Below are 112035 nucleotides of genomic sequence, written 5' to 3'. Positions count from 1 at the left end.
TACTCAGTCGTTAAATCTAAGTGTAGAGGATCCTCTTAACGTTGACCGTTTTGCAGCAGTATTCAATAGTCAGAAGGGAATAACTGCTGTAAAGTAGGAAGCGATACCAGTGTTTTAACAGTCACTTAAACTGACTAGAACACATTGCTAGTGAGAAATAACACAAGTACAATTAAGTGAGTTGCTGCAGACTCCTAAGTTTTAGCCTCTAGAATGGTTTCAAGCTCCAAAATACACGGCCCTACAACTCTAATGATGCATCTTTCATTAATCCTTCTGGATGAGAAGACTGAAGCCAAAACCTCACAGCAGACTTGGTCTACCTGTTTTCCCAGGACTCCTAATATGTATGTTTCTCTGCAACAGGACTGCTGCAGCAAATTAAATTTAAATGAAGAGATGTGTTTAATTGTTTAATTTCACATTTACATTTACTTGTTTCCGACCAAGATTTCTGATCTACACTACAATAATATCTACTAGAGCCTTGTTGCGCTTGATCTCTGCCAGCATTTGGTTAAGGTTAGGGGAAGATTCCGTTTTAACATAGACAAAGTTCACACTGACTTCAGACACAACTTTTTTCATCATATTTGAAGAAAACCATAATTTTTCCCCGACGCTAACCTCACACTGTTTCTGTTGCCTAGAGCCAACTACAAACTCTAGATGTGAGGTCTCTGGTTTTTACATTTGCTGTTCACCCAAACCAGGGATGCTGGAAGTCAGCATGAGTTGGAGGTGCTGAGAGAAAGTAGTTGATACAAGTTATAGAATAGAATATACTAAAAGACATTGAATTTGGCTTAAGGGCCATTACAATTATTCAGAGATGCTCATCAAACTATTACCACCCCTAAAATCTGCGATCCTATCAGATTGCGCTATAATATACTACGTAAACTACATGTTTGACTTACATAGGCTACACAGAAAATACACTGAATGCTTTAATTATGGGTCGATGTTAGGGCTACTACTATTCTGCTTGAAAAAAGTGTGTCTTGGAAATTAAATTGATTTTGTTTAAATTGATTTGTTCAGATAACTTTCTTGAGTTGCAGTTACAGCTCCTCACCATGAGGTAATGCTGCAGCTTCCTCAGTACCCTGACTTCCTGCATGTTTGGTCCCAACCAACTTCTGGCAACTCTTATGCCGTTAATAAACGTAGAGCATCATTAATTCAACCAAAAATCTGTTGCCTCTGAACATAATCCAGCCAGCGCTTCAATTTCATACAAAAATATTTGCTGTTGCTGTTTAGATGTATGTAAACATAATTTCTTGGAGATGGAGTCAGATGAGTTGTGACAAGTAAAGTGAACATCATCATGGAAAGTTTAAACTGAGGCATTGAACTGGACTTTGAACAGTATGAAGTAGTTTCACACACACACACTTATTTTTCCAGCTGACTTTACAAGCAGAGTAAATGTTAATCAGAGGACAAGCGTGATCATCCCTCAAAGTCAATGCAGAGTACGTGATGTATGTCCATATAGCAGATGCGCCTGAGTCAGATCTCAGTGAGAGCAGGAGTGTTGACTGAGTCGGCGAAGCATGCCGATCTGAGCCGACAACTTCTCAGGCTTTGATGCTCCTCGTGGAGCCCTTAGGAAAACACGACCTCATAAACGTATCACTACAGAAACAATCTGACGAGTATGAGTTCATGTGAGGGGACAGCATTATAAAAAGTTAATAACAGCAGTATGATCCTTTCGGTGTCTGTAATATACCAGAGGAAGAGAAGTGATTTGGAGGATTGAATATATCTGAAAGATTTGATAAGTGCATGCACTGTTTGCGATGAATGGGGAAATGATTTCAACATAACTTTACAAGTATTTTAATGGCAAACATATGCTGTTTCTTTTGCCAAAGTCCAGCAGTTCTTTAAAGGGAAACACTTTAGTTGCCTACTTTCTAATTATCCTTTCAGAGAAAATGTACAATATTATTTGTTCTCAGGTTTGAACGAATATATATATACATATATATATATATATTTTTTTTTTTTTTTTCCTTTCTGGTTTACTCCTGAATCACTCCCAGAAGTTCAAGTGCAGCGGCCAAACAATACAATGTACATATCAAAATACTTGTTTCCAAATGGTAGAGATTTTCTGAGAAATGCGACTGAGATGCATCATCTCACTGAGGCAGTGCTTTGGCTGCTGGCATCATTTGTGAAAGCCGCAATAGCTTGAAACTGTTTGATGCAATTCTGGATATTTACGTTGATTATAGGCCTGTTATAAAGCCAGAGCCGCCTTTTCTGTCACAGCTGGCCCAGTGTTTGCTGTCGAAACCTTTCACAACCACTGAGCTCCCAAGTTAAGCAGGATTAATGTGCTCAACATGATTTGTCAATGCATTTTAGTTGTAAATGTAAATATAAATATGTATCTTTGTAAAGACTGAAGGAAAGGTGATCTTTTTTATGTTAGCACAGGGCTGGGAGCTATTTTTTATTCCCTTGGCGAATTCTATTCTTCAGAATCAATCAATATTTCTGGAGGATAACAATTCTTGCTACAAATTTTTTGGACCTCGACTTTAAAGAAGCATTACCTTCAGTATTCTTTGCAGCTTAGTGTTTAACAGGCTTCTATTAATTTCCTGCATAGCTGAGCATGCCTCACAAGTTGAATGCCACCCTGTTTGTGCAAATGCCATGGATGCTATTCAGTCGAGACGAACGTAACAAGGCATGGAGTCCAAGATAAGCCCGAAAAGCATTGTTTCATTATCGGAACTATAGCGGCTTGTCACAAATATCCTGTACAATATGTTTATAACAACCTTTGGAATAAAATGGCCTTTTCATGGCTGAGATGCATATGTATTTTTACACATTAGCATATGTGCCTTGAAGAAACAGTAGTCAGTGTTTCCGTTGAAGTGGGCACATTTTAAATACCATGGCTGCGGATCTGTTTGTGCTTTAGCCATCAGAAGCTTGTGGAGGAAACAAGAGAGCAGATGTGGTTAACGTATTGACAGATCTAAGTCCCGACAAACACATTCAATTGAAAATCAATATCTGATTTACCTTCTAGAATCAAGTACACACTCAGCGGACTGAATCACGTCCTTTCTTTTGAAGTCATTCTCATCTTATGATGACTTGAAAGATAATTCCAGTTTGAAGCAACCTGGTTCCTCTATTTTCATAGTGTTGTCAGTCCTTCCTGTCGGTGAGTAACAGCACGGAGCTCATTGAGGAAACTGCTGAGACCTGGGAAAGTCACACAAGCGTCAAAGAATGAGGCTGGAAACATTCTGTCAAATCCTAAGAAACTAGCAAAACCAACAATGAACGGATCTGATTAATAAGTCTTTCTTGAAGTGTTGGAGTAGGTTTAAATTACCACTGAAACTCAGATCTCCATTGCTGTCCCAAAACTACAAGGTCTACAAACTTAATGTTTAACCACGTGTGCGCCCAGAAGGATCAGCATCAAGGAGATCAGCATCTGGCTTTCACATTGTGAGTGATATCTTATCACACGTGGTCATGTGAGCCAGGGTTTACACAGAAATATTGACGTGTGCGGCTTTAAAGATTTCTATCTTCAGCTGGAACAGAGTGTCACTAACAGGGAATCCCAGGCGGTTGCTTTGTTCTTTCCATGGGGATTTATTAAGAATTTAAGAATATAGATATAGCTTGTCAAAGTTGTTTGGAAGCGAACAGAAAGTCAGTCATCTTGCCTCACTGTTCCCAGGTCTCAGCTGTTAAGTCGGGGATTACAACATTATCATAGCGGCCATACATATGAAAATAGGACTCAAGTTGCCACAAACTGATCCATCAAACACTTCAAGCACCGACAGGGTTGAGAGAATATCTAATATATTGAGTGTCACTGATGATGATGAGTCGTCTGCCTTTCATTCACTTGACAGTCAAACTCTTACCACGCAACGTTTTTGGGGAATGTATCAGCCATAATGGATCCTCCACAAAAAGGAAGCAGCAAACAACTTTGCTCTTCATGATCTGCACGTCTGATTTTTTTTTCATTTTTGCAAACCCCCTCCCACATGTACACACATTACTCAGATCTGTCTGCCATCGTCGCCACGTTTCGTATTGATGCTCCTTTGCTGAGTGTTACTCTATAGCACAGATGGCGAGGAGAAATAGCTACATCAACACACACAACCACACACACTTACTCACACACATGCCATGGCCCTCAACAGACAAACAGTGCGACATTGTGTTTTCTCTTAGGTTTCTCTGCTGCGTGGCATCAAACAACTCAAAGGTGAACGGAATTCTGATGATCTGGTTATAGGCCGGTTGTTGGCTGGTTATTGGCTGGCTTTTGGCTGGTTATTGGCTGGCTGTTGGCTGGCTGTTGGCAGGCTGTTGGCCGGCTATTGGCTGGCTGTTGGCCGGTCTCTGGCGTCCTGCACGCGCCGTAGTCGTGCTCGGCTTCTAGGCACCATTTACTGCATGTGGCAGTATGCGCAGCCCATTTTCTTTGTTGACAGTGCCATGTTTTCCTATGACAGGGACAAAGAGACACACGTTGCACTACTCTCTGCGTAATATGATATAACAGAAAGACTGTGTTCCATACATTTGTGAAATATCCTTTGCAATAGGTTCTTCTGTAGCTCTGATGAACAAATACCGTGTACCATATTCCTTTCAGGAGATTGTATCCCAGCTCGTTGGCATCCATATGGTTTGATGGTCATGTTGAACCCACTGACGTCTTCTGTCACAGTTTTGAAACTGATGTCTGTACAGTACACTCCCCAGTCTTCTCGCCACACTGAGAAGAGATTGTTAAGAATTGTTCAGAGTGAAATGAACATTTTACATTTGTATGATTAATTTTTCTCAGTTTCGTTTCTTGTTTTTGGTGCGTGTGTGTGCATGATTTGGTGTGGATGACTCACTTGGCTCCACAGCCTGGGTGAAGCCATAACACACTTGAATAAAAATGATGAGCCTCCTTCCAAATCCCTTCCTGTCTGCCTGTACTTTCTTAAAACATCAGATGCCGCCCCGCTGAGAAATTCATTCAATCAACACAAATCTGAGTTTAAAAACAGTACAATTCAGGCCTGGAGTCATATTATTACATATTCATTCAAAACAACAGTTTCAATGAAGAACGCTTTGGGCCACTTTCTCCAACTGAACTGATTCATGTTCAGCTTTACCCACATACAATGATAATGAATCAAGAGTACCTCTGGGAATATTTCGTTTACAAAGCTAAAGCTAATAATTTCCCCAGGATTGCTATTTTTTTTACATTTTTAAAAGAAAAGTTTAGAGAATTTTGGCTTTTTAACATTTCAAGCCAAAGGAGTGTGACCTCCACGGGCATCTGCTGTAACATCCAAAGAGACACTGCGAAAATCTAACATTCAGACGTTCAGGCAAGGATCAGATCACAGCAGAAAAATCTTAGCTGCAAGGGAAAAAACAAAAATAATCTTTGCCTCTTTTGCTTATTTAACTTTCACTCTATTTCCATTAGTCTGAATGTTAAAGGAATCATTTCAATATAATTTTAGGAAATGTACTTATTTGCTTTTCGTCGAGAAAGGTGGAGTTCTTCTCTTTCACTGTCTGAAGCTACAGAGTCTGAAAATGGAGGGAAACATTACATTTTACATTACATTTCCAACATTGTCTGAATGTAAAAGTAAATCTGCTCACCAAAGCCTTTAAACCTCAATACAAAATGACACGTTATATCTCATGTAGTTTTCTTTTCTTTTATGACTTTATTGATCCATGGTTATCAGGACGTGAAGAGAGTTTCAACAAATAAGAACCTTTAAGACAATGCAGTCTGTAGTATCCCGAGTATGAGGGTGGGATCAATCATCTCATGTGCCTCTTAACGTTTATCTCTCGAAATGTCAACCTGACATTACAGTGAGGCAAAAAATCTACAAGGGGAAATTGTTTGTTATTCACACACATTTTATTCACAGTTGATTTCATTTTAGTGATTAGCTGTAATTACATATTTTGAAATAAAACCAGTGTGAATATTGATTCAACATTGACAAATCTCCTGGGAGCCATGTCAAAGCGTCCTTTTGGCCACGAAGGATATGTATCACTAGTTCTGGCAGAAACTGGACTGATAACAGATCAGCCGTCCAGTCGCCTTCCTCTCCTCTGGCCCGTGCAGCTGGATGTTCCGTGGGAGAATGAGCAGGCAGCATCTCCTCTTATCCCTTCCCACACCGCGGTAATTATACTGTCAGCCGCGCACGTCAGGCACCGCCGAGGACAACACAATAAGAACAGAGGCAGAGGGGCGTTGAGGCCCTCTCTTGGCGTCAAGCCTGTAATTTTGCATCTTAAATGATGATGTAAGTGGAGCCAAGTTGTTTTGCAGTGGGACCGTCTCCAGCCTACCAATGATATCATGAAGCATCGCAAAGAGCAGGTGCTGACATGCTGCTCTTTTTTTGGGGGGGAGAGAAAGACAACTGAGAGCAGCAGATTTTCAACAGTGATTGAGTCGAGTTGAACGCTAACACGAGCCTCATCCGTCGCAGGAGAACTCCACGACAGTTCGCCTCAAAACACAATAAGTGAGGCTGACGATGGGAGCGATGGAGACTAAATTTAAAACAAGCTGCTGTCGTGAAGCGATTAAAATCTGCAGATATTCCTGCAGGCAACACATACACACACACACTCAAACACACATACTGCATCCTTGACTTATCTATCCTCTGTAGATATTTATTCTGAAATACTATTACCAGCACCGGGCAGAACTCAGAGGGGAATTTGATCAAAGTTTAACTCCAGTGAATGTGAATCATTTTAAGGACAACGGGAAGATAGTGGAGTCACAGCCGCTGCAGCTGCTTTCTGGTGAAATAGTGATACAAAGGCTTTTACCTTGATTACTCGCATCACTGCGCTTCATGAAATAATAATAATAACCTTGTACTGTATATACTGTGTAATAATTGATTTTGAATGAACGTAGCATGAATGAAAGCTTGGATGACAGCTTGGAACTTTTAAAATGCTTAATGATGCAAGTTAATGCATCTGATTCTTCATTTTCAGCTCAGACAGATTGTCCCTCTTAAATTGTTTCTTGAGAAGGATTTGAAGCCTGAAGGAAAAAAGTGGGGTCTCCATGGGGGGATCTTAACAGTCATGGACAAACAGATGTTTAAGTAATATTGTATTTAATATTTCTTTCAAAAATAGTTTGAAAGAAACGGAATTGGACGGCATCTAGATCCAAGACACAAGATGTTTATTGTAACAGTGGTTAAACAAGGGAAATCATCTGACCATCTTCAGGAAAGCTCTATTCCAATTTGTACATTATGCGGTAAATGACATGACTATAATAAAATAACGTTTTTCACAGTTATAGAATAAAATGTGCATTTACAAAATTAATATACAACAATATACAAGAATACTAAATATATGATGAGAATCATGAATATATAATAATATGGAATACATATATGATAATAATGAAAGGCTTAATCCCGACTGTGTTCAGGGAAGATTTAAAAGATCTAATGTAAAGGACTTGAAGATAATTCTCTGTCCAGTTGCCACCAGCCGCTTAATAACTGGCTGTGCTACTGATGATGATGATGATGGTGATGATGGTGGTGGTGGTGAGGATGATGATTTTGATGGTGATGTTGTTGATGTCTGCAGTTAACGCCACTATCACACGCTCCAAATGCTGATGCACAAAGGAGGACTCTGGCACCATCTAGTGGCCGGTGAAGCACACTCAATTTCCTAATCTAAACTTTTATTATGATTTAAGCAGCAAGTCGCCGCTCATTTCATTTCGTGTAGATGCAGAGTCCTGATGAGCACCATGAAAACACAGTCTTGTCAACACTGTCGGGCCATGAGTGTGCATATTGGCTGCCTGTGAGCAGGAGATCATCAGAAATCACCGTGACCCTAATCTGCTTAATCACATTAAGGCGGCTAAAACCTCTCCCAACTACAGTGTCATTGCCTGTGGCCAGGTGGCACGGACCAACAAACACATTGACGACAACAACTTCTACACACAAATATCAAGGAAGAGATTGTTGCAAAAACCTGTGAGTATCACTGTGCTCTTATTTCCCTTGTTTTATCTGTATCGTTTTAGACAGTTGATCACTGGTAATTAACAGAGTGACAGTTGGTATTAGGTGCAGTGAAAGTGACGGACCATGCTTCTAGCAAAAAGGGTTCAAACACATACTCAACTGTTTCAAGCTCATATATATTAAGGGTCATATGCATTTGGCTTATTTTAAGGAGGTAGTCTTGGAAGTAAAGTAGTTTTATTCCATATGCTGAAGACGTTTGTGTGACACATTATATTATATTATATATCTATATAAATGTATATATATATTATGATATTATCTGCAGAGTAAAGCAATGTGGTGTATTTGCATTTAGCTGTTTTCTCAGTCAGAAACAAAAGCTTTGGCGCAACCTTCCAGTGAGACCTCATTTAGAACTACTGGATACATGAATCCTTTGTTAATGCCTTTAACATTGAACAATTTATAAAAACAACTGGTTGGAAAAGGAAATGAAAAATCCCTCTGGCCTCGTTATTTGTTTTGTCCTTTTAGCATCTTTTTGATTCTAAATAATCATAATTCTCTCCAATAACCCGTGTAACCTCTACAACAGCTATTCCCAAATCTGTTTACCTGTTTTGATTGGCTTTTGGTCATAAATAATTAGAGCTGCAATAATTAGTTTGTTAATTGACCTTCCTGTTTTTCGTTACTATAAATGAGAATTAACTGAATATATTTGGACTGTTAGAGGGGATAAAATAAGCCAGTTGAAGAAATCATTGTGGTGAATGATTCTTGCCTTCAGAAACTAAAACAGTTAATTGAATAATTAAATGATTTATCTCTGTGAGTGATTTGCACTTGTTATAATTGGATGTTAAGTGCTGTATAATGCTTAAAAGTACTGAGCTAAAGGATTCTAGGTACAACAGGGAGCCACATTATCACTTTACTAATAAGATTGAAATGAGTCGCTGATGTCTCTTTTGTTCAGGGGGCTCCCCAGCGAGAAGAAATGTCGACCATCCAAGTTAAAAATAGCATGTTGCTTCTGAATGGCCAAAACCTCCGGCTGGCCGCTAAAAATGGCCGCGTTTCAAAAACACCTGGTCTCCATCTGTCAGCGAAACACGGAAAGGAGGCAGTGGGTCAGCTTACGGCCCCTCCGGTGACCCAGGAGGGCACCGCACAGTTGGACTCGTTGCTGCTCAAAACACCAAGGCCTGACTTAGAGAGACGCCCCCTGAAGCTCGCCCCGCTGGATCTGCCAGAGGAGGTGAAGGAGGCCCAGAGGCAGAAACTTAAGTTTGGCCAGCAAGAAGCCAAACCTGCTTCCTGTAAACTGGACGTGACACTGAACGCAACAAGGAAGGGGAAGTCAAGTGTGAGACAGAGACCGATAAAAGCTGCTCCGTGCCCCTCTGCTTCCACTCACACACTCAAAGCCCAGCAGCAACACAGATCCCTGAGGCCCCAGACGAAACACCCCAGCCCTGCAGAGCAAACTGGAGACAGCCTTCTGAAGGACGTGGTGTGTCGAGGTACCCCCGCTCCCCTGTGCAGCAAACCCGCTCCTCCTGTACTTTCTCCCCGAGGTAAAGCTCAGGCCTCACGTGGTGGAGAGACCACACGTCTGAGCCCCAGCTCCCTCCAGCAGGAGACTGCAGGCAGGAGGCGACTGAGGCTGAGGAGAGTTCAGTGCCTGGAAGAGGATCAGTGCAATACAAACATGTCAACAGGGGGATTATCTGCAGTTGAAGACAAGCTGGCCCAAGGTGTCCGAGGCACAGGGCAGCTGGGGGGGCAGCAGCTCGCTGGTAAAGGCATCAAGGAGCCTCCTGCAGCCTCCTTGGAGAGGGGAAGCATCAGGAAGGGCCATCAGGAGGTCAGCACTCAGCAGGCTGGAGGAAGCACTCTCAACCGGCAGTCAGATGAAGGTGGAGGCAGTGGACATGCACCTGACAGCATCAGGCCGAGTGCTTCTAACTGGAAATCAAAGAGTCAAAAAGCCTTGATCAAAAAGCATACAGATACAGTCGCTGTGGAGCAACTCTAACTGTGATACACAATCTGTCACGTCTGCACCTGAGGACATAGTGAATGACAGACTGAAGTCAAACAGTCTCAAAAAACTTTTTGAGTCAGTTTATTACTCATGTATGATTTAATTTATTGGGCAAGAAACAGTAATATGGACGATATATTAACCATATAATGTGAATTAATCCTTAAATGTGCCAATATACTCAGTTTTTGTCCTTTTTTATGAGCCAAAATATTTTAACTCTATTAAAACCATTCATGTTTTTTTTTATTACAAACCACAATACGAACAATAACAACAAATATCTCTGAAATGTGACACTTCCTCAAAAACAAATGCTAATTGTTGTTTACAGTCAACACAAAGTGACCAACAAACTGACAATAGGTAAAGCCAGCACACATTCACACACACACACACACACACACACACACACACACACACACACACACACACACACACACACATACAGACCCACAGATCCTTATGTTACCTTGTTGTTCAACTTTATTGTTCTATTTTATTTTCCTGTATTTAGTTTCTCAAGCTTGGGACATTTCCTCAGGTTCCCTGTCATCACTTTTCTATCAGCAGAGACAGAATCAACATATGTCTTTTTCATTAGGAGTAATGTCTCTGGTTGTTCCCTCTGGTATTGCTCAATTTCATTTGCAGATTTGCTGGATTTCACCAAAAAAACTTTAACGCCAAAACACTCACAAAACGTTTGCGTCAGATCAAGTTGCCTTTTTTGGTTTTGTATTTCATGCACTTCAATTTTAATGTATTTGATACATTGAACTGTAACAACGTATTGCTAATGGACATTTAAGGGTTTTCTCAGTAATAGAACAATTCAGATCTCCCTGTTTTAAAAGTACAACACTGATGGACAGTTTCACTATTTAGATTGTGGGGTTGAATAAACTGTAGAACGTTCTATGCTTTATATTTCAAATTTTGTGATTGGACAGTTGTTATTCTTCTCATACTACTCGCATGTCATATTCTGTATATCTTTCCTGAAATTGGTAATATAAAACACTACCTTAAATCCCCATTTCAAGCCTTTACATCCAGTTAATATACACGTGATTGACTTACAACCCAATATAGTGTAGTTGTAAACAGGAAAAAGGGTTTATTAATGTATTTAGCAAGAACCATAACTCCCATTGTGGACAGTCAGTGGTGGACGCTGGTGTGCAAACAGATGATGAATGATAACTTAGTAAAACACAAAATAAAATGTGTCCTCCTGGGAGAAGTTATAGCTGTAGAAAAACACAGTGCTCTGTCGAACAAATGTCTTTACATCTGCAGCTACAAGGTTCTAGAAAATATGGTATTAATGTTTGTATTGCAATGTTTCAGATCTTTACGACTGTGTCAAATGAAAGGCTCTGTATAGTGGACTGCTGAGGAAAGCAGCAGCAGCAGCGCAGCAGAGGAACATGTTGGTGGCACAGACAAAATGGTTCCATGAACTTTCCCCCTCGTGCATTCAAAACCAGAAAATCAATAAATAAATGAACATTATTTCATAAAAAAAAAAAAAATTATATATATATATTTATGCCCGTCAATCTAAGTTATGGACTGTCCCATTTCAAGAGGCTTCTCCCCATCAGTCCAGAGTGTGCACTCATTTAATTAGGTGAAGCAGACGCAGCACAAAGTGAAGCTGCTGGCACGAAACATGAGGAGCTCGCCCACTGCAGTTGATCCATGGTAATGGAGCGGCCCAAAAAGCCCTCATCGAAAAATCTTCGTGAGTGTTATGGTTAGAAATTTAGAGGTAAATTCATCAAAGAATGTTTACTGATTAGCCAGCGATCGATGGACATCACTCTGTAATGAGTATAATGTTCTACCTGTTGAACCAAACTGCACTTATTTCTAATAGGTCTGCTGTTTTCAATGCGAACAGGACTTTCAGCTCTCAGCACGAGTTCCTGAGTGTCATTGAGTTTCTTTTTCAACCACAACGAGCGGCAGAGGTTTGTTGATGTTTGATGGACCTCTAATGCTCTGCACGCTGGAAGATTTGGATGATGCTCAAATTCTGCCATGACGCATCTGACCTTGGGTCCTCAGCCAAACAGACAACATCGGTGCTGTAACTCAGCCTAAAACTTCTGTCTGTGTTCTTATGCTCTGTCTGCTTCATTCATCAATGTATCTGCCGCTCATCTGACTCACATCAGTGTAATAGCACTTGACTCCAGGAATCGGACCAACTGATTTCCATGACTTCTGACTCAAGCTCCCCCACTCATGACTCGGACGTGGACATTTGGACATGTCGACTGTTTTTTTAACAGGCCATTATAATTTAGCTTGAGACATTAATAGCTATTTTAATACCGTAACATTATTCAGTTTTGTGCAACAGCGGGCAGGTGTGTCTAGATTTATAAACAAACATACCAAAAAACAGGGCAGTAGACTAAAAGGACACAGGCCACATGAGAGATAAACAAGAAATCAACAAAAACAAATAAATAAATGCAAATTAAATCCTTCAAGAAACTTTCAACATTAAAGTTTTTAGGATAAGATTTAGAAGAACCTAGAGAAGTAATGTATCTTAGTTCCAAACAGTGGGGCCCTAATGCTTGATATGTATATATATTACACTTTATGATTCCTGATTAGCACTTAAAGTGCTTCACAATCCTGTTTTAGCCCATTTGAAACTTTAAAACTCACTTAATCCCCGAAGGTCCAACTCAAAGGAGATATTTCCCCAAGTTTTGGAGCCAGTACCTGTCTGGATCTGGTTAAGCAGTGTAGTGGTTTCATACCAAGCTGTGTGGGAGCCATTTATGGTCGTGCAATGTATAATGTATCACAGAACAGAGAAGAGATTGTGAAAACATCTGTCTCCTCCTTTTATTTTGTCTTTATTCATACCGAAGTTTAACAATTCACAGATCTACCTTTGAAAATATACAAAATCCGCTCTGCGTCAGTACAAACACACATTGATATCGGACATATTCTTTCAAATGACAGCGTCTCTCTGATGTGGGAGGTGGGAAGCTGGCCGTGCGTCACATGACAGATGGCTCTCTCTCCGGCACTAGTGCCCGCAGCCTCTCGTTCACCCTACATGCCAGTCACCTCTTTAGCCCTCGCACATAAGGCGACAGACGGTTCCTCAGACTGACACCATCACTCATAACGTGCATCTGCTCCCAATCATCAACCCACTTCCCATCCACTTCACGATGAGCCTATACATAGCCCCGGCCCACGCTCACTTTCCCTGGCTACAAAGGCACTGTAAATAGGCCTGGATGTAATGGCTAACATGTTTGTTGTACATGGCATTCAAATATTGACACTGGGATTCTGGGTGTTTCGGCACCTCGACAGCTCTCCGGCCCATTCGGGTGGATCTTCCAAACACAGCATGTGGCGACAGCTGTGGGAGCACTTTGAGGAGGGAACTTCAACAAAAGACCTGCCGACATGAGACATGTGATGCAGGAGACTTTGGATGAGAGACGGAGAGATGTCTGCCGGGCAGGATGTCAGACACAGAGACAGAGCTGCTGTGTTTCACCGCAGCCTCCCCTCCTGCCAGGGAGCATGACCGCACATGATAAGGACATCAGCGCACACTGAATGGGAAACACACGCATCCTCCCGAAGCATATATCAAACTACAGCCCATGTAGGTCTATGAGTGAGTGGAGGACTGGGTTTTCTATCAACGAGGACGAGAGGGGAATTAAAACACTCTGCAGGGTGAAAAACAAAAAAGTTCTACAAAGTAAAAAAAGATGAAATCAAACTTTTTTGAGAAAATATATGTGGAACTTTAGCAGAAAGTTAGGCAAAGAGCCAAACTGAGTAAGATAAATAAATAATGTATATTTTTACGATTTAAAATGGAGGATGTGGTTTGCCATGATTGTAAACTTGTCAAAACAGCTGGACATGAGCAATATAGATCACAGGGCCTCGCTGTTGAGTCAGTGCAAGGACAGGCATTCAGTGCAAAGCTGCAAGCACCAGTGTTCTGTAATCATTTCCCCCAACTTAAGTACAGCCTTTCCCTCGCGAGTGTGTGGCGGGCTGAAGCCAAACGCGGCCCGGCCCACCACTAGCCCCAAGGGCGGCTCCGCTGTGGCTGTCACAGTGGCAAAGGCCGGACAGTTGAGGCGGTTGCCAAGAAGCCGAGCCTTGTCTTTAAGGGCTGCACTTGAGATGGGCGCAGCCATAAAGGAGGGAGAGAGAGAGAGAGACAGAGGGGGAAAAAAAGGACAAAAATATCCAGAAAGTTGGGTCTATAATTGGCTGCGCCTCTCGGCCTTTTTTATGTGCATGGCCCAGTGAAGAACAGTAGAAGCCACCTCGTCTCCCGGTGAAACCCAACACTTTCCCCCCTCGGTGTTCCCTCCCACTCTGTCCAACCATCCACAAGGTTGCAGAGTGCTCACCTCACTTTGTAACAACAGTCAACACTGGATTGTCTCCCTGGATTATATGATAATCTCATTTTGATTGGTGGTGCCTGCTGGGGGAGACATTTTGGATTATTATCACCTGGTAATGATGCCGACCCGGTGCTGAATCAGGGTGTGAGAGCTGGAGGCAGAGAGAGAGACTGACACCTCCAATCACGTTGACTGAGTGACAGAACAGGTAAGGAAGAAATCTGCTTCATAACATCATCCTCTTGTCACAGTGCTCTGCCTCAAAAATGAATCAATCGTATTATAATTTTTTATGGTGTTTTTAAGTTGTTGATGTGTTTCCTGCATTCACATAATGCTCTATCAGAGAACAGACTTTCCTCCTTTTCCAGCCTTCTTGGGTTGCACACGAAAAAAAAAAAAACATGTTTTCCACATTTTGCAAATGATAAATGTGGGGCTTCTGTTATAGACATCTACATTGCAGTCCCAGGTCTGCCATTGAGAGACGAAGTGGAAACAGGCCTGATGATACAGACCCCGCGTTTGTAAGGAATCTGGCCTCAGGTTCAGATGTTGACAGAGGCAACCCAGCCTGTTTTTAGATTTACCTCGGATACCGTAACCGCTAGTAAAACTGCTGTTAACCCTACACAGCTCTGGCAGACCCGTACAGTGTGTTTAACTGTAATCAGAGATGAAAGGGAGGCAAATTAGGATATGTTAGACTGGTGGAAAGTTGGGTAAAGAGGATTACAGAGCATGAATCCAAATCTTGTTCAGTGGCTCCCGTAGGGCAGCCGAAATATTATTTATTTTTTGTTATTTTTTCCATTTGAGACCTGTTAGACTGAATATCTTGGACTTTTAACGTGGACACTAATAGAGGTAATTAGAGTGCTTCAGCAAGCGTGTCTATTCTGCTCATTAATAGCTGCAGTGAAACCAAGTCGCAGAAATTGCCCATTGGGGAATCAGATAAGGAAACTGGTGGACTATCTGGAGACCAACACACTATATTTAAACCCAAAAATAAATAATGAACCCTCTATTTCAGTTACACAGGCCAAGCCACAGTCAAGAGACTGCTGTGCTTTAAACTTAACAGCATTTCCTGAAATTACTTTCTGTTTTAAGCACTCTCTGTATAATTTATCACAACCTTTTTTTCTTTTAGGCCCAATTTTCCACTTTTTTATTCATAACATGAGTAGAATATATTTTAAATATGGCATCCTTAATTTTAAAACAGGAGAAAAAGTGTTCAGGCATATTAAATATTAGGCTTTATTTAGGAAATTGTTAGCTTAGCTTAGCATAAAACCTAGGAATGGGGAGAAACAGATAAAAATTATTTAGTGAAACACATTCACACATTATTCCTTGAACAACAACCTCTGTGTAAAGATTTCACTTTACATTTGAGCATTTTTTTTGTTTTCCTGGTTAATGCTAAGCTATTAACCAGATATGATAGTGCTCTCATTATTTTCATCTTCTCTTTCTTTTCATGAAGAAAGGGAACAGAATTGTCTTCCGAAATAGCTCTCCTCCAAATTTAGGTTAGGTTTTTAATTTAGTCCCTCTGGAAAAATAAACACAAATACAGTTTGTACTGTTAATTCAGTGGAAATATCAGCACAGAAAAGTGGCCAATGATGCTAAATAACTTTTCAGGACAGGGGGGACTCATTATTGTTTTCCCAGTTACGCTGAACTCAGATTTTTCTTAACCACCTACACTGACCCCCCGCAATGACATGCTCTTGCAGGACGAGCCCATGTTATGGCTACAGTCAGTCACACTTTGGCTCTAATAGCAGGCATCACAACCACTGGGGTACAGTTCATGCGAGAATAGATTTGTATTTAAACATCAGGTTTTTGTCCGTGCCACCCAGAAAAACCGCCTCCTAAATGAATCCAACAAAAGACACATTCAAGGAACAGTGGCACCTTAAAAGGACAGCTTGAGATACCATTTCAAACTGAAGAATCATGCACTGCAACATCAACCGACTGTCCACTCCTGCTGTTGTTCTTAAACTTGGTGGACATGGTTAAAAAGTTATTTGGCAGCACATTCCAGCAACTTTCTAGGGTCCAGTTTTTTCTGGATAGAGAATTCACTTTCTGCTGTAGAGACAAATGTGTTTCAGACTCAGCCTTTAACTATCACATAAAACACTTCCTGCCATTTAAACAGGAGGCAATATAAATAATACAGAGACCTGCTAAGATTGACGATTTTTCATTTCTTGCAAAGAAACTATCTATTGCAATTTTGTAACAGTCATTCATTATAGGACTCCTATTTTTTGACAGCAGTCTTCCTGCACTACAAGTGCTTGTTCCATTCTGGTTTTCAGGTCTGACAGAAGTAATAACAAATTGTTGTAAATGTTTCAGTGACCACAAGGTGCAAGATACAGTTCTGCAAAAGGGTTTACACTGTAAAATATTTTTTAGATCAGTTGTTCATTTACAAATCTGGCTGTAGTGACTACATGTAAAGAGCGACTTGTTGATGTTTCCACTTACCCTTCCACAGACTGGAAAGCTTGATGGTGGTAATAAACTAAACTAAACAGATCCAGACCAAGGCCAAAATGGAATTACGAGTAGGATTTCGAATCAGCTTGGTCCTGGTCATCCTGGCCTTGAGCCTGTCTCGTGAGGGAGTGGAAGCACAGAGGGCAGGTAAGACCAACAAGACCGGAAGTTCTAGACCTTTTACTGGCTGTATGTGACCAGTGACTAAATCATCTTGTATCCTCCTACTGCAGGGTGTAAAAATGTCCACTATGACCTGGCCTTTATCCTTGATACCTCATCCAGTGTTGGAAAAGAGAACTTTGAGAAGATCAGACAATGGGTGGCCAACCTGGTGGAGTCTTTCGACGTGGCAACAGACAAGACAAGAGTAGCTGTTGTTCGCTACAGTGACAAACCCACAACCGAGTTCGGCCTGGGAAGACACAGGACCCTTGAAGATGTGAAGCGAGCTGCCCGTAACATACGCTACCTGGGGGGAAATACAATGACCGGGGATGCTATCAGCTACACAACCACTAACATCTTCACAGAGCAGAACGGAGCGAGGCCTAAAGCCAGAGGCATTCAGCGGGTGGCCATCCTTCTCACAGATGGACGAAGCCAGGATTATGTTCTGGAGCCCTCAAAGGAGGCTGCCAAAGCCGGCATCAGGATGTTTGCCGTGGGCATCGGGGAGGCGCTAAAGGAAGAGCTTGAGGAAATCGCTGCTGAGCCAAAAAATGCCCATGTCTTCCACGTGACGGACTTTAATGCCATTGACAAAATCAGGGGCCGGCTGAGGAGGCGGCTGTGCGAGAGTAAGTCGGCCATCAGGCCAAATGCCAACACATCACTCACACTGAATGCCACATGGCCTCTTTTTGAAGCTTCTATTTGATGCGCCTGGCTCACCCTGAACCTACCTTTAATCAAATTAGACTCTTATTTGAACCTTTAACCACAATACTGAGAAAAAACCCTGGCCACGAACCCCACCCTAACCACAGAGAGCTGCTGCACTTGCATACTTTTCTGTCATGGCTTCTATTTGACTGAATATGAAGCATGTGAGGGGGGTGTTGCAAAAATTGGCTTGTAAATGACAGTCTTCTAGCCAAGACATTTCTGTGGTGCAGCAGCTTTTTTCACTGCTACTCTAGTGCAGAGGTGTTTAGCACGGGGACGCTTGTCTTATGCTAACCTAAATGTTTTTTCCACTAGTCCACTGAGAAGCTTTTTCGACTCCGTTAAGAAGTGAAGGAGCAGCTTAGAGTTGTTCGGCAGCTGTGTGAAGAGGTGGAGAGGTATACGCATGAGTGTTTTCAGGGAGAAGTTGGATGCTTCGCAGTCCAACGCTTAAAATTCCTGCCTAAAATTAGCCAGACAGGAAAGAAAAAGGATGCCAAAAGATTTAGCCGCAAACAACAAATACAAAAACGGATATGACATTATTGCAAGGTTTAGCATACTGATGAGAGCTTTGACAAACTCTCACTTCAATCTGACTCTAAATTGTCAAAGCATGTCTAAAGTAGAGATTTCCTCCTCAGAAAGTGTTGATTCAGACTCTAAATCTCGGTTATTCTTTTTCAAGGGCGTATCGTCTCACAGTAGTGATGTTGGTGCAAGAGCAGCACGGAGATTCATTGTAAAGCTGCTAACCTTTGACCTTGCTCTTTGACTGGAGATTTTCAAACTGCCAACCAATAATGTAGGTTGTATATTATGAAACACGCTGTACGGCAAGTTTGTTTAACAGACCAAAGTCTAAATTTACACAGGTCCAGTATTTTCTTTCTCTAATCTCTGCCATCACCACGAGTGAGTCTCTAAGTATATCAGTGGTCAGCATAACTGGCTCACTGAGCATTTTAGTTATTTTCACCCCGAAAATTATAGATCTAATGTTTCAAGTGGATCCAGCGAAGCCGTTCCACTGTCCATGTTAGATGTTTTCACCTTTTAATCCATAGGTTTTAAAAAATAACTCGCGTGTGGGCTCATTTTAAAATACCATAGAAGCCTTTTCTTTTTCTATGTGTTTTGGCTCTCCCGCTTTTTAGGTCACCAAAAATGTTGCCTTTGCAAAACTCTCATTTTCCGAAATGCCTTTTATCGTGTTGTTGTGTTGACTGGTAGTTTTTTTCTTCTGACGTCATTGCTGTAGGTCTAACCGCTAATGACTTTTTTAAGGCTCATGATTTGGCAGTGTGGCTTTAAGGTTCTGAGTATAGCTGCCTGTTGCTTTGCCTTCCTCTGGTCAGGGCTTAAAAGCATTTCTTATCTTTTTAACCATGGAGGAAGACCGCAGATTTACAAAATACCTGTATACGTGTGGATGTGGCATTAGGTCAATAATATAAAAGCCCTTGTCTTTGAATGTTGATGACCAAAAGTATGACGGGTAACAGTGATGATTAAAAATGTATCCATATCTGAAAACAAAGCTAGTTGTTAAATCTGTCGCTGTTTCAGTTTCTGCTCATACATTGAACCTGTTTGAGACATTCATCTCAAATGAAGGTTTTACATTGACTCCATTTTAACTCTGAGCCGGATGCCTAAATTATAGTTTCAAGTGTGGGGAGTAGCTCTTCTGTCTAACAGGCTAAATCTCAGAGCTGTGCAACAACACCATGTGAACCAAATGAGTGACACACTTCCACTCATTCAGAGAACACTAATCTTTGGAAGAACTGGGCTTTATAAACTATATAAACAAAGTATCATTTCAGATCTGGCATCAGCATCACTTAAAAAAGACTTTGAGACCGAACAAGAGAGAAAAAAAAAAGACTCCTTCAATTTCCCTGCTCAACAAAAAGAAGTCTGACACAAACAAGGACAACGTGTACAGCTGCTTTAAAAATAAACCATGTGAAACTGCGAGGACACAACTTGTAGAATCACAGAACATTCTGTTTAAATTTAAACTAGCTGCTTGGATTTTTCTCATTAGACATGCTCTGCATGAAACAGAAAAACAAGCCATGTCAACAAAGCTGTCCCATAATTAATGCCGCCAAGGTTAAACCTCTCTGACGTGATGTTTTTTTATAGCTGTGATTTAAGAAAATTACAAGGTTTAACAGAAGATGTTTGGCAGATACTTGATCTACTAAGGAAGTTGTAGTTTCTCACTGTTATATTTTTTGCCACTGGTAATATTTAGGACAGACAGCCAGGACACAGACAAATTGTTGGACTAATTTTAGGTTTAATGAGAACTTCTGCACAGATCAATTATAAGCAGATAGCAGGGATACTGATTTGCTGTTGTTGCCTGATTCATCCTTGCCATGTAAGCTGAGGGAGACGATTTCCTTCACAAGGGGAAGCAGATCATGGTGATTTGGTCTTGAAATAAACCCAGATTTTATTTGTGCTTATCCATCTGTTAGGGGGGTTGACACATCTGTTGCAACCCTGCTGTTAATGAGAAGAAACCTTCCCCAAGGCAGTTTAAAGGGTCATTGAAAACAAATATAAACAAATATTGTGTCTTTGGTTTGCCACTTAGATAATTTTAGGTTTACCCTCTTGGTTTATAGAAATTGGCCTCTGAGATTTCTTGTAATAAAAGAGGTAATTGGGAGTTGGCTTTATGAGCCCAAACAACCTTGAAAAAAATAATTACAAGTCTAAAAAACTCAAGCAGCTGGGACGCAGCAGCAATTTGAGCTAAATGCTACAATTGATTAGTCTTGTGAAAGTGACTGTATCTGTCACCTAAATATAGTGTGTACTAAATGTTACTAAGCTAGTGAGTCATCAGCTGCTCTGAGGCTGCACTTAGCAGTGCAGCTTTCAAGAGCTAAATGTCAGCATGCTCATGCTTAGGGTATTTGATATTCAACAGTACAATGTAAGCTCATACCGATTGGCACTTAACATAAATCTAGGTAACCGATTGCCTTAAAAATAGTAAAACTACTTAATTTCACTTAAAGTTCCTTTAACCTAATTTGTCAAGTTGTTCCAACTTTAAAAATGAACCTTTTATTTTCAAACTCCTCAGGTCATCAATAAAAAACAAGAAAGTTTGCCCATATACATATTTGGTTATTACTTACCATGTACATTGTTTCAGTCATGATGACAAAATGCTTCCTTCACGACAGTAATTACCACGGAGCGCAAACACAATGCAAAAAATTTAAGAATGGAAATACAACAAGCCAATTCCCATCTATAAAGTCTTAGAATACAACTAATGTCAACAGAATGTTCTCAGTGCATGCTGGGAGGCTCCACCCATCTAACCCCAACATGCTATAATACCATTAGGGTACAACTACAACGTATGCTCTACTGCTATGTGCACAACTGAGCTCTCTTTGTAGTTTTATACTCCTTAAAGGGAAAATACATTACCCAGTTTCTGTTGTAAAGGATGCATGGTGAATTGAATCAGCTGAATTGTGAGGAACGAGTAAAGAGCACTAATTTAATCATTGGTTCTCCCTTTTACAGTGAACATCTAAAGTTGGACAAATAATTAAAAAAAAAGTCCTCATAGTGGCACTTGATGAAAAGTTAAGGGCTTATTAAAAATACAGCATCCCTGTGACTCCGCAGACCTGAACAGTTTCCAGAGAGAGTAAATCTCCACTGGGAGGCAGACTGTGACATCTGTGGACGAGGGAAGACGTTTGTGGGACATTGGTGTAAATTACCAGTAGTCTGAGGGCCATAAACCAAATTGTCCACATCCAAGGTTGAATGTCAATAACATCTCTAAGCTAATGTTTAGATCCATTTAACTCAACAGGATATCTGCTTATATCCTCCATATCTGCTTTCTTCAGCTGTGAAGCTGGCATCTGGCGTGTTGACACAAATAGAAGATACCTCTCCTGCCAATGAAAACTTAACCTGGCAGTGTTGCCCTTCTCACTGTCACCGCCATCACAGAAATATGTCTGAGTGGAAATATAAAACTCTTCCAGCTTCCTGTTTCTTCCTGCTCCTGGATGTGCCCCCCCTCGCAGCAGAGACACCCCTCCTAGGACCACACACCTTACCCCAAGAAACCACACTCCCCAGACACCACACAGTTCAGACTGCATTTCAATGAGGTCACCACTTTCCAAAACAATCCAACACTTCACACTTTTTACACTTAAGTCCTTACAAAATGTCATAATGACTGATTTGTATTAGCAATCAACAACAGATTGTTAGGTTTACTGCAGAAAAACACACCAATTCAGTTTGGTTTTCATATCAAATTGTGATTTACAGTGGCGTGCCTAACCAAACAACTGTTTTTTCTCCTCAGATGTCCTGTGTCCAAACATGAAGGTTCAACCTGATCGCTTTAAGCCCAACAGCACCAGTTATGGTCTTGAAGAGGTTCCAGGTATGTGCAAACTACAGCTTTCCACCCAGCAACATGTAGCGCTGGCAAAAAAAAGTCAACCACAAAGTCTGCTCTTTAATTTTCAAAGCATTTCCTACACTGCCACATTTACCTTTCTCAATCTATTTATATGCAGACATATATTTTTTAGTTTTTACTTACAATTTTCATTAATGTCTCTCTTGTTAGAAGTGTTACTTTTCTGGCACATTCATTTTCTGTCATTTTTTACGTTGCCAGCATAACAAAAATCCGTCAGATTTGAATTAATACATGTTTACCAATTTGACATGACACAAATGTCAAATTTGTGTTTTAGAGATTTGGATGTATTTTGCCTCCAGTTCCAGTCAGCCAATGGCCGCCGTCCTTCTCCATTTGATATGAAAATAAATAGGTAGACCTTTTGTACTCGCTTAAGTCATGTATTTGATCACAATCAAGTTTATTTCATATTTGTCAATGTTTAAGTAACAGCCATTTAAAAAAGGTCAGCAAATTTCGAGGTTGCATTGTATACAGTACACTGTCAATACGTTTTTGTTTGTGTGGTAACATAAGCTCATGACTAAAAACAAGTTGCAGTCCTACATGCTTTCTTTGTCCCTTTGGACGAGTTGGGTAGTTTATATGAGGCAAAGGTATACAAGATTTACCATATGATGATAAAAAGACGGAGATTTGCCTATGGCCACCTAAGTGTAAATGAGGATACATGAGGACTATTTGTGTAACTGCTAGAAAATGAGGTTTGCAGAGAAGTGCGTGTTCTCATGTCATATCCGTTCATTATATACACTCTAGATCTCTGCACTGTCTTTCTGTGTTGAAAAGTGAGGTATGTGGTGGCTTAACATAGGATCCATGTGTTAATGCACGGAATGTATGTGTTAATGAGTGTGATGGTGCTGATTGGGTGTTGCCCTTGGATGGTTGTGTGTGAAGCGGGGAGAGAGTAGTTTTAGTATACCCAGTGTTTTACTGCCCATCGGAAATATTGGGACATTTCCATTTGGCGGACCAGTGACCATAAAAAAATCCATTAAGTTAGTACCGGTCCTGTTCGCCCGTTCAGAGGCCCTCTTTGGCGAGCACATGAGCATATCTCCTGTCCCAGAAAAGATGTCCTTTCTAGTGAACATGAGTAGTCAATGATTGACAGTGTCAGTCTAGTCCAAGGCTGAGGATGCCAACCATATACTGCGATATAGGTTACACCACTGCTTTGGATGTAGGAAGCTAGCTGTTTCTACAGACTTCAGTAGGCTATAAGGCTTCGCTCAGATAACATGTTGCTGGTGATAGCTTCATGCTGTGCTGCAACAGGCGCAGTCCCAATTGTCCTGTCTACTGTACCTCGGCAAGAATAAGTGCTTTCCTCAACATGTCAAACTATTCGTTTAACAAGGTCAAACTCGCAGAAGCCCTGATTTGGCACATGACATGCAGCTGTGATTTTCAAGCTCTGTGCTTAAGGTTTCTCAGGCGTCTTGAATAGCGTTTATCCGAACGGGTCGGATGTTGTTATAAGAGTGTCTTGTGGGGGATCTGAGTTCCTGTCTGTCTCCCACCCAGATCCATCACCCTAAGAGAAAAAACAGATGCACAGGCATGACTGTTTGGACTCCTGCTCGGTTGAACTTCATGGAAAAAGAGATGTAAGAGTGGGGAGAGTTGTGTTTTTGAAATGTTCACTCTTCACACATTCGCACGGTCCAGTGACGTCTGACCGTGTTTGAACAAGGCAATTTGATCGGCAGATGATCCCTATGGACTATTTTACTATGTATTTGTTTTTATTATGCACAGGCTACATAAAGTTTTGACAGTTTTGCAAAAATATCAATACCCAAAAGTGCAGCTGGCTTTTGTGGGCAGGTAGCGCACCAGAGCTTACAGTACATTGGCTGTGCAATGTGCAAATCGTATATCCCTGACAGGTTGTCAGTGGAGTATCTAAAACAAGGGAAAACAAACTGAAATGTTTCATGGTCACTGGTAGAAATCCACTGGTCTGAGGCCACAGGAATCTTACAGTATAACATTCATCGAACCTGCCTGTCATTGGACTGAGGGAGGAAACCAGAGCGGCCGGAGGAAAGTCATGCAGACGTAACATGCAAAGACCCCAGCCGACTTCTTACTCAAACACCAGTGCTGTTTGCCAAAAGGCTACTGTGCTATAACCACAGGGGGGAAATTGCCTCTGGGATAATGCTGGAGTGAACAGGACGATGCTGGGCACAAACCAGAACAGATAGTAGCAAATGAGGCAGACAGACAGCAGAGTGCAATGTGAATACAAAGTGAAAGAGTGGTGTTGACAGTTTGCTTCGGTGGTGTGGCAACGATCGTTGAATCAAGTTCACGTTTACTGGTCCTACACTTACAAGAGGACAAGAACAGATGGAAGGAAATACAATAAATAAAAAAAAATCTTCCCAGACTTCCTTATGAGTTACACAGCCGTGATCTGTTTTATTCATACTATTGTTTAAGCCGAGCAGCGGTTTAAGAAGTATTAACACACCACCATAATCTACTGGCTGTCACAATTGTAGAATATTAGCAATTGTGACAAATAGTTCCTTCTAATTGTTGTATTAGTTGTAATGCAGGCATTACATAACTGGATGTTTATCCAGATACATTAATGTATAACCAACATTAAAATGTTATAGATATCTAGCTGGAGCTACTTGTAATGTTGTGAATGATTTATAGATAAACAACGTAATTTGTGAGCTGACTATATGTCTTATATACAATCTAATGTTAAATACTAACTACAGCATTAACATAAATGATTTCCATCTAAACTATTGAAGTTATGAGTATATCAGAAAAGACACCTTAGTAAAATGCAAGTATAATACAAATTCTACTGAAGTACAGTCAGTTATGGCTCTTGATGTTTGGTAAAGCTTTAAATTTAACACGCTATCACTCTTCTCAAAGCTCTGTACAGATAAGAATGACACTTTGTCAAAGTACAGACTACAGAGACGAGTGTGTGTTTCTGATCACACACGCCAGCATCACTTCCCACTGTCGAGACACATTAACACATCCTCGATAATGGGCGAGTGCTAAATACATGTTTTTGCTTTTCTTCTAAACCATAAAAGAATTAGAATAAACTTTAGATAAATCACTCAAACCCACTGCTACTTTCCTCAGCAGATGTACTTACTGGAATGAATCCTCTGGCTTGAGTTGTTTTATTTGTCTTTCTGAGTTAGATCATATATCAAATCTTGTTCCCATGGAAACAATTTTCCCTGTAACCAGCAGCTAGGTAGGAATACACCATAACTATACTGTACACTAGACTGATTTATAATCATTTGACATTTTGCACTATAAATAAAAAATGGTGCTCACCAAGAGCAGGGTTTCTATAAATATTTTAAATCTTTAATTATTGCCTTATGGTAAGATTCATAATTACATATGGATTTCTGTACCATTAAGACCATATAAAGAGTTTACTTTTTACCTGGGACAATGGCACAATCAGAGAAAGTGTAAGGGTGATTATTGATTTTCTTCACCTATTGCATAGACAGTCACATATCTGACATACAGTTGCAATCAGAAATATTCAACCCCCCAAAGATTTTAAGGATTTATCATTCTGTCTTAAAGTAGACAGAATCTTGTTCTTTGATCAAGATTCTGCTTCGGATGCCTTCTTTATGAGTTGATTGTTAAGATAGCCATGTCACAATTATTCAACCCCTATATAATATTGTTGATTTTAAAGCTGTCTGACAGTTTTTTTTGTCCTAAAGTTGAGTTTAAACATTATTAAGCCTTTGGGAACTCTATACTGATCCTTCATTTGCTTCAGCTGTGATGCAATATAAACCCCACCCATGAAGGTATTCAAGGTGAGTTGCAATCATGGGAAAGACAAAGGAGCTTCCACAAAAGCTGAGAGAGGAGATCATTTCATCACACCTGAAAGGCCTTGGGAAGAAGAAGAATTCCCCAAAAACGTATATTCCAAGAGACACAATTGGGAACATTATAAGGAAGTTTACAACTGATGGAGCAGCTTCAAACATGCCTGGCCGTGGAAGAAAGCCCAACATCTCATCAAGGACCCTCAGCAACTTAGTCAGAACAACTCAGATAAACCCCTGTGTGACTGCAAGACACCTACAGGATGACCTGATGAAGGCTGGTACAAGTGCTGCAGTTGCAACTATAAGACATGCACTGAATAATAAAGGACTTGGCCGGCTCCAAGATGCACTCAGCTCTTGACCACAAGCAACATCAAAAGTCGACTAGAAAATGCCAGGAGGAATATGGATAAGCTTACAGAGTTTTAGGTGACAGTTCTATGGACTGATGAAACCAAACTGGAACTGTTTGGACGTATGGACCAGCGGTATGTCTCGCGTGTGAAAGGCCAGGCTTATGACCAGAAGAATACCTTCCCCATAGTCCAGCATAGAGGTTGGTCAAAGATGATGTTGGGCTGGAACTAGCAATCTTTATTGTGTACATGGCATCATGGATTCACAGAAATACCAGGCCGTTTTAAAGAGGAATGTGAAATGGAATGCCTTCTGTTGAAAAATTTAACCTTGGTGATCATTGGACTTTCCAGCAAGACAATGATCCAAAGCAAAATCTCCAAGTCCACCAAAGCTTGGTTGAGAAAAAGATCCTGGAACGTCCTGGAGTGGCATTCACAGTCACCAGATTCAAATTTGATTGAAAATCTTTGTTGGGATTTAAAAAAGGAAGTTGCAGCATGGAAGCCATCAAACATCACTGCTCTAGAGGCTTTTGCACGTGAAAAATGGGCAAAAATTCCAATCGAGAGGTGTAACAAGCTTGTCCGCACTTACCGAAAACATTTTTTAGAAGTTATAAAAGCTAGAGGATGCGCCACAAAGTACTGAAGCTGGGGGGTTGAATAATACTGCACATGCACATGTGTTGAAAGAGTTACATTTTTCATTTGAACTTCAAAGTTAAGTCAACTTCTGTTGTCAAAATAACTAAAATACGCATCAATAAATATCTTTTGTTATTTGATGAGGTTTTTTTGTTTTTTATTGTCATTATCTGTCATCCACATCACTATAATGTCTAGTGAGGTGAGGGGGTTGAATATTTCTGATTGCAACTGATATCCACTGTCAGAGCTCATTAAACCTGCATTGAGGCAAACTTGGCCAACGTGTTATCAAACAGAGGTCTGAGGTCTGAAGCTCCCTGACATGACAAAGATGTTCGGGGTTTTCCAAACTGCAGTGAGTCTATAACTTAGGCCTTGCTCCAAGACATAAAGTATAATGTCAAACTTGCTTGGGTAAATATGATATTTTTCAGTTCGTGGCTAAGCACATAGAGATGTTCTCGTTGCTCCAGATAAACAATACTTATCCTCACTGCAGCAGCCGGTCCTGTGTATTCTCCCCACTTATAATTACACAACAAATACATGTGAAGAGTGAGAACCCTCCGTGAGAAGTGTCAGGACTATTTGCTGCTGATTGTGATTCGACATCCAAGAGACCTGTGGTCTGAGCCAGACTTGTATTCATCACAGGCAGTCTAGTCCGACCCCTCGGGGGGGCTGAGAGGCTGCAAAGTGTCTCTGTGGCTCCTCGCTCGCAATCTACTGCACAAATGTTGCCATCTGCTCGGATCAAAAGAATGCAGCGTGCACGCGTTCAGTCTTTCCCAGTCGGTGAACTCATCTGGCTTTTCCCGCAGATCACCCCATTGGTCGCTTTTGGCTGTCCAAAATAACTTTTTTGGGGGTTGATTATAGGCTATCCGCTGCTAGTCCAAATTACAGCTTTGCGTTCAGATGGCCCCCATACAGCCACAGAAACGACGCGGTGACCAAATGTGCACAATGCAAGTATGGTGACAGAGAGATTCTGGGCCAATAAGGCTCACAGCTGCACAGCTTCCTCGAGCAAACCTTTAACCAGACTGAGAACCAGCGAAACATGTAGAACATCACCAGTGGTGGAAAAGATCAGGCTGAAGCTTTAGCTAAGTTGCTTTCAAGCCTTCTGAATTGTTATCACTAGTCAGTGACTATAGTGTCTATGGCTTAGCCTGATTTTGAAGTGCAATAAAATTATAATATTTGTACGCTCTTTTTATTTTAAGATTCAAAAGATGCAAAAGTTGAAAGGCAAAGTTCAGCATGAATCTATTTCCGAGGAGATTGATTTTAACCAGACCTTTTGGCCTAACTACTTCGGGGAAAAATATCAGGATCAAGCAAATAAGGTTGTATTAAAGTGATATTAAACTGATATTTAGTATTTAGGTGATAGAAGAGACAGTGCCATCTTCAGAGCAGTGGAGGTAACTCAAGTAAGAGTGAAGAAATGGAACTCAAAATTTGTTTTGATTGTCCATAATTTATATTTTGCTACCTCGCAACATGTTTAAAGCAGTCATCTGATCACACATTTGTCATCTCTAACACTGTATCTGAGACACTTGGTGGCCTTCACTGACTGAGCAAGTAGCTGTGGTGAGGTGCTGACCCCTCAGATATTCAGTCTGTTATGACTGGGCTTGGTTTTAATGTTATTTTTTACTCTGTTGATAATAGCACAGGGGCAGCCTGTGTGTCTTTCCACCTGTTTCCAGGCTATTTCTAATGACACCCACTAAGCTTTTGGCAGCCTCTCAAGTTTCCACCTTAATGTTCCAGTTTGCTCGTGTAAAGATTAGTGCACTGTTGCTCCCAGCGGAAACCTTACATTTCATAGATTGGCTGCATTACTGGGGCCTTGCAGGAATATGCTGAGAGTGTCCTCATTCTGTTGACTCACTAAAGACACAGTCGGTTTTGAGGAGAGCTCGGTCCATGCAACATAACCACTGGCTTTGAGTGAGATCTACAGGACACACTGGCAGCATTGGTGCTGTCAGCAGGCTGGCATTGTCATAGCTACAGCCTGTGTTTGTTGTACAAGGGAGTGTCCTTTCTGAGCCTCCTAAATATGGTCTGTGGTCACACCACTTCAAATCCCATGCTGCACTGCAATGTACACACACGTGCCCACACTCCCAGTCTCACATGGGGACCTTGCCAGCAATGGCAACTAGTCTTTTCCTCTCTTACAAAAAAATCATACAGATACTAGATGGCCAACAAGTGGCTCCATATCCCAGTTATTCAGTAATGTTGTGAGCAAAATGTCTCCCCTGAAAGCCACAAACACAGTGGTTCCAGGCTGAGGTGGGACTGACCTCATTAAACCTCAGTGCACCACGAGAAATCGGACAAAACCATAAGTCAACCTCGCGACTCAAGATCCCGTTGTGCCTATTTACGGTGTGTGTGTTTGTGAATGTGTACGTGCGTGTGTATGTGAGTCTGTTTGTGTGGCTGTCTTGAGGCCAACTACCTTATTGTTCTCTTCTGTTGCTGCAGGGTTCGACCTGATGGAGTTCTTCAGTGTGAGAGATATCCTGGGAACCAGAGTTGATGAAGGCCAGAGTTCTTATGTTCGCCTTGGCACCATGCCCATTGTACAGCAGACAGAGTAAGTGACCTTCCAGGTTTACATCAAACAATGCACAGCACATTTTCCTCTAAATATCTGTGTGTCTGGGACTTTAAGAATGGGATAACATGTTTATTCGTACATCCATTAACCAATTACGTCCAGTTTTTTAGGACTAATTGAGGGTATGATTGCTGTTTGTCAATATGTCCATGCTGAATTGATTAAAAGCTTTGAAACAGATGTAAGAAGGGCAAATGGTACCAAAGCAGCATTTTATTGCTGAAAATTACAATTGATATTGTAGCTAATAATGCTGATGTCATCTTGGTTAATATTGTACTTGAGTAATGCTAATTCCCTGACAAATTTCAAATGAAATGACCCAAAATTAAACAATCAAAAATATAAATAAAATAAAGTTCAGGTTACCTGAGCAATAACTTTGTGCTTTCATTTTACAGAGACGTGTTTCCTCAGGGGCTACCGGATGAATACGCCTTTGTGACGACATTCAAATTTAGGAAAACTTCAAGACGTGAAGACTGGTACCTCTGGCAGGTTTTCGACAAATATGGAATCCCACAGGTGGGTCAGCCAAATGTAAATAATACTAAATGTGACTGTTATGTTTCCAGATTGAAGCAGTCATAAGGTAAAAAGCTGTGCCCAGTACACTTACTATTTCCATCTACATTGTGAATCTATGCATGTCATGTCAGATAAAATCAAATCCAAACTCTTGATCATGATTATCAAATGGAAACTCAAACCAAATATTGTTCTATATTTTAATATATACATATATACACTGTAATTCTAGGCAATTCAAAAGTTGTTATATGTTAAATGTGAAAATGTCTTGTGCCTTTGGTTAGCTTTATTTTCCGAGACACTGAGGAAACCAGGGTGAGATGCTGTGTGATTCAATATATCTGGACTTGACTGCCTGTATTTTTCAGCCCCATATTTTTAACATCCCCCTGCCTCTGTCTTGTCAGGTGTCCATCCGTCTGGACGGTGAAAACAAGGCGGTGGAGTACAACGCTGTCGGGCTGACAAAAGATGCTGTCAGAGCCGTGTTCAAAAACCCTGAAGTTGACAACCTGTTCGATCGTAACTGGCACAAGATTGCCCTCAGTGTCGAGGCCAAGGCTGTGTCTCTATACCTGGACTGCAAACACATCCAGACTCTGCCCATCGGAGACAGAGAGGACATTGATATCCAGGGGAAGACAGTGATTGGAAAGAGGCTGTATGACAGCGTGCCAATTGATGTAAGTCTTCACCTGCATGTGTGTTAGTTTCAAGGTCCAGTGTGTAAGATTTAGGTGAAAGGGATCTATTGATACAACATTAACATAAAAATAATCCGAGTGATGTTTGCGCTAATATGTGATATATCAACTAAATTTTATGAATTGTTGTTGTCTTTACCCTAGAATCAGACCTGATTCTAGGGTACTAAAAAGTGTACATTTATATCAAGAGCAAGTCCTCTCTATGGAGGCCGCCATGTTTTTGACACTAGTCCAAACTGGACAAACAATGTTTTGAAGTGGAGAGTCGAGTGATAGGTATTCAGCTGCAACATGCACACTACAACTAGATGTCACTAAATTCTACACACTGAACCTTTAAAGATCTTGTGGACTCTAGAGGACTCATATTGTCGGTGTCCCTGTAGCGTCCATTGTGTGATTATCTTGAAGTTGATCTGTTCATCAATTCTCTGTGTCCATGCAGTTTGACCTCCAAAGGATGATGGTCTATTGTGATTCCAAGCACGCGGAGCTGGAAACCTGCTGTGATCTACCCAATGGACCTGTGAGTATTTCAGGCTACAGACCTACTGTCTGTACCTTTTTCTGTGAATGTGAATCCATATATTTTAGAGGCTGGAGTGTCACAAATCTCCTTATATCCTGTACACATAGAGATTATCAAAGGGTTGATTGTCTTTAAATATAGTAGCCTAATTTATAGCAATTATGTAGATAACAAAAGAGAGATACATGAAAAAATGAAGTGGTTATAAGTGAAAGTCACATTGGTAGATTTGTTTCTAATTGCAGGTTGCTTTCACCGACTAAACGTTCTTGCTAGTCTGTAATTTGAAATACTTGAAAACACACTGATAGGTTAAATGAGCACTTTTTGGTTTACCTACCATAGCCAACATGTCACCAGGCTAATTTCGTATAGACACAGAAAACTACTGCATGCTAAAAGTTCAGACAACTACTGCTATGCTGGTGAGCCATGTCCACAAGAGGGCAGTGTTGGGTGCTGACTTTATACCTTCACTAAAACTCAGATAAATTAACCAGTTGTTGTGAAAGTCACGAAAAATGAATATTTCGTTTGATATTTTATGGAAAATATGTCTGTTTATTTTTAGCTAACTCATTGTGAAAGCATGAAAGAAAGTCACAGCGTGTAAAGTAAATGCTCCTAAAGCAGATTTTCTACAAAACAACTAAAATACAATGAAAAAATAAAGCTTTTAAATATTTCAATGTGTTTTTCTGACTTTGACTATTTCTCGTCTTAATGCTAAGCTAACTGCCCTCTGGCCCACACCATATTATTTTCACTGAAGTAAAGAAGAATATTTCCACAAATGACTAACTCTTGCCTTTAAAAAGCAATGCTTGTGTTGTTTTTAATGGCTTACCAGATCATTCTGCCAACTTATTAGGTCTAACACTTGTGTGCACAAATATCTCTTTTCAGTGCCCTAAGAAAGTGGTGACAGAGGCTCCCCCTATGGAGATCCCCACTCCAACCCCGACTGTCGTGGAGCAACAAAGAGGTCCGCAAGTCAACTGCTCATGTCCTGCAGGAGGGAAGGTACGGCCACCTGATTTTACCAGACTTCAACCCCCTTTCTCTTGTGTCTATCAAATGAGTGGGAGTCCTTTCTGTAATGGCTTTCCATAGACATCTGTTTTTCCATTCCTCACAGGGAGAGATCGGTTCACCTGGTGTTGCAGGTCCCAAGGGTGCAAAGGTCATCTACCACTGCCTTTAAGTACTAGTTTGTGTGTGACAACAGATTGCAGTTCCATAATGGTCCAGAGTTGTCTGTTTCAACTTTTCTATTGTGTGAACATGCCTACGTTTGCAGGGTGAAACTGGCCCTGTGGGCGCCATCGGACCGACGGGCAGCAGAGGAGAAAAAGGAGAAACTGTATGAAAATCTAAACTGTGTATATTTACATGTGTTACTTTAATTTTTCATGAGGAGATAATACTTTATAGGCTAACAGCTAATTGACTGAGTTCCAAGTTCATTTTAAGTGCAGTTATCATTGGCAGATATATTGTTTGATAAACTCAAATAATTTCAGATTGCATGCTTTCCAGCTGTTCTGCTTTTCTTCCCGCCTCGATAATAATTGATCCTTATCGATTAATTATTTGCAGGGCAGAGTAATCTCTGTCAAAGGTGGCAGAGGGGAGAAGGTAAGTAAAACTTTGCATTCTGATGCTGCATGAGCATTACTGACATGTTTGTCTTCATGCATATTTTATATGCATGCATGCATGCATCTCGGACCAAACATTGTAATTTCTTTTCTTTCTTACTTTATATATTTATCTCATACTTCTTTTCAGTCAGGGAGTGGCTAGGAAAGTGCTCATACAGCTGTTATAGTCAGAATTACAGGTCATGTTACCACAGAGGATGTGTAGCACAGAGGGCAAGCCTACGCAGACGCCCACCCAGTCTGTTCAAATCACAGTGTCTGTGCTGCCCGGCACTGCCAGCTGGGAGTATAATTTATTCCTGGAGACAAAATCCTTGCCATGCATCATTCACGCTGTCCTGAGAGGGACACTTATAATGGTCACAAGACTTCTGGAAGATGGTATTAGTCTCCCCACTTTTGGTATGTACTGGCGCTCACAGTTTGGAGAATTCACCCGTAAATGATTTGGCTCTTTACTTCATTTCTCACTCACCCAAAAATTAAAGCTGCCTTTAAATGCCGCAGTCAGGCAGACAACAAAACTCTCTTCAAGATAAATGTATTTTCGTATAATTCGCATAATATGCTCTTGCTCCTGGAAAACTGTCTAGTTTGATAAAACTGCATTAAGTCAAACTTTAATGCAAAGCTCCCCTAATGTTTTTCCAGTCCTTACTTTTTTTTTGCATGAGCATCTGTCTTCACTGTCTCCCAGAGAAGGCTGCAATGTGTTGTAAACTTTTCTAAATCTGATGCCAAAACATGATGTCACCCCTACTTCAAGCCTAAAATGCCTATCAGTCATGGGGGTGAAAGTGAATTCAACTTGTTTTGATGGCTTCTAATTGCACCTTTAATGGACTAGAACAGGCAATACCACATGAAGCATTTTGATATAAACAATGTTTTTTAGCATTATAGGGCAGAGTAGAGCAGGGAACGTTATCCTAATGTTTGTGATGAAAGAAATGACGTGTGTTTAAATGATACAAGTTCCCTAAAATAATTTAAGGGCGACCTTCTGTGACTTGTAAAGTGGTTTATGAAGCAAAGGGAAGTCTTGCGGTGGGCAAGACCTCGTGGCACTGTGTAATTTAACAGCCATTACTCTTCACTCAGTCCAGTTTACGAATTCCAAGGGATTCCTTGGCAAATAATATGACATCAGCGCACAGACCAAAAGTGCAGAACTCTGAAGACAATTAAAAGCCATTGTTCCTTAGGTCTTAGGTTGGATGTGTGACCAGACTAACGTTAGTCTTGATTATCAACTGGCCTCCAACCAAGCCTTTACTCAAAAGTGTGTGTTTGTGTGTTGATTTAACTCTTTCTGTTTTGTGTGAAATATAATCTTCTCACTGTTTTTTCCATCTTCCATTGTTTGATGACACAAATCCATGAATTCACCTCCAACACTTGTACTTTGTCCTACATTAATCCCCCAGCCTCCGACTACTAAACCACGTTTTGTGTTGCTTCCAGGTTGATTGTCGTCCGAATGAAAGTCCATTGTGCATGTTTGTGTGTGTGGAACAGTCAAAGTAAACGCTTTACCTTTTGCTTACAGGGTGATACAGGCAGAATAGGGTTGACAGGTGCTCCTGGACAAAAAGGAGAGAAGGTGTGACATTCGTGAACCTGGAAACATGGAGGATTTCGTTGTTTTTACCATGAATCTTAAAAGTACACACATTCGTATTAATTGTGTGTTTCCACACATTTGGCAGGGACTTGGTGGTGTGCCAGGTATTGATGGCTTATCTGGAGACAAAGGAGACAAAGTACGGAATACACTTGTTTTGATATTAGTGTCTGAAGCATTTGGACATTGAAAATGTGAATGTTTTCATGGGTGTGTGTTCCTTTTCAACAGGGTGAATCAGGACAGGCTGGTGCTCCAGGGTTGGCGGGTCCAGCTGGACTAAAGGTGAGTGAATGTGGTTTTCCAATTTGTTAGTCCATCTATGAACCAGTGCACACCAATTTGGCTCATTTAAAGGGTTTGAATATTATTTTGATGCAGGGGAGGGAAAAAGAACATCATTCTGGTATTGGCACTGAGACCCACTTGTTTTGTTAAGTGGGCATATGTACGTTTTTCTGGACAATTACCTCTCAGCCTGCTATTGATTTCCTGTGAAAAGAGGGAGGGAGGCGGTTGTCAGTTTGGTGACTTTCCCTTGGATGAAGCACCAGCTGGTGGAGGAGCCAGGGGGTGGGGGGTGGGGGGGAGGGCATAAGTGGCTGACTGGCTGGCCAAGGGTTTGGCCAATAGACAGACAGGCTGTTGAGAGATTGGCCGCAGACCTTTGATACAATTCATGGAATACTAAATCAGAAAAATGGCTCGAGATCATAGGTGTAAATGAGCCTGATGGTTCCTATTTAGATGTGAAATTAGCATTAGGCAAAATAGTTACAGTAACAAATAACCTTTAACAAAAGTCTAATTAAGAGTTAATTGGCCATTGCTCAGAACCTGTGCAGAAATGAAAGCTAATCAATCCGGGCTTGAGGCTAAAGACAACTTTTTTTTTTACATAATAGCGACTGGAAATAAATCTATTATAAACCCACTGTGCTAAGAACCTAGCAGAAGCAGTAGGTAAACAAAATCAGCAGCTTACATTAGCTAGTTAGCAGCTAAAGAGATATACCTTTGTAACTAGTATAAAACAAGAGAATGGCAATATTTGTATGACGTATTTAATAACAGTAGTGCTATTAAACAGTAAAAACTTCAGTTTTTACTATTGTTGATACACAGGGTGGCCATCTTAGATTTCGAATTCGGGGTGGTAAGGTAATCCTGAGCTCAGAGGTGTAATGGAACGCGGATATTGGCTTGTATTGCAGTACAATGAAAGCCATGTAGCCCACTAAGTAGATCAAACATCATTACCTCTGTGCCTTTGTAAAAGCATTTATTATTTACACAAGTGCTTTTCCAATTGTGACGTTCCAAAATGTATTTTAGTCAAATAACCTTTTCAAACTTATAGTGAATGATCGTGGTTAAACATCAGTAGCTGACATAGAAGTGTCATTTAACTGTGGAGCACTAACGTCTAATCGAATTGTCTTTACAAGATGTAGCAATTGTAATCAAACTAACAATCATGGGATTAATAAACTACACATCATTGCATCCTTTTGCGAATTGTCATGAAAATGATTAAGAACAAAAAGGCAACTGATGTTTTCACTATCAGGTGGTGTTACAGCTTCAAATGGGTTCTACTTTGTTCATTTGTAACTGGACAGGTTTGTAAAAATAAACCAACAACACTGAAAAGTCAGTCTAGAAGAATAGCTTACAAATTAATATTGAAAACAAATGTAATTCTTTGCCTGAAAATAGAATGAAAGTTAAGTTAGAGGTCAGAGTGGAAAGTGTTGTGACTGACAGCTGGAGTTTCTTTTTAGGGGGCACAGGATTCTTCGTTGGCCCTCTTAAATGTCTTACATTGATTCAGCTCTGAGTCAGCACTGCCCAGTTGGCCCATTGCAGAATGTTGAGTCAGCAACACAGGCACTTTTGGAAAGTGCCCAGTCAATAACTTCCACTTAGATAATGTTGTTCATTTTGTATCGCACAGGGAATTCAAGGAGACTCAGGAGATCCCGGCGCTCCCGGACCAAAAGGCGTCATTGTGAGTATAATCTGAGCGTACCTCAAAAGATCAGTTAAGATCTGATAGTGATAAATTATACTATTCTGGTTTGAATCGACATTAATATCTTTCTGTGTTTTGTTTTAGGGCGAATCGGGCATACAAGGTGATAAGGGATCTCCAGGGACAGCGGTAAGTAACATTTTGACAATTTATTGATTGTCAAAACCAAATAAGGTATTTTGAATCATATTCAGACAACATATATAACTTGGTAACTTCCTTCTAGGACCTTCACAGCAACACATACAGTAGGGGTTCAGCATCCCTTTAAGGGCATTTGATCAAAATAGTATTTGCTCTGGGTTGATTTGTGAGAGTGAGAGAGTGAGAGAAAGAGTTCTCCTCAGAGGACCTGAGAAGTGAGGGGCGTAATTGTTCAAACAGATGTGGCTTCCTTGATCCACTCTCCACACTTCCTGTCAGGCTCTGTGGGGGCGTACGGCTATAATGCACCTCATTCAGGCCTCGTAGAGCTTTATTGATGTCTGTAGTTTCCTTTGAGCTGCGGACACTTTCTTACTATTCCCATCGACGTGATGTCAGTATGCAGACTGTTAATAAATCAGAAAAAGGTTATCTTACCTATTAATGACTTTCCACTTAAGTTTAGTTGTTTAAGTCACTGTACTTGTACTGATAGTGTAGGTAACAGGTGAAGGGATAACTAAAGTGAGATATTATAACAACTTCAGAGTCATGGTAGGATATCATCTTGAACTGTAAAAGTAGTCAACACAGAATCCGTGCAGTGATTAGTTCTCCATATGGCATTAAGATGTGCAGCAGGCTCTAGGCACACTATAGCTTCATTCAAACGGGCCGGTACCAGGTTTGAGCTGTCTGTCAGCCAGTCAGAAAGTAATTTCCTGCAGGTCAAAACTGGAAAAGCTTCTGCCTCAGTATGTTAAGTGATAAAGGGAATAACCTGGGTGTTTAAGAGGAAGCACCTGGGGTTCAGGTCAGGGTAATGTTTGCTAACGGAAAAGTCGTAGATGTGCTTAGGGTTATGCAGCACTATCAACTTTTCCATGCAAAACTATTGTCATTCTCAGAATTGTGCAAGTTGGCAAATGTTAGCATGCTAACACGCTAAATTAATGTATGGTGAACATCAAGCATGTTGTGAGATGTGGACCAGCAGTGAGAGGAGCTAAAGAGCCGATAGTATGTCCCTTGTCTTTATCTGCCATGGTAGCTTACCCTGCACATGTCAACTGTACCAAACCTTTAGTTGTTCTAAGCAGAGATGAAATGTAAGACTTTTTTATTCTCTATTAAAGATTCATATTTTATTTTATTTTATTAAATTAAATTTTTTTTTATTAGCTGTTAAAGAATAACTAATAGTTGTATTATGAGTAACTATTATGTTTATTATGCTTTAAAAATTAAGTATAAATGTGGGGGAAACATGCCAACAAAAAAAAGTTTATAAAACCAAAATGAAACAAACTAAAGTGGAACAAATCGTGACCTAGTTGAAGCATTTTTAAGGAAATCCAAATGAAAACTGTGCTGCGTTTCGATGGCACCTTGTCTCTAGTGACCAATGCTTCATACATGTTTTCTCCTCCACCTGTCTCCATTGTAGGGCCTGGCAGGTGTGGATGGATTACCAGGAAAACCTGGCTTTCCTGGTAAAAATGTGAGTTGTGTCTCTGTGTTTAGCTGCTGCATTTACACACACACCTCAGACAATAACAGCCTGCAACACATGAGTTGAGTTGCCTTTGTATTAATGAAGCTTTCGTTTAAAATGGATTTAGGGTTTCAGAGGATTGACTGGTGAAACCGGGCCAAGCGGAGTTAAAGGCAACAAGGTATGTATGTGTATGTGCATGCAAAACACTCTGCTCGCTTGATTCAAAGAGGACATAGCCTTAAGCATAATGTTATTAAGCTGTGCTGATATAAATCATTCTAAAGAGCTATCCTCAGATCCCTCTGTGCTCTCCAGACATTCCTCAGTCTCCTCCGTGCACCATCAAAGTCGGCCCACTCATTTGTCTGAGAAAATAAAATGCAGAGTTAATTTGTCTGTCTGTAATTACTGACTTTGATTATTCCTCCAGTGGTGCACGCATACTTATACCACACCCATGCGCATGCAAAGGCCCCATACACATACACAAAGAATTGCCATGGTGCTTTACCCACAACTTTCACTTTCCGTGGAGCCTTCGATAAGTGCACGCTTTAGCATGCGTCATCTCATAATTATGGTCCTTGCTGTATCATCAACATATTGCCTGAGGGACCTTAAATGTCTCTTGATTCTAATGTCAGGTTTTTTCAACTTTGTCGTGTGAACTGTGTCACAGGGGGAGAGAGGCCTTCCTGGAATACCTGGGGATGTGGTAAGTGTCACGAATTGAGCAAATGGATATATGAATTACATTCTTGAGATTTACAGGCGTGTTTAATGATGAACATAGAAGTCTGAATGTGTTAGAAAACAAATGGCATTAAAAAAACTCAAAGAAAAAACTTGCATTGTGAAAGTTGTATGTGTTTTAACTACAATCAATAATACATCGAATTATTACTGTGAATCCTTGGTTACTATTTTAATAATTGATTTGATCTTATTTTTATTTTTAATTTTTAAGCCGTAGGTCAAAAGTTTTGGATTCTAAAATATCATGCAGTTTTTTGTTGATAGATTAAAATAAACAAAATTACGCTTTGGATATTTAGTCAGATCAAACAAGCAACATGAAGACATACATACTGCAGAAAATCAGAATAGCATTTTTTTATTTTCGGATGACACGTGCTAGGACAGGCCTCTGGAAAGGACTGTGGAAATAACTTCTTTGTTCAAAGTAAATTTACTTAGTGTTGTTTGGATTTCATGACTTTCGGGTTTTTTATGGGGTTGGACTTGTTTCTGTTATTTCCTGTTTTACCATGAAGTGACATCTCTTATTCACTTGACTTCTGTCCTTGTCTGGTTTCCCTCTTTTGCTGTTTGTCTGTCCCGCCCCAATGTGTTTCACCTGTGTCCAATCATCCCTGTCTGCCTTGTTTAATGTCAGTGTGACCAGTCTGTTGTGCTTCTATTCACGCTCTTTGCGTTACTCCAAACTTGGTTAAGTTATTTATTTGTTCCTTATTTTTTTCTTGTTTCGCTGCCTGAGTTTATATCTCCCCAGTTTCTATTTGACTGAGATCCGTTCAACAGACGCATTTCTCTTAAATCAAACATTGTTCCTGTTGCTTTGTCTTACATCTCCTTATTGTTGAACTGTAAAACCACAACGCTTAAACAATATGTGATACAATATGATCAGGTGGGCTCAATGAGTCTTACAATCATATACTAATATGAGTATAATCCATTTAACTTAATGGATCTGATTATTCATTGTTTTCAATTTCAGGTTCAAAAAGATGGTTTACGGGGTGAAAAGGTGAGACATTGTTCAACAGTAAAATTATCTTTTTGCCTGTTCAAAAGATTGAGAAAAGATTTAAAGACCACCTGTCCCTTAACATATGACAACTATACTGTGTAACTGGAATTGAAATGCAAAGCAGATTTTGAATGTCTCTTTAAATCAACAAGGAAAACTGGTGATCACCTAAATCAAAAATAAAGCACATCTGAGTACACCACTATGGACTGTCTATATATAACATGTGTGTATGTTGGACATGTTTCAGGGAGATGCTGGACCTCCTGGGCCTCCAGGGGCTGAGGGCCCCCCAGGACCTGTTGTAAGAATTCTGATTTATTTCTTCCTTCCTCCGTGTTTCCTCCTTTTTTGTCAGTTGAGCTTTGTTGTTGAGGAACAGTAACCTGTTCAGATGTAGTTCTGAGCAGTACGTGAAAGCCCCGTTCAGGCTGTGTGAACAATTGATGACTGAACATCTCATTCCTCAGGGTCCTCCTGGTGTGGTAGGTCTGCCCGGGGAGCCTGGAGAGTTTGGCCAAAGGGTAAGAATCTTACTGTGTGAGCATGGCTTCCATTCACTACAGGTTACACCTGTCAAACATCTACACATGTGACCTGTCATCCTATCTGTTGTTGTTTTGGTTCCCAGTGCTGTGGTCATATCTATACTGAGTTTACACACACATTACTGACACAGCGTCCCCTTACAAAATGTAGTCAGAAAGATGACAGCTCTGGAGGTGAAATGGTCGTGACGTGTGATCAATAAATCTTAGGTGGCAATCCATCACTCCTTTTTTAAATGGATGCATCTGCCAGTCATGTAATCTGAACTATGACCGGACCATGAACTCCTCACAAGTCATGGCCACATTCCCTGTATTTCTCATGTAACCTTAACATTTAAAGTGTTTATTATATATGAGCACAACGTGAAAGGCTCATGCATCTATTAAAAACATTGGAAAATATTCAGAATCTTTAACATCATATTTTAATGACTCGATTCAAAGTTTAGACTTGACATGTTAAGTGTTCCTGCCCCAAAATAGTGCTTAATTGGGGTTTATACCATAAATCAAATTTCAACACTGCATTCAGTCATTCAGGTCTAATTTGAAATAAATAGAAATTTATATTGTATTTTCCTTTAACCTGTATTTATCATATTCGTATTCAATTAAAAGAAAAATATAAATATTCTTCACGCTCATCAAAACTGATACTTTTATCTTTGCTTGTAAAACAATTTCAAAACTGTCTGTCTCTCATTCTGTTCCCATCTCCTTACTGGGTTCATATAATTAAAACAGACACAGTAATTCAACATAATTGTCTCTCCAAACATAAACGAAGATGGTGATGACATTTTGTTCTCGCAGCAATTAATGTCTCATTAGCATCACATTGGAATCAACGTTTGCTCGGTAGGGCAGCCGAGTCGTGCCGGGCTTCCTCTCGTCGTGAAGTAAAGACGATGTCCTTAGATATCTCAGAGGGAATTATAATTCAACATTAAATAAAATGATCACACTGGGCTCAGGTTTTCTTTTTCTCTGGGTTTATAGTTCTTATACCTCAAGGACAGGGGGTGAGAGGGGATGAGGCTGGGCTGAGAGCTGTGATAATAGGGTGGTCTCTGCTGCCGCCTGCACTAATAGAGTTGGCTGTATGGTTGAGTTGGTATAGATTGAGCCGCTCTCCACCTCCACTGCTGCAAAGCTTTCATCAACCATCAATGTCACCGCTGCTGAGCCCTGTCTATTCACCTTCATCCTGGTATGACAGCTGAGGGCAGCACGAGCTGGAATGTGAAACAACAAGATACCATATCAACAAACATGAAAAAAAGAACAGGGAATAAGGACTATGTCTGATTTTATTATTATTATTTTGTCTTCTTTGAAAGAGTCATGTTTTGGGGACGTGAGCGAGCAACACATTAAAACTAGTTTAATACAATAAACTTATTTTCTAAATTAATTGACCACTTTAGTCTTTACTTTTATGTAGAATCTATAAAGCGCATTACACTTTAAAATATGATTTTTAATATAGGTTAACCAAAATACAGTGAAAGTGAAGCCAACTTGCCTTTGTCACCATCTAGTGGCTTCATGCATTACAGGTCATAAATCCTAAGGTTTAGCATGTTTGCAGATGGGACAGGAGTCAAACACTAAAGTAAAATTACACTTTGTTTAAATGTTCAATTACAGTTTCAATCAGAAAATGTTGAATAGAAATTTCCAGATTCTTAAGCGAGCTAGTCAGCTTGTTTTCTCAGCCACGAATAGTGACTGCATTTAGCTGCTGCTGTCATTTATAAGTTTAGTTTTAGTGTTGTCAATAAACATAGTAATCATTCTTATGGCCTCTGGATAAGTTTCAATTTTGTCACCTGACCACTTACTCAAGATAACCAATAACTTTTTAACCAAACTATCACTTTGAACTTTCTATTTTCCAAAACTGTTTTATATCAGGAAAATAAGTCCTAAATAAATATTTATCAATTACAGACTGTTACATTTAGGTCCTCTGGTTTTATTTCACAGCTTCAATGTAGTGTTGTTAGAAACCTTGTTCCTGTGTGAGAAATACTAAATCTTATCTGAATAAGTACGCATTGCCTGTTCAATGTTTTAATGTTGTTTTTAATTTAATGCACTGCTGTTTTTCAGGGCAAGAAGGGTGAAAATGGATTACCTGGAGTGGATGGCCTTCCTGGACCTCCTGTAAGAGAAAATTTCATTTCATAACAAGCACAGAGCACATGTTACAACGTACTTTTTAAAATGTGCAGCTCTTTACTTTTTTTGTGCCTCAATAACATTTCAAGGAGAAATGTGGAGAATTGATTTGATGTTTTAACCGTGTGGGTTGTACAATATTTGATGTGACCCACAAAGCAGTGGCTGTTCTCTCAGAGGGGGTCTTTCCTGTTTGTGTTAAAAGAGGGAAAAACAAACCCGCCAGTTTAAAACCAACAGCATGTAAATTAATTTTCGCAAATTGCTCCCTGGTGTACTATGAAAATACACCTGTCTTTAAGTAGTATCCAAGGTCTAATGAGCCGTGTACCGCACTTATATCCCCCTCTTGTGGCTGCTCGCTGGTATTGAAGGTACACTCTGATTTGGAGGTCACGCGAAAATAATAATTTGGGGAATTCGAAATGGTTTTTGAATATAATTGGCAAGAAATATTTCAGAAACATATTTATTTCACTTAGAAAAATGTATTTCATTTTTGTTTTGCAGGGTCTTCAGGGTCCGTCTGGGCCAGAAGGAAGCCGAGGACATACTGGACCTCCAGTAAGTGACCAGAGACCCCAATTAGGACATGGCAGTGATGAGTCTGTTATAGAATGTTGATCATGGTGATATACCTCTTCCTTCTTTACAGGGCCTTCCTGGTGAAATTGGATTTTCAGGCAAACCAGGGGAGCCTGGGAAGTCTGTGAGTCATTTGTCATTTCTTGACTCTTTCAGGTTTAATTTCTTTGCACATGAAACTAAATATCCTTTGTCACTGATCTCCGAAGGGTCTTCCTGGTAAAGATGGTCTCGACGGTCTTCAGGGAAATGATGGTGCCCCGGTGAGTATCACCATTAACTTTTCTTTTCTTTGCCTACCTTGTTTGATTGAGACTTTAAAGCTGCATTAGTCAAGAACAAACCTGAATGTGAAAGTCGAATCCACAGAGAATTGGTCTTGGTCTTACTGACCACTCAAAGTGCTCAACAGTACAAGTCACCCTTACCTATTCACTCACATATTCATATAGTGCCACTAGGACACTTCACAATGCAGACCAGCTGGGGATCGAACAATGAACTGATAATCAGTGGACGGCCATCTCTATGGTTGCCACAGGAATGATCACCTGCACCCCCCTGGGATTTGACTCTCACTTTGCTCATGTGACTCATTTAAAGTTATCGAACATCATTCATTGACTTCTATCTCTTTTTTTGCTTCTTTGCTCTATTTATGTAACACTTCCATTATTCTGTACAACCTTTACTTTATGTTTTACCATACATGCTACAGATGGGATTGCTGTTAACAAATTGGCATAATTTTGAACGTTATAAAGCATAGTAGCAATAACTGCATTAATCTGCAGTAACTACAATATCATATATCTCCATTTGTTAACCAGAGAAAATTTGTGAAGAATGCCATAGGAGCAACATGTGTTAGCTAAGATAGCATTACTTGTGAAGCTATCTCCCAGCCTGTTTTCAGACCTTAGAATCACTACCTACATATATTTAAATCATGAAAGACGAAAAATAAAATTCTGTCTCAACAAGAGAAAAATGGAGCTTGTGTAAAACATCTTAAACTGGTGTACTTACATTTAATTCCGAAGATGGTTTGTGGTGCATTTACCTATAACTGCATACAGTACCTGCACAGTGCATACTGTAACTACATTCATTTCAAACATTTATTATTATGACATCTAAATCATTATCTTGTGTCTTTGAAGGGGCCCAGGGGAGAGCGCGGAGCAGATGGTTTTTCTGGAAAGCCTGGAACTAAGGTACAGTGTCTTCATCTTAACCCCGAAAACTGCAGGAAGAATTTACCTACTGAGATAAATGCATGTGTTTTCCCCAAATACAAATCTGACATTTTAATGTTTGTGCTTTGTCTCCCCAGGGGGAAGAGGGCCCACCTGGACCAAGAGGACCTTCGGGGGAGAGAGTGAGTTCACAGCTGTTGGCTTTGCTTTAGTTTTTTTGAACACAGTGAAAAACATTCAACATGTCACTCACATGCATGTTGTTTATTTAGGGAGAAGCTGGTTCGCCTGGACAACCAGGAGCTGATGGAGGAAAAGGAGAGAGGGGCGTTCCGGTGGGTGTGACTCAGTGCATCTTATCAGTGAACAAGACTAAAGACTTACAAGATTTTACAAGATTGGCCTCTGTTATTGATTTTATATTAACCTGCACAATGTGAACAACTGTTCATGGACAGAGGCCCTGTGAAGATCATTTAGATTGAAGGATTATATTTATCCCGAACTGGGAAATTCCTATGAGACAGCTGCAAGTCTATACAAATATACCAGTTGTATAGACCAATAGATCAATAGATATGTAAATGTATTGTATATCGGTACAATAAACCTGAAAGACTCAGTGTGTAGGGTTTAATTGAAAGTATATATTGGTAGAAAGTGAATGTAAAATAATCCTAGTGATGTTTTCACTGGTGTGTTTCATCTAAATTGTACGAATTATTGTTTTCTTTAGCCTAAAATGAACCCTTTATATTCCTCTGTACCGAGGCCACCATGTTTTTTACAGTAGCTCAGACTGGACAAACCAAATCCCTTTTTGAGTTTTTATGACGACTAAAGGCCACCACAGGTTCTGGAAAGGGAGGGTGAAGTGAGTGTTCAGCTGCAGCCTGCGACTTCACCACTTGATTTCACTAAATTCTACACACTGAACCTTTAATTTGGCTGGGTAACCTTACCAGGTGCCACCTGGTGTCCACAGGTGCAACTTTGAGAGCAACTATTCTCAATTTACTGTACAAATACAAAAATACCTTGTTATTGCCTATTCATAATTTTTAAACATTGTCAGTGGATGTCTGATATTTCAATTCTTGATTTTGGTCTCTATCATAGGGAGAAAGAGGAATGAATGGACCGTTTGGGCCAAAAGGTGACAAGGGAGACAAGGTAAATAAATTTTCATATGTTGTACAACTTTATTGTTTAAAATGATTTCATAGATATAATATATGCAGACAGCAGTGCTGCCTTCACTCTACCATGGTACAGTAGATGGAGTCCTCCTGCTCTGTCAGTAGTGGTCACGCTGCACTTTTGGGTGTAATTAGGTAATTAGTATGCAGACAATGAACATATTGTCTCTTGCCTCAGGGTGAAGTGGGAACGAGGGGACCACCCGGCGCTCCAGGAGATGTCAGTAATATTTCTCTCCTTTCTGTTGTGCATGGTTTTTTGTTTTTTAACACAATGGAATATACTGTATAAGAACGTTGAGTCAATGATACTGTTTGTCTGTTCAATGCCAATGAAAGTAAATCAAAGTCTATTTTTGACTCTTAGGTTGCAAATGTCATCCCTGAGCCTGGTGAACCTGTGAGTAGTTTTTTTTAGCACATCAACCAAATTCTGCTTAAATGTTATTGTTTTGCTGCTTTTGGTCATTTTATTTATCCTGTGCTTGGTTTATGTTGAGTTTTAAACTAATACATGTTTCTTTTGAACTTAAATTTAGATTCATACAGCATAGTCACCTAATTACACTTCTCTAGAAACAATCTGTCTTTGGGGAAAGTTGTATATGTATATTTTCTGTATTTGTGTTCAATTTTATTTTTAATTTTATACTTTCATGTCCACTGTATTCTATCTGCTGTTGTACTAAGTGCATGTCCTCAACAGGATTTCAATAAAGTTCATCTTATCTTTTTGTTCTCATCTCAAGGGAATACCTGGAGAAAAGGGTGAGAAAGGAGAACAAGGCAAACCAGGAGAAATCGTGAGTTTTTGTCCGATTTGCTGATCTTTTTCCGTTTCAATTTGAACTCTGCCTCTGCTAGTCAGTAGACAATCCACTAGATGTCAGTAGAGATCTTTTATGGAAAGCATAGCCTGCTACAGTGAGGGCTGCTAGCGGGACATGTTTTAATTGGCTGAGTAAATTAACCTGAAATGGACTCACTGCCCCAATTCTTTATACGCTGCAGTCCATAGATAGATACAGGATATTATGTGGACCAGACTAGAATACAGAGAATATAGTTATATTTAGGATCAGCCAGCCTGGAGGCAGAATAAACATTTGCAAAAATAAATGGACTATAATTAGCACACACACAGCAAGCATATAGTTTTGTTATGTTTCTCTTTCTATTCATGAAATTGAAGACAATCAGTTCTTACATTTATCACTGGACTATAATAATTCTTCATGCATGGATGTAACATTCATTCATTCATTTCATGTCTTTGTCATCGATGAGCATAACAGCCCTACCAGCATTAGAGCCGTATGACAAATATGACATGAGCTAATTTCGTAATTAAACTTTAACTATTGGAACTCACATCTTCATTTGTCTGTCATCTCTGAAGGGCCAGCGAGGATTACCTGGTGAACAAGGTTTCAAGGGACCAGCAGGACCAGCGGTAACATGCTCCCAATCCCTTGCCTCCTTCATTTCATTCATTATAAGTGCAGTACCTTCTGAATCGCTGTTTTGGTTTTATTCAGGGTCCAAGTGGCGACACCGGACCTCCAGGAGAGACAGGACGTGCTGGAGACCCTGTGAGTTATCTGATTTAATGTGATTCACCATTCCACACCAGGAAGGGAAGATTTATTGATACTTTAACGGCTGATGCGTTTCTCCCAGGGTCCACCTGGCTTAGCTGGTCTTCAAGGTCCTCGTGGATTACCAGGGAGCGTGGTAGGTTTCCTTTCAAGCTTTTGAAATGAACTTATGGTGCACGTTATTGATGACTGCTTGCATTTCTAATGACCATACCTGATGAATGTAAGACTGAAATATTCAGTCGCCAACTGATAACAGATCACCTGAGTATGAATCCATGAGTTGTCTGTGTTCTAGGGCATACCTGGGATCACTGGGCCTCCTGGTCCAGCTGGACAGAGGGGAGATAAGGTCAGTCCCTGCTATTGAAAAGCTACGGGTTTGTTTGGTCGGATGTGACTCTTGAAAGTTTAGCAGGAAGCAGATTATGTTCTGAACGGTTTTGTCAGAGCAGAATGTAAATAAGCCTGCAGAGCCGTGAGAACGACCTTGCATGTCCTCCATTATTGTTTCAGCAGAGAATTCATTTCAGTTCTGCAGCAGCTGCAGCAGCTACATGTCGGAGTTTCACAACAGCACTTTCCACTGGCTGTTATGTTTTTTTTCAATTTCTTTTTCTTCTTCCAAAAGTTACTGCAGTGACTCAACAAAAAAAGTGCACTTTGCTAAATGTTTGTTCCCATGTCCGGATGTGCTTCTTTTCCCCTGACCTACAGTTGCATGATAAGGGGGCAGCAGTTTACACAGTACACCACACCAGTTACACCAGCAACCTTGCACACGAAACAGTATTGATGTTGGTTCTGAAAGTCAGAATTAAAAGTTGAAACCACACGCTGCAGAAAGGCTTTAGCTAGATATATACTTTATATATATATATCTTAATTCTAACTTTTATTTTAGGGTGAAGTGGGTAAACCAGGACAATCAGGCCCCTCAGGCACACCTGGAGAGCCTGGCTTGACTGGACCTCCTGGACCGCCGGGGAAGGGCAAGGACGGGCAACGTGTAAGACGCAAATGTTCTATTTTCTGATCATTCATATTATATTTAAAACCTTAATATACCGTTGTACTGTTAGAATTCACATTGATGCTTAGCTGCAATTCAGTGATGGGCATGTGTGTGATTGACTAGTTGGAGTTGTTAGTCTCAGGGCATTGGGGTTTTAAAGGGGGTATAACAAATTAACGATTTCAATTAAAACATTTTTTTTTCTTTCTATTAATTATTTGCCTCGTGATGTTTTCATTATTTACAACAGAATTGGATTCAAAGGGTCATTTTAACTTCATCTTATTTCTTTGTATTTGTAATCAGACATTAACATTGTGATGCAGCCTGATGAACTCCCATGTCCACTCAAATCCTCCAAGCATTCAGTTCTCTTTTTACTTCAACTTTGTTCTAAAAATCGAAGTGGTCACAAACATTCAAACAAGGCCTCTATACACAGCACCTTTTTATAACACAACATTCTGGAGATTTGACAACCGACCTTCTGCAGAGTGGTCCGCCTGCTCTACTTTCTGAGCCATGGCCGCCCCACAAGATGTTGATTATTGTTTGAGTCTCTACTAGAATTTAGACCTGGAAAATATGGCTTCTCATGTTGAAGTTTAAAACTCATCATCAATAAGTGTTTTACCTTATTACTGGGCCCACTCAACGCATAAGCATTCTAATGTATGTACTTGGCCTTTGTTAAATCTTTATTGATGAAAATTTATATTGCGATGATCATTGATTTTGTTTCATAGCCCAGCCCTTGTTCTGCATAAAAACTAAGGTTAAGATTTACCCACCAACAGGTCGGTGTCGGGTCAATATCAAAAGTAACAGTATTTTAGTCAAAGGAAACAAAGTGTCTGCCTCACATTCAGCTGTTCATAATAAAAACCGTCTCTTGCTTTCCACATGTGTTCTGCCTGTAAACATCATGCTGCCTGTGCTAGAGGCCGAAACCACTGCACAATATTAGAGGGAAATTACTCTCAGTAAATGAGTCTGAGTTGGCACATTTTGCTGAGCAGCTAAACATGTCTCTTCATTATTTTTCACCTCAGACATGTGGCCGAGCTGCTGACGAGGCAGCAGTAACAGGAAAAGCCCCGTTAAGACATATCACTGAAAAGCAACAGATCTGTCTCACAGCGGTTCTGTTTTATTTCTTTATTTTTTTTTTTACAGCTGCCAGGTGTGGCCCCCAAGGCCTCACTAACAATTATGTGCATGAGGAATGGCAACTCGTACACACGTTGAGCCTGACATGATTTATTTGAAAGAAGCTTGATTTCAGTGTTTAAGAAGCAAGATATTTGATTTATGTTATTTGTTGATATTGTAGGGAGAACCAGGACCACAGGGAATTCAAGGACCCGAAGGGCCAAAGGTAACATCATTTGTGTGTGTGTGTTTATTTGTGTTAGTGTGGGTGATTGATCTCTGTAGGTTGCCTGAGGTGTTCTTTTTATATCATGCACAGGTGCTTTTTTTGTTGGTGGGAAGACTTTTTTTTCCGGCACAGATGAGAACAACTATTCATTTTTGTTGAAAGCAGCAAAAAGCAATTTCTTTGTCCACCGCACTGTGACCGCTGCTCTGATTATGAACGGCTCTTTGCTGCAGAGAGCCGGATGTCTGGGGCGCTGAGCAGAGGAGGCCGGACAGGGAACGTTAGCTGGATTTATGGTGTTGAATTGCTCACCCTCATCACCAATACATGTTCTCGTTTGAGAAGCAAAATGTCAACTGCACATTGTGTCTTTTTTTCTTTCCCATCGCTGAATAATTTTTTTCCGGTATTTCTAGGATCAGCAGACATCGCTGAATGTGACGGTTTCTGTGCCGAGTTTGCCAAACATTATGGCTGATCTGATATTATCTGAAGAGCAGGATATTGATTTTTTTTTTCTTCTGCCAGGGTCAACCAGGACCCCGAGGAGAATCGGGGGCACCAGGGGAGAGAGGCTCTCAAGGAGAAGGCAAAGTGGGACCAGTGGTATGAGCATCACTGCCCCTGATACTTGCTGCCTATTGCCTATTTATTTACATATCACAGAATATTAAAAGCTTGTCCTTCACAGGGTTTAAAAGGAAATAATGGCGAGCCTGGACCTGCTGTAAGTGTTTTCAAAATATTTCTATTGAATATTTCTCCTCAAGTGCTTCTCTGATGTGTGTTAATCCGGGTTTCAGGGCTTGAGGGGTTTACCTGGAGTTGCTGGTCCTCAGGGTCCAGCAGGACATAACGTAAGTGCAAAGATTAACAATGAACGAGTTTTATTCACATTCCGTCTTTTCTCCTTCATTATGTCAACCTTCTAACATTACCATAAGTTTTCATATATATGAATTTATTTCATATCAGCAGTTGATAAAATGGTTGATTTATTGTCTTTGGCTCTGAATACAGGGTTTACCAGGAAGGCCAGGAGAGAAGGGATCAGCCGGAGAGCCTGTAAGTACAGACAGTGAAGTAGCCATGCTGTCTGAGCTGTTGAGCTCATATATTTCACATGATGTGATCTTCTCCTTTCCATACATTTGCTAATATATACTGTACAGTCTATTAGATATTTGTTGGTTTAGCAGGAGAGTAAACCTATGTACTTTAACAAAAATATCTTTCTACAGAAAAAATCTTATCATAATAATTATTTTTTGCCAGTCTTTGATATTAAAATAAGTGATTCTTCTTATTTGACTTGTCTGCCTCAATGCATTAATGGAACATGCAATGATTATAATAATACTAATATCACTCAGTGGGTGTGTTTAGTATTATAGCCATAATTAAAGTTGAGGGGAATATTATTGCTGGGACATCAGAATGCCTTCAATGAACTGGAAAATCAACTGTGAGGCCTCAGACTTATCTTTCAACACCAGTGTTGGGACTTGAGCCATGTAACCATGGCTGCAGTTTCACAACCTGGTGGAAAGCCTGAGGAGTGGAGTGATTACAGCAGTTTTTAATACTCTGAATTTTCAGCAGTCACATGTGTCATGTTCGGGTGGTTACCATGTAGCCAACATAAGGATAAATTGTAATTGGACTCTTGTGTTGCCCATTGAATACGCTTCCATTCCCTGACTGATTAACTTTTTCATCCCGTCCATTAGGGAAAGGCAGCAGACCTCTCTGACCTAAATCTGAAGGTAAGAGACATTTCCACTCCTGCTGAATGAGAAATCTGTTTGGAAGCTGCAACTATTCACTTTCTTTTGTCTTTTAGGATGTCTGCTCCGACTGCCCTGCAGGTCCACCCGGAGCACCCGGTCTTCCAGGCGTCCTCGGAGAAAAAGGACACCCGGGTCTTCCTGGGAAAAATGGTCAAGATGGTTACCAAGTAGGACAAAGTCATTACCAGTCCAACATCTCTGTTCATAACCTCAGTAATTCTGTAATGTGAAGTCTGCTAAGAAATCTCTCAACGCTCACCTTTAAGTATTAGAAAGTGTGATTCTCAACTTTAGCAGCCCTGTGTGATGCATGGGGTGCGAGCTGCGCTTTCATCACCATCAGTCACAGTTGGTGTGACGGATGGAGAGGCTCTGTCCGCATCATTAGCTCGGCCTCCTCTGGGGGCAGCAGTGAACAATTAGGACCCGGCGACGGCGCTCTGCGCTGTCTGGCTGGACAGAGACTGATGCTGTGCTGTGTCATTACAGGGCGCAGCGGGGCAAGTGGGACCTCAAGGACCCCCCGGAGCTGCTGGAGGACAGGCAAGTTTGCACTCTAACTGCTTCCTTATCGCTCCCAAATGGCCGATTCTAAGGTGCTTCTGTCCCATTGTTGTTTTTATCACACTTTAAGTAATACGGTGAAATGTGTACTATAGAAACACCGTTCAAGTTTTTTTGTTGAATTGAATGACATTTCAAAATTGATTTATCCATTGCTTCAACCTCTTAGTTTTTCAGATGGATGCTTTCTCTTGAAATGTGACGTTGCATGAAATAATAATCTTTCTTTTACCACAGGGTATAAAAGGTGATCGAGGACCTGCTGGAGCAGCCGGAGACAAAGGGGAAAAGGTTTATGACTCACGACTCTGGCATTTTATTGTTTCCTTTCCTCCTTTCTCTCTGTTTGAGGACATTTTAATTCATTAAAATACACAATTTCAAACATTTGCGGGTATGAAGCACATAATCATATTATAAGCACTATTTTCTGTATAAACAGGGTCACCCAGGACCCCCTGGTCATCCAGGTTCTCCTGGCTTGATGGGTGCAGCGGTAAGTTTCTATTTTTAGCTTATTTGTTTTAAAGGACATTGACTCTAATTGTTTTCAATATTTAAGCTTTTTCGGTGTGGATTTGGTCTCACAGTCAGGCTTTCTATTTCTGTTGACCTCGACTGACACTGTTTCTTTTCTCTTCAGGGTAGCGATGGACAGCCAGGCACAGTTGGCCCCCCAGGGCCCCCTGGAGAAAAGGTGAGTCTACGTTGCATGTAGCTTTCCCCTAAAAAAAACGTATTACCCCTGTGTCTTATTGTGCAAACCTCCTCCCTATGGCATGTAGGTCAGACAGCCCGTGTGGTTATAGTGGCCATTTATCATTTATTTTCCTTTGGTATTTGTGACCTGTTGTGTTTGTTTGTTTTCACTAGGGCAAAGAGGGTCTCAAAGGAATCCAGGGACCACCAGGTCTTCCTGGCTTGATGGTAAGAAAAATGATTCGACTTGCAGCATAATTATTAAACAAGGGTATACTTGTAAGTTATAGTTTTAAAATGTTCCACGTGCTGCTTTCTAGGGATTGCCTGGAAAAATAGGAAAGGATGGCAGACCAGGTGAAACCGGAGAAACTGTAAGTAAATGATCTGACATGCATGTAATGTTTAAACAACAACTATAAAACTCTTGTCTGTAGATAAGGATATATAATTCTGAAAAAAATGTTATGTTATTTTCAGGGCAAGCAGGGTGAGCCTGGGCCACAAGGAAACTCTGGACTCAGGGGACTCCCGGTGAGTAACCTCCAATAAACGGATCTGATGGAAGAAGCTAGCAGTGCAATGTGTTGTACCTTACTTAATGTGTTTCTCTCCCTGGATAGGGCTTTAAAGGCCACAGAGGCGAACCTGGAGCTCCAGGACCTAAGGTCAGTGTGCCACTGTTTTCATGTATTTGAACCCGATCAAAAAAAGCTGATTTTATTCTTTGGTGTCCTTTTAAATCAGCGTAAGCAAACAATTTTCAAAATTTGAATTCTCAACTTAATCAAAAGGAACTAATACTTCACTTTGGTACGATGCAGTTTTAATTGTAATTTGTATCCATGCCTGCCATGTCATGAATAAAAAAAAAAAAACATGAGAAGCTGCTAAACTTCTATTTTAGTTTTACCTTAAGGCCACACAGTAGAAGCCCTTGTTTGTGTCAGCATTGTTCGGTTAGAACATTTTATATATTACAAATAGAAGTAAAAATGGTTTAGGGAATCTGCCAAAGCCAGACAACCTATTTCCACTCCATTTTAATAAGTGATGTGATTTTCCAGAGCGCAAGTCACTGGGGTTTGGTGAATAAGTGGGCCTGTCATGTTTCCATATGAACATTTGAAATGGCATTACTCTGGCAGTGCACTGTATCACATCCCAGTTGTCCTTATCAGTTCTCTTACACACAGTAGTTAACTGCAGCAGCACTTTTAAACGTGTCACACACGATGGAACTCACCAAGATCCAACGCCTCCCTTAATATTAAAATCTCAACCAAATTACACAATCAGTCCCAGTTTTCATTCAGATGTGACATACTCTCTGATTCTTTTAGGAATCAGAGAGAATGTCACAAAAGGTCCTGTCACACCTTGATCCGTCCCCTGACCAAAATGTAATGGTTTCTTTGCTGACCCATACGACATCCTTCCAAGTTTCGTGTGTAAATTTGATCAGTTGTTTTTGCTTAGAAACCAAACAACAAACAGACATGGGTAAAAAAATTACTTCTTCAGCGGAGGCACAAAATAAATGTTCCATAATAATTACTGCAGGATATGAAAACAGCGTCATTTTAATAAATACACAGAACTGCTGAGGAACAGTGGCTGATGACAACCCCCTCCACTGCAGCTACTGCAACCATTCACTGCAGGAGTTCAGCGAAACAGCACACAGCTAGAGTCTGAGATTTTTATGTCAAGCTCTGTCTGACACCTGCGATTTTTGACTCACACTCTCTGAGAACAGAGAATCCCTCGCCGCTTGACACTTTTGTGTCCCTACACAACACACAACCGCAGGGGAGGTTGGTGCTACGGTGCCGTGAACAATAGTCCGGCCGATAAGGGACAGCTCTGACAGGCAACTTATTAGAGCAAGGGTTAGGAGTTTCCATAGAAACACCGCAAAGATACCATTACTGATAATGACATGTCAGTCAATGTCAGTCAAATTTAAACTATTTTTTACGGATTCTCAGGAAACTGTTTACTTATACAGAATAAGAAGAAGTACAGATGCAGGGTGGCAGGTTCACACACTGAACACCATCATAATAACCTGCCACTTGTGGACTTAACACTATGATAAACTTCCAAACTAATAAAGGCAGTTTCTTTCATATCCCATCACGCTACTACTTTTTTGTGCTGATCTGACAATTACAATTTTTTTCTTATGACCTTTCATACTTATATAATAATACTAATAATAATATTGATGAGAAGTCACATGAATTATTTACATAGAAATAAGTGAAAATATATATTAAAATCACCATATCAGTTAAAGTAAAAAAGGATAATATTTAAATGGGTTTCTCCCCAAAATGCTTTTTTTGTAACTGATGCAAGGCAGTATTCAAGTAAAACCTATTAGTCACAGGAGTGTCTCTGAAATGTTTCCTGTGCCACACAGGGAGAAGATGGAAAGTCTGGATCACCTGGACATGACGGCAAATCTGGAAAGGAGGTACGTTCAACCTTTTGCATTTGAATGTATCCTGTTTTTGAAATTAATTTTACCCCTTGGTAATATCTGGAGATTTTCCTTACAGGGTATACTCAACAACCTTTACCTGTAATTAACCTGTGAGGCAAATAAAGGTTTGCAAAGATCTTTTTTGTTCCTTAAGCCAACTTAAAACCTTAAAGTGGAGGTGACTCATTTACACATAGATCTTCCCTCCTCTCGACAATGGTGTGAGACCAGTGTTGAGAAATCAACCTGAAACAGTTAAGGTCAGCGGGACATCTTCCCCCCTCCCATGTGGACATCAGTCCTCGGGATGTTTTTTCTGATGTGCATACAATTCAAATGAGTGATTATTATTTTTAAAAAGGATTAAGTTTAAAATCATTAAATCCACTCAAGACAAATAACAATTAACCTGAAGCTTTTGTTCATAGATTTTCTGTGTAAAGTTAACACACGTGTCCCCACAGCAAATATCTGTTCAGTCATCCACATCCGAGGAATAATATTTTTTTCTGTATGGAATTAATCCTTCACTGATTGATCCAAACCCAAATGAAAATTAACAGTTTTCTCAGAGAGCAACAAGGAAAATGGTTTTTCAGTTATTTCTGTATAATGAAGGCCTAATACTGACTTTGTTAATGTCAAACCAAAGAAGCCATTTTTCTTCATTGAATGACAAACTGAAAACTCATCTTATATTTAAAGGTCACCACACTTTTAGTAGCAGGATGGAGCTCTTCCATGTTTCACACAACTCATCCTCTCAGTCACAAGTCTCCTGCTGCTACTAAAGGTTTTCACCTAACTATTATAAGAAGGTGGGAGTTAACTTTAGGCTGACTCCTGCAGTAAAATGGTCATTCCTGCCCTGAAGCATGACCTGCAGATGAGATGTGAAAAAGTCGCAGTGATTCCAACATGGAGACGATGTGATTAAAGTGTCTCGTTCTTGGTCTTTGCAGGGCTCCAGGGGATCACCCGGTCCGGAAGGAGTTGCTGGACCAAGAGGAGAGTCGGTGAGTCATTTTCAGGTGACACCGTGTCGCCTCTGTCTTGTGTTTGCGTCAGACAGCAAGACCGATGGATATGGACGTAAAAAGGCACTCAAGTTGTCTCTCTCGCTGTCGTTCTCCATCAAGTCTCTCGTTCTGTCTTTCCTTATTCTCTTTTTTACGTCACAGGGCAAGCCAGGTGAACCAGGACCATCAGGAAAAGCGGGTCTCCCAGGAACTCCAGTAAGTTATCTGTTCCTCCTGTGCATGAAGTTTAAATTCTTTTTTTTTCTCTCTCTGTAAAACTTTTTCCATATAACAAGGTCACAAAAGGGCAAATGAACAATGTCACTACACAATAGCAACGAGAAGTGTAATAAAAGGTGGAGTTAGTGTTCACAGACTATTTGATTATCTTCTTTGAGTTAGGTGTAGTTTGTGTTGTTTCCTCATTTGAAGTGCTACTCTGAAATGGATTGTGGGTATTGTTTCCTTTGTAATAGCGGTGTTAGCATTTCCAGTGACTAACAGTAGTTATGTTAGAAGGCATGCTCATATTATTTAATTTGAGTCGTGAAAGGTGATGTTTCTATATCCATGCTGTCGATCCTATGGAAATTCTTGTTTCTGCTTCAGAGACCTCTCTCTCGCTCCCACTGTTCTCGACCATGTCCCTATGCACGACCATGTCCCTATGTTGTGATGTTTGGGTCATCCAGCTTTCTTGGTATCCGAATTATTGAGCCAGGGCTGTGTATTTAAACCAGTACACACAGAGAACGTACAGCTATTGCTGAATGTGAGAAGATCTTCGGAGAATTCGACAAAAAGTTTTAAATCGGTTGCAGGTATATCTTAAAGGTAGGGAAATATTTTCTATAATTCCTTAAGTTAAAATTTAGTAGAGAAATGAGTAAGAGACCACAGAAAAAAACAGGAAACTAGCATTCTCAGAGTTAATAGAGCATGCAGTTGCTGCTTGTGGGATGTAACTGAAGGTGAGAGGAGGATGTGAAGTATTTCTAGAAGAGATGCACTGTCAGGTTATGATGGAGGATTGAAGTAAATGTTGTCTTGACCACGGTGGAAAACATCTCTCTCCCCTGGGCGCGCTGGGATTGAAAGGAGTCGACCAGGTTGCTGCCAACAGGAGAAAAGCTGATTGCCAAGAAATATTAAAAGCACATAGGTCAGGTGGCAGTGGACCATCTCCGAGAGGCAAACAGGCCTATGAATCCCTCAGCAGGTTTTGTGTGGCTCGCCGAGGATTTCGAATTTTATAAGCACATCAACAGACACTGTAGCTACACTGCAGACGGTGGGTGTGAATCCTGTGATGATGCAGAATGCAATTAGTCTGTGTTGAGATCGTGAGGGTAAAACTGATGAGGGGCCGAAATCAGCTTTTAATGGTGGTCATTTCATTCAGAAGCATCAATAATAAGAACTCTTGAATTAAGTTTAAAATGTAACTTAAAACATTTAAAATGACTAAACAATTAGACAACCAGAAAAATTGCGCCTCAGCAACTTTGACTTGTATTCCTGCTTGAGAGCAATGGCTGTAAATAAAGATGGACCACGCATATCTACTCCCTCCCATTGTGCAAAAAAAGTTAAATATCCTGGATACACGCCGATACACACTCTGGACCAATTATAAATCACTCTCATCCTGTTTTTGTATCATTAACCAAAGGTATTGGAAAAATTTGCCCTTGAAACATCAATCAATGCATATTTAAGTCATTTCTTGTTAACTGTTAACTCTATAATTTTTAGAAAAGCCACACATCACTAATGAAATATATATATAATTGAAATTAACAAACTGTCATATTTATTGTTAATAATTATTTTTAATAAACTTGTCACTAATATACTGACAGAAAAGGGCAACTCAGGGGGCCGATCAGATTTCATCTGGGGCCATTGCCCCCTCGTCTGGCCCCTGGATCCTCCCCTTCTACAGAAAAATCTCTTATCTGCAAACCTTTGTAAAAGCTGTCGTAGTTTTCATAACGAAATGTACTGGCACAATTGTGCTGAGCAGACAGATGAGGTTAATTAAAGTGTGTGAAGGTTCAGTGATCAGGGAGTGTGTGGCTCTATAAGAGGCTGCTGGAAGCGGAGGGAGAGGGACACAGTCCAGAGGTCATCGTGACAGATATCATTTGTTAGGGAAATAAAATACAGCAAATGCAGAGGTTCCATGGGCCTCAATTGGGGTTTTCTTAGGCAGAGGAGTAGCTGTTGTTAAGCAGAGGGCAGTCGATATGCAGCCGGCTGTCAGAGAAGACTCTATGGAATCAGTCAGCAGAAAAAAGACTGGAGCAGGAAGAGGTGTGGGAACCAGAGGCAGGAAGGTTAGAAGAGGAGTTGGATTAATCTCAGTGGACAGTGAAGGTTTTCTATTTAGAAACAGGATCAGATATCGCCAACATTTTATCAGATGGTCAAATTTACCATTAATGTGGGTGTGGGTGGGTGTGGGTGTGTGGGTGTGCATACAGAGTTTAGATGAACAAGCGTGTATTTTAATTTCTGCAAACATTAAGAAACACACTGCACTCTGTGGTACTCTGTGCAATAACCAGCTTAATCTCTTCAAGCTGGCCATTCCCAGCGGAACACTGGTGCATGAGAGTTTTTTTTTTTTTTATCGTGGCCTCTACTGCATGTTGATAAGAAGTGCAGCTAAATGTTAATCTTCAAGCTGAATCCTCAGTAATGAGAAAGGCTTTTAGAAAGCACAAGTACAGTATGCCACGTGTGTGCCGTGTGAGGAACTGCCATGTCTCTGCTGTCACACAGGGTCTCCGGGGAGACAAGGGAGAGGCCGGCAACCCAGGATTACCAGGATTCAGCGGACCCAAAGGCCCTGCTGTGAGTGGGAGATTCTTTTGTGTGTTTTGATTTACACATTAACATTAAGTCTCAGATTTGAGCAGCTGTTGGTAATGTTAACTTTTATATTGGTTTCCAGGGTCCACATGGTCCGATTGGCCCAGAGGGAAAGCAGGTATGTGCATCCTTGGACAATTAATGTATTGTACATTTTTTTTTGTAATTGTAAACCTCTTACATATCACCGTTTTTTGGTTTGTAGGGGATGCCGGGCAGAATTGGTGATCGTGGCCTGAAAGGTGAAAAGGTGAGTACTGGAGACATAAACAAATACAGTATCTGAAGTAGCTCTGTCGGCAAAGTTCATTTTTGTGAAAAAGGAAATATGACTACAATTGAACAATACCAAAAAACCTGAAGAAAAATAAGGAAACAAACATGAAGGAGCTTATATAAATGTCTACAAAAATAATACATGACAACAACATACAGTCACATTCAAAACTGAGTGAGCAATAACATGCGTTCATTTACATGCTAGAGTGAGTGGTGATGCACAGCATACATAATAGGACTATCCACAAATATATCATGGCAATAATAGGTACATGCACCCTTGTTTGTAAAACGCTGTTATTGGTATTAATTAGTCATAAAATCGGATCTGAACTTGATCTTAATCACAAATGATGACAAACACACTACAGTGTGCTTGAGCTTGTGACACACAGACAACCCACATTTCACATTCCCTGGATGCTGAAACTCTTTTTGATGACCACTATTTAACTCTTCCCAGCTTCTTTGCGAATCAACAAACTTATAATAACCTGGTATTGCTGGCATCAGCAGATGCTTCTTGTGAATAACAAACTCTTAGTTTTTTAAGTCAGATCATTACAAAGGGTTCATGTACACTTCCTTGCTGCCGTTTCCAGCCCGTTTAGTTTTAACCTTAGATATTATGTGAGTATGAACAGATATATTGACCTTGAACAGAAGTTAACGGAACTCAAACACACTGTTAAAAACAAAGCAGAATCACAAAAATCCATATAGAAATTAGCTTCTCTAAGGTCTGTCCTTAATATCACCTTCATCCAATTTGATGTGCAGTGTGGCACATAGCTTGACTGATGTTGCACAGATGTGGTTCTGCCTCATAAAGTATTAATTAAAACCTGGTTCTAGGGTGACTTGAGCAAAATGACTGGAAGTCAGGGGCCGTCTCAAAATTAAATGCTATAAGGTCCAGAAAGAGTTCACACCCATAGACTCTTCAGACTAATCCTGTATTCTTCTGTTGTATGTCTGCCACCATTTTTTATGCTTTATGACTTGATAGAGTCATGGTTTTAAAAAAAAATCCCCAGTGTTTAATCCTCCTCTTCCATGTTCAGTATTCATTTCTATTAATCAGCCACAGTTTCATCACTATTTTAGAGGAAGTTCAAATGGGCTGTATAATTATTTTATTAATTGAATGCTTATGATTGATATATTTTATACTTTGTAAAATAACATAATTTTGCTTATAAATGCAATATGTATAAATAGCAGAAGAAAACAAATGAAAAAAAAACAGTAGTTGTAATGACAATTCAAGGTTTAAAAATGTATTTTTGTGTAGCTCTACACCTGTAGTGAGTAAACAAGGAACATCTACTTTTCCCTTGTAGATTATCTAACAGATATTTGAAACATTTGCAGCCCAGAAATGAACAATTACTCTGATCTAATCCAGGGCGACTCAGGTGTGAAGGGAGATAAAGGACATGGAGGAGATCCAGGTATACCTGGAAACCCTGGACCCCCAGGCAGAAAGGGACACACAGGAATGATGGGCATGTCTGGACCACCAGGAGAACTAGGGTCTCCTGGGCCACAAGGATCTTCAGGAAACCCTGGTCTACCAGGCCAGAGGGTGAGTCTTCTCAAAGAATAAATAGATAATCTAGATTTGAATGTATTAATAACTGAGTTGATCAGTAACGTCTTTTTCATCTCAGGGAGAGTCTGTGTCACTGGAGCAGATGAGACGGCTCATCCAGGAGGAGCTGGCCAAACAATTAGATGGTGAGGAGGCAACATCTTTTTCTCAGGCATGTAACTGGTTCATTTGTGCTAATGTAGGACAACCCTTACAGAAGTTTGTTCTTTATTTCCAGCCAAACTGGCTTACATCATGGCTCAGATCCAGCCAGCCCATGTAAAGAGTACTGTCGGCCGTCCTGGACCTCCGGGCACATCAGGTAAAGATGGCAGCACTGGACGACCTGGACCCCCTGGCGAGCCTGGCATGCCTGGACAGAATGGAGGAGAAGGTCCCAGAGGACCCATGGGCCCTAAAGGTCAGTCTCCTAACTGCGTTATTGGTTGTATGAGTATGTCCAGATTGAGGTAAAGGTTCCTTCACAAAACTGCTCCTATTGAGTCAGAGCTATTTCACCTTAAGTTTACAGTTATCAATGGGGCAACTCAATGTCTCTTCAGAGAATTTTGGAATTGAATTGTCTCCATATTATTTAAAAGTGAAAAATATCACTGGAATAATCAACATTGTAGAGGAAGGAAAGAATTTAAATTTTATCTTAGATATAAATATTTTGTCATTGCCAAAGGTAAATGAGAAGATCAATACCGCTGTCGTACATGTATGGTAAATATGGGGTTAAAGCCAGTAGGTAAAAAGAGGCATGGTGGAGAGGCACGTATCTCCTATATGTTCCACAGAGCCGACTCATCTATTCCAACACAAGGCTTCAAATAATGTCTGAGCTAAAACAAAATTATATTATGCCTTTAATTATCTTACTCAATAGTATCAAAATAACTGCTGATTAGATTTTCTGATAATTGATCATTACAGCTCTACCAACACATTTTTTCCACTGTCCAGATAAAGTGGTCACCTGTTTGCTGTCTCACACTGTCTGCACATTTATTCATCATATATCCATAAAGACTGTAGAACAAGGGCTACCAAGCTCCCTCTCGCCTACTCATTTTGTCCATATTATTTCATTCAATAAACTGTTGTGTCATGAACCAGTTTCAACACTAACCGAAAGAAGGCTTATAATGCTCAGGACTCCTGTTGACTATTTCTCTAATCCTGTTCCTGTCAGGTGAGAAAGGAGGAAGAGGAGAGAAGGGAGAACCTGGTATTGGTGAAAGAGGAGAGAATGGTGTTCCTGGCCCAATCGGTGAGAGCCATTCTCCTGCTTGCTGTATCCATTATAACTAGGGTTGGTTTCACCTAGGCTCTAACCTGTGTCTCTGCTCTAGGTCCCGCCGGTCTACCTGGCTACGGTAAAGATGGAAGCCCAGGACAAGCGGGAGCCCAAGGAGAACCTGGAAACCCCGGCCCCCACGGTCAGCCTGGACCGTCGGGTCCTACTGGCCAATGTGATCCCAGCCAATGTGCCTATTACGCCAGCCTGGCACAAAGACCCCACACCAAAAACGTCAAGGGGAAATAAGAAAGAAGAGACACACAGAGCATGAAGTCCAGCTGTATTCATGAACTTGCGGTTGTGTCATTCTGAATCGAGAACTTTTCCTTTTTCAAGATAACCTCAGTACGGAGGGTGTAAGCAATATGTGCTGCCGGTCAGATTCTTTGTTTTGTTTGTTTTTGGTATGAAGGGTGGGACAGACTGATTGAGCATCGGGAACTTTTTAAGATTTAATAATGGGGTAAAGAGGGCAGCTAAACAGTTTTTTGCTTCCTGTAAAATATATAGGGAGATAACAAGGATGACGCACTTCCCCCCTCTTGAACGCCTCCCATCGTGGGTAAAGATTTGGGATCCTGATATCGTATCTTTCATCAGTAATTATTACAAAACGTACAGCCGGGCCTTTTTCTCGCTGGAATATCTCATTCATCATTCATCATCACAGCTTTTTTTTTTTTTTTTTCTGCCTCACACCATTTTGCATCCAAAGCTGACACTTTCGATAAATTGATATTGTGTTGGGGATCTTCTATCAGTCTGCTGGTAACAGCTAAGTCAAAGGGGGGGACGGGGGGGGGGGACGGCGTTAGGCACAATCTCAAATACCACTAGTGATTTTGTGTAGGAGGAGTGTTAATGATTTAGTTCGGAGAGTGAGGAATGACCACATTTGTCCACGTCTTGCCGCCAGATCATTGGCAGTATGGGCCGAGTTTTGGTTCACATTTGCACAAAAGAACAGCCAGTTGACTGAAATATCTTTCAGAGAAAATCACCTTTATATACATTGACCGTGTTGCTTGATTTGTTGAAGACAACAGCACTGATGTATTTAGACAGACATGTAACAAGATGCCGTGAGATTAAACTGGAGGCAGTGACAGTGTCACAATCCTTTAATTGACAATGTTCTTTCAAGCCCCTGGAGAAATTTGAAGAATTGCTTTCCTTCATTTGTTATCGACTCCAAAAAAACTAAACTATCCACAATATTACTTTTACATCAATTTTTTTTTTTAAGGAAAATATCAAATTTTATAAAATTGGCATGTATGCCTAAGTCATGCTATGTAATAATTTGGTTCAGCCACAGTAATTCTTATCAAACCCAGAGGTTAAGACAGGAAGACATGCAGCATCAGATTTATACTGTTTAATGACCATTCTCTGTTGGAGGTGTGCATTGACTTGAGCAGTGAACAGCTTTTAGGAGGTGGTATAATTGCAGCCTTTGTTCACCTTTCTTGAAAAGCTGTTTGTTTCACTCTGTTTTCTCTGAATGTGTCACTTCCTTTTTGTTCACTGAGGCTTATTAAGTGCCTATGCTGTGGCAGGGGCCCGGGCAACTCGGCCTTGCTCTGAAAAGACATTTCTTTTCTTTTTCGTTCCCTGGGACTTAAAATTAGACAGTTGCTTCCCTGCATGCCGATGACCAGAGCATTGTGGTGACCATTTGAAAGATGTTTGCCTCACGTCCCTCACGGACCAATTAAACTTCTCGCCAACCTCTACCATGCTAGTCACTGAAAATCTATTAAATAGCTTCCACAAAGGTTATCACATTTGTCTACCAGAAACACATGCATAGCAACAAGATCATAATGAAAGTAGTTCAATTTTGAGGAAGAGATTATAGACATTTTCTCATCTTGCTCAGGCTACCTAATGGAGGGTGATTCATTAAATAATATCAACCTCATTTTGAAAATGATGAGAAATGCTGAATTCATAAGTGAAAAAACATGCCTTCAAGTTTTTTTATTTTGTGTCCACAGCATCATGGTCTGTCTGACTCAGAGCTTCTGATGGCTAATATTTGCTAATTTTGGCAAAAGGTCTAACCTCCTGCAAAACTCACATTTGGCCACATGTGTTCCGTAACGGCTGCTTCGCAAAAATTATCGGATAATTTTAAACGAGAGAACCTATAAATTGAAAAAAAAAAAATCACAGTTAATTCAAGACCAGATCATAAACACCCAGCAGGTTGGACCTACTAGCTTGAGTCAACACTTACAAAAATGGCTTTCCTTCTAAGAAACATCGACTCACAACAAATTAGTATTTTTCTACAAATTTCACAGCTGACTATACAACAAAATAATTTTTCTTAGGCCTTTAAAGGAGCTCAACTACATTATAAATCAACAGTGTGTTATGGCTCCTTTAATGTCAGTGGTCGAGAGCAGCTTTAAATGCAGTGAAGTTCAAATAAATGTACAGAAGTTTTCGAAATTTGGTCAACGAACGTGTGATTGGAAAACCTGCTCTTTAAGCCATGATATCTAATATCTGTCAGCGGCTTCTGTCAGTGGTTTACCATTTAACAAAACAACCGTATCAGTATTGCTATTTTGTGTTTCTGATTTGTAAATGCTTTTCAATAGTCTTTGTAACAGCACCTACTACCCAGTAGGTTGCTGCACAAAGGCCAATATTTTGTAATGCTTATAGTCCATACATCTTGCAATATTCAACTTGTCTTTTTTGCTGATAGATTTTTTTTAAGTTATGTTGATAAATTATTCACAATCTGAATCGATACAAGTGTTTCAAGGCATTAACAAAATATCATTAACTTGTTTTCCCATTTTCCTCCTGACAAATTGGTGCTAAGATAGTTTAAATGAGTAGCATATTGTAAGTATTGGAAAGACAGATGTACTGTACTGTATAATAAAGAATGGAACAGATTCATTTTATAATTCACGCTTTGCTGTGGTTCTTAGTGATTGTACCATTTTTGACATGATAACTCTGCGACCACTTCAATCCTTGTTTGAAGATTATACCTTTACAGATATGCTCAACTACCATGAAATGGAGCTTGACTTCAAGCTTTATCAATCATGGTTAAAAAAAGGAACGTTTAATATACATCTCGTAATCGTGTTTATTCAAATTATTTAGCAGATCAGTTTTGTCAATCATTTCAAGTAAAACCTGTTCTCCTTGACTTTGTTTTTGTGACAAAGCAACAATGAAACATCTTCCTTAATTCACATTATATCCATAACCACCCAGGGACCGTGATTTCAATACAAAGCCATATTACTGTGTGGAGCAGCTGTAGAATTTTATTGATCAGCCATCAGCTTAATTCTGTTACATGATAATGTGACTCAGATCCAATCTTATCGAACAGCAGCAGCTCTAAGAAAGGTAGAGTCACAGTCAAATATTTTAATTCAGTAATATCCAAAACATATCACTTTATTACAATGTTGATATGAAAAAATCAGCCGAAATGAATTCATGATCCTTGATTGAGAATTATATTGTTGCATATTACTGCTCACTGGTAAGTCAAGTGCACATTTGCTCTTGTGAAATAATCTTCAAACATTACACTTCACCTTATTCTGTTACTACCTGGCTCATTGCAATGAGAATAAGTGGGTCAAAAGGGCACATGATATGCTGACAGCTGGTGTTAAAGAAATTTCCTCTCTGAGCCTATTTCAAAAAATGAAAATGCATAAGTGGAAAACAGAGATCCAGCTTTTTTATCTGACAACCTGCTCATATTGTTTTGATGAATGCTCTTAATGAAGTCCAGATGTCTGCAGCTGTAATCAGGCATTTGTTGGGCCTGCAGGCCCATTGTTAGTTGGATGATGTTGCTTTGTCATCAGTAGCAGCTATCTGTGAATACGCACCAGCAGATAAGCTTTCTCTAAAATCACAAACAAGTTAAAACATCTATACAGTATTCTACATTTGTGTATTGTCTCTGTTTTCCATTGTGTCTCTAAATCCATGGTTCACGCGGGGACATGTGAAGATTCCCACAGATCACCATGGCCTGACTTCTGAGAAGCCCTTAAACTTGGTCACGGCAGGATGAGATCTGGAATGCGTCATTGAGTTGCGACGTCTCACGGGTTTTTGTAGTTGGCAGATTTTTTTCCACCGACCATATAGAGAGGTGGCATTCGGCTTATACAGGTTGATGGGTCACAAAGTCCGGGCTGTCCTGAGGGTCCCCTTGGACCAGGTGTTCCTGGGACACCTTGACTCCCACTCTCACCACGTTCGCCCATTTTGCCATCTATGCCAATGCCGGGGGCACCTGGTGCACCTGAGGTGAAATTATTATTGTATCAGTAGTGTACTATGAAGTATTACATTGATAGAACAAAACCAAAACCATTCCCCTTTTGAGAAATATGTTTATAGTTCTTTTGAAGACCCAAGCTTTTCTCTGAGCAGATACATAAGTGTTGACAAGAGTCCAGTCTTACCTGGTGCACCGGGTGCACCTGAGCTGCCTTTGACTCCTACTCCATCCTCTCCCTTGTCTCCCTTTTCTCCCATTTCTCCAGCATCACCTTAAGAAGAGAAGAGCACAAAGCAGACACACATATTAATGCTGAGATGAAGTGGAGAGGCATGTTGTTCTCACACTTATGGGGAAATAATTAGGTAATGTAATGGTTCACTCTAATACAGCCTTGTTTGGGGATGCATTGATTGTATGATGTTAAACACAGGGGAATCCCTTCTGTCCCCTTAGCGTTGCACATTACTTCTATCAGTGTGAAGTTTGAGTGCCAATTTATTGCCTCTGCGGCCACTTTAAAATAAAGCAAGAGCAAAAGGTTATCACAGCAGAACAGCGTCTATATCACTGTGCTGGTGAAACACATATAGAATTTAGGAACCACTCCCAGTGAGGCTTATCTAAAAATGCTGAAGCCAGCAGCTTTTTTTATCTTAGTAGGCTACTGGCTTTTAAGGAGTTCAGTATTTAGTCATGGAGATTTGGTCTGAAAAGTCTTACTGACCTTTCTTGCCTGGTATGCCTGGACGTCCAAAGTAGCCTAGATGACCTTTAGGACCCACGGGCCCTGGGGCTCCTGCTGCTCCTGCTGTTCCAGCCGGTCCTGGGGGGCCAGCAGGTCCTGTTGGACCAGGAGTACCAGGGGCACCAAGGGCTGCTGGCTTCTGCAGAAGCTCTTTCTTAAACTCTGCCAATTGCTCTGAATGGACAATGGACAAACTCTATTAAATCCAAAAAGAATTTTGTAGTATTAACCCATAATAATATGGTATTACCATGAGTTAAATATGATATATATGTATATATCAGATCAGATTCATTGAACAAACCTTCTACAATGGCTGAGCACATTTCCCGAAGCTTCTCGTCAGTCACTTTTGGGCCCTGTGAATTCATGAACATTAAGACTTACATTCTACAAACCCAGGCTCTATGAGAACAAGCATATCACACATGAATTAGCAGAATACACAAACTCAATCTATTGTAATATAATCTAATTGGGTAGATCCTTCCCTGCTCAACATATCCAATGATTAATTGCACTTCTGGGGCAAAAAGATAACTGTGGCAGAAAGCGAGGCGAAAAACATCAAAATAATACATTTTTAACAGTAAGTACTCAATCAAAGAGCTAAAGGTACAGTAAAGGTGTTAACACATATTTTCAACATTTAATCAACCAAAGAACTTGTTCGTCAGTAGCTCTGTTGCTAGGCCATGGCTGTAAGAACAGGACAAACTAATGATGCAATATGAAGACGAGACTGGTTTATTTTGCTTCCTGCAACCAATGAAGGATGCAGCCGACGTTGACTACGCAGACCGGGGCGACCGAAGGATGTAAACCCCAAGTTGAGACACAGCTAATGTCCTCATTCTTTCAAACCCCAGGAGCTCTCTCAGAATATGTAAAAAACTTACATAGACATTTTTGGAAGTTTTCTTGAAAAGCGCCTGTTGGTGCCAGTGAGAAGAGACCAGTCACAATGGCAAATCAAACAGTTAAGGCCAACACCTGCTTATGTTGACTAATTGGAGTATTTGGTCGAAAACTGTGCTGAGTAAATTAAAATTTGTAATGAAAAGTCAGGGGATCATTAACAACGAGTCCTGAAAATATATAACAAAACAGAAAAAAAATGCTGTGGGTAGATTACCAAAGTCACTGTTATATCATCAGGGAATTATAAATGGCTCAAGGAAGTCAAATACAGTTCAACTATTAGTTGTTAAGATAGTCGTTCTGTGTGGAACTGAGTGGACTGATCAAAAACAACTGACACTCCGAAATGAACTTCCGCACAAATCATCTGCACAAATTTTTTCTCAGCTGTACATTAGAGGAGTAACACTAGAGAGTGGATAGTGTGTACATTCTCTCTACTGGCAATTGCTAACACTTACAGGTAGACCTCTGGGACCCGGTAATCCACCATGGCCGGGTTCTCCATCAAGCCCTCTGGCTCCCATTGGACCAGCCAAACCCTCGTGGCCCGTCTGACCTGGTCTGCCATCGATCCCTGATGCTCCTCTTGGGCCTTGCTCTCCACGCTTATGTTGAAAAAAAAACAAATCATTACCAGCCAACTCTCACACAGGACAGAGTTGGCTGGTAATGGCTATACGGCCATTCAAGAACTTGTTTCATATATATGTCAAGACAAGTGGGTCAAAAGCTAGTTTAAATAAACATATTTGTACAAAATAAAAGTCCAAATAGCATGTTACAGCACAGTATGGGATTATCAGTTAAGGAACTAAAGTGTATAGTGAGGTACAATGGATTAATTATACCTCTCCTCTGATCCCAGGATTACCAGGAGGGCCCTGCAACACATAAAGATCTCATGACCTCATTCAAATAATTTCAAGTCGACTAGATGGTTGTCGCAATTTCAACAGAAAGAAAAAAAACAATGCTTGGTCTGCATACCTGGTCTCCCTTCACCCCGGAATCTCCTGCCATACCTGTGTCCCCCTGTTCATGCAAGTACAACATGGTGAGTGCTGAAAAAGCCCTAGAAGGTCATTCACAGATACATGTTAACAGAGGTGAAATAGTTCTTACCTGACTTCCACTTGGTCCCATTGGTCCCATTGGTCCCTAGAGACGATGTAGGTGGAAATAAAATCATTAAGTACTTTCCTGCACTTGCAGAATCTCATCATAATAGTTTTAAAGTAAAAGAGGTGAAAAAATAATTCTGACCTGATCTCCTTTGAATCCAGTATGACCCTTTATTCCCTTGGCACCAGTCTCACCTTTATCTCCTTTGTCTCCCTGGAAAAACAACATTTGAATTTTGTATTTACCCATACTACATTTTATGTTTTTGAAATGCTGGTAATACTGTTCTATAATGTATCTCGATATCATCATGAGCTGCTTTGAAAAGCATCAATGCTCTAAACAAAATGTTCATATTATTAAGCTGTAAGGTTAACCAACATTTTTATAACAATAACATCTCACCTGGATTCCTGGAGGACCTGTAGGCCCCACTGGCCCTTGTTTTCCTGTTGCACCCTGGAAAATGATTACATAGTTAACATCGGGTTAGATACTGTTCAATCATGCAATTAATCAATCAATCAAATTGTATTTGTACATCCCACAAACACAGTTTGCCTCATAGGGCTTAACAAGGTGTGACATGCACAACAGCTTTAACCGCATTAGATACAGAAATCCTAAACTAAAACATGAACTAGAAACAAATGTTACAGAAACATTTGCTCTACAAATGTAGAGCAAATGTTAACTCACAGTAGCTCCTTTATTTCCTGTCTTTCCATCTTCTCCATCATTGCCAGGCTCACCCTTTTTGGAAAGAAATTAGTCTTAATATTTCTGTAAAACTTTATTGCATTAAAACATCTCGAACAGATGAATATGAAGGCTTGATGGTATAATCGTACAATCTTTCCAGGAACTCCAACTGGTCCGACGGGTCCCTCATCACCAGTATCACCCTGAAACCAAAGAGGAAACATGTAAGTGAAATACTCAAATTCTCCTTTTTTAATCAGCTCAAACTCTCTGCTTGAGAGTTCTACTGAAGCTGACTGCAGCAATACAACTTTGGGTTTACTCCATGGACATGCCTCATTAAATAGAAGATGATTCTAATTACCTTTTCACCAGCGGGTCCGACTACTCCCTGCTTCCCTGGCAGTCCCTGGGTAAAACAATACATAACATGAAAAATGAATGTGTCACTGCTGTTACACCCTTCAGTGCAGTGTAAAAGCAAGGTCAGGAAGGTAACATTAAAAGAAAAAAGAAAACTTCCAACTCGTAAAAACTGGGACTCTCTGACATTTCTGAAAGATCCAACAGACCTGACTTAAGATAAATATAGACACCTCATATTAGCCAGCTCAATAAAACTCTAGCTTTATGGAATTGATTAATTATTTTTATAAAAACATATAGTCCAAAGTCATAATTAGCAGCATGACATGATAAGTGTAAACTGTAATGAATTGATATGGATATTGAAACCAAATGAAGGATTTTGGACTTACTGGAATACCAACAATCCCCCTGAGACCAACAGATCCAGGGGTTCCAGCCTCTCCCTGTGGAGCAGATTGAAAGGGTTATGCATGAACACGTGTGTGTGTGTGTGTGTGTGTGTGTACAAGCCGTACATATGTGATTGATAGTAAATGTAACAGTAGTAGAAAAATATGAATTGGTCAAACATCAGCAGCAAGTAACACAGCAAAAGCTATCCAAAGGTAACTAGCTTTAGCATAAGCCACCCAATGCTACTGGTCATAAAAGACCATATTCAGTATAAAGATTGACAACATGACCCCCTCCCCAAAACTCAAGCCAGTGTGTCTTGATCGCCACCGGGTGGCTGGCTGCAGTACAGATTGTAATTACAAATTCCTCCGTGTTAGTGGACAGGACAAGGACCAGAAGGCAAATTACACATCAAATACCTTTTTCACAAAGACATTTTAGGTGGTTCACACCAATGTTGTTCAAGTTATCATCTTTCTGGAGCATCTGGTTTTATTAACTTAATTGCTGCTTTGAAAACAGACTGATTAACAGGTGAGACTGACTCATGATTCGTCGATAGCGTATCGACAGGATCTCGCTAACTGTTCCATCCCCTGACCAGTGATGCGCAGACTCTGCCTCTAAATGTGCAATATCTGGATGGTAGGAGGAGGTTGAACTGCATTGTCTATCTATACTATCTGTTTACCAGACTGAGAAAGGCTTTGTGCCTGTATGAGTGTATTAACTTAGCAAGGGTGTTAGAATATGAAATATTTAGTAAGATATTTATCTATATATTTTTTTGTTCATTGATGATTTTCTTCAATTTAATCAACTTTCTAAGTTTAAAAGTACCTACAATTATAACATTAATGTTTCAAATGAAAATACTAATCTTTAAACAGAAATTTCACTTCAGTGTGCTTTTGGATCTTGCTAAAGCTACCTCTGGCTGTTTAAAATCGTAAGTTACCTTAGCGCCATCAGATCCAGGGAGTCCATTTAAGCCATCTTTGCCAGGCTCTCCCTGTAATGTCACATTAAACAGTTATAACCCATTCACATTCTAAACAATGGGGTTGTAAAGAATGAATGAGCAACAACGTTGGCAGCATACTTACAGCTTCTCCTTTTCCCCCAGAAGGTCCCTGCTCTCCCTGCCCTCCCACAGCTCCCTATTGAAAATCAAAGCACCGTTATTCATCCGAAACCGTAGTTTTAGGTAAAATGTTTTTTGACACACTCTGGAATCTTAAGTGAGGTGTAAGACTCACATCATCACCCTTGTCCCCTGGCAAACCCTGACGTCCACGGATCCCCTCCACACCCTGAGAGAAGGGGTTGAATTATAAGTAAAGTTAGACTGATACCTTCTGCCCCTTTACTGTTACAGTAAATGCAAAAGAGTGAGGACATAGAACTAATCAAATAATACAGGAGCTTACAGGAGCACCAGGCGGGCCTGTAGGTCCTGGGACGCCATTGAAACCAGGACCACCCTAAAAACAAAAAGGCAGTATTTATCTCGCGGCACAATGTTTGAATATGCTACAATATATTACAGCTATGGCCGTGTTCTACGTTAGACGTAAATATTTAGGAGAATTATATTAAATATATATTAAAATACAATTTAAATCTAACTTACTCTGTCCCCCTTCTCTCCAGTATTTCCAGGGAATCCAATGGGCCCTCGTTGACCCTAGAAAGACAAAAGAGCATTTTATAATTTTATATATGTGTTTTTATTTATATTCTCCTAATAAAGCCTCACACAGTACTGAAACAATACAATGTACTGCACAGAATAAGTTCCTTTACATCATCTCCCATGCGACCTGGTGTCCCCTGAGGACCACTTGCTCCAGCCTGTCCCTGTGGAAAAAACAAATAGGAACAATTTAATCAAATTCACGAGATAAGAGAGAGAGAGATAATCACATTAAACTGTTAACAGGCTACAATCAAATCAGTTATTGTATGTACAAGTGGCTTTTGTCATCATCTCGTTCTATACATGTGACCTGTTGGTCATTTAGTGATGCCGAGACTGAATTTTGTCAAATGTCAAGTTAGATTAGCAGTTCATTGTAATATAATCCTTCTTGTGCTGAAAATGATGTTTCTGTTTTCACTGACTCACGTACCTTCTCTCCAGCTGTTCCATTTATTCCAGGTTCACCATCCAAACCTTGGTGACCCTTAAGGCGACAATGAATTTGATCAACAACTTCATCTTATTGCTTTGGTTATGTTTTGTTTTTTTTCAACCAATTGTAAAGGAAAAAGCCTACATGTATACCCGAGGTTTCCCTCATACAGTCACAGATAGAGTAGAATAAACATTTAAAAAAGTGTCATATCTTCAAGCCTTCTCCTTTTTATTACACTAATAAATATACATTTATATAAAAATAATATAAGTCTATGGTTATGCTTGCTGCTACTTAGGGCTGTACTGAGGTGTAGTAGAACAAGAACTAGTTAGGAAACGCCCTTTCACTTTGTCCATGTTTACATACAGTCTGTCCTCTAAAGACCAAAATTATCTCATACAAACGGGCGGAGGTGAAAACTGAAAACTGGGCCCTCAAACTGAGACTGCAGCATTATCTGCAGCAGCGGGTGTTTGAAACAAGCGTATGGTGGACAAGAAAAAACTTAAATAAATCTAGTGAGAATGTAGTGTTGTTGTTTACACTGCTTCACCTTCAGCCCTGGTAGTCCAGGCATCCCCCGTGGTCCAGCAGGACAGGCAGCAGGACACTACAAACACACAGGGACAGGACAGAAGTGAGACATGGCACTACGCTGACAGCCAGATGCTCAACAAGCATGCAGGTGGCTGCTGCTGCTGCTGCCACACAGTCTGTCTAACACCAATGACTAATTTGATAAGAAATTCGCTGTCCCCAATCCAATTGCCATGCATCCAGGAAACATTTGGCGGCGTGTAAGACAGTAAAACACTCACAGGTTCCAAACTCCCCTCATTGCTGGCACCAGGCGGTCCCTAAAACACAGCAGAGTGAGATGGAAAACAGTTCACCACAGCAGAGAGTCCCAGAGAGGTGATGTGAAAAGTCACTGCAGAATCCAACACCATCAGAAACTCAAGATTTGACACAGATACAAAAGACCAAGAAGAAGTTTCACTGTCCAAATAGAGAAATTAGTAAGAGGGCTGTTGAGGTTACACCCAGACGGCAAGTGATCAATATACAGACTGTGGCTGATATTGAGCTTTAATTAAAAGACATTGCAGATACTGATCATTTAGCTTTGTCAACTGTGGCAAAATGGAATGTGTGTTCTTACGTCAGTTCTTTTATTTATAAATTGAATGACTTTAGATTATTTAAAAATCTGGTTACACTGTGCAATGCTTCTGCCATGAAATGTGTTTCATTCAAACTGTGACATGAGCAAATGTAGATAATTCCAAATATCTGTATCTGCATATGGCTTCCTAAAACCCTGAGGGATGAAAACATGAAACATGGAAAATAATAGGAAAATGTATAGTCAACAAAACACCGGTTAGATCTGGTTCTTACCACAGGCCCTGGTGGACCAGGAGTGCCAGGAGGCCCCGGGGTCCCTTGTCCCCCTCTGGGTCCAGGTGGACCCTGCCAGTACAATACGGATCATCAGAACATTTGATATCAAACACAAACAGACAGAAAATATCATCAAAATATCAAACTGTTTTATTTTAAATTAGATATAAGATAACATTTATTTTGGACTGACAGAATATTTATAAATTACATTAAAAAAATTAGTCAGTACACTATAGTACAATACAGTCAATGTCAGTGCTCAGTGCGACCTCGGCTAGATTAGCATCTTTTTTGGTCCAGATTATACAAATTGATGCATGCAGGCATCTTCATAGTACTCATCTTTAAAATACCTCAGGTTAATGTTTTACCAATATAATAAATATTTGTTTAAATATATCCAAAGAGGTAGTAATAACAGCTGAAAAAATATGTAATATGAGTAAATATGTTAATGTGCATTTGTCTCCGAAAAATTGACATATACTCATGTAAAGTACAAGGATGTCCAAATTGGACCACTAGTATGACTCTCCACATCTCACTATTTTCAGTTTTCGACATTTATTGAAAAAAATGAGGGATTTAATCTAGACTGACCTCAGGCCCGATATTTCCTTCATCTCCTGGGATTCCGGGTTTTCCTGCAGGTCCCTGTTTCAAATATAAACACACACAGATACACAACCACAAGTTAGTATCGGTAATTGGTTGCTGTGTGTAAGTCTGAGAACAAGATAAAAATTGTTTCAAACACGTACAGCAGGTCCTTGGGTTGTTGGGCCCTGGAAAATATGAGACAGAGTAAGATATATGTTAAGTGTACTTATCTGCAGTTTACACTGTCATCTACATGCATGTTGCATCATTCAGAGATTTTCACACTTACAGCAGGACCGGCAGGTCCAGGAAAACCTGGTAGACCCTGAAAGAAGAGAAATAAATCAGTAAAATTATAACTTTGTCCATAAACAGATTTTTTTTTAAACAACTGTCTTGTTCTGAAATGATTGTGAAGTTTACTCACTCTCTCTCCCACAGGCCCTCTGGGACCCATTGGACCAGAAAGACCCTGCAGACAGCAACCACACAGTCAAGTCAACATGCCATCACTTTACCCTCAAACACTCAGCACACTATTTAACTCAGTCGTACACACACACACACACACCCACATAGTGGCAGATATTATGAAGAGTGTGTGTCAGTGAATGATGTTGCCTACATTGACTCCTGGAAGACCAGGCAGGCCTCTCTGCCCGGGAAGACCGACCTCTCCCTGCTCCCCTTTGCTGCCCTGGGAAACAGACACAACACAAATACAACAGCTTTATCTTCCTGAATCTCCCCCGCCCTGTTGCTAAGTTACACAGAGGCAGTGACAGTTAACATTTCATCAATGGAAGGTGGGCCACTCTCATTGTTTTTCTAAGATCTGCATGAGGCTATGCAGAAAACAAATGAGCCAGACAGGAACACAGCTACATCGACAGAGACCAGGTGGATATGACGTAATGTCTCCTGTTAACCCTCAGGTTCAGTCAATTACAGGTTTTAATATATATATATAACTTCAAGTATATGTATATATATAATTGCTGCTATATTACATTCTTTTCTTTTACCCCCTCTTAAATTTGCATTTCCTGTTTTATTTTGTAACAATACTAACACTTCCTGTCCATGTAGTTCCTGGTCTTTAACCACTTAACATACACACCTATTACCTGTCTAGTCCTGCCACTGTGCTTCCCCCAGAGAAACCCCTTAGTGTGTGTGTTCCTTTTCCACATTGTCTGTTGCCCTCATGTTCACACCTGTGCTTGTGTGTGACCCTTCCTTTACCTGGGTTTTGGATGTTTGTCTTTTCTGGACTGATTCCACGTCTATGATCAAATGGACAGTGAGTAAAGACGCTAACCTGTTTATCTGATCCGTGGGGCCTATACTACAAAGCAGGATCTATGGTTATCAAGGTAACTTCAGGTTTAAGTCTAGAAGGGACTTAAACCTGAAGTGAACCTGCTTATGAACCAGGTTCACTTCTTAATTGGGTAAATCACCATGGTAACGTATGCTGAACTGCTAGCCTGCTCCAGGTTAAGTAAAAGATAATAGATCAGAAACGATCACCCCAAATATTAACCAATCAGATGAATGGAACGCCACAGTCATCATTCTACGGAATCCAGATAAGGACAAAAGAGTTTACAGCAAACTGATGAGTTATAAAGAGCCATAGATATTCTTATTTTCATAGTTTTTACTGTAAAATTACTGTTGATGCTTTAACTCTAGTTAGTCCATCTCTAGAACTCAGAATCACGTGAACAGACTAATAATTAATGTGAATAAAAACAAAACCCTCTTTTATTTATTTAGAAATTATCTACACATTAATAGTACTCGTCATTAATAATTTGAACATTTCATTTTGAAATTTACATTACTCAAGCTTTAATCGATAATGTACACATAAATTCTCACTCTGTAATAAAGCTACATTCCTGTGTTAATTTAAAGTACTTCTTTAGGCAGATTTTTTTGTTGTTGTTGATCATATTGTTTACGTTCAACTTTGTTCAATATTCATTTTCAATGTCACTGTGACTGAATGTGCCTGCAGTTTTTCTCATTATATCACATTAGAGACTTTTTTCATAGTTCTGATCATGCTGCATTTGATTCATCAATCACTGTTCCACATGCTCTCATAGCCAGATAAAAAAACTAAGGGTTAAAGGCCGAGTAGAGCTGTACTGTCTTTTAGAAACTTGTAAAAAAACATATTTTAACTTTTTATACCAATCATAAATAAAACATGGCTTCATTCAAATTAATTGTATTTATTAAATTGAAGTTCTATACATTTTTCCTATTCAACTAAAATACTTGAGCACAAACGGAATCCCTCCCCTGAGGGATGAGACAGCAAACAAACAAAAAAACGACAGTAAATGCACAAAGAGACTGAGAATGCATCAAGAGGCTGCAAGCGTTTTCACAGTGAATCATTTAGCGCTTTATACTTACAGGAGTGCCGGGACTGCCAGTAGATCCTGGAAGACCCTGGAGAGACAAATAAACAACAGAGTCAAAGACAGAGAAGCTGCATGTTGACTGAAACCTGCCTGACAAAGACATTTTGTAGAAAGAGGTGCTGCGATCGGGGCGGAAACACTTACATCTCTTCCATCTCTGCCGTCTTCTCCGGGATCCCCTTGGGGGCCCTCTGGGCCAGGGGCTCCAGGGGGGCCTTGGAGTGATTTGTCAGGCTAAGGAAGGAGACAGTCAGTAATCTAATGGGACACACTGAAAACCCCATTGAGAGATAAATTGTATCTATACTTTAGGAAGATACAAATAAATAATAGCATTAATGGTTGTAAATGGAGCTTCTTCGAGTACATGTGCCATTGAACAGCCTCCAGGCGATCAAACTTCTAATTGGGACCATTTATTATATGTTATGAATGTCTCTCTGATGAATTCATTTAGAGTGTGAAATGGTGCATACATGTATGAATGTCTACACAAACCTGAAAAAAAACTACATCACCACCACCACGAGTTAGATAAAGAACAAAGCATTGAGGCAATTAGGCAACCGAAGCACCGGAGTAGATTACTGGCTTCGAATCACAAAGCAAAAAGAAAGTAGAGTAGAAAAATAAATACCTCAGCATTGGCATACATCTGAAGAAGCAAGAGAAAGCAGATAAAGGGAGAGTTAGTGAAAGTAGTCACACCACCCTCACCATGAAGTGTCAGCAGAAGCGTACCTGTTCACGATCACAGTAGTGAGTATGTCATGCTGCCAATTGAATATACAGCCCGTGGCTCCACCAGAACCGCCCCCCCATGTTAGCCTGAATCTAATAGAGCGCACCAGGCCAAGAAATATCTCTGTCCACAGTGGGTGGAAAACTGTGAATCCTGATAAGTGTGACTAAATTAAAAAAAAACTCTCCACAGCAGATTCATTGGTACAGAATGAGATGCCAGACAGCTGAATGGCATTTTCATTATAGGCTACAAGTGTGTCTTAAAAGACACATTGAACTGAAAGACAACATACGCCGGAAGCCTTACACTGCCTCGGATTATGTTTGTGTGTTTTCACGTGGGGAAACATTGTCCCAACTTCTCATAATAAATATGCAAATGAGTCTCTCTACCACCAAATAGTTTCTCACTGTTTTACAATTTGTTTACACTGCTGGATAATTCCTCACATCCCTAGAGCTGAAAGATTCCCATGAAGCCAACATTATAGTAAGATTGCACCATTATCGTTGATAATGGTGTCATTACTTTGAATGACAGAATGTAAAAAATCCTGAGAAAAATTCTGTTTGCAGGCACTTAACGCTCATGGACAATTTACATTAGAAACATGTGACTTTCCTAGTCCTCATTAAGACTACACTTTCTCTTTGTTAATGTAGAATTTTTAATATTTGTGCAAATACATGTAATTTGCCTGGAGCTGTGGGTTTTGACAAATGCTTCCAGCCAAATTGAAAATGTTGCACTTTGAAGTAAAAATAAGCTTGTTCAGGGGATGTGTGTATCTTCAGCTGCTTTCAGACATGCACTGGACTCAGTGCACTGAACTGACTTTTTGTGGATACCGACTGACACCAGTGTCAATGTGTTTTTTTTTAGACGTTATGTCCTTACTCCTGCATGCCCTAAACAGATGCTGCCCCTTGCCTGGATGATCTGGAGGATTTGGGGCTGTTGTGAAAGGGTCTGAGCGGAGAGGTTCGTGCTGTGTTCTTCCTATGAGAATGGAAAACTCTTGACAAAGTCCGAAACCTATTGCCAGATATTTTCCGGAGTATATATCTGAAAATGGCTAACAGCTAACTAGAAGAAAGGGAGCATGAGTCAGCATAATATGTGCCTAGCTTATAGCAGCTAAAGTCTGCTGTACGGGTCAAGTAAACATTCAAGGAATACAATTCGCTTCACTTTCTATCTGACGACACTTTCATCTTTAACTTGCTGAAGCTAACTGTTGAAGCCAAAGAGAATTGTTTTCCTAGTCCCGTATAGCTAGATAACCCTTAGCATATACAACATACAACTAGGCAACTTGGCAAATTAGATAAATATTACATTTTCACCTTTGACTGCAGTTGGTTCAGTTTGCTGTCGCTGCACAAAGGTGTACACAAGCACTTATAATAGTGTTAAACAGCAGGGGGCAGGTTTACACTCCTGTCAGCTGACATTGACAACAGCTTTAGGAAAACATCTGATTTACTGTTGCAGGTCATGAGGCAGGAATATTAAAATGAGACCATGGTTGCCACTCCTTGTAGTACATCGGAGTTTTAAATAAGTGCTATATACTTAAATGAAAACCCAACCACAAAACTGCTGCTATGTTAACTTTGTTTGGGTTTCTGATCCCACCCTTTTAATCACACTTCCTCTTGTTTGTTAAAGTTTGCTTTAGGTTACAAGCTTTTGTGTTTTGGCTCCATGCACTGAGGTTTAGCACAAACAATGAGATAATGTCTGCCTAGATTTGAACCACTGTTCTTTAAAGGAAACAACAATTCCATCCTGCAATTAAACAATTGGAAAACCTCTGCATCGACAGATTATTTTTGTTGATGAATTGTAACTTCTAGATGTGGTGGTATTTTCTTAATGCCTGCAGCTCCATCTCAGCATTTCTGGCCTGTTTTTCTTTAAGCGTGCTGGCGGCCCTATCAACCCCAATAAAACCACAAACCACAGCAGATGCTGAGCAGATCAGAGTCCTTTCTACTTTACCTCAGTGGCAGGCAGCTCACTGCAGCTCTCTCTCTGGGCTCTCTTTGGGTCGCAGTGAATCAACATCCACTGGAGCTCAAACTGAAAAGAGATGTTCCTGTTAAATCTGCAAAATGCAATCGCTTTCATTTGACATTGCACAGAATTTTGAAATGCTTCATCACAGTGCAGGTTCTGACTAGTTTTGAATCATGCCCTCCGTATGGGTTGTCGAGCATGATTTTCCATCAATGCAATTTTCTGCAGGGATTAGTTTTTTTTCCACTGGAACCCAGCTGAGCAGCTTTGATGTGACAGCAGCACTTTAGAATTATAGTGGAGCTCTGAACGCATATAAACCTGAATGTGTTTGTTCACAGAGAGCACCATCAGAGAGGGCTTGTAAGGAACGTCAGTGAATGTGATTAAATGCAGCGGGCAATTCTCCATCCCTACTTACCACAACGGAGGTGTCGGGATCAGCATCCAGCCTGCCAATAAGAGTGTCTCCCTCTGTGTTGACAGGACCTTTGCCCTTGATGGGTTTCTGATCCACGGGCTGGCAGTCCACGTACAGAGTGACCTGGTCGCGCTCCACGCCGATCATCACCTTGTGCCACTTGGTGTTGAAGAGCACGGAAAGGCCGGGGAAGGTGACGGTCTGCAGGTAGCCGTCGGCGCCCATTAGGAAGTACTCCAGAGCCTGCTGGTCGCCATTCAGCCTCATTCCGGCTTGTTTGTTGCCGTCTTCATCCACTATCTGCCAGATGTTCCACACCTTGTTCACTGTGCTCTTGATCATGCGGAAGGTCACCATGAAGGAATACTCGTCTGGGAAGCCACGAGGGAAGTTTAGCCTGCGAGAGGAAAGAAGAACAGGGCTGCAAATCAGCTGCGGTACCGGGGAAGAACATTCAAGTCCAGCTAACCTGGATATTTTCACACTTTTATTGAATGACACATTGAGGAAAATCTCAAAAACATCTCTCACCAGTAAAGGTTATAACTCTCAATATATATATAATGTCAAGCTTCAAATACAAAGAGAGTTTAGGCTTTATGGTAGCGACTCCACCACAAAGAAGATACTGTGAAAGCAGCTTCCTAAGTGCATAAATCACTGGTTCAATTACAGCTAGCAGTCGTGGTTAGTATTCCCAGTCTGGTGCTTTCTGTGCTTTTAACAAGCCAGATCCTCAGTAGGTGGTACATTCATAGATGGGCGCTGCAGCCGGACTTTTATCATCTTGTAAACGATCAAGGTGAGGCTATAAAAAACGAGTTTCCTGTAACCCAGTAAAACAAATGAAGACCACTCTCTAGCTTTGCCTGAGGTGAGAGAGTCTGAAGTCTGTGCTGCTTTTGCCCTGCAGAAGCAAAGCGAGGGAGTGCAGCCTAAGTAAGGATGGACTTCTAAGCTCAGACTGTGCCACTGGACTTAAATGAACATGTATTTACATTCAGAGTGACAGGCCAGAGCGGTTTGGACGCAGGATGCCAGCGAGTTACATAACAGCTTCTAAGGGAAGCTGGCCTGCAGGAAAAGATTAGCCAAAACAGACTGGAGCAGACACACTGGGAAAACACCAGTGACGTCCTTGGTTATGCAAAGATGTGAGGCCATTATCTCTAACACCCCCATACCATGAAACAATGTTTTGCATTCATGCTTTAAAAAATAATTTCTTTAACTTGTGCGAAACACAAAAATAAAGGGGAGTGGCTGTACAATAATTATGTACAAAGTCTTCTACCTTTGTCTTTTGTTCCATTTGAAAAACGTATTTTTGCCCTAAAAAACAAATATTTATGATCACTATTCATCTTGAAGCTGGTCAACATAGATCCAGGGATAAAACTCTTTTTATATTATCCGGGGGGGGGGGGGGGGGGCAGACGCACTCTAGATCAATTCTAAGAATACTTCCTTACCCCCAGGCCTACCAATCCAATTGTTTCTACCACAACCTTTTATTTCATATTATTATTATTCACAGGGGGCCACTTTTGTTATTCTCATATTTTACTTTGATCCTTATGGGATTCCATACAACTCAAGATAAATCATTACCAAGATGCTTGCTGAAATACTTTGTGTCTCCTGACATGACCTGAAAATACAACATGCTTTTCAACCTACTCCCTCACTCACAAAAATACTTCTACTCTCACTTTGGTGTGTCTAAGAATCGACAAATAGGTTCAGACATGTTTGCCTCCAACAATTATATGCTGCTCGCCATGCAGTAACATCTGGGCCAGACCTGTAATAATGCAACACCTGCATCGGGAGACCAGCGTGTGCATGTGTGTGTTATTGTTTTTATCTGCTTGCTTTTGAAACCCTCTTTACTGTACTTACATGGTTGGAATTTGGAAATTGGCCTCCCGGTCGAGGCGGTACGCCACCTGGAGGGGAGTGGAGCCGTCCACCTTCCGCACGCCTTTCAGGGTGATCACATCCAGCTGGAACTGAGTTATCAGATCAAAACCTACAGGGGGAAATGTAGGATGTCAAGTAAATGTAAATGTGTTGTTGTATAGCGCAAAATCATTATATACTTCTATCTCGAGGCACTTGAGGAACACGCCAGCCCAGCTCAGAATATGATGTGTTAGGATACAGGTGTGTTTTTCCTTTTTGCATGCTCCAACACCTGAACACCTAAAATAGTGGTGACTGGCTTATTTTAAGAGGAAGGACTAACAATATTAGCATTAGGATTAGGAGTGTACACATTATCAGTGCGTTACTATACTGCATTCATCTTTTCAATTGTTATCAGGCAGTTTTTTATGAATCATTAAATCATTTTAATGATGAAAATTCTTATACATTTATAAATTTAAGTAAAGTAGGCTAATGAGGAGTTAATGCTCACAAAGTAAATGTTGAAATAACAAGAGGGAGAAACAAAATGATCATCCCTTGGTAAAAAAGCAGAATGTGTGCAGATGTTTTGAAGCACTTTAAAACAGTAACCCTAACCCAGTGGAGGGCAATTAAAATCTTGCTGAGTTTGAATTGTTTAGAGTCAAATTCTGTCAAGCTCAAGTGGAACATTTCATTTGCCTCATTTGAAATCTTAAGGTGTCTGGAGGCATTAGGCAGCCCACCCTGTTCAACTAATTAAACTCACCAGCTCACTCCACACAGTCTATTTTCTTTTCCAAGGTTTCAGCTTTGTGGTTCCTCCAACCACTGCCTCCACCTCTGTGAATGCAGCTCAGATATAAATTATCATTCCCAAGTGCCCCCCCCCCCCCCCCCCCCCCCGCCCGGTTGCACTAAGGAGTCTTACCTGGAAGGTCATCCTGTCCGCCTCTCATTGGTGGGCAGACGGTATCACCATCCAGCCGATTGAGGTCGAGTTCTGATATGACGAAACAAAAAACGAATAATCTCGTTACGCTTGTTCTCCGCTAAATTTTACAAATGTAACATATTACCCATCAGCCCGGAGAGACAGACACAAGGGAACAGCAAGGTCTTTAATGTCTGAGTGGATTAGCGTCACTATGTGCTGCCGTGCATTTTTTATTCGAGTTTCCCATCCAACGGTGTTTCACACATAGACACACTCACAAAGAGAATTCAACACCGTCTCTGAGATTCATAATGCAGAGTCACCACAAATGGAAACATAATGCTGATAAGCGGCTGGTGTTGCACGACTGAAGCCAAATGTCATAAGAAACATTTCCAAAGGTCAACATGGCAGCTGAGCCACTTTAATTAATGTGCATGATTTAACATGATGGAAGTCACCTTTGATTTAATCTGTAACTTGTTTATCATCAGAATCTTATTTGATTTCTGCCTCCATCATCATTATTTATCAGTTCTTGTATCTATAAAAATCTGTATTTTTGATGTTAATGTGCTTTCTTTATTAAACAAATAAGGATAGCTTAGTTTGTCATTCCTGTTTTAAATATATTAAATATGTAAATTCTAGGTGGTCTATCATTATGATCACATGGTGTTGGGACCAAGCCATGCCCAGGTCACTGTCAACGGGATTTATAATGGAGTGATAAATTAATTCCTGGTATTTGTCAGAAGAGGGCGCTACCCTTGAGTCGCTGGGGAGGGGAAAAGCCTCTCAAAGAAAAAACTGCATGTAAGGAGCATTGTGACAGCCAGAGGGGCTCCCTAGTCAATAACCTGACTCAGCTCATTTGCAGTGAGCGGCTGGAACACAACACATCTGGAAGCTGTTCCCACATCCCCACAGAACTGCTGAGAAATGAGATAAAGTGGTGAGACGGTATTTATAGTCCCATATTTACAACCACTAAACACTTATCTAAGTGTGCACGTGGACCTCAAGTTGTAAAAAGTTACAGCCTGCATTACGCTCACCGAGCAGGTCATTAGTGCAACGAGCTGGAGATGAACCACAATCAAGATGTCATGTGGCTGCATGCGTGTGTGTGTGTGTGTGTGTGTGTGTGTGTGTGTGTACTGTGACACTGAAGAGGCCTATGACAAAGGGCTGAACCTTCTGTATGTCGCACTCGCTGCTCATTCATGTTGGACTTATTATGTTCCCAAACAGTTATGATTATATCAGAGGGGACGTTTAATCTGATTTGATCCTACGACACAGACCGGGACAGTACGTCTGCTCCTTCTGGCCTTCGCCTTTCTCGGGCTCTGATAAATAGAACATCCTAGCAACAGTCAATAAGCGGGCGGTCACATTAACCTGGTTCCTCTCAGTCTGTGTTTACAAGACAAACAGATTCACAGCAATAGTGGTTCTCGTGCACCATACGGTACACCGGTTTGGTGACGTGTTAGTGATTGTGCACCGCGCCGCAAGTGACTTACGTCCAAGTGCTGGAGGAGCGAGGAGCAGGGAGAGCAGAGCCACGCAGAGAGTGGGGAACGCCGCCATCGATGGATGCCATGGTCGCTTTCTGTTGGGGAATGATGGAGAAAATCAGTATTCACTCATGCATCTTATTCTCTCTGACAGTTCCTTGTGTGTCTGGATCGATGAAACACAGGGCTGAGATGAAGTGCTGCGCTGCTGACCTGCGCTCATTCTGGGCACTTGAAGAGAAAGAAAGGGTTTACACAGCTCCTTCAAAATGTGGTGGCTTTGCATGCCAGCTAATGGGATTTGACAGTAGATGCCGATTGGAGACGGAACAATAAATGTGTATTTCTGCTCCCCGTTCGAGCATCTCTGGTACATGCTCACAGCTTTTATCTCTGCAGCAATTTTAAACTTCATGGATCATGGTTCTCTTGCAGAGTAGAAATGCTCCCCCCCAGCTACATTTTTAGACTAGATAAATGCCATTGAACAGACTCCTCTGCTGAAGGTGAGCGTAATAGGGAGGAAACTGGGAGCAGGGGTGGGGCCATATTAACATACTCATATCAATCTTAGTCATGAAATGAGGAGGGACGGCGTAGATTTACATTTAAGCCATTTTAAGGGCCATGAGGCAAATGTGTCATGAAAAACCTTTTGAAAATGTCATTTTGAAGAATAACGATTCATCAGTGTAATAAGCTGCTTGAGTGGGACTTTGAGTGATTTTTGGTGGAGATCGAGCCATAGAACAAATCCTAATTAGCAATCTGGTCAACTCAAATAGCTTCTAGTGAACTATTGTTTAAAGGTTGGGCAGTACATTTGTCTTTTAACAAAGATTTCAAGGTTATAAGCAGGAAGATACTTGCACAGATTTTAAAAAGGTCTTCTGATTCACTGACATCAACATTTGCTGAATAAATAATTCAACAAGGACGTGTTATTTGCCACTGGCTGCATTGCAAGTAGAGGTGGGAGTTCCTGCTCCACACCAGCAGCATAATATATGTATATGAGTGTGTTTACATACTGGAGAGGATAAGAAATGGCAGTGATAAACCACAGCAGGACATGTGTCTGAGCTGTGGGACACTGGAACCACTCACGTTACACAGCAAACCCCAAACCTATCATCTACATAACTGACGATCACTTTGATCCAAAGCTTGTCAATCTGAGAAATAAAAATGAGGCAAGAGGCGTGTTAGTGAAGACGTAACCCCTCTCCAGTGTGTGGACTGTTTTGGAAATGAATGTGCTTGAAGAGTATGTGTGTGTGTGTGTGTGTGTGTGTGTGCGTGCATGTGTGTGTGTGTGTGTGAGAGTGAACTGTCAGAGAAATGACTAATGGCAAAGTCAGCAAGGTCTCTTCAGAGGAGGTGTCGGACTCTGACATTATGCCCTTCACTTGAGGGAGCATCTTCGGAGCCCCAGAGGGACTCACTGTCTGTATTCCACGCCCATCTATATATAAAGTGTGCACTGACGCAACTTCATGTCACGGTTTCACATGTGACCTGAGGGATTTCTTAACCGCTTAACCCTTTCAAATCTACAAACCCATATTTATTCATGGATAAGGAATTTGGTTAACATTCAATTTGATCTTTTGCATGGTTAGATAGGAAAGAGTTGGTACCAATCTTTCCTATGTTTGCTTGGCTCCTGTGTTCACAAGGTCCCATAGCTTCTCCCATGATACCCAAGGTCCTGTACTGTGTTCCTTGTGTCTTATGTTCACTAGGTTCTATAGTGTGTTCCTAGGGTCATATGTATTTCCATAGTCTTATAGTGTATTCCTAATGTTCCCCAGCTTCAGACCATGATGGAAACTTTTGAAACATTCAATGGGCTGACTATGACTTTTTTTTTTTTTACAGAACCAGGCCATCTTTTCTCCCCCTTGCATGATTCCAACCTTTAAGCTGAGATAAGTGTCCCCCATAGTCCGTTTACAAAGACAGTTTAGTTCTTCAGTGTTACACCGCTATTGATTTCGCTTTTGGATTCATTATCTCCCCTACCCTTAGGCTAACTCTAAATTAATGCATAATTTACAGAATTTTTGTGTTGGCTCGTCTGTTTCTTTTAATCCAAAAATGTTGGTCTAAGAAATTCTGGATACCTCCTATTTGTAATTACAGAGTGATGGGTCAAACTTTAACCTGCAGGTGGGTGTGGACAAGTGTTCTAGAAAATACTGCAGGACAAATAGTGACAATAAAAGGGACAAGAAGTGACAGCCACATTGTGTGCACAAAGTTTTAGATTATTGGCCAAATACTTGACCGACATGAATAGAAATCAAAGGTTTTTTATTACATTTTCTGGTTAAAAAAGTTCTTGTTACTTTTTTACAAATAAATCAATTTGAATTGCTTCCTAGAGTCTGGTTATTTATTTGATGTAAGCCACTGTCAAAGTCGGTCTTTGTGAAACCAGCTCCTGATTGTTGGTTCTCATTCAACTCACAGACACAACACGAGAGGGGGATAAAAGTTTTCATCCAACTTTTGGCAGGAAGGCAAATACCTGTATTTCCCAGTACATGTAGCCCTTCTGGACATGTAACTCTGACAATACAGCAAATCAAAATGATTTTGCAGTTTGTTTTCCCCCACTGATCTCCTATTTACTTCTCTTTTGCTTAAATGCCCTGTCTTGTAATCAATCAGTCAAGTCAATTATGCAATGACATGTAATCCACTTTACTTCCTAACATTCATCAACATTTGATGGGACTTTCCCTTCACTGCCACCCACTTTGTGATGTTGCTCAGGTGCTCAGTGAATCACTGAGGAAGAAAAAACACTCCTGACTCCTTTCTGCTCTCTCATTAGTCTTTGTTAGTCCAAAGTAGATTGGCAGTGAGCATACAGCAATCAGCTGCACAGCTCAGTCATGTTAAAACGGACTGGTGCAGAAAAGACTGATAAAAGTGCATTTAAAGATGAAGATGCGGAAATCTAATATTAAGAAATCGATTATTAGTGGACACCCAGTCTGAAATGGGTCTTTGTTATTAGAAATTAGTCAAATAGCTCAGGGAGCAAAGGTTGCTGATGGGAGAACCCGAACAAGAATAAAACCTGAGATATTTACCTGGTCGAGGCGGAGCTGAGGAAGGCCATGTTTAGTAGAAGGAGTAGAAGGAGCCTGCAAGGATGTGAAATTCCCTCCCTGAAGTCAGTCCAACCTGCGCATGTTGAGGACTGAGTGAGGGGAGCAGCGCCGCAGATGCTCAAGCATTTTCTCAGGTCACATAAAAGTTTGTTCAAGGGGCTCCCATTGGCCAGGAGTTCTCAAAGAGGTGGTGACTGGTTTTTATTACCAGCACTTAAAAAGATGCAGAAGCCCACGGGCCTCAATGTGTAACCTTTTTTTTTCTCCTCTCATTTTTTTTACAGTGCCTCCTAATGACATGTGCCGCCTGTATGTAATTCTCTCAATAATTATCATCGGTATAGTGAAGAACCAGCCAGTCAGTGGTGAAATGTGGATTTCATGGTCACGTGTACTCTTAAGAAGAATGCATGTCAGTCTGTAGTGTTGACATGAATCTAGCCTTGTTATTACCTGAAGGGCCTCCGGCAGATGTGTTGCTTATGCATCCTGCTTGTTATGTAATTGATTTCTGTGGTGTCTGATGTGTGATTATCTTTTTTTGCTGCTGCACTTCAGAATGTGACGATGATTTCTCGCAGGATTATCGAATTAACCAATATCGGGAAACGGGAATACACTCGGCGACATTCTTCAAGGATCTTGAGTCTGTTTTGCCTGTTCAGACATTTGGACATGGCTTACACATACAACATCCTCAGCCCCTCCTCTGGTGCACAACTGGTTTTGAAATGTTGTTGTGGGTTCAAATCTCTCTAATGCAGTGGTTCTCAAACTGGGGAGGCGCGGACACTCTCCAGGTGGGGCGCAATGTCCCAGACAAAAAAAAAGGCAAAAAAAAGACAAAAAAAAAAAAAGACGAGCTGTCACTGGTTAGTGAAAGCTCCCTCAGTAGCAAAATGCTAGGGGCTGGACTGACACAAACAAATCAAATATTGTTTCATTCCTGATCCACCAATCAAAAGAGGACTGTTGTCATTTGATCGCGAGTTGCCCTGGCACGACTGAGCAACGCCCTCAGTGTGTTTTGTGTGCCGAGGTGCTGGCAAATGACAGCATGAAGTCATGCAAATTAAGAAGGCACCTCGACACCAAACACCCGACTTGAAAGAGAAGCCTGTGGACTTCTTTAAAAGGTAAACGTGATGGCCTCCAGCAACAACAATCCACCATCTCCAAGCATAGCACTGTCTCAAAGCTATCTATCTATCTATATATTGTGGTGTAGTTGAGGGCGGTGGTGGCGGGCGGCACGCTGGGGGGGGGGGGGGGGGGTCAACTACCCCTAACCAGCTTAGGGGGGACCCAACTTGCAAAAACCCCCAAGAACCCCTGCTCTAATGCAAACGCTCATTTGGGTTTGTAAAACATGAATGCGCTGCAAAGTTCTGCAACACCTGCTATAAAGTAAAGGTTATTTTAATGTGAAATAGTGATAACCACTGCTGTCAAGGGGAATAATGACAGTTTTGACTTGTTGTTTTTACGAGGCTGCGTGCCACAGCATAGACGTGGAGTATCACGTTTATATATTTATTCAAAACACTGTTTTCCTGTGTATAAATCTCGGATTACTGGTTTATCGATCCTGGCAGTTGCTCTACCTGTTACATGATATTAGAGATCAATAAACTCACAAGCCAGCTGAGCACTCCACAATTCACTACAACCAATAATGGAAAGGTCAAGTATATAGTATGTGTTTCTGTATCATATTACATGCATAGGTTTTGTGGATGCACTACAAATCGCTGTCTGAGTGAGCTGTGAGGGAAACACAATCCAACGGCCGGGCCTCCTCTGAGATCTGCTGGAAGGATCATGTGTCCGGCCTTGATAATTGAGGTCTCGTGCTCTCAATGAGGGAGTAGACACAGACAGTGCAGGCGAAGGGAGAGAGAAAAACAGTTTGCGATTATTCGTCCGTGTGGCGCGACCCCATGACTACCACACTCGTGACCAGCAGCCACACAGGCCAAGTGCCTCTGGTGAGAGTGCAGCTTGACACTGCTGTGGGAATGTAAAACAACAGTGTTGTGGTCGCGGAGCTACAATTACAAAGTGTGATTGCTCCGATATTTAGACGCCACGGAAGGGACATGTTTTCACAAGGATTGGCTTTTATATACTCTTATCTTCTCATCTCATCTCATTATTATATACCAACCCACTGTCAATCCCTTTACTGGCTATACTAGCCCCATGCACAGACTTTACCAATACATATTGATATATATTTATATATATATTTTTTTTTTTTTCTGCTGATTTTATATATATACACATTTTATATTTTATTGTACGTTCCAATCCCTTTCCTGGCTATACTAGCCCCATGCACAGACTTTACCACTACATATTCTTATATATTTAGATATTTATATATATATTTTTTTTTTTTCTGCTGTTTTATAATATATACATTTTATATTTTATTGTACTATCCACTCCAGCAGCACAAGATCACTTTCCTACTGGACTCTGACACAATCACATCATTGCATTCAATTCCTGATTTAGGTATTTATGTCAGTGATGTGTTAAGTGTACAAGCTACTGGATGATCTGAATTTCCCACGGCATTAATAAAGTATCCATCCATCTATCGATCTATCTAAATGAATGTTTGTGGTCCAATGAAAACAATACGTATGCTCTAATTCCAGAAATCTCTGTCCCTGTCCATCTTATCGAATTCATACTTTGCATGTGTATTGTTAAAGGCCCAAAGAACTGGGCCTATAACCAACTGGTGGCGATATTATCTGTCCCACCAGATCATTTTCATAATGTCGTTACTTTTGTTGCGCCATGTTGGACTGACACAAACATTCATGGGTGTTGCGCTTGTGGCTCTCTGTCATTGCAACAACATTTGTAAATCACCATGTTTGTTTTTCTCTGTTATTCTCTTTAGTTTTCCGATTCTGAATGTTCAATGCAGACACTCATCATTTTCCTCTGATGGTCATTTTCCAACAATAAAACCCCAGGTATATTTTCATCTGCCCTAGTTTTTCTTCTCTTTAATGGAATGGAAGTTTCAGTGGATGTTACAGCCCCATGACATTTCTCTTTGTCACCCTAGTCAAGTGCAAAGCTTAATTTTATATTTCCAATTGGCCTTTTTTATGCGCAAATTGAAAATGTGCGGAAAAACAGGTGGATAGAAATGTAGTGCAATGTCCACAATCTCCTGCAGGTGTTGAGTCACATCAATTTCAAACGTTTTGCCCTGTATGGAATCATCAGTGTTTATTTAGTTGTATTCTTGTATTTCTCATATGTTTGTACACAACGTTGGTTTTTATAGAGTTTTAGTGTGATTAACTGTGTAAATTACATCAGCAGAGACATGATCCAAATCAAATTACTTTTACGTTCACAGAGTAGAAATCATCATCTGAGCTTCATATTGGAATATGTGAAAATTGGTGTCCTTGCTGCGTAACCTCTGAAAGGTTTCTTCAGACTATATGGTCACATGGGCTCTGGCAGCCATTCAGAAAAAGAAAAAGAAATCAATAGTGCTTCTCTCTTAATCAAGAGTGCTCCCAGCTTATGGCAAAACGCCATGAGAGAAAGCAGCAATTGACTTTGGGATTTTGAAGAGGAAGGTGAAGCTGGAAACGGGGGGGGGGGGGGGGGGGGAGCTCTCATTGTGGGCTCGCTCGACCAGGGAGAGACACAAAAGCACCGAACGACCTAGTTGAGGAAACTAATTTCCTCCCGCTGATAACTGTTAAACACACAGTTACCACAGACAGGGGGGCATTTCTATTCATTTGTAATGCCATCCTTCCCACTATCCCTTATCTGACCAGTGATTAGACAGTGAGGAGTTGTTTGACCAGGACAGATGGCATTTGAAATGCAGAACCCGACTGCCGGAAACACAGGAGACAGTGCTGGTTAGTGGTTTGTTCTCCAGTGTGACTATGTTGGATACAGTTTCTTCAATAATACAATATAAATAAGACACCTGTACAGTTTTATCACTTAGACTCACTTAAAAATGGTGCAACAAAAATGTATCCTAGATTGTTTTCTATTTAAGCCTTATTTATCTAGTGTTGACAAATACATTATGTCTAATATTCACCGCTCTTTAAACTTGCTTGCAGACATGCACTTAACTCATAAGAATCTCTGCACATTCTCCAGAGGGGCTGTGTGTGTTGACGCAAATGTCTTACTGAGGGTCTCCGGACTTTATGTGGACTCTCAGCCTGCCCCCTAAAAAGTCTGCAGAATGTTGGAAGGAGCTCACGAGAGAACACTGCAGGAGATCGTCCACAGGATTCACACTTGAGCTGCGTGGCTCCAATCCTGTGACATACCTCACTCTCCACAACCATCTATAACACACACCCACCTTATCAGGTGGTGTAGTTAAGCAGCGAAAATTTCCCATCAACCCCTTTGCTCGCACTGCTGCAGCACTATTGCTACCAGTTGCTTCAGCCCCTCCACCACCACCAAATCCACCTGTAAGCTCCGACAGGGAGTTACAAGTATTTGCTCATCACTCCCATCTTTCCTGTGTAATCATATGGGAGAGTGATAAAGTTGGAGCTCAGACACCAAACAATTATTCTGTTCTACTGCTGCAATAAAATGTTTGAGCAGGAGTTTTCTGACTGAAATTACTTTTCTAACATTCTGCAGATGCAAAAATTATAAACAAAATAAAAACAGTATAAACAACTGAGGAGGAAGGAGCGACACATGTAAGACACACTGACGAAGATGACAACGAGCTTTTGGTAATTAGCAGAATTCATATTTTATTTCCTGCCTCTGTTTGCTGCACCACCTCTCACCTCAACACTCTGGAGAGTTCTGTGTTGGGAACGCGTCTGAGTGGAGGATCTCCCACTGCGTTGTTTGCAAACTCTGGAGAAAGTCAGGTCCCAAACCTGCGGACATCCTGCATCCTGCGGATTTACCTGTTGGATGGCCCAGGGGCAAAAGTAAGAGGCTGGCCCCCCATTGGCTCCCTCTTCTTAATGCTCTCTGCAGTGTGTGCATCTTTCAATGCAAGGAAACCACAGAAACATATAGCACATTTGATATGTAGTCATTTGAAAGCAAACAATTAAAACAGACGATTGATTTCAACACAAGCAAAAATAAGAATGAAATGAATTAGTGCCGAAACCAGATCATTTTAAAAAGGATTAAAAGAGGATTCACATTACATCTGCATTTTTTAATAATTTTCTGCCAGGAAGTGGTAAACAACTGTGTTACAGGAAAGCTATTATCTGTAGTCACTAAACCACGGATATATATATATATACTCTGCTGTTCCTCTTACCCTGTAAAGCGTTGTAGCATATTTCCGGACCTTGTTCTGCATTTTGTGGCCAGCAACTTTATGTTTTTGACTTTCCCTCCTCTTATTAACCCTTGTTTTCTAGCAGCAGTTTTCCAACTGTACGCATTATACACTACCTGCCCAACACCAACCGACAGAGAAACTTAAAGCTGCTTAATACAGGAAGCCCCTAGTTTGCTAAAAAGGCAAATATCTCCCTCGAAGGTTGAGGGAGACTAAAACAGAGCTAAGAGATAAGAGAATACATCATGATGTCAATTACAGCATATGATGACCTTGATTGATTTAGTCTAAATAAGCTGTAGACCTTGTCTTCAAAATTATTAGCTGCATGATTCTGATATGTTGCGTTGTTTTCAGACTTCTTTTGGATACCATGATGACGTCATTGCTATCATATGACTGGAAATATGTTTTTTGATCTAAATATACACTTTCGAGATACCTTGAAAAATCGATTTTTGTGTGGGGTGATTTTCTGACTTCTCTGTGGGGAAAAGCCTTCTGATCAATATAAGCGTCAGACTATCTCAAGTCGTTTTATTTGCAGATATATCCTGCAAACCATATTTTTGTTGAAGTTGGACCTATGCTTAGGCTAATACATGGAGTGGCTCCAATTCCTAAGAATGTAAGGCTTTTCCAACGACTTTGATTCTGGAGTTCATAGACAATGAAAATTGTTATTATAATTATTATGGTTATTGCTATGATTGCATTTTTTGACTCTGGTGAACCAACAGCATAAATCTTTGCAGACAGATGTCCAACAGAGGTTTGTGTAGACATTTGAAGCTGGAAACTCAACCACGGTTGAGCAGTGACCTTGTCAATAATTAACAATGTATAATTGAATTGCATGTCCATTCTACTGGTTATTTAGTGGCTCATCACAAATTAATAGCGTTGCCCCCTGTACCTCTGGTGACTACATGCTGATGGTTGTAAACATTCTGATCAATATAAGCTTTAGGCTTTCACTCTAGCCATAGTCATCTTCGACCTATATGCTTAGGTTGATAAACTGCATTTCTCTGCTTCTGTTGGAGGTATAAACGATCAATTATAACCGTTATAATTCTGAAGTTCATTGAAATAATAATGTATCACTTTGTAAGAATCTTTTAAAGAAATAATTGTTATACCTGCATTCTATGTAGTGAATTATAACTGAATCCAAAGAACTGAATCTGTGCAGACAGATCCCACAGAGGACTGTGTCGACTACAGTTGAAAAGTGAAGGTGTCATCACAACAACAGACGTTTATTCACTTATCACAGACGATTGAATGTAATGTAGATCGTCTGGATATTTGGTGGCTCACCACTAATAGCGTTGCTCCCTGAACCTCTGGTGACTGCATGGCGATGGTGGTGGTACACTCCCGGGCTCCCGGGTCACGTTACAGCCGCCTGTTTATTATCGCATTATTGTTTTGTTTTCACGGTTCACTTCAGCTTTTAGGGGGCAGGCTCTGACGTCATCACACACACACACAGACACACGCGCGCGCACAAACACACACACACACTGACTGGGCGCTGACTATTAATATTCCCTCTGAACTACCCACTGTCTTTTAATGCGTCTCCCGTGCGCGGACCCGGTGGATGAGCACACGTTCTGACCCCGCGACAGACGCTGCTGCACTTTCCCAAATTTAAATCCCCGCCGGGAGAGAGAGAGACAGAGAGAGAACAGAGAGAGAGGGAGAGAGCGAGAAAGAGAGAGAGAGAGAGAGAGAGAGAGAGAGAGAGAGAGAGAGAGAGAGCGAGAGAGAGAGAGAGAGAGAGAGAGCGAGAGAGAGAGGGACTGCAGAACATACAGGGTCCGGATGAATAACCATGGCAACAGCAGCAGCAGCAGCAGCAGCAGCAGCAGGAGAAGCGGTGATATAAACATTACATCCACACAGCGACACAGTGAGTGGAGGCTGGAGCCGGAGTCCTCTGCGGATCTCACTCTTCATCGCTGCTAAGGTGAGGCTGCGTTCGGGCTGGAAGCCGTCCGCCTGCGGTACTGGGGGGGGGGGGGGGGGGGGTCGCCTGTTGTCTGCGTGCTTGCATAGGGGGGCATGAGGGGGTTCATGAGAGGATGGCTCGTTGAGGTACATCACAGCGGACAGACAGAGGGCTGTAGAGTGGTGACTGATCCGGGATGACAGGATGACTGGGAAATGGATCTGAGGGGAAAGTCAGATCTGTGAATCATGCCCTGCTGCAGAGTGGATGTCTGGCTCTTTGACCTATTGTATAGTGTGGCCAACATGGGGCTTCTGTCCTTTCGAAAGGACACTCCTAACTGGTCCGCCAACAAAGCATTTCCATCAAACCAGCCTTTCAAAATATAGGTTTTCAAGCACTCTCTGACTCGGAATGACCTGCATGAAGCCCAGTGTGATTAAAGTTACAGGGTGTTTGCCAGAGCTGCTCTACAGAAACTGTTTTCCACAGATGTTGGAGTCTACAAGATTGGTCCAACACACATGTTGTTAACGTAGCGAAGCCGGCAATGTCAAACGCTACAATGCCGAGTTGTTGTTTTGTCCCGGTAGCCTGCGAGAAAGATAAAAATAGAAGAAAACGATGGTGCTAGGCTAAATAGATTACATCTGACGAGGCTGTACAGGCACTCGTGACTTATGCAAACATTTCATTAGAGCAGGAAACCACAAGACCAGTTCAGAGTAGCCCAACCAGACTGGTGCATCTCAGCTGTTCATCCATCTTCATAGTTTTGTTGTGATACTAACCATAACTTTGGGTTTGACAACAAAGAAGTTCCTGTGAGTTGAAGATATAAATAGTGAGTCTCTTTGTGATCCTGGCTGCCGATTGCATGCTACTCGAGCAGCTCTCCAAACAGCACAGAAGACTTTTGAGGTTTTGCAAGTTGGATTCCCCGGCTGGTAAAAAAACAACAGTTATCAACTAAAATAATTAGAAAACAGCCCATTAATCATTAGGGAATCTCTTTCGGAGATAGTCCGTTACATCCTCTCAAAATCATACTCTGATTCATTTAACTCCATAAATCGTGGCCACTCAGTCACTGTTTTTTGCCTTTGTGTAGATTCCGCATTGTAGTTCTAACAACAAAGGGCCCGATACAGCACCATGCAGGTTTTAGCTAATGCTAGATTATGCCATCACATGATTCCTGGGCAGGCTCAGTGGATTCCTCTCAAGGGCACTCTGCCTCCACATGTCCTATTTCTCTCCTTGATATTGTCAAGCATGGTCTCAATGACTTTGAATGGACAGATCATGACATTATTTATTGAATGAGCCGATATTTCACAGCTTATCACTATATTTGAGTCCATTGCCTGTTATTGTGTTCAGCAGAGGGAGTTGGTGTCACTGAATGGAGCGTTGTCTGAGATTAATTTCCGGCCCTTTTTTTCCCTTGAGCTGTGCAGCAGTGTCTACGCACAGCAGACCCACTCTGCTGCGATGACACCTGTGCTTGTAACTGCTGCGTCTTCATCGTCCATCCCAGGCCGAGACTGGAGGCGTCGGCCAGCATTCCCGGCTGAGCTGACACCGACAGGAGAGGGAAGCTCGAGGGCAGAGCCGGGTTTTAGCTTCTCCGTAAGGTGGAGGAATCACTGGAGCTGCGAACTCTGCTCATCCATGAAGGCCAGCACGTTTGAGTGTGTGTTTGTGTGTGGTGTGCATCAAATAGTAATCAGACAGCAGATGGCTGTTTTGTAATGATTAGTGTTCAATGACTTGCAGCGAGTGCAAAAATCTGTGAGTTTTTAAAAGTACACAAACAGCAAATTATAAGCATTAGCTAGAATACAGGTCGTACAGTTATGTGTGTAGCGGAGCAGCTTTGTGCAGTCATCCGAGGACGGCTGTCATGCATTTCATCTGCGATTTGTGCAACAAATTATTGTGATAACCTTGTAGTCTTTCATGCCAACTACAACCGCAGAAGCTGAGTCTACATCCCCACTACTATATTTTCGTTTTAAAAGCATCAATCTGCTATGGGATATGAATGTTGTGCACACTACTCTGGAGTTTTAGAGCCATTAAAATTGAGATGTTGGAAATGCTGCTTGTCCAGTTTTAAAGTAAAGGCAGAGAGAAAATGAGATGTTTGAAAACACTGAAGTAAACACTCACAACTTGCTGATTCGGGCGTTTCAGTCAAAACATAACCTTCGCTGATTCGTCAGGCTCCTATCAAATGAGCCCCTTCTGGAAACAACTGGCATGGGCCACAGATACCAGTGTAGAACACAACAATGATAAGCAATTACAAGCGTGGTTGACCCTGTTGTCATTGCCAACAGCTTGTGCAGTTAGATTCTGCATTTTACAATGATACAACTATTTACATTCTTAGGAGACGGGCTAAAAAAAAGAGAGGCGGTGCACTAGTGCCAGAAACTTGGACTATGGGCAGAGAAGGTCTCTGGTTTGTCTCTGGTTCGACTCCACGGAGAAACAACAAAAAGAGGAACCTGGATTGATCTGTCCAAAAATCCAAGAGGATTCTCCCTACCCTGTCTAGTGCCCCTGAGCAAGGCACCTTACTCCCCCAATATCTGCTTCCCGTGCGCCGTACATGGTCGCTCACTGCTCTGTGTGTCCTGCACCAAATGGGTCAAAAGCAGAGGTTAAATTTCCCTACCTGCATGAGTGTGCCTTTGCATGTGTTTGGGACAAATAAATGTATCCCAATCTAAGTTTCAACTTTTCTACAACTATCGACTAAATGTTTCCTGTTTACACTTGTCTTTGACAATTCTGAGCTGTTTCACATTTGCTGTAATATTTAAAGCATGCTACATTAAGCATTTGGATCCTGGTAATAAACGTTTAAAGGTGCAGTCTGATGGAAACAGCTAAATAAAGGTTTTTATTCATGAGATATTGCTAAGATATGGCTGATGAAATTTTACAATTCTTTCAGATAATCCAATGAAAATACCAGAATTAATGAAGGATTTCTCTCACCAAACAAGCATGGTCTGTGTTGCCTTAACCATTTCTCCAAACAAATTACACTGAATGCCAAAGACCGCCGGCGTCAGAAGTATAAACAGCCAGACAAACAAACACGTCGTTGGTTTTGGTCTTGTCGTGGGATTTGCTAACAGTGTGACTTTTACCCTTTAAAGATATATTTCCTGGAGAGAAGTTTCATCTTCATCATCATGATCATTGTTGTCATCATCATCAAAGGGCACACACTGTACCCTGTCCAGATGAATGACAGCTGTAGGGCTTTGAAGCTGTCTGAGTGGGTGCTTTGCTGTGTGCCTCGCTGATTTGATTAACTTATTAATGAATTTTGGCAGAGCACAAGACAATCAGACATCAGCGCATGACCTGTACATGTGATCCCGCTGTAAACTGAACGTACAGATTGTTTTAACGTCCCAAGTCCCTGCAACTTTGAGCCTCGGCCTAATCAAGCACACAGTGTTCAGTCTCCTCCTTACTGCCAACGCAACACATTGCTGAGGGGAGTGAGCAGCTCCTTCTCATAAATCTCTGATACAGCAGGTGTAAAACAGATAACGGACGTTCAACGCAGTGAATTAGGGAAGCAATGAGGCCGATTTGGTTGGCTTAATAAGCGCTGACGAAATCAGACGCTGTATATTCTCCACGGCCTCACAGTTTTGCATCTAATGGCCTGTAATTGGCTCGACATTATGATGACTGGTCACCCCCGATACACACGCAGCCTCACTGTTATTCCGGCGAGTGTCAATGTGACAGGACAGGCAGAATCAGCAAGGAGAGGAGAAAACGCATTAACTGTGCCGTGGCTTGTCCCTTCAGGCCTTTTGCAGCAGCATCCAGCTAATGTAGCACAACAATGCTACTGTGTTTGTCAGGATTCTTTTACTGCACTGCTGTCTTTTACTCTTCCTCCACACTGCACAGTTTGAAAAACTTAGATCCTGGTTTTATTGAAGATTTCTCAGCCTTTCTTTTTATACACTTGGCAGGATTCTTATAATGCATCTTATCAGCATAAGTAAGGTTGAGCAGACCATCCCTGCCAAGTGAGACTCACCTTATTTGCCCAAATAAAATTCTGCAGTTGAGAAAGGACACAGAAATAGATTTATCTGCTCAGGAGAGACAAATAAGAACTGACTTTGGACTTGGATCAGCATAATTTTCACATTAAAGAAAGTGATCCAGCAAAACCAAATAATGCTTGGCAAAGTAGTTCAACCTTGTTCTTTATTACAAAATATTTGGGGGGTATAGTATTAGAAAAAACTAAGTTTATCACCGTACTTGCTCTATCACTCATAGTACAATACAATACACTCATACAATTGGAGAGCTACAAGGATTGATTAAGCTACTTGGTATAGTTTGTTATATGCTCTTATCTGAGCTTCACACTTTAGTAAGTCTGGTTAGCTAACGGAGCATTCAAAGGCCAATGTGCACATGATTAGCTAACGACATTAGTTTGTTAGGTAACAGGACATGTTCCTGTCCTGGATGTTATCACAGTCTAGCTAATGCTAACTTGCTTTTTATTGTACTTCGGGAAGCAACTTCCAACAATCTGAAGATTCTTAAGAAGTGGCTAGTTGTAATGACGTAAATGACAACTTTGCTTCTTGAAAATGTGAACAATGAAGTAAAAGTTTGCCAGAGACTGATCTTACATCAAATTTTCTTTACCTTATTTAAAAATAGCTTTTTAGCTATCTTGTCCTGAACATGGCGTTTCTTCATTTCAGTTACTAGGGAAAAAATCTGTTCATGACGATGCCGGCCTGCAACATGCATACATTTTAACTTATTTTAAAAGATTGACCATTAAATGTTATTTAGTTTGAATATTAGAAATTCAACCAATTCTGTTCAATTTATCTTATTTTCAAATAGACTGCTGTGTGTCGCAGACTGTGTGTAGGCGAAAGAGAGACCGCTAGCCAGAGATAGGCAGCAGTGAAATACGTGTACAGAGTTACTTATTTAGAATACATGAACAAAGTTAATAATGCATCATTGTAGCAGGTAACAATAGGGGCCAAATGAGCTTAACTTAGCAAATAGTCTGATAATGAAGTAAAATGCTGTCACTTATTTTAAGTCATGAGAGAAACTATATTGACAAAAGATAAGCAACCCTGAATTACCTAATAATTTTCTATGTTAACTCCTCGCAATAAAATGCTGCCTTAGCTCTGGTGTTGTTTATTGTCAGATAAATCTTCAGAGCTTGAAGAAAGTGGTCTGAAAACAGTACCATGCTTTTAAAGCAGCCATGCTGAGGAGTTGCACAAGTGCAGTGGAACTTCTGATAGGTGTCCAGCAGTGTTTCCTTACTGTGTGTACAATCTGCTTGCTAGTGATCCCTTCCAGTTTTTAACAGCACTTACAGGAACAAAGCATTAAATGAGGGGGTTACCTGATACACTTTACTGTGAACACAAGTGTTTCATCTGCTTGTGGTTGGCAACTACACAGATTCACTGTGTTTCAGGTCTGTGGGATGCACCAGAGCAAAAAGTCCATTTGCTTATGACATTATGGATTTAAAATAAAGTTAGAAGGCTTTTGTTTGAAGTGTTGGGAAAACACTCAGCTTCCACTGCTTTTAATGGTGCACGGTCTTCTTGTGCGTTTTCACACCTGAGGCTCAGCATTCCTGGGATGTGTCACAGTCTCTTGTAGAGATATCTAATTTTAATTGTCTGAGGATGGTCAGGCACACACATTTTTCTGCGTTTGTCTTAAAGGAGACACAATATGCCATTGTGTTGTATAGGTTTTGGTGTATGTAAAATATCCACAAACATAAACAAAAACAAGTTTATGGTCAAAGCAGATCTTCTCCCCCATAGAAAAGACATAAATCTTAAGACAGAAGCTGAAAATGGTTGCTGCAGAAATGAACAGGTTGAAGAAAGTGATACATTTTCAAGTAGTAGCGTATCAATTACGATTATATGTCTCCTTTGTTGAGCTGAGATACTGTATACATAAGCTAGAACCTCTCAGGCCCTGGAGATAATTCTCATTTTAATCATGGTTAAATGTTTTTTCTTGTAAAGTTGATCTCTAAAAGTCAAAAACAATCCAAAAATATTTTCCTATTTTACTTGAAGACAGATACTACAAAGATATTCTTTCCAGCCGCACACATCAGTGTTTTAACTCTGAAATAATCACATCATAGGGTGGAATTTATTGTCTGACATTTATCTGATCAACGATGATGAAAACTATATTCAGAGCAAGATGTCTGTCTCATACATCAGTTCTCCCCAGCGGGCTTCATGAGTTAAATAATCTCAGCACACAGAAGAAATAACAATGTGAGCTAGTTTTAGAATTATCATAATTTATCTTTTTAATTCTTTTCTCTGTCAATCCTGCGGTCTGTTTGTCTGATGTGTCCTATTAACCGGTTTTCTTTTCTCTCGACAGGTGATGAGTGGGAATATATCATGTCTGAAGTACAGGGAACACTGGAGTTTTCCGTAGAGTTGCACAAGTTTCACAATGTGGATCTCTTTCAAAGAGGGTAAGTGATTTATCTCTGCAGAAATCCCATTACTGGAGTCATGACTTAAGTTAATTTCCTGGCTTCACAACTTGCAAGTCAGCAAACTCACAGAACAGATTTGTGTGGATTCTTGACTTTTGCTTTGAAGACACCATAATTGTTTAGGAAAGACAGAACTGAATCCATAATTTACAATTGTAAAACCCATAACATGAACAGTAGAGGTACAATGGTGCTCAAACTGGCAATATGTCCCTGCCTTTCAGATGATCTCTGGTTATCTACTGAAGAATTGCAGGAAAAAGACAGGTTGTTGTGACCTTTGCTTAAGATCCATTATTAACATTGCTAAACAAACAAATTAGTAATTACTGATAAAGATATGACTCATTCGGGAGTGATGCTGAGGACATTATATTGATTTGGTAAATAAGCTTGTTGTAAGCTCAACCCACTGCTGCATTATTTCACTACACATCTCATCTTTAGCTACTTGGATTTTAAGGTGCCAGAAAGATGGGAAGGGGCCGGGTGTTGCTGACAGGCAGGAGGGAGTGGAAAGTTCTGAAATAACAAGAGGCTTGGTGATGATGGCAAAGTCGGGCAGGGAGTGAATGAATTCATGACTCATCTGTGACATTTGTTGTACGAAATTAAAATAAAGAGGAATATAATGGGGATGAAACACGACAAACATATTATTCGATAGAGTGTCTACAGAGATCCCCCTGAACAACCTTGAAACTCTTTTTACACCATTAAGACAACAGAAAAACCTGTGTCCCATCGAATTAGCCAATATAACCAATGCCAGATCTATAGCCAACAGATAGTAGTATAATTACTTAAACATAAAGGCTTATTAGAAATAACAACATGGAACTATTTGAAAACATTTCAGAACTCATAATACAAATGTAACTTTCATAGAATACTAGAATAAATAAAAAAATATCATAATGCATGATTACATAATATTAGGTGTTACAATTATGTAATACTTTAAAGTATAAGGATTCTTGGGTTAAATAATGTTTTCATAGCTGTAAACTAGATACTTTCACAACATTAAATCCACTCAGAGAAACAGCTCAAGCACGAGAAAAACAACATAGAGTTACATCCAGTTTAATGCTATTTGTAGCCTAATTGAAACAATTTATTTGATAAACTGAGATTATGGTAATTATCTATCTGTTATTCATCACAATCAAGGCAGAAGATAACCCAAACTTGATGGAGTGAAAAAGGAAAAGGCTGAAACTGCTGAAAAAGAAACGAGCTTGCACTTCTTAGTAGTCGCTAACTCTGTGATCATGGTTACGTTAAATCACATATTTCAAAGTGCGTTAATCATTTATTAAACTGTTTTCGGTAAAAATGTCAATAATTGATGGGAAGACACCTCAGATTTAATCTTTATAAATCACAAAACAGATTTCCCAAGTTAATGCACAGGAAGCTGATAGCCCATCTTTTTTGTGGATTCTGTTTTTTTTTTTTCATTTATTATAATCCCAAACTATTCATTTTTTAGATAATTATTTTCAGGCTAAAATAACAAGCCCTGAAAGATATGAAATTGAGGAATAACAATCTGTGCAGCTGCCCTTTAGGCAACACATTCACAGAATAGGCTGTATCAATATGCAGTTTTATATGTCAAAATGACCAAATCACTTTGTGATGTAGAAAAGGGCCATGTTCATCCTAACATCATGATGTATCTGCAGGAAGATTAAAGTCGTCTCTATGAAACACCAGTTTTAATGGTTTCCCCTCTCCAAATGGGCTGGGCTGCAGCTTTATCGTGTTAATCCCTTCAGCTGTGTGCACTAATATGTTGGTTTTTTGACCGGCTCCCATGTTACTTTCTGAAAGCACCACTGGTCCCACTTGAGCACGAAACCTGAATTGGGTCCCGATGTAAAGTTGTGGATTAAGAACAGTTTAGTGACCGGGACACACACATCGCATCACACAGAAGATGTAATTGCAGAGATTGATGCTAATCCCTGCACCAGACTGGGGGGGGGCACACAGCTGTTCACTTAAGGGCCCAGTTGCAGACTGATTGCATTAAAAATAGAGATTGAATCTGCATTTGATTCGTTAAGGAGGCGACTGCAAGGAGCACAGCACTTAAACTTTCCACTAATGGAGGCAAAGTCTCAGATTGTTTCAGATATTCAAATATTGAACCTATTTTCTTGCAATTTATTGCAGAGCAAATGTGCCAAACCACTGATACCTTTCATTGTCCTCCAGCATTTTTTTGCCAAGAGTTGTTATCAATGTGGGCACTCAGATGTGAGTCTATGCAGTGTGAGTGGTTTGTGGTGCAGCTTCCGACCGGGAACTAGCCACAGATTTGACCTATTTCACTCCATAAACAACCCTTATTTATTTATTAACTCTTCAAACCCTTTTTCCATGCTCTTCACTGTCAAGTCTTCATCTTTAGGTGCGCTGTCGCTAACGCTCTGATTATTACCGTGTTCATAGCCATGCTTCAGTCTTTTAGATTGCAGATGTGTCCCCAGGGAGCTGAGAAGTGCTTTTACACAAAATTGGCCAAAAACTGTCAAAGTGACCTTTCAAAGGGGCGTTTCGCTCGCCCCTCGTAGTCTGGACAGTCTTGTAAATAATCCATATAAAAGTCAACTTCTACTACGGCACTGTGCTGATATTGTTTTCGTTCCCATGAATCCTTTGACTTTAATCGCATTTCCAACTTGTTCCAAAACAGTATCATCTTACCTTGACTCTGTTTGCTAGCATTGTAGAATTCTAGCACCCAGTGCTCATCGGATACCACATACAGCCTTCGAATAGGGGAGCATTATTGTGTCTTTTTTAATTATTAATGACCATTTGGCCTTTAATCTTTGAATAATTTAGTCACATTTGTACAATTCATGGCAGATTTTGTTTAACATGACATTGTTAGCTTTTCATCCATGTCATGAAGACCACTCCTGAAGCTTTGAACATACACTTTACACACTGCACAGGATTATAGTGACGTTTAATGTAATGTTGGTGCTACAATATCCCCTATTCCACCCGAGACACATCAGTTAAATTCCAAGTGAAATCACTCTTTGAGGGTTAGGGTTAGAGCTCTGGTCTTTTTTGGTTGTCCAATCATTTGTATTGTCCAATTCTCTGGAGGGAATTTTCCTACAATTTTGCACAGAGCTTCAAATGAAGTGATTCGAAGTTAGTGGTCAATGCTAAAAATCTGGGTTACCAATGTCTAAGGTCAAGGTCAGAGGGACTTGTTTTATGTTTTATGACCTCCCTTTACCATTTATAAGGTAACTGTTCAAAACACCCCAAATACCTTTAATAATATTCCTTTAAAATCTTCACGACCTACATTTTGTTAAAGACATAGATGCAAACTGCTGCTGGTTGCCAGATGCAAACAACGACAAGGCAGCAATCTTATTATAAAAAGAGAAAACTTGTATCTTTTGTCCCTGTCAATGATCCCCTGGAAAATCGTGACTTAGAAAAACTCTAAATGAATCTGAGTGTGAGCACTATTAAAGTTTGTTTTCAAGGAACCTATTGCACACTAACAAGTAAAGTATTGTATTTCACGCTGTGTGAAGTGTGACTGTTACGTTTTTGTCCTTCTCTTCAGGTTCTACCAGGTGCGAGCAGGGCTGAAGGTCTCACCTCGAGTCCCCCACAGATTGATAGCGACAACTCAAGACAATACGGGTAAGGAGAAGTAATGTTCACACACACACACACACACACACACAAACACACACACGCACACACACACACACATACGGGTATAGATGGTATCGAAAGACTTTTTCCTCAAACAGGCCCGGTGGTGGTAAACAGGGACTACCCTTTCCCGAGGTCCTAGAGCAATGGGAGTAAGGTCAACACACTCTAAAAAATCTGAAAAAAATTCAGCTCACTTTAGAATGTAGAAATGAGTTACAGAACTCTATACACAAGGCCCTGACTGGGTTGTGGTTTTTGCAGACATCAATCTTTTGTGGCATTTGAGGACACAACAAACCAAGTTGGGACTTTAAAGGGACAATGACGTCACCTTTTAAATAGCTCCTCATTAACATAAAACACACACCTGACAGAACACAGCATAAGGGGGACCATTATTTTATTACCATAAAATTAGGTTAAACCTTAGATATATGTTGAAATAAGAACACAATATAATATATATACAGGGATCACTTAAAAATAAGTGATCTCAATTCTGAGCTTAACCAAATAATGAAGAATAACAGAACTGGAGTTTTTTTTTATTAGCAGCCACACACGCTACAAACAAAACACACGTCCATTATGAACTTCCATTAGCTTTTCTGATGAAGTATTACATGTATCCATTTTGCAATAACACATTTTTAGAAACAAATGGCCTTTTAAAACGTTAAGGCATCAGCCAAACCACAATGCAAACAAAAACAAATGAACACAAGTCAGTGGATTTACAGCTTTTGCTGCTCTGTCTGCCTCTTTGCAGTTATTCCCCGGTTTCTGACAAAGTCCCTTATATTTTGCACTGTTCGTTGTGCTAGCACGGAGCCTTCGACCATCTTGCAGTGACTGCATTCATATTTTGTGGCTAGTCTTCCTTTGATTATGTGACTTTTGAAGTGCCGCATTACTGCAGCCACCTCAGCCTTGGACCAGATCTTCTTTTTCACTTTTCTGGAATCGTGTTCTTGATGAGTTTTGCCTGGAAGACATACAGTAAAATATGTAGAAAACATTTGTCCCACAAACAGATAACAAAATGTGATGACTACTTTGATCCTTCAAAACTTCCAACTAATTCCACTAATTGTCTCTTTGATGAAAATTCTTGATAACTTATTACCTGTTCACGGTTCACTTGATATGATTTTCCCAACTAGATTTATCTAACTCAGTTATTCATATTCAAACAATGTTATTCATTCATTTTTTTATGTTGAGGATGATTGGTGCATATTGTATGTAGTGTACTCTGCACAAGTTTTAGGCAGATCAATCTGGGATGCTTATAGGAGTAGTACCATTAATAGTTTGAGAATTATTTAGATACTGTTAGGAGAAAAACCCCAAGTTAAAATCAATATTTGGTATGAGCATCCATTCTCCTGTATACTTGGCAGTTAGGTTGTTCAGCATCCTTGGGAGCTTTCCACAGTTCTGCTGTGGATTTTAACTTTCTCAATGTCTCTTCTGGCTCTGCATGTAATCCCCGAGTTCACCTGGGAACGTTTGTACGTGGCTCTGCCTCATATCCTGCCCATCTGCACGCGGACATTCAACCATAAAGGGTCAACGCAAAGCAACTAATTAAATTGTGATGCCCCAAAACTATAAAATTGAACAGATTAATTTTGATATGCCTGTGTTTCTATTGAGATGGTTCTGTTCCATCGGTCAATCTAATACTGGACTCCCTTCAGCACAAAGATCCAAGATCACAGATCTATGGGATCTACATTAACTGATGAGTCATCACCATGGGACAAAAAACTGTGATCATTGAAACTGAATTTCCTCATCCTTCCATTTGTGTGCATCCATCACGCAGCTTTACGCATGAGTATCACCGATGTATTTATTTATTTAGAGCAAACGGACTGAATACTTCACAAATCCGTTGAATCCTTACCTCCACCCTGAGGTGTTATTTGTTAATAGAAGTTTGAAAGTGCACTCTGTGCGACTGATGGCTAAGTCTCGATTTTACACACACACACGCGTCCTCCATTATACATGCAGTCCTTCATTATACATGCAGTGTTGGAAGATAATCTTAAAAACTATTAAAGACTCGGCTCTGTTACTCTGCTGTTTAATGGAATCTTGGAATTGGAGTACAATAGAGAGAAACTGGGATGCACAGATGCAGGGGTAGAGCAGAGTATGACATGCAACAGAGGTCCTCACCAAGAATCCAACTTTGCAGTTATGTAGTATGCTTCTTAACCAGCAATTGTATACTTTTGTTTTATTCGATTAAATCATATGCTGTCTTTATTTATTGCATTAGTCTTCTTTAATACCATTCCTAAATACCTTAAAACTTGCCTTACCTTCAGACGGACAAAAAGCCTCATCTACTGTGGACGTCACAGTTCCTGCTAAACACAATACAACAGAAGTCGTTTTTTCACTGGAAAAGGTACATTTTAGAAATAGAAACATAACTTTAGGGTATGGCAACTTACCAAAATCTGCAGTTTCCTGGACCTGTTTTGTGAGTGTAGAAGCTAATGCACAACCAGCATTTCCAGCCTCTGATGCTGTGACGGCTGTGTCACTGTCATCTGACTCGCCTTCACTGTCCTTGGTCTCAGTGTCACTCAATGCAATTTCCTCTGGGAAAAGGTATTAAAACTAACATGAATATATCATCATTACATGAAAAGCTAACAATTAATCAATTAACAATTTGAAATTGTATATTAGCTCACTATAGTAGAGTTAGGTAAATCCACAAGGGTAAAGGTAAGGTTAAACAGAAAAAGCCATTGTGTGCTCAAACAATATATGTTAGAACTTCCGAGGTTTTCTAAGAAAAAGTTAGTGACCAGTGAACTAAGGCACTTCCAGATGTTTTTGATTTGACGTTCAGAATGAAAAGCACGTTAAATGATGTGCATACAGGAAGATATCATCTCAAGGAATCACTTGCGCTCTGGGCACTTGACTACACATCTAAAAAGATCACTTAGGAATGGACTAATAAAGTATGTGAGTGCATCTACATGAATAAGTAAGTGAAAGATAACACATAAAAGACATTGAAGATAAATAGTCTAAGGGTTTGTATATAGGTGGATCTGGGTGATTGGACTTAATAGTCCTCATTGTTAGGATTGATCGGATGGTGTATGTGTGAGCTATAATGAGACAGATGTTCAAGAGAATCTGTATAACAAGAATAGACCTCACCAAGGAGGTGCCCCCATATTTCATGGGAACTTCCCCTCAACCCACAGGGGAAACGTGGGGGGCAAGTGCCTACTGTCTTAGTTCGTTGTTTTTTCAGTGTTGAGTTGCTCAATGTTCTTTGGGCTGTTGTTTTTTTCTCATGGCTGCAATAAGGGCCCGAAAGAAATGTATAACGCCATTCTCCGAAGTTATAAATGAACAGCATATCGTTAGTGTCGTTAAATGTTAATGGGTTGAACAATCCAATTAAAAGATCTAAGATAATTTTGAAAATGAGAAAACTTAAGGCCCAAGTTGTCTTCATGCAGGAAACACACCTTTCCCAGGAAGAACATGAAAAGCTGAAGAAATTCGGTTTTAGAAACACCTATTACAGTAAATGTAAACAAAGCAACAAAAGAGGTGTGGCAATACTTATACAAAACTCAAATAATTTTGAGTGTCTCAAAGAAATCAAGGATTTACAGAGGGACGATATATTATGGTGAAGGGGAAATTAAAGAAAGAGGTGGTTACATTAATAAATGTACATGCTCCTCCAGAGAGTACTAAACAATTCTTTAAAATCATTATTCTCAGTCATGGCCTTAGAATCTGAAGGTATAGTGATATGTGCTGGTGATTTTCACATGATAATGGATCATAGGGTAGACACAACAAGCATAAAAAGAAAAATTCTACCTTGAGACTGAATGTAAGCATACTGAACAACAAGACAACGATTGAACAAATTAAAAATGAAATAAAGAAAAGCATTGAGGAAAACGACACAGAAGAAATCAACCCAACAATCTTATGGAACACAATGAAGGCGGTGATAAGGGGGAAATTAATAGCCATCACGTCAAGACAAAAAAAACTTAAGCAGGCAAATTATCTTAACTTAGTGGAAAGACTAAAAAATCTTGGAGGTACAATGCCAAACTACTTACACAGCCCAAATCCAACAAGAAATAAAGGATATTAAAGGGGAAATAGATAATATATGATATTAGGGAGCGAAATAGAGAGAAAAACTTAGATTTCTGAAACAAGATTATTATGAAACAGGCCCTAAAGGCACATGGCTTCTCGCAAGGAGAATTAGGAAACAACAAGGGATTAACATGGTATATAATGCTCTCACAGCACCTATAACTCCTGAAGAAATAACTAAGGCAATATCCAGGCTTAAGGCAAATAAATCACCAGGCAGTGACGGTTTTCCATCGGATTGGAACTGAACTTTTAGAGAAGAACTAACCCCTCTCCTTGTTTCATCCTTTAACTGTACCCTTAAGGAAGGTAGAATGCCACCCTCATGGAATGAAGCAATCATATCTGTAATCCCCAAGGAGGGTAAAGACGCAGAATATTGTAAAAATGACAGACCCATTTCTATACTGAATGTAGATTACAAGATATACACATCCATTATAGCAGGGAGATATCAGAATTTCATGACAGAATTAATTGACGAGCACCAAACTGGATTTATTACAGGACGACAAACATTAGAGAACTATGTACCTTGGAAATGTAACTGAAAGTGTAACTGGAAGTGATAGATATATAGTCAAGATACTGTTGATTGCAACTAAGAAAACAATAACAAGAAACTGGTACAAAACTGAATCTCCTACCATAAAACAATGGTTAGGGATTGTAAGAGAAATAAACTTTATGGAGAGAATGACCTACCAACTTTGACTGAAGGAAGATGTTTCTATAACAAAGTGGAAAAAATGGGTGTTGTATGACATAAAGAAAGACATGTGAACTGTAAACTGTATAAATCTGATTTGTAGATAAACACTACAGTTTAAAAAAAAAAAAAAAGATAACTTAGATCCATTTAACTCAGTCCTTGTCAGTGAAAAAGAGGCAAAATTGACCTCTTCAAGTAATCATAATATTTTTGGAATTACAATTATTCACTTGCTGCCAAATTGATGTTGCAGTGTTTCATTTCATCATGAAATCTCTTTTACCCGTTTTTCTTTACAGTGTGGTCAGTCATACATTAGAACAATGCACATTCATCCACCTACTACCATTTACCACATACTCCATTAAAAACTCACCTTCGCATTGAAGCCACTTGAAGGAGGATACAGGTCCCACACACTGAACGCACTTGTCCAAGGAGCCTATTGTTGCGCACACTAGGCGATGTTTCGGACACTAATAACAAAAGTGAAACATTTGTTTGTGTCTAACATTTGAAAAGCAAGATATTTCACAATCTGTTTGTATTAGTTGGTTTCCTTTAAAAAAAGAAAAAAATGTATTGGTAAATCTTTCAAGATACTTATGAGTAACAATTAACAAAATTAATAAAAAGCAGATTGAATATACTATATATTTATACGGTGCTGTAATCATGATTGACATACCCTTTAAAATAGACACAATGCACATGCATCTAAGTTGGGCAGTAGGTCAACAAAAATCCCACTAAAAAGGTGTAATCCATTTACAATGCAATTAAAAACACTAGTTTGCAGGATTTGTATTGCTCTGAATAGGTTTAAATACCTTAGAGATGGTCATTGAGACAATGTTTTATTAAATTAAGGACTCAATATGC

General features: G+C 40.3%; 4 protein-coding genes across 6 annotated transcripts in view; 2 read left to right on the top strand and 2 right to left on the bottom strand.

The window, feature by feature from the left end:
* The first annotated feature begins 8021 nt into the window (after positions 1-8021).
* LOC133972759 (uncharacterized) lies at positions 8022-11575 on the top strand. Its single transcript, XM_062410335.1, has 2 exons — positions 8022-8099; positions 9073-11575. The coding sequence occupies exon 2, from the start codon at positions 9094-9096 to the stop codon at positions 10132-10134; it is 1041 nt and encodes a 346-aa protein (XP_062266319.1). The 5' UTR covers positions 8022-8099; positions 9073-9093; the 3' UTR covers positions 10135-11575.
* Positions 11576-14525: 2950 nt separating this feature from the next.
* col22a1 (collagen, type XXII, alpha 1) lies at positions 14526-65757 on the top strand. Its single transcript, XM_062410602.1, has 65 exons — positions 14526-14778; positions 17101-17249; positions 17336-17902; positions 22366-22446; positions 29876-29987; positions 30413-30536; positions 30950-31225; positions 31695-31775; positions 32685-32801; positions 32917-32961; positions 33079-33141; positions 33378-33416; positions 34992-35045; positions 35152-35205; positions 35298-35351; positions 37024-37077; positions 37186-37230; positions 38693-38746; positions 38868-38921; positions 39423-39458; positions 40485-40514; positions 40768-40821; positions 40988-41041; positions 43184-43237; positions 43763-43816; positions 43908-43961; positions 44047-44100; positions 45001-45054; positions 45174-45218; positions 45309-45371; positions 46156-46209; positions 46414-46455; positions 46603-46635; positions 46985-47038; positions 47635-47688; positions 47774-47827; positions 47916-47969; positions 48132-48185; positions 48738-48842; positions 50182-50226; positions 50758-50835; positions 50921-50956; positions 51033-51086; positions 51250-51294; positions 51960-51995; positions 52073-52186; positions 52509-52562; positions 52821-52874; positions 53026-53079; positions 53227-53280; positions 53457-53510; positions 53603-53656; positions 53763-53816; positions 53906-53950; positions 55711-55764; positions 56736-56789; positions 56955-57008; positions 59580-59651; positions 59752-59787; positions 59875-59919; positions 61357-61536; positions 61622-61688; positions 61781-61963; positions 62741-62818; positions 62901-65757. Exons 2-65 carry the CDS (start codon positions 17159-17161, stop codon positions 63092-63094), a joined length of 4869 nt encoding a protein of 1622 aa, XP_062266586.1. The 5' UTR covers positions 14526-14778; positions 17101-17158; the 3' UTR covers positions 63095-65757.
* Positions 65758-65970: 213 nt separating this feature from the next.
* LOC133972752 (collagen alpha-1(IX) chain-like) lies at positions 65971-85918 on the bottom strand. The gene is made up of 39 exons (XM_062410328.1): positions 85756-85918; positions 85549-85637; positions 85318-85438; positions 84014-84085; positions 83074-83203; positions 81172-81568; positions 80733-80813; positions 78621-78638; positions 78128-78217; positions 77976-78011; positions 76168-76239; positions 75970-76014; positions 75832-75867; positions 75704-75727; positions 75543-75596; positions 74937-75008; positions 74354-74392; positions 74089-74145; positions 73527-73580; positions 73201-73254; positions 73028-73081; positions 72825-72878; positions 72654-72707; positions 72501-72554; positions 72353-72406; positions 71388-71441; positions 70994-71038; positions 70779-70832; positions 70627-70680; positions 70333-70386; positions 70069-70140; positions 69928-69963; positions 69793-69837; positions 69654-69686; positions 69264-69410; positions 68186-68240; positions 67861-68055; positions 67318-67404; positions 65971-67154 (listed from the first exon to the last, which is right to left on the bottom strand). Exons 1-39 carry the CDS (start codon positions 85916-85918, stop codon positions 66952-66954), a joined length of 3108 nt encoding a protein of 1035 aa, XP_062266312.1. The 3' UTR covers positions 65971-66951.
* A 20879-nt stretch (positions 85919-106797) lies between these two features.
* Positions 106798-112035, bottom strand: part of LOC133972523 (uncharacterized) — a 12728-nt gene continuing 7490 nt past the window's right edge. For 2 of the 3 annotated variants that reach the window (XM_062410026.1, XM_062410027.1), the window contains 4 exons: positions 111530-111629; positions 108740-108889; positions 108605-108652; positions 106798-107253 (listed from right to left, as the gene is read on the bottom strand). In XM_062410026.1, the coding sequence (XP_062266010.1) occupies positions 107003-107253; positions 108605-108652; positions 108740-108889; positions 111530-111629 (549 nt within the window). In that variant the 3' untranslated portion in view covers positions 106798-107002. The remainder of the gene's footprint in view (positions 107254-108604; positions 108653-108739; positions 108890-111529; positions 111630-112035) is intronic. The other variant, XM_062410028.1, reaches the window with a different exon arrangement.

This window comes from Platichthys flesus, chromosome 17, assembly GCF_949316205.1.
Source record: "Platichthys flesus chromosome 17, fPlaFle2.1, whole genome shotgun sequence".
Classification (NCBI taxonomy): Eukaryota; Metazoa; Chordata; class Actinopteri; order Pleuronectiformes; family Pleuronectidae; genus Platichthys; species Platichthys flesus.
The sequence above is the reverse complement of the archived record's forward strand: the minus strand, read 5'-3'. Positions and strand labels throughout refer to the sequence as shown.

What these genes read in the sequence shown, in the direction of transcription:
- col22a1 (XM_062410602.1), top strand. Translation starts at nt 17,159, where the DNA reads ATGGAATTACGAGTAGGATTTCGAATCAGCTTGGTCCTGGTCATCCTG. An exon ending in AAGGTGACAAGGGAGACAAG is followed by an intron (nt 46,210 to 46,413) that starts GTAAATAAATTT and finishes CTCTTGCCTCAG; the next exon opens with GGTGAAGTGGGAACGAGGGG. An exon ending in TGGTGTTCCTGGCCCAATCG is followed by an intron (nt 62,819 to 62,900) that starts GTGAGAGCCATT and finishes TCTCTGCTCTAG; the next exon opens with GTCCCGCCGGTCTACCTGGC.
- LOC133972752 (XM_062410328.1), bottom strand. Translation starts at nt 85,918, where the DNA reads ATGTACCAGAGATGCTCGAACGGGGAGCAGAAATACACATTTATTGTT. An exon ending in CTGGCAGTCCCGGCACTCCT is followed by an intron (nt 76,240 to 77,975) that starts GTAAGTATAAAG and finishes TCTGTTTCCCAG; the next exon opens with GGCAGCAAAGGGGAGCAGGG. An exon ending in CTGGGGGAAAAGGAGAAGCT is followed by an intron (nt 72,407 to 72,500) that starts GTAAGTATGCTG and finishes GTGACATTACAG; the next exon opens with GGAGAGCCTGGCAAAGATGG.
- LOC133972759 (XM_062410335.1), top strand. Translation starts at nt 9,094, where the DNA reads ATGTCGACCATCCAAGTTAAAAATAGCATGTTGCTTCTGAATGGCCAA.